At 43.5% G+C, this 136,033-nt stretch overlaps 8 protein-coding genes across 11 annotated transcripts; 5 read left to right on the top strand and 3 right to left on the bottom strand.

The window, feature by feature from the left end:
* Positions 1–20,228: 20,228 nt before the first annotated feature.
* Positions 20,229–27,342, bottom strand: LOC143487530 (RNA-binding protein Musashi homolog 2-like). Its single transcript, XM_076986498.1, has 5 exons — positions 27,131–27,342; positions 26,767–26,807; positions 26,390–26,471; positions 25,953–26,037; positions 20,229–20,549 (listed from the first exon to the last, which is right to left on the bottom strand). Exons 1-5 carry the CDS (start codon positions 27,190–27,192, stop codon positions 20,244–20,246), a joined length of 576 nt encoding a protein of 191 aa, XP_076842613.1. The 5' UTR covers positions 27,193–27,342; the 3' UTR covers positions 20,229–20,243.
* Positions 27,343–33,977: 6,635 nt separating this feature from the next.
* LOC143487536 (FMR1-interacting protein NUFIP2-like) lies at positions 33,978–43,570 on the bottom strand. Its single transcript, XM_076986513.1, has 4 exons — positions 43,152–43,570; positions 40,040–41,698; positions 39,819–39,851; positions 33,978–39,574 (listed from the first exon to the last, which is right to left on the bottom strand). The coding sequence occupies exons 1-4, from the start codon at positions 43,420–43,422 to the stop codon at positions 39,522–39,524; spliced, it is 2,016 nt and encodes a 671-aa protein (XP_076842628.1). The 5' UTR covers positions 43,423–43,570; the 3' UTR covers positions 33,978–39,521.
* A 5,792-nt stretch (positions 43,571–49,362) lies between these two features.
* bhlha9 (basic helix-loop-helix family, member a9) lies at positions 49,363–50,895 on the top strand. Its single transcript, XM_076986642.1, has one exon. The coding sequence runs from the start codon at positions 49,699–49,701 to the stop codon at positions 50,506–50,508; it is 810 nt and encodes a 269-aa protein (XP_076842757.1). The 5' UTR covers positions 49,363–49,698; the 3' UTR covers positions 50,509–50,895.
* A 9,217-nt stretch (positions 50,896–60,112) lies between these two features.
* On the top strand, positions 60,113–70,009 carry stc1l (stanniocalcin 1, like). 2 transcript variants are annotated; one of them, XM_076986673.1, is made up of 5 exons: positions 60,113–60,230; positions 62,579–62,675; positions 67,897–68,039; positions 68,191–68,402; positions 69,365–70,009. In XM_076986673.1, the coding sequence occupies exons 3-5, from the start codon at positions 67,914–67,916 to the stop codon at positions 69,648–69,650; spliced, it is 624 nt and encodes a 207-aa protein (XP_076842788.1). In that variant the 5' UTR covers positions 60,113–60,230; positions 62,579–62,675; positions 67,897–67,913; the 3' UTR covers positions 69,651–70,009. The 2 variants fall into 2 exon arrangements, with proteins under 2 accessions (XP_076842788.1, XP_076842787.1); XM_076986672.1 differs by lacking the exons at positions 60,113–60,230; positions 62,579–62,675 and adding an exon at positions 66,594–67,793.
* A 20,985-nt stretch (positions 70,010–90,994) lies between these two features.
* lage3 (L antigen family member 3) lies at positions 90,995–94,714 on the top strand. Its single transcript, XM_076986496.1, has 3 exons — positions 90,995–91,053; positions 92,705–92,833; positions 94,268–94,714. The coding sequence occupies exons 1-3, from the start codon at positions 91,013–91,015 to the stop codon at positions 94,374–94,376; spliced, it is 279 nt and encodes a 92-aa protein (XP_076842611.1). The 5' UTR covers positions 90,995–91,012; the 3' UTR covers positions 94,377–94,714.
* A 1,873-nt stretch (positions 94,715–96,587) lies between these two features.
* Positions 96,588–102,767, bottom strand: wdr45 (WD repeat domain 45). Of its 3 annotated transcripts, none has more exons than XM_076986492.1 (11): positions 102,593–102,767; positions 102,166–102,270; positions 100,012–100,087; positions 99,800–99,904; positions 99,018–99,123; positions 98,816–98,910; positions 98,656–98,735; positions 98,200–98,408; positions 97,256–97,357; positions 96,993–97,138; positions 96,588–96,922 (listed from the first exon to the last, which is right to left on the bottom strand). In XM_076986492.1, the coding sequence occupies exons 3-11, from the start codon at positions 100,067–100,069 to the stop codon at positions 96,813–96,815; spliced, it is 1,011 nt and encodes a 336-aa protein (XP_076842607.1). In that variant the 5' UTR covers positions 100,070–100,087; positions 102,166–102,270; positions 102,593–102,767; the 3' UTR covers positions 96,588–96,812. The 3 variants fall into 3 exon arrangements, with proteins under 3 accessions (XP_076842607.1, XP_076842606.1, XP_076842608.1); XM_076986491.1 differs by having other exon boundaries at positions 100,012–100,086; positions 102,203–102,270; XM_076986493.1 differs by lacking the exons at positions 100,012–100,087; positions 102,166–102,270; positions 102,593–102,767 and having other exon boundaries at positions 99,018–99,154; positions 99,800–99,899.
* A 28-nt stretch (positions 102,768–102,795) lies between these two features.
* Positions 102,796–108,777, top strand: zcchc9 (zinc finger, CCHC domain containing 9). Its single transcript, XM_076986494.1, has 6 exons — positions 102,796–103,099; positions 104,373–104,787; positions 104,894–105,023; positions 105,878–105,970; positions 106,148–106,216; positions 107,862–108,777. The coding sequence occupies exons 2-6, from the start codon at positions 104,389–104,391 to the stop codon at positions 107,972–107,974; spliced, it is 804 nt and encodes a 267-aa protein (XP_076842609.1). The 5' UTR covers positions 102,796–103,099; positions 104,373–104,388; the 3' UTR covers positions 107,975–108,777.
* Positions 108,778–108,911: 134 nt separating this feature from the next.
* Positions 108,912–126,385, top strand: atg10 (ATG10 autophagy related 10 homolog (S. cerevisiae)). Its single transcript, XM_076986495.1, has 7 exons — positions 108,912–109,050; positions 110,098–110,226; positions 110,359–110,481; positions 120,706–120,832; positions 121,252–121,349; positions 125,007–125,104; positions 125,801–126,385. The coding sequence occupies exons 1-7, from the start codon at positions 109,048–109,050 to the stop codon at positions 125,898–125,900; spliced, it is 678 nt and encodes a 225-aa protein (XP_076842610.1). The 5' UTR covers positions 108,912–109,047; the 3' UTR covers positions 125,901–126,385.
* Positions 126,386–136,033: the final 9,648 nt, after the last annotated feature.

The raw sequence follows: 136,033 nt of genomic DNA, 5'->3' as shown, positions 1-136,033 counted from the left end.
CTCCTACCAACACACAATTCATCTACGTGAGCAGCCAGCTCTGAAATAGAACAGCCCCACCCCACCCACCCCACCCCACCCCCCCCCCCACGCCTCCACCCGCACACCTGCCCTACCGCAGCTGTTACACATCAAAGAAAGAAGAAAATAAGGAAATGGTGACACAAAACACAACATACGCAGCCAGCAACACACAGCTCCAGGGTTTCTAGCTGCCACGCCCACACGAACCGGGTGTGATGACCCAGGTAGCTGAAGAGACTTCTACACCTGGAGAAGGTGGAGCTCCACTTTCCACCACCTCCACATCTTCTCTTCGCTCACTCTGCCCCTCCATTTTATAACTCAACCTCTCATTCTCTAAAAATAGCCTGCTGTCAAGTCTTTCCAGCCAAACTGCTGCTATTCTGAGCAGACTGCCAGGGACGGCCCATTGTCCATAGTTGGAAAAGGACAAAGAGGTTTAACTGCCAGCGGTCGGGGTGCGGGAATCGTCACGCGGCCCGCAGGGGTTTCTGGGGGAGCAGTGCCCCTGTGCAGGGGCCACGCAGGAGCGATGGGCCACTGGGGAGAACTGCTGAGGCTTATGGGTGACACCGGGCCCACACACACACACACACACACACACACACACACACACACACACACCACACACACACACACACACACACACACACACACACACACACACACACACGCACACACACACACACAACACACAGCAGGCTGGGTAAGTGAGCCACAGGGGTAGGTGGGACGGGGGGATTTCGAGCGGATGAGGACGAGGCAGCTGCGTCACCGCGGCATCAGTGTGGCTAAATTTAGAGGTTTTTCCATGTACATCCGGACCTGGGCACGGTCAGAACTGAAGGGCAGAGGAACTTTCCGCACTGGATCAGTACACGCACACACACACACACATACACACACACACACACCAATACATTCATACACGTGCACACACAGCCACATTTATAACACCAGCAACAAATTCACACATGCGTAAACACACACACACACACACGTATGCAAAAACCACTGAACACCTATGACAAATCTCTATCTCTCACATCAAGGCACTTGGTGTGTGGTTACAGATAAGAATACAAAAGCAATCTGATAGCGCCATGTTTGGCACAGAGTGGCGCTAGACCCACTCCACGAGCATGTCTCTCCAAGGCCAGCATCCACCACGCCACCTAGGGGCATTTCACACGCACACACATGTTCTGAGAGACTCCACCACGCACGCACAGCGCGCACGCATGCACGCGCCAGGAACTACAACACAGAAAAGGCAGAGGAAGGAGAGGGAGAAAGAAATGATGCACAACAGAGAGAGAGAAGCGGAGAAAGACAAGAAATCTGAGGCCCTGGAGATTTGTGCAATAAAGGCGAGACAAAAACCACAGAGAGATGAGAGAAGACGGGGAAGACACAGTGAGACGCAGGTACAGACAGGGAAGAGTCCCTTAACACAAGCTGCTCCTACAGATGATGCAGCTGCCTGGTAATGACACTTGTCCTTAACCATCACACACACACACACACACACACACACACACACACACACACACACACACACACACACACACACACACACACACACACACACACAGACGGAGAGAGCAGCACGGCCAAGTGGCTGAGAGCTTGCCGCATGGCACTGCGGACCCTCTTTAAATAATAACTTGCAGGGCCATTTAAAAAGCATTAGCCTGCCCACACGCTCAATTAGCACAACCCACTCTCGCCCTCTGGTCCCACCGCGTCCGAGAATAGCGAAGGCCTCTGATTGGCCGGCCGGCCCAGCGGTGGTGGGGAGGGAGGGAGGAGCGTCACGGCTCTCGCTGCTCTCGGGGAGCAGGACTCGCCGTCTCCGCGAGGGCTCACGGCAAAATGTCTCCGGCACACCCAACGACCGAGCTCCACAAAGCACTCGGCAATGGGGGTCGGGGGTCAGATGGATGGGGGAGAGGGGGGGGGGGGGGGGGGGACACTGGCCAATATAAAGAGAGACTTCAAAACCTCCCTCACTCACTCAGGCGCGTGGGCCTTCAAAGAGCCATCAGCATGCAGGCTCTCAAATACGATGGAGAGTACAGACTTCCAGAGGAGAAACAGAGACCACGTCACTCTCTGACCAGTCAGAACGAAGCCAGCACCCAGAACCAAGTCGGTCCAAGCTGGCCAAGCGTCAGACAGGCCAAATACAATGTGCTAAATATAGCAGTCACCTTCCTACAGTACTGGGAAAAGTTCAGAAAATATCCCTACTGTGCACATGCACACGCACACACACACACACACACACACACACACACACACACACTCACTCACAGTCAGTACGGCCATGCTGGATGGTTTGTATCATTGTGGTGGTAAATGGAGCCTGTGTTTGGCCACCTTTCACTTTCTATCGGGTCACAGGAGTCGTTTCGTCTGACCCGACGACCCCGTGGCCACTGCCCTCTGACCTGCCACTGGGAAATGAGCCCGATCAGCCCGTCTCCACCCACCACGTCACAGGATCTCCAACCTGAACCAGGTCAAAGCAAACCAGTGTGTCTCCCCCGCCACACCGTCACCACAGAAGAACACGGGTGCCGTAGCGCCGAGCTCACGCCGGGACCACAGGTGGAGGGATATGCCAGTGGAAAGAGAGAAAGGCTCGGGCCCAGTCAGCAGAGAGAGGTCCAGTCGGACTGCCTCGGCCCCTGGACCAGTGCAGGGTGTCTGGGCGAGCTCACCTGGCGCCGGTGTGCTGGGGGGCACCCGGTGCGTGCGGGCTGGCTTTAATCTCAGCGCAGCGGCCCGGCCCGGACACGGGGCTCTGCCAGTGGAGGCTTTGAAGTGAAGGCTTCCATTAGCTCTGAGCGCTCTGATCCAGGAAGCATGCTCATGCTCACACACACACACACAGAGACAAAGACGCACGCAGACACAGACACTTCTCATCCACCGCTCCCTCCACCCTCTACTGTAGCTGTACCATTTCAACCCCCCCAAAAAAGGGACAACCTTAAAAAAGAGAGCAGGATCAAATACGAAACTGCATGTACCAGCATCTTTCCTCTCCACTCTTCCTCGTTCTCCGTTACCGTGGCATCCTGCCTGACATCAAGGGCTCCCTTTCCCTTTGATCCAGTCAAATATGACAACCGGGTGCTTAGGGGCGGGGCTGTGCAGGGGAGGCGGGGCCAGCCATGGCGAGAGGAAAGTCGGGCTGCTAAGAGGGCCACGGCCGCAACTACCGGACCTACACCGGAGACCCTCTAAGGAGGGAGAAAAAGCCGCCCCCCAAACACACGGCGCACACACCCACGCCCCCCCGTCTGTGCCCCTGACAGGGGGCTGGACATTAACGTGAGGAGGTGTAAACTGCAAGGGCAGCAAAGCCGGCGGGTCACCCCCTCCGCCCACCTCCGCCCGCCTGTCGACCGAGGCCCGCTGGGAGGCGTTTATGCTTCCCCAACATGATTTTAATTTGAATATTATAGAGGCACGAAGCATGCAGGAGCGGATTACAGCCTGCGCTGGCCTCCTGATAGCTACAGATAGCTGACGGGAGAGGACGGATAACCTGGGGAGAAGCGGTTGCTGCTTGTAAGGGTGGAGGGGGGGGGGGGTTTACTCCTCCTCCCGACTGGGCGGGGGCTGGGGGGGGGGGGGGGGGGGGGGGGGGGGGGGGGGGGTTCCGTATGGCACGAGGTTGCCCGTGAGGCCTGTTCTGGGAGATAAGGGGTCTGGTAAAGAGCGCTACATCAGCAGACCGGAGAGTTTTACTGCATGACTTAGTGTCAGACACACGGGCTGTGTTTATGTGTGTTTTACATGTTCCTGTAGACTAATGTGCCTGTCTGTTTTCAAGGCAGCTCACAGCAGCTGCGTGTCCCCCACCCCCCCCCCCCCCCCGCTGTGGCCTGGTTCCAGTTAGCGTGATGCTAAATTTCCAGCTGGGCCTCTTCGCAGTACGCCGGCGGACTCTTGGCATCCCAGACCCAGACGTCCGCCTCCCCCTCCGTCTCCTTCAAAGCCTCCACCCCCGACCCCCATCACCCCCCAACCCATAGCGCTCTTCGGGTCCGACCTTCCCACCCCCACAGTCACCTGTTCCTCGCCAGCAAGCTGCAGCCACGTTTGTGGTGGTCTCGGGTCGACGCGGCGCCAGACGGACGCATTTACCAAACCCAAACACGTGACTAACAAAATCAATTAGGGCGCCGCCGTGAAATTAAACGCTGACCTTCAAAAACACACCTGATCAAACACACGGCACTAAACCGTCCACGACTTCCCTGGCTGATTATCTGTGTTTCGTACGATTCATTTACTCACCGTGACCATATCGAAATCTGGCGATTAATTTTACAGGTCCGAGCAAACGGCCCGAAACATTCGCACAGCATCGGACCATTTCATTGGCTGGAACGACTGAAGCGAAGTGAGACAGGTAAGTGTTTTAAAGATGCACTCCCATACCCCCCCCCCCCCCCCCCGGGTCCGACCTTTAATAATGTTGCCTTTTCACATTATATTTTTCCTTCTGTTTTTCTTTTGTAACTATGGAGATGGTGTGCGACTCCTTCTGCTGTCCTCAGAACCAGAGCATCAGAACCAGAACCCCCCCCCACATCGTGGTTAAGCGCTTCCCCCTTCCGGGCCGGACTTCAGACAGGATCCCAGACCTCACCAGCCTGGACTTCAAACAGCTGTCCCCCTCCCTCACCCGGGCTTGGGCTTTTTTGTTTGTTTTAAACCGCAAGGCCCCTGATCGCTCCTGGTCTCCTTGGATAAGGACACAAGGCTAATAAAAAGGAGGTAAAATGACAGGGCTAAAGGTTCCGCCGTGGGGAGAGAGAGACGGATGATTGTGTTTTTAATAAAGGCGGGGTTGGGCGGGTGGAGGTCCGGGGCGGAGGGAGGTGTAGGGTCAGAGAACAGGAACAGGGCGTTGAGATGAAACAGCTTCGGGCACACGGACACACACACACGGACACACACGCACGGACACACACGCACGGACACACACACGCACGGACGCGCACAGACACACGCACACAGACACACGCACACAGACACACGCACACAGACACACGCACACAGACACACGCACACAGACACGCACACACAGACACGCACACACAGACACGCACACACACACACACGCACACACACACACACACACACACACACACACACACACGCACACACGCACACACGCACACACGCACACACGCACACACGCACACACGCACACACACGACCCATCAGAGCAGGCACCAAGAACTCAGTCCGTCCTTGTAGTGGGCAGTGGCACGCAAGGTTTGCCATCCCACAAACCTGCAAAAGGCCGCTCTGTGCTCATGTAGCTGTTAGCACAGCGCTATCTCCCTGCTAGTGGGCTGAGCCAAGCTCACATGCTCCCAACAACCAGGGCCCTTACAGGTCTTTAAAGGATCCGAAAGATTCTTTAAAGTGGTTAGAGAGCGCAAAACACTGCCAGAATCAGGCCCCAAGTCGGACAGGTTGAGTTTAGCATTCATTCATCCCATGTCACTCTGGACGAATCATTCAACAGGAAACAAATTAATTAAATATGGAAAGCTGGTGGGTGTGGGGGGGGCGGGTCTGTGGGGGGGCGGGTCCGTGGGGCGGAGAACAGAGCATCCGTCACCACTGACGGGCAGATACTCTCACTGGGACAGGGAGACCTGCCGAGCTCACTCAGTACAGGGGGTGTAATCAAGGACCAACATAAGAGCAGCTGCCTCTGCTGAGAGAGAGAGAGAGAGAGAGAGAGAGAGAGAGAGAGAGAGAGAGAGAGAGAGAGAGAGAGAGGCAAAGAGGACAACAAAAAGAGTGAGAGATGGGGGGGGGGGGGGGGGGGGCTGTATGGAATGACAGTTGCGCAGACAGCCAGAGAGACAGTGCGTATGACAGCATCTTTCTCCCTCTCACGCACACACACACACACACACACACACACACACACACACACACACACACACACACACACACACACACACACACACACACACACACACACACACACACACACACACACACACAGTGCGTGCAGAGTGCCAAGCAGCAAAATGTGGAAAAAACAAAGTGAGAGAGAAAAACAAAAAGAAAAGAGAAGTGGAAAGATTGAAAGCTCCATCACACAGCAGGAGGTAAAAGACAACAGTTGATTTCCACTTCCATCTGGGAGTCAAGACATAATGTGAATAATCAAAAATAAACTGTATAAAAATGAACAAAGAGGACTACAATGATGCGAGAAATGACTCACTCAGAAAGATTCACTCAGGGCTTCTGTTTGAAAGTGAATCACCCCCCATCCTTTTATTGCAAGAGAATGTTTGTTTTAGAAGCTCTTGCATCATAGGTGTTTGTTTAAGTGGGGGATGAGGAGAGAGAAATACTGCTACTGTTGGAGACGACTTACTGTAGCCTAGCCTTCAATTATATACCCGCTCAGCACACACACACACACACACACATATGCACACACACAGACACACGCAGACACACACACACGCAGACACACACACACGCAGACACTCTGTTTGCACCTCTCCACCACAGATGACATGCAGGCTGAGAGCAAGTGATTTAAGAGCCATCTATTAAACATCATAAGGGTAAAGTCTGAAGAGAGAGAGGATCTCTTCTGTACACTCGTTTCAGTCCAAAGATTCTGTCCCTCTGGCACCTCCCTACCCTCCCAGGGGAGTCTGCGCTCCTGTTTGTTCAAGACCGAGTCTCAGTGAGCACTCAGACTCCCTCCATCCACATGGGGGTCAGTATTGGCTTTCCTCTCTTTAAAGCACTGTGAATACTGCCATAACAACATGTGCAGCAACACACACACACCTGATGAGCAAACATCCTTCTCAAACCACCGAAACACAGCAGACCCTGCCTTCCTTTCCCAGCAAAGCTGCACTTCCCCACACCTTAAACAGGCTTAGAGCGCGCGCGCGCGCGCACACAAACACACACACACACACACACACACACACACACACACACACACACTTCTGCTAGCCCTTCATCAACAGCATGTCGTAGCGCAGGGCTCAGCAGACTGGAGATTTGTGGGTGCCAGACCCCTGCCAGTTCCACAGTGACACTGATGTGTGTTTATAACAACAACAACAACAAAAACAACAACAAACAGCTTCACTGCTGAGGCAGAGAAGCATGGCCCACCTGAACACCCACTACCACGCCACTGCTGATGTGTTAATCATGGGGTTCTGATCAAGGAACACTGCTCAGCAGAGATGTTTTAGTATGGACCAGACACACACAAGCCAGACAGTGTCTGACAAACTGGGCTGGTCAACTATAAATGGCAGGATTACCTAAATGAGTGGCTCAGAGTGCATGCATATGTGTGCGCACGTGTAATCTTGTGAGAGATGTACCGGTAAGCTAAAACGTTACTGCTGTAACATTTCACACTTACAGTTAGTAATGTAGGCGTGTGTGTACATGGAAGGGTCCGGTCCAGTGAATGGAGAGTGCGCCTCAGAACCTCTCCATCCGGGCCACAGACAGCCACGATAGCTCTTTGGGTTCGGTTCTGATTCTGGAGTATGAGGAGACGGAATAGAACCAAAAATGGGACTGGCTGAGTCTCCAAGGAACAGACTGAAACGCTGGAGCGTTTTTAAGGGATTGACGGCATGAATGGAGACGCAAAATGGACAACAGGACCAAGGGACCACGTAATTCACACAGACACGTATCAAAAAGGGCCAATTACCCCCCACACACACACACGCAAACGCAAACGCAAACGCACACGCACACACACACACGCGCGCGCACGCGCACGCGCACACACACGCACACACACACACACACACACACACACACACGCATAGATGCACGCATACCAGACTTAAAAAGCGGCAGAAAGGTCAATGACTGTGTGGACCAGATGAATAACGAGCTGGTCTGCAGAGGCACAATCTGGCCGTCAGACTGTACAGTCACGGTCTGGCAGTCCGAGCGTCCGCCAAAGACACCAGACACAGAGCAGAGCTACGGCCGGGCCTGGAGATAACGGGCCGAGAGCAGTCGCACGCACGTAGCGCTGCCACAGGTACACAAGTCCGAACGCCGGCGCCAGCCGACTGTCGGCGGGCAGCAAAACCTCCTCAGTGGCAATTGATTTCTTTTGTTTGTTCTTCGCTTTCAGAACGAGCCATTTTAGCGTGGGTTACATCACCTGATTAATGAGCGGCACCCCGAGGAAGAGGAGGGAAAATAAGGAGCAGGACAAGAAAGGGGGCGAAAAAAATGGAGGATCGATTCGTAAGCAAGCGTTTAATAGTGTAGTACATAAATAACAACCAGGCCCAAGCACACTGGCTCACAGAGGGAAAAAACACTGGGAAACCTCAAGACGGCCAATTCCTTTAGTGAGCGAGTGTGTGTGTGTGTGTGTGTGTTTGTTCACCTTGCTGGCATGTAACAACATCTCCCGTTTGTATGCTGGCAAAACAGGGAAGAGAGTGCTGGATCCGGGATGGCTCCACCCCCAGGCCTGCATTAGCATGTTCGCCCGCCACACCGAGAAAGGCCTAGCGTCTCAATCCAGGAAAGGCCACTGCTCCCACGTTCAGTTGTCCACGCCCACTCTCCAGCCACTGGGCCTCCTCTGAAGTCACATGACTGACGTCATCCAATTACATCACAGAGCATTTTGGGTCATGGACGACACTTTATAGACATGGAGAGGGAGGAGGTCTGCTTTGTGTTGCCATTTAAAATAAGAAAAGGTTAAGAAAAAGAAAAAAAAAAACCCCAAAAAACACTCATGTCTGTTTTTTTGTGACAATGATAGGTTATTTGTTACAGAATAAGGTCACCTTCCAGCAAAGAGCCTGCTTTAATGACTACATTTGTCATATTTACTGATGTGAAACCACAATGGTCACTGTTGCTCACGCGTATGCAGCAGCTGGGACTACGTCACAAGTAGAGTGCGTTTGTTTTCGCAGCTAACGACGACAGAACTGAGCCACCTCGGTACCCAGCTGGGACGGGACGGGCCGTCAGTGGGGTTCACAGCACCTGGAAAACGGCACACGCAGGCAGTTCCCACAGTAGTGCAGCAAGCACAAGTCCAACATGGCCGCCCATGTGTGGGGGAGGGGCAAAAATGAAGTGTTCTCGATTATACTCCCCTTAGCCTCAAAAATAGAATATTTCCTAGTGCAGGGGAGGAATCTAAATGTGTGTGTAACTGTGTGTGTGTGTGTGTGGTGGGTGGGTGCATGTTTGTGAGTTAGCAACCCAGCGACCCTGGAAGGCCAGTCTAATTAGAACGCCCCCTAGCTGTGCTCAGCGTTTCACCTCCATTAGATCAGTAATGGCCTTTTAATAGCCAGTGTGACCAAGCTTCGAAAATGGCGGAGCATATGAAGATCTCTGATCTCTGCTGCCGACGTGGATCCCACAGAGGCCCAGGCAGGTCCCATCTGAGACAGCTAACTCCTTCCATACAGCTCATGCCTGCTGGCCTGGGGGTCAATGCACACAAGCTTGCGTGTGTGTGTGTGTGTGTGTGTGTGTGGCCTGTTAATGATCTTGCTCACCCTCCATTTAGCCCTCTGGTTCACCATGATATGGGTCTATGGTGCACATGCACAAACACCCATGACAGCACAGCGACTTCCCAAACAAAAAGAGACAAAAAAACAAAACAAAAAAAAAAACAAAGAGGAAGGGAAAAAAAGAAAAGAAAAATCGGAATTAAACCGACTAAATAAAGCCTTCCAAATTACAGTTTTCCACCCCATGAGCTGAAACACCACACCCAATTTAGCTTTCTTTCCTGTCTTATTGTCTTATTCAACACAACTGCTCATCGTTTCACAGCAGAGGGGGAGTTTGTTTGAAAATGCATCCTGGAGCCCAGAATGTCCTGCGTGTCCTCGAGTCGGCAGGACAGGTCTGACGGCTCCACAAAGGAGCTTTGGAGCACACAGGAAAAGACAAAAGCGCAAACAGGTCAGTTCAAGGCCTTTTTATGCAGACTATCCTCCCCTCCCCCCTCTCTCTCTCTCTCCCCCCCCCTCCTCAGGCTCTCGGTCTGGTCACCTTCTCCATCTCCCATTTTCTCTGTCCAATGGGGGGACGAGGATGAGGATGAAGATGCAGTAATCGATCAGTGGTAAAGGATTCCTCTTCACCCTTTTGCATCCTCCTTCAGCTATTAGAGAGTCACTCACGCCTGTGGGGTGGTGGTAGAGAAGGAGAGACAGGGGGCGCTATTCTGTTGCCAGTTGCCGGTTTGGGATGGAGGCGGAGCTATGTGACGTCTCCCCTCTCCCTTGGCACCGCCTACTCTGAGGTACAACAGAGCTCTAACTCACCTGACATTTCAGCTCTGGTTGGACTCATTTGATCTGTTCAATCGCTGCAGGGCCGCGTGGGAAAAAAAAAACGGTAAAAGGGAGGGTGAGAAAAACACGTGCAAGTTTTCCGTATTGGTGTTTCGCTTCTCCAGCTGCTTCCAGGTTCTCATTCCATCATGCTCTGGCCGTCAGGGGCCATAGTGACATTCATTTCGTCCCTGTCCGTTTGTCCTCACTCTCTCTCTCTCTCTCTCTGTGTCCAGTCCATTCTGGATTCGACCCGGCATAGCCTGTACCATCCCCCGAGACCCAGGCACACACCTGTCCATGGCCGAGCTCCTCAGCAGATGGGGTTTCACATGTTCTGGCAAGTTCTCCTTGTTCCTGCTGGCCATTGCGCTGGGTTTAGCTGCACGATGTTCATGTTCCCAGGAGAACGGTGACGCCACAGATCGGGCCTCATCTCCATGACCACAGCGATGACCACAGCGACCAATCACCAAAGACTGCTCAGCTTGCTAAAATGCTGGAAACATTCAAAAGCCACTGCTAGTTAATGCCAGTCACGGACACCGCGTCACACAGTACGAGGGTTAGCCGAGTGAAGAAAGTCTGCCTCTCCAAATGTACTATGTACAAACTTGTTTTCACACCGGGGGGGGGTACCGAGGTTATTCGCTGCACAACACGACGGTTTCCCATTCTCAGTACATGGGATGAGCTGACAACCAGCAACTATAATTAATCAGCCGGTTTAATTGATTTAATTAAGCTTGCAATTAAGTCTAAGCACCAAACCTCACGCTTAGGAGCTCAACCAGGAGGAAAAAAAAAAAAAGAAAGAAAGGCACACCAATTTGTGGGAGGAAGTTAAAGTTTCAGGCACCACCTACAGCCTAGTGGGGGACAAAATAAACTGGGTTCCTGTGTCGAAGACAGACAGCAATCGAAGGATTAGCACACAAGAGCTTCCTTCCTGAGGGCCCCAGCCTGCTTCCTTACTGCCGCGCTAAGATTGACCGCAGCTAGCAGCTAATTGTGCTATTAATCTTAATGGCTGACTAATTACCCTCTCGAACAATGCCTCGTCCTGAAGAGAGCAGACGCGTGAGCGTGGCAAGCGCGTGCGCCCGTTTCCTGCCGGGGGGGGTCGACAAGACGAGTACACCGCCGCGCAGGACACATTCGGGCCTCAGGGCCGAGGGCTGGCGCTGCTTTGGCTGTTCGGGCTGTTCCCTTACACGCAGGGAAAAGGCTCCACGTGAGGAAGATGTCGGCTCCAGACTCCAGGAAAAAGGCTGCGGTTTCCAGGCAGGATCTGACAATTTACCAGAATTTAATGGAAGTTGTTAAACCCTCCTGCTGTTTTGCCCCTCTCCCCCCACAAAGCACCCTCCAGGGACACGTCCATAGTTCTCCCAGTGTGTCAAAAGTTTTTTGGACTACCAAGGCATGTGACCAAGAAAAAAAAAAAAAGAAAGTAGGGAAAACAGTATTTAATAAGTCATGAATTCTGCACAAAAAAGAAAAACAAGAGAAGTGGAGAATGAAGAGGAAAGTGAGAGCTTAAGGGGACTCTGGGAGCAAGAGAGCAAAATCGAGATTGTGCTAAGAGCTGGGAGAAGAGAGGAGGAGCTGGACGAGGAGGAGGAGGAGGAGCTGGACGAGGAGGAGGAGGAGCTTGGCTGCCTGAGACCCTGCAGGAGGCTTCCCCGCTGCTTCAACCTTGATCTTCTCTGAGCAGCAGGTCACCAGAGGCGGTCTTTGCATAGAGGCGTTGCTAGGCAATTGCCTTGGGCCCCTCCCACTGTAGGGCCCCCTTGTCTAGCTAAAGCCAGGTTCACACTACACGACTTTTCAGTCATCAGGTTTTTGTGCCGTTCGCACTACACGACTGGTTGTGCTGTAATCGCGAGTCTTTCAGTTGTTGTGGATTTCACACTACATGACTGATCGGCGACGCGGGCTCACGAATTACACGACTGTGGAATCGCCGACTCATCTGGCTGCCGTCCAAAAACACGAGAACACGAAAACGAAACACTCGCGAGAACCAGCAACACCACGTAGAAGATAAAAACAACGTACATGTACTCCACATTTTCGTTATTATTATTTTTACCGTTTAACCACTCCATAGTCCCAAATTGCCAGAATTATTTCATCTCTCCGTTGCAGTGAACATAGATATAATCAATCGCACTATTTCTCCAGTGCTGTCACAATAACTTAAACACAGTGTTGTAGTAAAGTTGTATGAAGCTAGACGCTGCTGTTGACTCACAGTCGCCGACTGGGCTAGATATGAAACATGCTAGATATTAAACATGCTAGATATCTGCCGGTCGTCTGCGATGAGTTGGCGACCACTCGGCGACGGCTCGGCGAGCGTCTTTCAGCAGTTCACGCTACACGACTGAGCGAGCGCCAAATGATCCCCGATTTGCCTCCGACCACAGTTTCTGTCGGCGATCTACAAAAACAGTCGGCGACTGAAAAACCAGCTTAAAATCGTGTAGTGTGAACATGAACATATTTCTCGCATAGTAATGTTGATGGGCCCCCTAGCTAAATTCGCCTTGAGCCCCCAAATTTCCAAGTCCGCCACTGCAGGTCACTAGCCCCGCCCCCAGTCCCACCTCCACAGGTGTCAGCCACACCTCACTGTCTAAACGGTGCGAAACAAACTCCCAAACACCAAAACAAACTCCCAAACACCAAAACAAACTCCCAAACACCAAAATTCCAGCAGAGGTGCCGTTTGTAGTCCTGGATGTTTTTCTGCCTCTCTCTCCTCTCCATTTATTTATTTCCTGCCTTCGGTATTGATCGTGATGTAATTGCTTCGAAAACGCTGGTGTTCCGTGGTGCTTCCGCTGTGGACGGCGTGAAGGCGTACTGGGCTGCACCCACAGCGTGCAGTCAGGGCACCAGCACCCAGGCCTGGCCGCTAGTCAAAGCCTTTGCCGACTAAAACCACAGGCAGCGCCATTCTACAGTGATTCCACTTGCACAGGCATTTCATCAGAAATTGGGCCAGACTGAAGCCTAGTTCTCACACACACACACACACACACACACACGCACACACTTTTACTGAGACTAAGTAGGACGGGCACAGCAGTCACGAGAGACACTCTTCATAAAAAATATGTAAAATATGTTTAAAACACACACACACACACAAACATTTTGTATATGTATATATATATATATATATATTATATATATATATATAATCAGCTCTGAAATGAGCAATAGCACGGTTAGCTGCCAGTAGAGAGTGATTTAGAGGGGAATTAGAGCCCCGTCCCCTTTTTTTCTCTCTTTTCTTTTTTACAGTGTCGCTTCTTCAAAGGACTTGCGGTGTTCGAGTGCAGACACCAGCCTCGGGCGACCTTCAAAAGCTTGAGGGGCACGCTTCGGCAAAGCTAATACACTCACAGAGACTCTTAGCGCCTGAAAACGACACCTACTGACCTAGAGACCATCCAATCCTCTCCCGACACTTTCCTGAAGAGGGCCAGGGCAGAGAGAAGCTTTTGAAAGGACACCTTTGAAAGACTTTGTGCAAGCTAAAGTCCATTCACAGACGGTTTTGGCATTTAGACGACGGAGAGCATATTTTTCGCACCTGGTCCAACTTGTATGAACTCAGCAATGCCATTTTATCTTGTCTGTATGCACTTCTAGCACAGCGTAGAGGCCCTCTAGCATAGCACTTTCAAAACGTTAACATAGCACATGGTCATGAAATTAGCATAGCACAGTCAAAAGGTTAGCACACACAATATAAATGTTAGCATAGAACAGTCAAAAGGAAAAGCTGGATGGCTTTTCGATGAAATGCTGAGAGAAACCTGTGCATTGTGTTTAGTCATAGTAAAGTTCTTTAAAAATCATCTTTAAAAGCCATCTTTTTATCAAGTATTTTCAACTGAGTGCATTTTACGGCTCATCATCTGAGGTAAGTGTCCATATGCCCCCCACACCCCCTCCCCCCATGAGGGGGCTGCTCAACGCACTTCTCCTGTCAGGTGAGAAGCTTTTCCTCAAGAGCACGCTCACTGTCCACCATTAGCTACATCATGCTAAGCTAAGCACTTCTGACAATGCTGTCAATTTGCCAACAGACAGAACACATGCTTGATAAAATGCACATGGATCCTAATAAGTTGGAGAAAATGTTTAATTATCCTTTTCAGGTCTGTTTGACGACAGAGGGGGAACTAATAATCTCTCTCCAAATTTAGCATCAGATTTACCAGGCTTTGCCAAAGGTGTAAGCGTGTTTGTGTGTGTGTGTGTGTGAGTGAGTGTGAGAGAGAGAGAGAAGAGAGAGAGAGAGAGAGAGAGAGAGAGAGAGAGAGAGAGAATGAGAAAGAGAGAGAAAATGAGAGGGAGAGAGAGAGAGAAAGAGAGAGAGAGAATGAGAGTGAGTGAGTGAGACAAATATGGCAGACATCTGAGGATTGGGTGTCGACAGAGGGGAACCGTTCGTCATGAGTCACGTTCAGACAGAACCAAAATACATCTCCGCCAGGCTTGAAAATAGCACGGTGTGCTGACGTTGGCCTGCTGTAACACACACACACACACACACACACACACACACACACACACACACACACACACACACACACACACACACACACACACTCACACTCACACTCACACACACACTCACACACACACTCACACACACACTCACACACACACTCACACACACACTCACACACACACACACACACACACACACACACTCACGCACATAAGACGAAAGGCCTGCCCCCTAGCAAGATCACAGCGGACAAGCAGGAGGAGACAGGAATTTTTAAAAAGCTCAAGAAAACAAGCCCAATGCAGAGAGTTTGGGGAGGGGAAAGCAAGTGACAGAGACACACATAGGAAGAGAGAGAACGTGACAGAGAGAGAGAGAGAGAGAGAGAGAGAGTGTGTGTCTGTGTAGCAGATGAGCAGGAATCCTGCAGCCACACAAGTACTATGGAAGTGCTCTATGAGCAGCACCAACGACGTGGACACAGTTACAGCATAGCCAACTGAACACACACACACACACACACACACACACACACACACACACACACACACACACACACACACACACACACCACTTTTAAGAAACATTTCCATCTTGCTGGCTATTCTGAGCCCATCACTTTACTTCTTTTGTCTCTCGTCTTGTCTGACAATCCATCTCCCTCTCTCTCTCGGCCACGCACACACACACACACGCACACACGCACACACGCACGCACTCCCTTGCACAAACACGGCTTTGCTTGGTTTGATGCCTTTCTGTGCCATGCAAATGCTGATGTGTTCAGAACTCTTGGTCTCTTGGTCCTCAGAGGCTGGGGAGCTGCTCACAGTAAGAGTTCATTTGAGTTCAGGCACCAACTGTACAAACCCCCCACCCACACCACCACCTTCTCCCTCTTTTACACCCTCCCTCTCTCCTTCTGTCTTTCCCTACCTCCCTTTTTTCTACCTGGTAGGTTGCTTCAGCATAAAGCCCTGCTAAATTTGAGCTCAACATGAAGGTATAATGCAGTTACAAAAAACAGAAGAAGAAACAAAGAAAGAACCCCCTACACCCCCAGATGGCAATATGCTTTGTGATACTTAAGGCCATATAGCTCAAAATACCACAAAACAACAACAACAAAACACCACCACATAGCTACTTCTTCTGGAACGAAACCATCCTGCTGGGGCCACTGGTCAATTACTTTGAGCTCCACGTTCAAGTGTCATAACCAGGTGGAGCTAAACCCCACCCCACACACCACACCACCCCACCACACCACCCAGGCAGCCATGCAGGCGGAAGTTCCTGGCCGCTACTATGAAGGTTGAGGGAGCGGATCACAAGGTTGCGCCGAGTTCACTGGTTCAAACCTCATGAGCTCCCCGAACAGCAGCGTTCCACGTGTCACTTCCTCCTCTACCTTTAAAGTCAACGTGCAGACAGCGAGGGGGTTGAGAGAGAAAGAGAAAGTGTGTGTGTGTTTGTATTGCAGGACCAGGATTAAGGCATCCCAAGTGAAGTGTGTGAGGACGTCTCCAAGACAAGCGTAGCAGAAAATTGATAATTACTCTCTGGGCGCAGATGTGTCTACTCGTCAGGTATGTGGAGAAGAGGTGGTTGGGGCGTGCACAGGGAGTCCAGACGGGAGAACGTGCGGTTGAGTCATCCCACAAACCCATCTGCTCCGTCAGCCAGCCCTTCTCTGACCCTAGCAGTGACCAGCCCTATCCATGTCACCATGTCACGCTGCGCTAGCTCACCGCCACACACAGGGCCCCGTCACCCAGTGGATCCAGGCATCCTGCCCGTCTCCGCTCCACAGAGCACCCCAATAGCCACCAGGAGGCGCTGGTCCGTACCCCTCTGAAGAAGGGCTGATGGTATGTCCTCACCTGGCTCTCTGTATTACTGTTACTGGACAAGGGGAGGTGAGAGGGAGGGGACAGAGTGGCCCTGTGTGACCTCCCTTGGCTCACACACACACACACACACAGCTGACTGCCAGTGATACAAAAGGGCCCGGAACCCCCACCCACTATAATCTAATTAGCCAAAAAACTGAAAGACAGGGGGTGTGCACTGTAGTCCACACACACACACACACACACACACACACACACACTCACACACACACACACACACACACACACACACACACACACACAATAAATAAACATGTGCAGTAAACATGTAGGAACACACCCAAACAGCCTTCGGAAGCCCTTCTCAGAGCAGACCCAGCCCGGCTAACAGGAACACACACCAGCCTGACGCTCGCACACTAAACGCTCATGCAAAAGTCCCCCACAATGCACTTGGGATCACAGGGTCTCTGGGAAGGCTTCATGGAGGTGTCCCCTTCATCGACAAACACACACACACACACAGTTTCTCCAACGGGCTGCTTTTTACACACTTACACAAAATTTCAGAAACAAAAGGGTAAGGAGTTACTCTGTTTCTGGACACATTGATCTAGAGAATAACAGCGTCTCACCCTCCAAGTCTGCCTGTGTGTGTGTGTGTGTCATCAGTGATTGAGGTTTGCCTTGCTAGATATCAGATTGTTTCTTCTTTTGGGGGGAAACGTCAATGGGCTTCCTGTTTGTTGTGGGGGAGGGATGAGGATGCGAATGGAACAGCAGACAGGAGATGCAGCCAGGCTGAGATGTGCTTCCAAAATAAAAGTCCCATACAGGGATGTTTGTAACTCTTGTGAGCAGTGAGCACAGGTGCACAGTGCCATTTTCAACTCACCCTGGTTGGTGAGGATGACCAGAAATACGAGACAGAGAGAGACTGAAGAGGAGACGTGGGGAAAAGCGAAGCCATTTCTGTGTCTTAATTGGCAGAGAGCAAAGCTGCAAAGCTCACGGGTCTCTCTTCAGGCGCACTCGTGCTCCATGCAAGAAAATGTGTGCATGCACGAGAGAGAGAGAGAGAGAGAGAGAGAGAGAGAGAGAGAGAGAGAGAAAGAGAGAGAGAGAGAGAGAGGGAGAAAGAAAAAGAGACAGGCATTACCTTTGGACTTCATAAAAAATAACTGGGCCTAGCGCTCTCATGCTAAGCAATGCTCTTGTCCCTGAGCCGCGGCGTGCGGAGGGACTTCCAGAAGTCTCAGGATAAGAGCCTGGCCCACACAGTCCTGCTCCCCGAAGGCAGATCACCCCCGAGGCCAGAGAGTCCTGGCCAAAACACACCACAGTCACGTCTGCTCCTCAATACACACACCCGTGTCCGAGGTCTGGGAACACGTCTGGCCCACCTCAGACAGGCCCGGGTGGGCCGAAAGGGGCGGAGCCTCTTCCGGAGGGCCTCGCCCCTAGCCGAGGTTTCCACAGGCGCCCGACGCGTGAGCCCAAGTCTCCTACGGTAATTAAAATCATGTCAGGACACGTCAGTACTTGCTGCAGCGTTGTCGCCCAGAACAACAACAACGAGGGAGGCTCAGGCAGAAAGGTTTCTGCAGCCATCACCCCCGCAAACACAAACTAAAACTAAACCTAAACCTAAACCTAAACCCTGGCAGGACACGCGCCTGTAGCTGGCCCCATGTCTCCATCCCAATGGCTGTGATAGCATATGATAGCATAAGCTTCAAAACACGCACAAATACAAAAAAAAACAGTACAAACACATCCTAAATGCAAAGCCATCCTAAACGCTGGATTCAAGTAAAGCTCCTCATTAAATGAATAAATGGTGTAGTTATGGAATACAGTTTAAGCTACCTGTCAGATGACCTTGGACCTTGACCTGATGTGTCTTGAGAGCCCAGAACCACCTCCTGGTCCATGAAGACAATGTTTACAGATGATGATGTGAAGAAGCCGACTGCAGCCTTGTTTACTTTAACGTTAGTGAAAGCTGCTTCTACAGTTGTGCCAGTCTGTCAGTGACGGGGTTACTGTGTCATTGCAAGAATCGCAGTGTTTCTCAGACATCTCCATATGTCTAAAGTGCATCTGTGATCAGAGTGAAATGACTGTAGAAAAACCCTCATGAGTTCCTTCAGTGACTACCAGCACAGCGAAGAGCTCTCCAGTCATGAGTTGAACCGAGTCCCGGTGTTGTCAGCAAAGGTCTGAGAGTAGGTCAAGGTGCACCATCACACAGCAGCACCCCCCCCCCCCCCCAATACCCCCTCCCTCCCCGGAGACGGGCCGTCGAAAAACACCTGCCTGCTCAGGGGAACAGCTGAAACCGATACCGCCATGCAACCACTCGCCGGAAAGAGGGAGGGAGGGAGGGAAAATGAAAACGATGACAAATGCAAAACGGAGCACGGCTCTAAATGGCAGTCTCTGAGCCAGCCTGCTTATGGGGGCCTTAAATCAATTTTACACGGGGGTGGGGGGTGTGTGTGTGTGTGTGTGGGGGGGGGGGGGGGGGTGAACAAAAGCTAAACAGCAGAAACACGGTGCTAATCTATCTGTCTTAATCCTATTGCGCAGAGATCCTTTGAAACCCACATTCTCTTGCCTAATAGAGAAACAAATAAGAGCTTGGTTATCCACTAATGAGCCCGTCCTGCTGCTCGCCTGGTCCACAGCAGCCAGGACGACCTCCCGCTAGCGGGCCGCATTATTTTAATCCGCCATTGTCCTTTTTAACGCGCGGCGGCCAACTCCAAGCGAGGCGGAGAGCGCCGGTCCCGCGCTTATATCTCGGCCCCTGCTACAGAGATCATATTGTTCTGGAAGGACCAAAAAAAAAAAAAAAAAAAAAAAAGATAACAGCCGTGCCTCCAAGCACAAAATGTATTTTCTCCCCATTCGACAGGAATCCATGGACTCACCGGTGAAATGCCTCTACTATTTTTTGATGCTCTGGGGGAAATTTTTGTTGCTGTTTCTCTCCAGGAAGAGAAAAGGTTAAGGAAATGCACAGGCAAATGAGGTGGGGGGGGGGGCACACACACACCACAATAACACTCTAGTAGTTTCTTAAGCATATGCTAATACCCTTAAGACACCATGTGCTCAGACTTTGAAAGCTTTGAAATTTGACTCGCTCAATAGGCTCTCTGAACACCGCCAGGAGAGATGGGTGAAGAACGAAACAAAGGCCATCAGTGATCCGAGCTCGTTTTGTGACAAAGAAGGAAAATAAAAGGCCAGACCTATAAAGACTGGACAGTGTTCAAGTTCCGGAGGCAACAACAACAACAACAACAACATCATAATCATCTCCACAAGACCATTAGAATGACGCACACCAACAGCCACACTATCAGAAGCTGGAGTCAGATGCCGAAGACACCCAGCAGAGGAAGCCAACTCTGCACCAGCCGCTGTTCCCATCACGCGTCAGGTCGGACGGCCACGAGCACCAGGACGACGTTGTGGCCTCTGAGAACAGACGGGCTCAACCGGCAAGATCGACGAGACTGACTTCACATCGCAGAGGAAGACGCAAACAAAAAAGAAATACGGCCTGAAAAGCAGAGCAGCTTCCCATGACGAAGCAGGAGCCAAGACGACATCCTGCTTCAGCACGTAGCCACGCCCACACGGCGCTCCTGCCACAAGTACGCGGAGGAGGTGCACCGAGGGAATGAAAAGACCTCTTACCTTAGGCTGAGCGCGACGAGGAAAGGCCACTTTGGGGTCAATCTGTGCACAAAGGGGGAGAAAACAGGGAGGACGTGTTAAAACGACGTCAAAAGCATAAACAGCACACAACAGCAGCAGAGTTGATGCCTTATCCATTTTTACAGTCCTATCAAAGCATCATAAACATTACAGCTAAAAAAATACAGAAAATGAGCATGTTCTGGGGCAGACTGTCTACAAGAGGCACTAACAGAGATGGTTGGTGGCATCACAGTGTGGCTCAGCAAAACCTACAAGCAGGAGGCAACGCACAGAGACCCAGAGTGGCCACTGGATCCACGAGAACACCAGAAACTGAAAACTAAAAAGGAGGCTTGAGATTAACGTTCATCCAGCAGATCACTGCTGGTCGTCTCGTTAATCCCCCGCACCACCCCCCCCCCCCCCCCCAAAAAAAAACCCTGTGAATTCTTGCAGTTAGGAGCCTTATAAATCTTACATTTGGATTGAAGGAAAAACTATTTCATGCACCAATGTCATGCTGTCTCCACTCAGCTCTAATATACGGCTCTTTAAAAGCAAACTTTCAAACAATCACAGCCAAGCAGACGTAGCAGAATGGGGAGGGGGGGGGGGTGAACGTAAACAGATCGAAATTGTTCTCTTGCAGAAAATTACTTGTCCGTGTTCGGCAAGGCAAAGATCTCAACGTCGGGGCACATCTCCCCGATCTACACCTGAGAGTTCACAGGGTGTGGGAGATCGGGGGGGGGGGGGGGGGGGCTGTGATGTCATGACGCCAACACCTGGAATGCACTTTCCTGCACGCTATAGGCCCGCAGGCTTCCATTCCGCTGGTGACATCACTGCGCTCCATGCTGGAATGGCCCGTGAGCCACGCCCCCTCTTCCTTCCTCTAAAACGGTGCCGACACTGTTCCTATCCAGAGCATGACAGGGAAAAACTCATCTGGAGAAACTGCTATATGTATTTTTCCCCCTCTCACCATAATTCCATTTGACAGAGTTATGATTGTTATCTTTGCAAATCAGGTCAATTTAGGAGATGAATTCCATAACACCTGGGTATGGTAACTGTCCTCATAATGAATTCCATGTAATGATTCGTTTTAGCAATTAGCCCCAGGCACAACCAATTCAACCTCAATTACTCCACGGAAACGGCCGTATCGGAACAAAGACAACACCACGCTTTGAATTGCAAAGCAGGTTAACTTTCCGATGAGGCTTTTCTTTAAAGGCCCCAACACACATAAAAACGCCACCCAATTCCAAACATTCTCCTTGCAAATGGAGAAGAGCAACACTGACCTTGAACCCTTGACCTTGAACACTGACCTTGAACCATGGTGAAGCAGACCTACACACACTGATGTGTAACTGAGGTCACCATAGGTAAAAACAGCAAACCCTGATGAAGTGTGTCTTGTCTAATTAACACAAGGTTAAGTACACTTAAAAACCTACATGTGGCACAGAGTTAAAATAAAAAAGGTTAAAAAAAAAACATCATCTGTCCAAATTCTCCTTTCATCCATCGAATGTGAGATGTCATAAAAAGGTAAGCCATGTGGGCCAATCAGAACGCACTTTCCCATTTTGGGCCACAGCCTTTGGGATGAATGGCTTCTCTGTGGACCCAAGCGAGTAGGAAAATGCCAACAATTTGTGTCCTTTCAGTTCAGGTATTTATGCAAATGTGGCACTGATGAGAGAATTAAGCCCACATTCAGAAGCAGTGGTGTGGCCAGATATCCTCTCTCACATCGTACCACCGCAGATGAGAACAGAGGGAGAAAGACAGAAGAAAGAAACGGACAAAAAACTTGATGAATCAAAACAACAACAAACTGGGGCTGATGGATGGATCTCTGATTGGACGAGGAGCAGATGATGTAAAGCCTGCCTTGCTGAGACACTCCCTCAACGTAAGGAACGCCTCTAGCGGGATAATCACCCGACTCCTCCACACGTCAATAATCAATAATACGTTACGTTGTTATTAATAAGACAGTAGCTCTTTTGACCACAAATCTTCATCCTAGATTGGAGGTCACTATTTCAGAGCCATGGCAGCAGGGGTGACGCTCAGGATGAAGGGGTGACACTCTCCGGGATTCTTGTTCTCCTCGCCTTCAAACACAAAACCCCCAGCCATTAGGAGGAGTATAACTAAACTAATGCATGAAAATCACTCATGGGCCCTTTCTATCAACCTCTCGGGGCCTGTGCAGAGAGACATGGGGAGAAAGATCAGGGCAGAAAGAATCCATCTGGCTCAGACCATCCTATGGATTCCATTCATTATTAGAGCTCTCGTGCACTGCTCTCGTGCACTGCTCTCGTGCACTGCTCTCGTGCACTGCTCACGCTCCACCTCCTTCCCACTACCCTTACATCATCCTTAACGTTTAGCGGTAATCTTAAGGCATGACGTTAACACTAAGGGAGGAGGGGTTTTGTTGCAAACTGGTGCAAACTCAGCAACAATCGCACAAACACGTCACCTGCTCAGACACAAGCTGCCGGGCCGTGGGAGCGGGCTTGCTCAGAGACAGCGCTACACTGAGCGTCGCCCCGCACAGCCAGCCCGGACGTGGCCTGCTGAGGCCGTTCGCTCCCCGCGGCGTCCGACAGGCAACGGCTCCTCGCTTACCCATGGAGACGACCTCGCTGACCGCAATGACGTGTCCAGCTCACTGGAGACGAGGTCAGAGTTCGCTGGCCAGCTGAGCACGCAGGTGCACCGCAGACATGCAGACAGCAGCATCACTCACAGGGTTCACAGGTCCACATTCGTCACTACTACAGTCTAACACACACACACACACACACACACACACACACACAATTGTATGTGTGGACACGTACGCTCTCATCTCAGGCCAGACCAGCAATACCAAACTGCCAGAACCTCTCTGCACATAAGTAGCTCAGGCCACCTGTTCTCATTAGGTCAGTAAAGTGTATTCCCATTCAAACAAGCAAATGATGGAACGCAGGAGACATGTACACCAAGCACAGGGACTCAAAGCCAAAGCCCCAACCAGCCCATGAGCTGGAGACTCTGTTGGCCCGGCCCGCGGCTTCTGATTCCATTGTTCAAGTCCACGACTGAGACAAAGAGCCAATCACAGGTTCTGACCAAGAATTCAGAAAAGGATCGTATCGTAAGTCCCATATCCCCAGCCAGATTAATGCTTATTAAATTCTAACTGGGTAATTCATAAATAATCTAGGGTTCTTTTGGATGGAATGCACCCATCATAATGCAATGCCTTTTGTCCCAGAGCCAGAGGCCCTCTGTCTGGCTTGGCCTGAACGTACAGCACATCCTTTTCTGCTACGGGTGATCCAGCTCTCCTAGTAATAAACCTGTCACGACCTGAATCAGGTGTCCAAGATCAAAGAGAAAACAAAGCTTTTAAAGGTCTGTGGATTCCCACGACAGGAAGCAGGAAGACAGTGAATAAACAGACAGTAAATAAAATGTATGCGAAACGTACAACTCCTTACAGTCCACCTCTGCTGGTATATTTAAAGGTTAGTGTGGGCCTTTTTAAAGAGCACACACCTGCATATTATTGGAAATCATTACACACTCCACAGACAAAATGGGAGGCAAACAGTGTGTCTTTAATCATAACCTGCTTTAACTGCAATTTCCCCTTCATTTTCTTTTGCTGCAAAACAGAAACATACTTCCCAAAGAAATTGCTTCTATTTTTAAGAACAATTCAAAGCACATAGATGAGCACTAGCCACGCTAAAAGGATGGACACCATTTCTTAATGCGGGAAAATTCGAATAGACGGCAGGGGCACAACATGATTTAACACCGAAGTGATATTTACATCGAATTAAGCCTGCGTCGCATATACATTTAAAACGCAGCACTCATGTAATGTTGGCCAACAAGCAGATTTTAAAGGCTGTCCAATCTCTTCCTGTACATCATCTACGCCCCCCACACACCCCTGGATTGGAAAAAGTATATCCATCCTCACGCCAGAAGCCGCTAAAAACGCACCGCTACCTGGCGACTAATAACCTACATTTCCCTTTCCTGATGAATCTAAAAGCCATCTCAGACATCCCAAGCTGCCCTTCAGCGGACTCCGGCAATCAAGGCGTTTATTTTTTCCGCCGCGCGCCGCTCGGTTGGCGGGGCTGATTGAGGCGCGTGTGCCTGACGCCCCCCACTGAGGAACAACTTCAGACCAAACTGATTTCACACGGGCGTCGTCTGCTCCTTCAGCCCTTCAGAAATCAGCGCCGTGCTTCATTTTACACCTACCGTTACGTGCAGAGATGCGAGCGCTGTACTACATGTGACATTTCAAGGCTTTTTAAAAATGACAAAGTGGAAGTGGGGTGTAGCGGGCGGGTAGTGTAGGACACGAATACCTGGAGTACTTAAACATGATTTGAGTTCTGATTTAAGCAGAAGTTTAAAAACAACAACCTCGAGCTGCATGACGAGATGGTTATAAAGGACACTGGTACGGCAAATAAATCACTACAATGTTATTACCTTAATGTTAGTCGGCGAAAGAAAAGCTAAAATAGGCTGTGAAGTTTGCTCATCAAAGAACAGTAAGCAATATGATGAGACAAATAAACAGAATAAACAACCTTTTAAATATCCATGTTAACTATATTGCAAAACTTGGTTATTTTCTCAAAGAAACATTCTAAAAGCTGTGAACGTAAGGCTTAAACCCAAGTCCCCGGGATTAAATTTAGCCGGATTCAATTCATATAATTAGTTACACTATCTTAAGGGATATTTAAAAATGCACTGACTGTATTGTAGACAACGATCCTTAGAAATGAAATAAACACATAGTTTTTTAAGTGAAAAAGTGACAGGGTGGGCACACATACGAGACGCTGTCCAAGGCATCGATTGCAACTGATATAAGAAGAACAGATTATGAAAAAGCCGCGGGGAATGAATCATGATATGCAATTGCACTCTATTCTAAAGCTACTCCAGGGGAGGATACATTTCAATCAAGGACACAGCTCATCCCCAAGCCCTTGAATAAATGCCTGCATCATTGTAGACGCCACGAGCTCAGAGGCCAGATGCTCACGCGCTGCCGTTTGAAACACACAGTTCCGACTTCCAAGGTTATTCCGTATATCGAAGTGCGACAGAACACAACACAAAATCTAGAACCAGCTAGTTTGTCTAGGGAACTTTTTTGGGGGGGGGGGGGGGGGGGTGTTTTAGCTATTCATTAAACAACAAACATAAAACCAAGCACTAATATATATATATATATGTATATATATGTATATATATATATATATATATATATATATATATATAAACATGTTTAGCATAATTTATGACAGGCAGAAATAGAGGCAAACGAGACGAGCAGTGTCGGCAGGGAAACATCACAGTGTATAAATGCAATAAAGAGCAACGTACCGTCTTTGAGTCTAATTCATGATGTGGTTGAGCTAAGACTTTATCTACACTGGCCGCATCGGCAAACGTAACGAACCCAAACCCTCTGCAGAACAAAAACAATGAGACAGAAGATCAGAAAACACGTTTTAAAAACATGACATCACATAATTTACTAAACCTACCAATCCTACAGTAAAGTATCGATTGCTTACTCTAAGCATTCCGGTTTGTGTGTATTTTTAGGCTCAGAAAGGAGGACAGAACACTATATTAATGTTGCAGTACAGTCCCAAGTCAATGTCAAATGACATTAGCCAGCAGCTTTGTACGGATAGCCCTGGCGCTAATCTACCTGACAGTGAAACAGAAAGCAGGACACTTTAAATATAGAACATTTTGAACTGAATGGGACGCACAGCGGTGGAGCGAAAGGAAACAGAAGTATGCGCTTTTACCTGGAGCGTTTTGTCGTGGGGTCCCTCATCACCATACATTCTCTTATTTCCCCGAATTTACTAAAATAGTCTCTAAGGCTGTCTGTGGATAAACAGAAAGCAAACGTCGAGTTATTGCTCGGGCGAGATCAGTCGCAACACGAATATCGAAATCAATCGCAATACGAATTTGCTTAAAAACGCCCCGCGATGCAATACAGGGGTCGAATAGAGGACTTCAAATGACTGCAAATCACAATAACCTTGCGCGAGCGCGACACAGAACGTTCCCCACGCCGCGCGCGCAGGGACCGTGCCGAGATCCGCTCGCGCGTGTTCCATCGGCACAGCAAGAACAACTAACAAAGAAGCACATTTAGACATTCGAGCCGTCTTACCTGGTGATGTTTGCCAGCTGAGGCCACCAATAAACATTTTACTGTAAGAACAAAACAGAGTAGAAGTGAGTCCAGGTGCAAGATCGGCCATTTTGACGTGTAACTACTTATAAAAAGCGACCTGCGAACAAACCGAGATGTAAAAACAAGCAGATGTTTAGAAGAAGAAAAATCGACTCTCGCTACATTGTGAATGAACGAGGGTACGCTTGCTCTAGACTGTAAGCAAACAATGCTAGCGCTCCAGCGAACTGTATCCGGAAGGACGAATGGTTGCGCTAAACCCATCAAGCAGTTCAGTCTAAACAATTTAGAGCATGAAAAATACATGCCAAAAAAGAAAAGTCAAAACATATTCTCTTACCCCGGGTCATGTTGCGTATCATTTGGGCTTCCAGATGTGGCTTGGCTCCCGTCTCCATCCATAGCTAATCAACCTACAGGCAGTAACTAAACAGACACACACAGACAAGGCAAAAGCAAAGCGAACCCCGCAAGGAGAATATTACTGAACCGGGAATGCAATCGTCACACGTGGGATCAGCTCAGCCTGCTCCCTCCCCTCTCATGGCCAGTGTGGGGCGGGGCGACGGCTCGTCATCTAACCAATCCGATTGACGTCATTCAAAGTGCCCGCCTTAAAAAAAAAAGATGAAAACCACGCCCTCTGTTGGATAAAATGGGCTTAGCCCTTCGACGTTTTGATAAACACTTGTCCGAAAGTGCATTGTTAGACATAAACTTTATGTCTAAATATAAATTTGTCCCTACCTAGAAATGTTATGAATTAGAAAATACAAATTAGGAATCGAGGAAAGTAGATAAGGCAGGTGTTGGTCAACTGAGCAATAGTAAAAATTAAACATACTTTATACACTGCATATTAAATTGAAATCCATTCTCTTCATTCTTTTAGATTTAGTTGAAGTACCTTTCATTTATAAAAGTATTAGCAAGCAACCGCAAACCATAACGTTCAGACGAAACGTGTTCCTGCAGGGGGCTTTCTTGGTTTGTTTGTTTGTAGACATAGGCCATTGACTAGGCCAGCTGCCTTCATGGGATACAGTGCGAGAGGAAGCAAAATATCTCAGTCACCTCTGAATAAGTCTGCTTGGTAGCCAGGGGGTTGTCGGCCTAGTTTTCCCTCACATCTGAACGCAAGTGAGAGCTCAATTAAAGTGGCATGCTCGGTGGGTTTTAAGTCATGCTACAGTGACTATCTGTTTATGTTCTCGCTGCAGTCGAGGAGACAAGTGCGAAGAGGATGGGACTCACGAGAGAGAGAGAAGCGTGCAGGTTCACACTATGCCTTCTAGGCCAATGTTTCCATGCACTGCTTTGCGTTCCCTGTTCCCAACACACCTGATTCAGCTTCACTAATTAACAAGTCCTTCATGAGTCGTCAGCGTGCGCGAGAACGCTGCAGTACGTAGGAACTGTGTGAACGTGCACGCGCCGCACGTGCTTAGCGACACCAGCAGGGAGATGTATTCTATGATTATTAGACTCCGAGTGTCTTAAACCGCAATTCATGCTTTAGCCTTTCTGAGTCATGCTCACGGGTAGTGTGTTTAATGTGTATTTTGTATATTTATTTTATTGTTTTGGTTCGTTTTAGGCTTATTTGCCTTATTTTGTGCTGAATCTTCTATTAGATTTAGTTTTAATATTTTAATTAAAGTAGGCTACTATTGTTATTTTGTTTTACAAAAATGGCTATAATGTATTTACTCACTGGGTTATGTCCTTGACTAATAGGATCATTTCACCCAAATGAGAAAAATAAAACCATCAACGGAGAGAACGTATAAACTGAAAACTTTAAAAAAGAGACATCCTCAGAATAATTAACAGTTATCTTGCTTTCTGGTAGTGGCTAACTACAATTGCGCCTGTTCATTTAACTCTGTTAAACCTTGTCTACTCCCGACCGTGATGAAATCCCTCTCTACTAAGATTACATCTTAAAAAGTTACAAATTATTCATAGGGAACCGTTTGGTCTTAATGACACTCACTGAGTTCATTCACGATGCCACTTTATTTTATTGTAATCCTATTTGTTCATATACAACTGACAACCGTTTCTAGTGTTTCTTTCAGCTGTGCCAGTGTGTAAGGATTAGTAACAAAGTAGACTTTAATACATTGTACCTGTAGTATTCCCCTGAAACACACACATTCTCAAAGACCGGTTACTGCTTTGAGCCCGCCAACCTCCACCTCACAAAGTGAAGAAGGTTTGCAATGGATGGATGATTGTGCTTGTGACATCTGCTGCGCGCATGGGGTCGGGGGGGTTAAAAAGGGAAACTTGAATGAGATGTTTATGGAGTATCCATGGCGCCGAGTCAAAGTCACTACGTTTGCGGCTGCTTGAAATGCAACGCAGCCTTCACACAACACGAGCCGTGTGCTGCTCGCAGTCACCAGCTGAGATCTCTTTCACGGGCGAAATAATAGTATATCAGCTCCCTCTTCACTGCATATTAATGCAATCAACTCATGCATGGTAATTAGATGCGCAAAATGAGCCAATCAGGCTTCAGCTACTGGGCTCCTGTTTATAAATTGCCTTCGGGTGGGAGTGGTGATCTAACATCAGGAGGAGTAGCTCAGTTCATGAGTCATGACCGCTATGGCACAGAAAATAGGTCTACGTCAAAGATTCATAGTAAATATCATAGCCGATGAGTAAACAATGGTGTGGCAGGACGCTTTGTCATGGTGTTGCTGTAAGACAGAATCCGTCTTGTTAAAAACAAAGAGGAAATGGCGCTCTATTGCCGTGTGGCATGAGAAACATGCCCTGGAGTCAGAGTGGCATCTGTGTTTGATTAATGAACGAATAAAGTATTTAAAGGAAGGCTAAATTTTTAATGCCCTACATCTGTTCGACGCCTACAACCGATCAATACGCTGTCTTTACGCTTACATAAATCTGCCAGCAGATTCTGTAGCAAACGTGTGGTTTTCAGATGTCCTGCCCATTTTTGCTAAACACCGAAAAGGAAAGAATCGGACGGAGGAGAGTGTGGCCACGGGAAGGAAAATGTCTGCATGAAGCTTTAATGTGTTTTCTATTACAGCTCTCAGGCTGAGACTCGCGTGTCGCCTCCATTAGAAGGTCAAGCTGATATGGTAATGCGTCTGCACGCCCGGCACCGGACGCGCTTCGGTGAGACTCACGCTCGGCTCTCGTGGTCTCACTCACATGTCACACAGGCTCGAGAAAGAGACGCTAATATGAGTATATCGAACGCAGAGGGGAAACGTCCAGTCCGACGCTGGAGGACAATATGTGTGCGCCGAGACCGTGAGGGCCGGAACAGATCGATGGCGTGCGGTTGAAGAACAGAGGCCAGGATGCTTGCGTGTGGCTGCCTCTTGACCTCCAACGACGGCGATATTCCTCATCCGTTTCCCGCTGACTTCAACACACTGACATATTCATCCATTTAACCATCGAATATCACACTCGGGGCCACCAGTATGTGCAGTGTTTTGACAAAGAGGCATGGACGCACCTGGTGCTGGGGTCCTAATACAACACCACTGGGATTATGTCCAACAGCCAAACTTGTTCAGAAAATACCTTGAAGCTGTACACCCATCTCACCAGCTGTCTGCATGAGCAGACTGGTGTCATCAGACTCGCTTTTGGTCTAGTAAGAGGAAAATCTGGGAGTTTTGGCACAAATGTAAATGATGACTTGTGCTCCGGGTTTGGCTGCCATGAAGCACAGACCTCCGATGAGCAAATCTGATTAATCAACGGACCGAACCACAAAACCCAAGCAGACAGGCTTAAAGCCCAACGGAGTACTTTCACACCGAAAGGCACCAGGACCAGACACTTCCTCTCACAGAAACGTATGTAGCCATTGCAAGACTTACAAAAAAAAATATGAAACGGTTATATAATGATTTGCGCATGCCGCAAGTTGCCTAACCCAGAGGGTCCTCGGTGTGCAGTCAGTCCGGGCAGCACAGTGCCTTTATCAGAGCCTGAGATAATGGGGATGACTAAGTATGTCTTCATTAATCAATGAGGGCCTTGATGAGCCCGTTTCCAGAGCTGCCCTCTGAATCCGGTGACCTCCCCCCATCCTTTCCTAAATTCACGCCATTAATTAAAGTCATCAAAGCCACAAGCATTTGCTCACGGCTGGTTTATCAGAAGGGTTTGTGCATGTGTGTTAAGGAGCTCCTCGGGTGATTCCTGGAAAAAATAATTATAAATAAATAAAGAAATAATATAAAAAAGAAACATTTTGAGCACTGACAGGACTTTCCCCCCCCCTTCTAATTACATTAATCAGGCAAAGTTTTGCAGGCAGAAGCTGATGTACTGTGTATGGAACAGACCATAGATTTTGATTAAAGGAGGAAAAAGACATGCTAAGAGGCTTCCCCAACGTTTCTAGTTGCGCTGAAAGTAGTAAACAATCTCATATCCACAATACTCACACTACTGCATAACAGTATAATCAGTACTAACCAGGAATATTACACACTGTATATCAGATGTTTACGTTTGCGCTAATATATATATATATATATATATATATATATATATATATATATATATATATATATATATATATATACAATGACTCAATCATGTAAAACATAAATTTACTGATAAATTTAATGTCAATTTAATTTAATGCAGATCACATTTCAAAGGTATTCCGAAGGCGACCACATTAGCGTGAGCAAAAGCTTTACGTTGAGTGGCACCCAGTGGTCAAAAGTGGCTAGTGCATTATATTTCATGAAAGGAAATATAAAGCGTGCCAGCATCAAAAACGATCAATAGTGCCACGAGGTATGGCGCCTGCGACTGTGTTTGAGCATAAAGGCGATTAAATTAGTGAAACTGTATCTCAAGCGGCCGATCGATATAGATGTCTAAGCACCAAATAAACGCCATTTAAGGCATGGTTACAGTAGGCTATAGAAAATATGATGCTATGGTAATGATGTAGGAATGGTGTGGGGATATCATATTTTAGAATGTATTTGGCTGCTGAAGTTACATATTTCTGCAAATAATAATTCTGAAACAGATTGATTAGCTGAATTAAAGCTTTTCATATGACAATGAAAAAATGTACTTAACTAATGAAACCTATGCAGAGCTACAATGTAATATGGGCTCAAGGAAAACAAACATCAAACCAGGTCTGTCTAAACATTAGCATAAACCAACTGCTGCCATCCATTTAAAGAAAGTAAATAAACCTTGGGTGCAAAAATCATTCTTTACACATATGAACACAGACCAGATGTTTCCACTAGTACTGACGAGGCAAAATGTATAAATATGTAAATAACACACCCAAAGCTCTTTAGACAGTGGATCTACCATCTTAGCACACATACTGTGTGTAGAATAGTTCAGGTCTCAAAACCCTTCACAAAGACTCTTCAGTGCAAAGACAGACGGTGTGGTCAGCAGTTACAAGGCTTAGTGCCTGTGGAGTAAACCAGCAGACATTTTATGCAATGAATCTTAACCCAAGCATAAACCTGAACCAAGTCAGCGTGGTTGCACTGGCAAAAAGCAAGCCATACGTACGTACGTACGTATGTTCGTGTGTGTATATATATTATACATTTTTAATATATATATATGAATCCTACCATCTCAAAACGTGCTTTAAATTTTAGTTTTGACTTGTGAGATGAACTCTAAAAGGATTTATGCACAGTCCAAAGCCACAGTAGTCCTTCGTCTGAAATTCAAAAACTTGTTGTGGTTCAAGACTAATGCAACCCGGATTAATCTGTTTGGTGCGATGTGGATGCAGAACCGTGTAATTAGAAAGGCCCTATGTATCGGGTACAAAGATCAGAACCGTGTAATTAGAAAGGCCCTATGTATCGGGTACAAAGATCAGAACCGTGTAATTAGAAAGGCCCTATGTATCGGGTACAAAGATCAGAACCGTGTAATTAGAAAGGCCCTATGTATCGGGTACAAAGATCAGAACCGTGTAATTAGAAAGGCCCTATGTATCGGGTACAAAGATCAGAACCGTGTAATTTGAAAGGCCCTATGTATCGGGTACAAAGATCCATGCAGGATTAAAGAGACAAAACAGAGCTAACTACAGACAGACACTGCAGGAAACAGCAGACTACCATCAAACACGGACGTCTGCTAAAAAATAAGGGGGGGGGGGGTGGTGTTAGCAATTCTAACACAGAATATAGGCCTTCTAGAGAAGGCATTGAACATTGTCAGAATATTTTAATGATACCATCTGACTGATGAGTGCAAATGTCACAGTGATGTTAGCAGGAAAGTCACAAGAACAGACAAACACAACCAAAATTTAAAAATAAAGTGGAACCAGAGAGGGGATGACCTTAAGACTTCTGGAGGGGAGAGAGATGCTCAGTCTTTCATTATGGGAAGGATCAAGCAGGAATTACTCCTGCCAAAGAGCATTACGAAGCAGCTCAGGAATAATGGAATAAAACACTGACCAATCTCAACCTTTCAGAGCGGTGGGGGAAGACGGGTATTTCTTTATTATTTTAATCTGAGTACATTGAAAGCTAGCAACAAAAGCAGTTGATAGGGTTTGAAAACAGTCAATAAAAGACTATGATTAAGACATGAATAGCACACTTTCAGCCATCAATCAGAAGTACAAGTGTATTTCATAGTAGTCTAAAAATAGAGCGAGTGGAGCCCATCTGTTGGCCTGCTATTTCAGACCATCACATATGATCTGGGGAAGGATGTTCTACTGAGCCAGCTCAAACAGGATTCTCAAAACGACAGGGACCGATTGTGGGGGAAAATACACTCTTCAACAGTAGAGAAGGCTCAAACAAGGCTTCTGTGATTAGTAATCCGATTACGGCACATTGGAAGTAGTTAAGGTCTGAAGATAGTTCAATTGTTTAAAGAATTCATGTTAAGAGTTAATGGTACAGATGGTGTTACACACCGAGGCTACAGAGATCCGATGTCCTTTTTTCATGGGGGTGAGGTACAAAGTTCCCTGTTTCAGACCAGCAATAAAGAAACAGCACCTGCGTGTGCTTCAGGAACGCTGAGGCAGACTAATGTCACCGTTTTCTTGAACACCCCATCTTAAAAGCCTGAAGTGGGAAAAACCACAATAGAGGAGCAAGCAGGGAAGTTTGGTTGGCCACTGTAATCATACTCAACACACACGACACCCAACATTCAAATAAATTCAACAGTTTAATGGGGACAGAAAATTGTGAAAACACTGAATCTTGTTTGAATTTATTACATTGTTATGGAAGCTGGAAAGGACATTTTCATGCTTGTCTGAAATAAAAGAACATTTATTCATAACGTGATGCATTTGAGACATCCAGAAAGGTCCACAATTTCAATTACAATAATTTTTTCTTTTCAACTTGGAAAACAACAGAAAAGGTGAATTGTTGTTATAGCCTTAAACTGTTAAACTGTGCAATCTGATTGAAAAACAATGGGGAAAAACATGGAACAAATGACATTATGAAGTGATGTGATGAGACGGACACGGTGACATGGCACGGTGTTATTAGACAATACGCTACACCGCCACCTGATCTCCAGAAAACACTGGCACAGTACGAGTGTTCTTGGGGCTTCAGTCATACGCATGCGCTCACACACACAGGCTCGCTCACACACACACGCGCGCGCTCACACACCTTTTCTCAATCCCACCAGGTGGCCTGAGGATACAGAACACAGTGAATTTTGCAGGTGTAAAACCCTTTCTGAACCAGTGGCCAAGCCAGCTGAAAGAGAACCAGTAGTTGGAGCCACACACACACACACACACACACACACACACACACACACTTTCCCTCATTTCATATAACCATTGGCTTCCCATAGAAGCAGCACTTCAGAGAGCTATTAAATGTTCAGTGTATTTCTTCCACACTCCACTGGCTGGACTCTCCAGTATGCACCATTTCACTACCATCATCTCCTTTGTACATGTTGCCAAACTTCTCAAATAAATAAACAGTACTCGAACTGGGATGATGCTGAGAAAATTGAGCGTACCTTCAGCAACCCCATGAGATACACCCAGCACTGTGAGCACACCCCCCCCCCCCCCCCCCCCATCTGTCCGCTATCTCCCATGAAGGCATATTACCAGATATCAGCTTGTGTTGCACCTCCACTGAGCAGGGCAGAAGCCGTGCAGGCATCACTGTGAGCGCGCGGTACATGAGCCAACAGCACCCATCACGGCCAGGCTGGGGATCCCTGGTTCTGCGCCTTAAGGCTGCAACCAGGGTGCCAAACATCACCATGACCCTTCAACCACGCCGGCCAAACAAAGCCCGATTCCTTTAGAACCAAACCAAGAAGTGGCATCTCATCTCATCTCTCCCAGTTATTATGTTAAGAGTAGTAATCATTACTTTAAAAAGGTAGAAATTCTACCTTTGTGCATTGAACATAAATAAAGCACAATTCAAATCATGAGAAAGCAAATCAGCTTATGTAACATACAATCTGAAGGTAATTATCTGACATGGATAAAGGAAATAAACACAGAGCTAAAAAGGCCCAAAACAAGCCAGGCCAAAACTAGACGATGGAGTTAGTGTTTAGCCCAAAAGGCCCCCAGCACTAAGTGCCTGCCAGTCACCATGAGCCTACACTCCTAAATGACATCTACCCTACAAGTACCCCACTGGGAGGGCAGTGTCCGCTCAAACGCATGTCACCATGTTTTCAAAGTATAGGTAGGAAAGAAAAATAAAATCAACAATCATCAAAATTATTATTATTTTTTTTACAGAATAGTAATAATAATAAAAAGAATGAACAGACTCTCCTAAGATCAATCATGGCACTGATTATTTCTGAAGGATTAAAAAAATCATACAAAAGAAAAAGATTAAAATCAGCTAAATAATAAAACTGTGTGTTGAGGCACCTGCATATCAGTTCAACAGGAGTCTTGCCCACCTAGAGGACTTTGCATATCTTAAGAACGAACACACACACACACACACACACACACACACACACACACACACACACACACACACACACACACACACACACACACAGAGACAGACACACACACAGAGACAGACACACACACAGAGACAGACACACACACAGACAGACACACACACAGACAGACACACACACAGACAGACACACGAACGAACACACACACAAGGTTTGGGGAGGGGCCCTGTACAAAGCCTCCATATTCCATTGCACATCTTCGGGGGACATGTCCACAGTAGAGACCTGGAGTCTGCATGCCAGCAACACACGGCACATCTCAACATCAACCACAGCCTTGCTGATTTCTATACCCCTGGATTCAACAGCTACAATGCAGCCACTAAAATAACAAATAACAAAGCTAACTATATCTGCCATAGCTCCTGCAAGTTTGTAAAAATATAGCCAAGAATGAAATAAGTGCTTTGAAAATATATTTAGGGAAATTTTTTGATAAGTAGTACTTCCCTGTAATCTAAGCCCAGTTTTCTGGTTTTTGTTTGTTGTTTTAAGTAAAAAATGTTTATTAGTCACTGAAAAATCAAAGACAAACAGCAAAAGAAAACAAAAGAAAAGAAAATCAGTTTTGAAAAACTGAGTTAAATGTTTGTTTTGTCAGAACATTACTCTAGGAGTACAGATTAAGAGAGTACTCAGATAAGTTAAGACCATACACTTGGAAACTTATTTGGTAAAAGTTTCTGACACACATATCATAAGAAAGTTATCACCTCTCTGTTTTTTCTCAGACTTCCAAAGTATTCCATAGGCAAGACACGTCAACCTACAAACGTGTTGCATCCGCATAGGAGCAACACGTGGCACACGTGACTACTACTTTTGACCAGAAAGGCCACTGCAATGATTAGGACACTAACCTAAAGACTGCCAAAAATTATATCCGACATACACCAACCTGCCTCTCTAGAGAAAAAACCATTAAGAACCATTAAGAATAAGTAATGAAGGCAAAACAAGTAATCCAATTAAAACACATCTACGTTCTGAAATAATATGTAAGTAGAATACATACATTGCTTTTGTGTTGAAGCAGATGTGTAGCAATCTTACGAACAGCCCCGCACCCCACCGGAGAGGAGGTGCACACCGTCCCGCTCACAGACTGCTGTATTTGGGAGGTGCACACCGTCCCGCTCGCAGACTGCTGTATCTGGGAGGTGCACACCGTCCCGCGCGCAGACTGCTGTATCTGGGAGGTGCACACCGTCCCGCTCGCAGACTGCTGTATCTGGGAGGTGCACACCGTCCCGCGCGCAGACTGCTGTATCTGGGAGGTGCACACCGTCCCGCTCGCAGACTGCTGTATCTGGGAGGTCCACACCGTCCCGCTCGCAGACTGCTGTATCTGGGAGGTGCACACCGTCCCGCTCGCAGACTGCTGTATCTGGGAGGTGCACACCGTCCCGCGCGCAGACTGCTGTGTCTGTGTCTGTTCTGCTGTGGCCCTTGCCACATCTCTGTGTGTCAGTGGAAAAAAAAAGACAACAAAATAAAACAAAACAAGACCTGCTTTGTGACACACAGCGTATAAAGTAATAATACTAAAAAAAATAATAAAAATAAAGGCCGCTTGTCTGCAGAAGCTCCTCAGTATTGCATATGATCGTGTGCACACAAAACAAAAGCAAAACCAAGAGGCCTCCTCCTTCTAGAGGGGCCACCTCCTTAATGACTGGGAGCCAACACCGCGCCCTGCATCCACACTACACCTGCAGGGGAAGGCAGGCATTCTGGACATCTGACTTTCTGCACAGCAAATGAGAGGACTAGTAACGCCAGACAGTCTATGCAGAATTACTCTGCATCTTGTGAAGGAAAGAAGAAAATAGATATTTATATATTATTCTGCTTTGTAATGGCTTTCCCAACTCTACCTGAGTAAAGAGTTATTTATTCTAGTTATTTTTCATAAAAGCACAACAGCCTATAGCTATTCTAAGCATGAGTTAGTAAGTCATGTTAAGTGTTACAGACAAATGAAGTCATTTTTGAAACATGTGTTTACATAAAGTGCTATTACTCAACATGATGAACCAAACAGCCCTGCTTGGTAATAAAAGTTAAATACTCCTGGGCTACTCCTGGGTTCCTTATTCCAACCAAGCCTAAGGACATGGTTAAAATGACTATACCAGCATCTATACCGAGGCCTGATCTTTGGTCTGTCTGGCCAAGATGACTAAGAAAAACTGTTAATTTAATAGCACACTATGATAACTCTAGACACAGTGAACCATAGTTCTACAGAAAGGCCTTGCTCATGAAATGTCACAGTAGAAGGCTTTAATAAACCCAGCTCGTGTACTCACACTGACTGCTTGCTATTGCCTTTCTCTAACTGACAACGGTTTCAGTCTGCGCTGAGCTACAATAACATTAGCTCTGGCGACAATAAAATGTGCAAAGAAATATTATGGTTAAAATTACAGTCGAGTGACCTAACAAAATCCATGCCGAGAGCGAGAGAGTTCAGTACGGATTTCTCTGCAGCCTATTTTTGAAAACTGTAACGGAGTATTTGCTTGCTGTGAACGTCGGGGACACTCTACTCGGCATGGTCCGTCGCTCAGATGATTCGGAGAACTTTGCATGCTCTTTTGTTAGAGGCTCTCTCCAGTAGGTCAATCTATTTTCCATGCACTACAACAACCTGCTGCGTACTTCAAGTAATATTTTTAAAGACTAAAAATATGAGACACCTAACTGGAACGTCCATAACCTCCATTCTGTGAAGCTATTTGACCGATTGGTAGTTAATACTGAGATCTAATTTACTTCTGCATAACGGGCTACTGCAGAAATACAAACGCATCAAAAAGCAAAGAATAAAAAAAAAAAAAAACCAAACAAAACTAACACTGGCTTTGAGAGACCAGGTTAAGATGTGTGCCAAGCCTGCAGGGCAAAAGCTTGCTTCAAAATGGTGCGACAGTCCACCATCACACAAGGCTTTTGTTCTTGGGCTGGAAGATGCATTTAAATGGGAAAAAAATATCAGGCAATGCCAATTTAGGGTAATTTCCCAGAACACACAACATTACGACTACTCCATTTCTCTCCTGCCACAGGGCCCAAGGACGTGTGGGCCAACCCTTCATCCTGGGTGCTATGATTACATTTACCTCAGTTTTTCTTTTTTTTTAGGATGAATCTCTTTCATGATGCATTTAAACTTGAATTTACTCTTGCTGACTTGTGTATATATGCACCGATTAAAAACGAAAAACAATTCAAATGATCAGATACGCTGGAACCGATTTGAATGCAGGGAGAAACCGAATGACCAAGGCTCTTCCACTGCTGATCTCATCGTTCCTCTGAGGGCTGCGTGGGGCGGAGAGGCTCTGGAGGTGGCCACCACACCCCCATTCCTCTCGCGCCCACAGACGACCCAAGCGCGCACCCGAAATCTCAGTGTCTGTTGCAGGAGCGCCGCTCCGAGGTCCCCTCAGTACCCTTTTCGCCTCAGCGTACGAGTTCGCTCGCAGTCTCGAGGTCTCTGTATAGCTCGTCGCAGAAATCAGAGTCTCAGTGAGTAGATCCAAACCTTCTCACCGGTCTGACATTCTCACTTTATTCCTTATTCAATTTCTTCTGGTAAAGAGAGAGGAAATAGGTTTCAGAGTTGATTCCAAGAACAGTACATCTGGGTCAGATGTGTCTACAGCGCCCGCGGTAGAGCAAACCCAGTCCTAACACTCAGTAGGTCAATGATCTGGTCTGTCCATGATCTCCCCATAACATACCACCTTTTTTGGATCTACAAGAGAATGAAGAAAGGAAAAAAATATATATATATATTAACGATATAGCCTGAGAGGCTGAAGTCATGAGATGTGTCATAAAATTAATAGTTTCACCTCATGTCGTTGAAATGTAACCTTACGTAGTCAAACATTATGGAAGCACAAACACAAAACTACTAGCATTACAGTGTTTTTTTTATATCAGTGAACCACTTAAAAACCCATTGCACTGCTGTCCTGATGAGGGAATCTCCCCACCTTGCTTTTGGAGATTGATGAGATATTCAAATTCTGCAAGACAAAACATATATATTTAGTCAAAACAGTAAAAACAGGTAAAACGTGAAAATGCTTCATTTTAAGAAAGCATAATTAATTCACACACACACACACACACACACACACACATATATACACAGAATATATTATTATAGCCAATTATCAAAACACATCTCATAAAGTTGCCCAGAAGCCAGCACCTTTAGTGTGGTAAAACACAGCAGCTTGCTGATCAAACAGCCCACAGCTGTTTGCCCTGGCCTGGCCTTTCAAGCAGGTGTGCTCCTTGGAAGGCCCCCCAGGGCTGTGAACAAGAGGGGTTTCTGCATGCTCTGTATCCAGATCCATACGAGAAACCTCTGAAACTCCACTCTCCACCTTCTGTTCCTCTGGTGGAGCTCGTGGCCATTCCTCGACGGTGGTACGAGAGAGGCAGTGGCCCATCGGAGCAGAGTCCGTTCCACTAGTCCATCCCTCGGCCTCCCGAGGCTCCGGGAGAGAGACCACGGAGGTGGGGCTCCACCCCGGCTGCCCCAAGAATGGAAGGCTCCCGCCCTGGAACGTGATGTCGGCAGCCTGGAGGCCCGCAGCTGGCCGTGAAGGGGCTGCTCCCTCTGGGCCCACGTTTGGCTCGTTGATGAAGGACAGGCCCCACTGATTATGCAAGATTTCCCCAAGGGCTTTCTGATTTGTCTGAGCAGCAGGGGAGTCCGTGTGTCGGGCACTGGAGAGCATATTTAAAGGTTTAAGGGGGTAAACAAGACTAGGTTTTCTTGGCTCTGAAGCTGGTGGACAAGCAGAGGACCTAGGGTCTAGGGTAGACTCTACATTCTCTTCTCCTGGGTCAGAAGATGCCAGAAGTACACTGCTAACAGCAGAGTTGAACAGTGTTCCCTCTGAGGGGCAACCATTAGCCTCCCCCAAAACAGGGCCATTGGAAAAGGGGGCGGAGCTGACCATTTTTACAGCAGACATGGGGACCTGGGAGATCTTTACAGATGCCTGAGCAGGAACTGCCTCAGAACTGGCCTGTGTCGCTTTGTTGAGGTTCTCCTTAACTTTGCTTGCATAACTGATCTTGGGCACTATTTTAGCAGTGCTGTTGTCCACCGGAAACACTGGCGGCGGCTTGAACAAAGTCCACGAGTCCTCTTTTGAGGTCACTGAGGTGGTGAGCTTGGCTTTACTGGTCTTATCATCAGTCTTTTTGCTAATGGGGCCCGAAGCCTTAGTGTCAGAGTTTTTGCACTGCGCCTCGCCCACAAGGGTTATGTCTAGGGCGCCTGTGCGACGAACACCTGTGTGCACCTCTGGTTTAAGGCAAATCCTGGTGCAATTAGGTCTAGAGTTCACAACTTTCCCAGCAACCTCTTGGCCTGAGGGCTCTGGGTCCTGCTTGGAATAAGCTAGAATCCCCCGTTGTCCAGCCTCCTCCCGAACGACACTATCTGAGCCCTTTACACTGAAACGTCTCGCTCTCCGCTTTTTAGGGGTGGTGTAGCCACTCTCCGATCCACTGCCATCGTTGTCCACTTTGCTAGAGTAGCCATTTGCAATGTAACCAGAGCTATGGGCAGAATCTCCATTCAGAGAGAACACGGGTTCTTTCACACCCAAGGGCTTGACATCACAAAGCTGTAAACCAGAAGTCTTATTATTCCCATCCATAATGTCTGTGTGATGAAGATAGTTTTTGCTGCTCACTGTTACTCTAATGTCTCCAGGTAATCCCTGCTTCAGACAAAGGTTCAATAAATTCCTGTCTTCGCTTTCTTCAAGAGGACTTGGAATAATTGTTGAGTCATCCTCTGGCAAAATCTTCCCGTCATCCAGGTCGAAGCTATTCAGTTTACCATTGCCTGGGACACAGAAGCACAAATAAACAGTTAGCAAAAATGAAGGAAAAAATAAGGCACCATGTCTTTCTTTCTCCTTTCTTTCAGGCATGGGGAGGGGGTTGGCCAGCTTAAACAGGAAAATTTAATAAACCTTGTTCCAAGGCCACAATGACAGCGCAAAAGCGTAATGCCACACACCAACACTGAATGAGTCAGGTGGAATAGAGCCAGGGCCAAAGGAGGTCTATATATAAGCTTCCTGGAAAATCTTTACTGCTCCTGTATATACTTTGCTAGCAAAAGCACTCAAAAATGTAGAGCTGTTAGAATGTATTTAAGGAATATTGCTATAGAACCCACTGCTCAAAAAGTCCAGCTTACAAAGGCTGTCAATAAGACAGCTGTCAATTTATAGCTGAAGTGGAAATAAGCAATTGTGTACAACAGCTAATAACACGCATTTGCTTCTGACTTTCTTTTTTTATTAGGCCTGAACTCTGCATAGAAGTTAGAGAACTGCCAATGGGCCAGGTATCTAGATTAGAAAACTCCAAAGTTACTTAAATAAAGTGCACCATTTTTTATGCAACGTTGGCACTAATTAGGTCATCAGACGTGCTGATACCGTCGTTCAGGAAGGTGGAGCAGGCCCAACGTGAAGGCTATCCATTTATTCGAGGAAACAGGACAGCCAGCCGATGGGTTCCGAGAGTAGACGAATGAACGTGCATTATACAATTTAACCATCTGGATTATTTCAGAGCATCTATTTAGTCCAACGACTGATATCTGTAGATTTGCGATAGTTAAAGTGACAGTTCCTCAGGCCAACCGTCCTACTGCTTGCGCTAGCTTAGATCCTCTCAGAACCGAAAACTTCTCGTTTCAGGGTGCAAACCCGTCAGGACCGAGACCGAGCGGGCTCGTCGAACTAAAGTAGTGTAGTTTAATAAATAAGAGGTCAAACTACGACGGTGAACGAACTTGTTGGCCCTAACCAGGGACTTTTGGCTTTAACATGGCGGACAGGAAACGGCAAACTGATCACACCAGAAAATTCCAGTGAAGCCGGTGTGAACCAGCCGAGCTACTGGAAACGGACCCGAACCAGCAGCCAGCCGAGGTCTTTAGATATATAACCGGCGACGTGTCTGCGATAAGAAACGTGTGCCGAGGTCTGACATGTACATTTGTTTGCTGTCTGGTCCAACTGTGTGGCTCCGGCTCGCTCGGTGGCTACAAGAGTTGAATCACGCACACGGAACCCCTCGGGCCGCTCCGGCTGCAGGGACAACCGGGCCACGGTGCCGTGTTGAGTCCAAACCCGCGATAAGGCGTCTAGTTGGCCCACACTCCGCCGGTGTGTGTGAACTCTTCCACTCGTCCCCACCACGGTGCGCGGCTAGCGCGGCCAGCTAACCGGCTAGGTGAATGTCACGCCATGACGGCGAGGGTCCCCGCCGCTACACTCTACCTGTTTTCTCCTTCTGCGTTTCCTGGAGCTGGAGCTCACAGCCGCGACGGACATCGTTCAGGTGTTTTGTGGACCGGCTCCTGGCGTCCTTCTGTCCATGGCGTTTATGCTGGTGTTCGTGTGCCCGGTCTCTGGGCTGCTCCTCCATTGAATTGGGCTGCGAGTCCTTGACTTCCAGTAGTGTGCCCCGCCTGGCCGTGCGAGCAGACGACACGCCACGGCCACTGTAGCTCACAAACCCCAAAAAACTATCACGGTTTATTAAGAACATGTTTCGGCTGAGTGAATTATAAAGTCAGGATAATCTATAATGTTATTATTTTTTAAGTAGTTGGATTTATGTTTATAACAAATCACACTTCCAGTAACCGAGCTCTGAGACTTAACATCCGAGTCTAACATCTAGTCCACTGAAGATGGCATTACTATCTTCCAGAACTTTCCATCTTCATCCAACCTGTACGTTTTCATTCATTAATAGGGTGTTGCTAATATTTCCTTACCTTATGCACACTCTGTCATATTTAACACGAGCTACACCTTTACCACTAGGTCGCTGTCGTTAAATCCACTATCCAACTATGGGTACCACACGTAATTTAAGTGGTACCCTGAATGCCTCTGACAGGCATGTTTGCCACTCTAGCGTTATGTACACCCATTGATCTATATTAATATAGATATAGATATTAATATAGATCAATGTGTACACCTAACCAACGCGCTCCAGTCCACTCCAAACTGTTATACCGATGCTTTGCCACTAGATGGCATGCTATTCACACAAATCTCCATTTTCTACTGTAGACACTTTGGTATTGTAGTCTAGATTTAACATTATTAACGCAGGGTTATTTTAATTGGAAATTCAGAAAAGAGACCTCCTTAAAAATTATCACCATTGTTTCAAATAATGCCTTTTTAAGTTTCAGCGGACCTCAACAAAACCGCACACTGCTCAAACTTGCCAAGACGCGAACATAGAATATATAGTGTGCTGGTAAGCATAGAGATAAAAACGAACAAACTTTGAATATGATGTCCGGCCGGTTTCAAGGCTTTTTATGGCAAGATGAAAATGAACATCTTAGTTGTTAGCTCGCTAACAATGACGACAATTTAAATTAATTAATTCTAGCTTTATGGTTTGTTGGTTGAATAATCCCATTTACAAGTTATTTACGTGCTACTTAATATGCAAAGCAATGGTAATTTTACGCTATTATTAAAATTAATTAGCTACAAAGCTAGCATAACATAGCTAACTACTTTTTTCAGATTGATACAATGTGAACATTTTAATACATAATAAATATTACAGATCACACACTTTAGGATAAATCTGTTCTGAATCTTCTGAATCAACAAAGACCAAACTTTGACCAGTATTTTTTCATACTAATAAAATTAATAATTTTATATGTGAACTGCAGAATTTCTCACACTGCAATGTTTACACATATTGCACAAATACTAGAATATTTTACATTTACGGCTTTTAGCAGACGGTCTTATCCAGAGCGACTTACAAAGTGCTTTGCATCTGATCACAGAATTGATTTTACTGAAATACACAGTCTGTTACTCCCCTACATATTGATTTTCAGTTTTAAATGTACAACTCCAGTAATTTATTTGTATAATATAGTGATTGAACAATGAAAAACAATCCCAGAAGATTTGAGAGATTACAGAATGGTAAAGGACTACACAGACTGTAATACAGTCATGCATAACCATACGTTTCATAAGTCATAAATTTCAGATGCAGACCTTAGAAAAGCTTTTTTCATTTTTCTAGAATTTAATTTCTTAGAAGTTCTAATCAATAGGCACATTGGATGACGGACTAAAACTAAAATTCCTACATGACAAATTCCAGTCAAGCCAGTACTGTCTGTGATAGACATGGAGCATACTTTCAAACTAATAGGAGCTTGAGGAACATAGAAGGGTTACCAGCCTACATAGCAGCATGGAGCAATGCTCTCCTGTCTTTACATTCCTCATCGAACCAAAAGCAAGCGTCGGACAAGTTGTGACACTTTTTCACCAGCCACTTCAAGCATGCAAGCTGCTCACTAGAGCATAAATCAGTGAGGTGATGAATAATGTTACATGTCCGTACTGTACTGGCCAGGCTTTAATTGTATACTTTTCCACAATGTTAAATCAGGGGCTGTGGTTTTAAGTTGGTATGTGCCAGCGAAAAGGAGTCTTCCTCTTTAGCATGTGATACACACTTTGTTTTCCCCGCCCATATGACGACCGAACGACTGGTATTTCATTCACATACAACTTGAATTCACAACATGGCTTCTACAAGACTCCCTACACTCTTTAAATGATCAACATGAAAGTCTAATTTGTTCTTTTTTAAACAGAAATGAACAATAAATCAAGCAATTGGTTAGTCATTAAGAGAATGCCACTGAGTAAATGTAATTCTGAAATTAAGAAGGAGTGACAGTGCCCAGTGAGTTGAGGAATATCTTCTCTAGTTTTAGCGAGAGAGATCCAAGTCCCTGTTATTATGGTGACAAATGTCTATAAACAACAGCAGTGCTGGCATTCACTCTGCCCTTCACTGCAGTGATTAACAGTCAATATCTTAACAACTATTCATAATAGCACACTGTCAACATGGAAGCAAAGCCCTGGAGACACGCAGCTTGTAAATTTCACATTTTATGAGCCATTTTAGTTGGCTGTTTGAGAGGTTCAAGTAGGCAAAGGTTCAAGCCAACACTGAATTTCTAAAGATTCATTTTTGGGGGCAAAATACGATACTGTTCTCACGGAATCTATGTGATTGTAATCAGTAAGGGTTCAACAAACTTGTAACGTATTGTTGCCATTGTGAGAAAACCTAATATCTAAGAAAACCTGCAAATGGATGTACGAGATTTAATTTAATTTAATGAAATTCTGTGCTCTTTGTGTTGATTCAATGATTGAATGGATCTACAAAGTAAAGGGCACCATTAAAAAAAACAGATTTATCAGATTTTGTTTGCATGTGATAGCAATAATATATAATAAATATTGGATTTTCCTAAAACATTAACGTAAAGTTAATTGTTTTCATTGTTTGAGAAAGATTGTTTGTAAAGATATTGAACTACAACTCCATACTATTATCACCTTGTTTAAAGTGCTGGTAAAACTAAGATAGCTTATGTGTTTGCACATTTGAGGGATGACTCAAGCTGTGGTGTACATCACTCTCTCTTTACCTGCTGACTGGAGAGAGTGAGAGAAGTGTTGTGTCTACTGAGTCAGACTGGGTGGTGCTCCTAAACCAGTATGGGAAGTGACAGGTGTGTGTGTGTCTTGTGGGATTGACACCATTACAATGCCCCATGTTAGACAACAAAGAATAGATCCTTAGCTACTGAAACCACACAGTTTTTCAGAGAGGATTTTTCTTATTAAGTTGGGATCCTATTTCCTGTATTCCATGCTTTACCACAGTTGTCATATTATTGAATAAGTTGTAGGTTACTTTGAAATTGTGCTAAAATATTGGTCTAATAACGTGTAAAGACAAATCAGTTACAAATATAAACTAAAATTTCCTTAATGCATTTTTCAGAAAAGAGAAAAATGCAAGAGTGATTCCTTCTTTGACAGCACAAATATTTTATTGAGGTGTGAAAATTACACTTGAGGAGTTGAAAATATACATTAACATACCTCTGTGAAACCAAGGTCTGCAGTCGGACTCCACTTACTCATTACTCTAACTACCCCTTAGGAAGCGTATATCTATAACGCTGGCCTCTAATAACATGCAGGTAACAACCACTCATTATTTGTGCTCGAGTTGGAGATTTACAAATCTCAGGAAAGTGTTGTTGCACAGTTTCCCTTGTCCTGAAAATGGTTAGCCCTTCAAGAGTGTCAGAGAACTCAGAGGGAAGGGCCTGATTTATTCTTGGCGGCTGATAATTACTAGTGTCTTGTCGTTCGTCAAAAGGACTGGACTTGGATGGTCCGAGGCACAGACTACATGTTCTCTATGGGAGGCAGTAAAATCTGACAAGGGCCACTTATAAATCTTTGGCTGGGGGATGTGTGGGTGGGGCTTTGGGAGGAGGGGTAGCTGTGGACCCTCCCTTGCTTACATTACTCAACCCCGTAGCAAATGCTGGTTCCTTATACTCAGTCAGTTTCCACCACTGAAATAACTATCTAAAGAGAGCTTATTGAAAAACCAGGAGAAGCGAAATGGTGAGGGACGCAATCGTGCATTTGCAAATCCACAGACTTGTAGAAATGTTGATTTCTCATGCTGTTTCACATTCATTTGCATACCTCAGAATTTTCTCACTATAAATAAATCTGTCAAGTCAAGTGTCCCTTATGGTGAGACCTTTTAAACAAAATTATACAATATGCAAAACTACAATCAGGTGTATGAAAGTACATTAGGTTCAGTACTAGAGGTGGTGAATTAGCACGGTGAAGTGTCATTACATGCAGAGTCATTTGTGCTAAGGTGATGTTTGCTTATTCCATCAAACAAAGTTTAAAGAGCAAACAGGATATGGTGACTTCTGGATTTAATGAATCTGTACTGCGCCTTTGGTTAACACAAGCAGTTCTTATGTAGCTTGTGTTTTTTTGTCAAAACTGGCTGAATGAGCTTGCTTTCCTGAGAAGTTATGCTTTAGTTTACCAAAGATAAATAAAAAGGAAAAGTAAAATGTAAGGAGAGAAAGTGCAGTGTCTAACAAAATTCATGAAAATGTATAATCAGTACTTTAATCAGTACTTTATCAGTATAATAATCAGTTTATCATTTTACTATTGATGCTGGAGTGCACAGTGAAAAGTTAGTTAACTTTAACTTTAACCCGTTACCCATAATGGGATACAATGAAAAGTAAGACTGTCTGGAGTGGAAAGGGCTTAAGCGTTAGCATCATTAAGCGCTTTTAACGGCTGGTGTCACTTAGCCGCCGTGGCTAAGATGTGAGCTTGAAGGCAGCCATGTTGAGGAGTAACCTCTCGTTTTCAGTGTCAGGGCAATGGCAGTGGCCTGCCCTCAAGCATCCAACTGGCCTGAACAGCATCCGCTGTACGGGACAGAGCAAGCTGTTACTTCTGGTTAAAAAGGCTAACGGGACTCTCCATCCAAATTTCTGATGACGAGCTTTGAACTCTGGAATCATGTCTGACATACCAGCTCACAGACCAGGATTAAAAAACATGAAGAGACACGACATCAGGTGTATGCTGGGTGTCCGCTGAGCAGGACTGATGGCTCGTGAGTGGAAACAGCCCTGATGACGCTTGACAAATGTCTACACACTACGACCTAGAATAAAATCTTGCAGTCGTGCTTGTTTTGACAAGTATCTTTATTTAAGTGTCCTCCAACATACGCAAGCCATGGTGTAAAATGTTAGGTAGCTCAGGCAACCATTACATGTTATAATTGTAAAACGTTTGCACCCTTTTCCCTGACTTTGAAGTCCAGTGCCTTATCTATGCCTGTCCTCAGGTGCTGTTGAGACTTGATTTATGGTCGCCTCACGAAGACACACAAATTATATGGTCCTTAGGGTCCTGCACCAGAAAAGCAGAGATCGCCACTCTGGAGACTCCTAATTGCATCTGTGGGCAAATCTAAATAATGGGTCCTGAGGAAGTGTTGTCTTCCCCCTCTCACATGGCCTCGGTGTGAAAGGAAATACACAAAACACTGGTTATCTGATAAATGTACAATTTGTCCCGATGGTGTGTAGACAAATTTAGATGGACTTTTGTGATGATTAATCACCATGCTCCCAAGAAAATGGAGTATGTTGTGCATCCTTTTGAGCTTCTCAAGGTAAGTTTAGGGTTTAGGATTAGAGTTAGGGCTTGGTGTTAGGGTTTAGGGTTAGGGGTTAGGGTTTAGTGTTTAGGGGTTAGGGCTTGGGGTTAGGGTTTAGGGTTAGGATTAGGGTTTAGGGTTCAGGGCCTTGTGGGAAACTCCTTACTGGCGTTCGGTAGATGCTTCTTTTGTAAGATGGGCAGACGCGTGGCAGGTGGCTGATGGTGAATGGTTGTGACGGACCTCATGAGGCAGGGATGGTGATGAAAACTGAAATAGTTTATGCAGAGGAGCAAAGACAGTAGCATAGTTGTTTAAATCTCAAAAACATAAATATGTCAAACTTGATGAGGAAACGTAATACTTTGGTTGTAGTCTGAGTGTCTCTATGTTCTACATAGATGTTGGAAAAAACAATGTAAAGATCTTGAGTGACGAGCAGGAGAGGGCGTGTCTGCAGCATAGAACTGATCCATTTGCCCAGAGGGGTCTCGTAAATGCACCATTCCTCAAGGGTGACTGTACCATGTGACTGTGGTGAAAGGTACTTTAAAAAGCAGCCAGACCTGTCGGGAGGAAGCAGAGGTAATCACAAGTGTGTCGGGAGACGCCAGCAACAGGAGGTCTGGGCTGTTGGTGCTGACGAATCTCCAGCACCAGATCTTTGGTACGGCAAAGCGCCAGATCCCCTCACCCGCCGCCACCGGCCCTGCCGCACTCCCCATGGCAAGCCGTGGCAGCTTCACGGGCTCCGAGTTCTCCGAGGACGAGCTGGAGGTGAATGTGCGGGCTGGAGCTGAGCACGGGGCCGACGGCAGCCACAGCGAGGGTGAGGAGGGCCCGGGGCGGAAGCGCTGCCGGCCCGCTCGCTCCAAGGCGCGCAGGATGGCGGCCAACGTGCGAGAGAGGAAGCGCATTCTGGATTACAACCAGGCCTTTAACGCCCTGCGCGTGGCCCTGCACCATGACCTGAGCGGGAAGCGTTTGTCCAAGATCGCCACGCTCCAGCGAGCCATCAGCCGCATCTCCGCGCTCTCCGTCTTTCTCCGCAACAACCCGCCGGCCACGTCCAGCAATGCCTGCGGACACCGCGAGTGCCACGGCCAGGCGGGCGGCTCGCGGTCGGAGGCGGCCCAAGCGGCCCCCGTGCACCAGGAACACCAGGGCTACGCTGCCTGGAGGCAGCCACTGGGGAGGCAGACGCAGAGGCCCCTGGCCGAGCAGCAGGTGTACGCGGACAGTCTAAGACACGCGGGCCCCGTCTGCCCTCCATCTCCACACTACTCGTGCTACTCTCCTGAAGACCAGCTCTACCCTGCCGGAGGAACCTGCGGTAGCCCGACCAGCGACACCGCCAGCCCCCCCAGGTATGGGAGACTGATGGAAGGGTTGGGGTATCAGCCCGGATTCTGGGGCTCCTGCTCCCAGGGCCACATGGATGGCTACTGGGAGTCACCGCAGACTCTACCGTTCTCATGGCACATGAGCTACCTCCAAGACCCGGGCCCACAGCACTGCTATCCAATGTTATGACAGAAAGAAAAGAACTCAGAAAGAACTGTGTGCAAGTTCTGAGGCAAATGGACACAGTGGAAGAGCCACTTTCATAGCCCAGTCGGATCTGAGCAGGAACAGGACAGTCTTCTGCAGGGTGTGTAATGCACAGGCTGCTGCTACATGCTACTGTATGGAAGGCATGATGAACTACAAATATTAATAGTCTGATTATAACTAAAAGTTCAAATAATTCCACGTTGAATGGGCAGATGAACAGAAATGTTAATTATGCTTTGTTATGCCACATTTCTGACCTCAAAACCTAAAATCTCAAAAAGCTTAAACTTTGAATACTGGTTACAAAGGCTAATATGGTTGTCATGGAAAACTTGTCACACAAGGAGCCACTTTTACAGCATTGCTGTAAACTCAAATATATTTGTCCGTTGTCTTATAAAATCATGCAAAGATATTAAATGTTATATTAAAATAATTAAAGTGTAAGTCATTCGTCTTATTGTACCATGATGGCTTCTTGCTATGATATATAGCTGTCAGCACTATGCGTGTCTGCGTGAACGTGAGTAAGTGCGTGCACACCTAGACAGAGGGTCTGCTTCCTTCTTCTCATTTCTAGAGGGACGTCACTTTGATGTCTGTTCTGCTCACTCATTTGCTCATTCTTGTCATAACAGCGTGGTGTGAAGTGTCCTGTGCTTTCTAGTCTACAGGCAGAACTCTAGGCTATATATGTCGCCATTCCTGCATGTCAGATGCATGTATGCACAGACTACAGTGCATTTGCCCTAAATATCTGCTTGCATGGTAAATATATCAGTTTCATATAACTCTTTTGCACTTTTGCTAGCTTACATTCACAAAGCAATCTTGTCCACTGGGGAACCTGACTGGGTTGTAAATATTAATCCCAGTGGACTAGTACGTAGCTACACTGGCCTTCTGTGTCCACTGGGGAACCTGACTGGGTTCTAAATATTAATCCCAGTGGACTAGTACGTAGCTACACTGGCCTTCTGTGTCCACTGGGGAACCTGACTGGGTTCTAAATATTAATCCCAGTGGACTAGTACGTAGCTACACTGGCCTTCTGTATCCACTGGGGAACCTGACTGGGTTGTAAATATTAATCCCAGTGGACTAATACGTAGCTACACTGGCCTTCTGTGTCCACTGGGGAACATCTTCTCTCTCTGTCTTAATTAAAGCCGACAGCATTAATATCAGATTATTAGTCAGGATCCAAGGACACAGGTTTATGTTCAGGAAGGAAGCAAGAGCCCAGCCCTGGCCTCAGTCTCCCCACGTCCTGCAGACCAGTAACCCCGCCCCCACTACCCTGCACCTCGGCCCCCCAGACACCCTGCGTCCTGCAGACCAGCAACCTCGCCCCCACTGCCCTGCACCTCGGCCCCCCAGACACCCTGCGTCCTGCAGACCAGCAACCTCGCCCCCGCTGCCCTGCACCTCGGCCCCCCAGACACCCTGCGTCCTGCAGACCAGCAACCTCGCCCCCGCTGCCCTGCACCTCGGCCCCCCAGACACCCTGCGTCCTGCAGACCAGCAACCCCGCCCCCACTGCCCTGCACCTCGGCCCCCCAGACACCCTGCGTCCTGCAGACCAGCAACCCCGCCCCCACTACCCTGCACCTCGGCCCCTCAGACACCCTGCGTCCTGCAGACCAGCAACCCCGCCCCCACTGCCCTGCACCTCGGCCCCCCAGACACCCTGTGTCCTGCAGACCAGCAACCCCGCCCCCACTGCCCTGCACCTCGGCCCCCCAGACACCCTGCGTCCTGCAGACCAGCAACCCCGCCCCCACTGCCCTGCACCTCGGCCCCCCAGACACCCTGCGTCCTGCAGACCAGCAACCCCGCCCCCACTGCCCTGCACCTCGGCCCCCCAGACACCCTGTGTCCTGCAGACCAGTAACCCCGCCCCCACTACCCTGCACCTCGGCCCCCCAGACACCCTGCGTCCTGCAGACCAGCAACCCCGCCCCCACTGCCCTGCACCTCGGCCCCCCAGACACCCTGCGTCCTGCAGACCAGCAACCCCGCCCCCACTGCCCTGCACCTCGGCCCCCCAGACACCCTGCGTCCTGCAGACCAGCCCTTCAACTGTGGCTGCGCTGTGTGCAGGTGCCCTGGCGAGTGCACTGGAGTAACATCAGCTGAGCTGTGTGCCAGGCCTGTAAGTGAGAGCGGGTGAGAACTGGAGGGGTGTGGGGGGGATGAGGTGGGGGGAGGAGCATGGAGGGGATGGAGGTGAGGAGTGTGGTGGAGATGGAGGTGAGGAGTGTGGTGGAGATGGAGGTGAGGAGTGTGGTGGAGATGGAGGTGAGGAGTGTGGTGGAGATGGAGGTGAGGAGTGTGGTGAAGATGGAGGTGAGGAGTGTGGTGAAGATGGAGGTGAGGAGTGTGGTGGAGATGGAGGTGAGGAGTGTGGAGGGGATGGAGGTGAGGAGTGTGGTGGAGATGGAGGTGAGGAGTGTGGTGGAGATGGAGGTGAGGAGTGTGGTGAAGATGGAGGTGAGGAGTGTGGTGAAGATGGAGGTGAGGAGTGTGGTGGAGATGGAGGTGAGGAGTGTGGAGGGGATGGAGGTGAGGAGTGTGGTGGAGATGGAGGTGAGGAGTGTGGTGAAGATGGAGGTGAGGAGTGTGGAGGGGATGGAGGTGAGGAGTGTGGTGGAGATGGAGGTGAGGAGTGTGGTGGAGATGGAGGTGAGGAGTGTGGTGGAGATGGAGGTGAGGAGTGTGGTGGAGATGGAGGTGAGGAGTGTGGTGGAGATGGAGGTGAGGAGTGTGGTGGAGATGGAGGTGAGGAGTGTGGTGGAGATGGAGGTGAGGAGTGTGGTGGAGATGGAGGTGAGGAGTGTGGTGAAGATGGAGGTGAGGAGTGTGGTGGAGATGGAGGTGAGGAGTGTGGAGGGGATGGAGGTGAGGAGTGTGGTGAAGATGGAGGTGAGGAGTGTGGTGGAGATGGAGGTGAGGAGTGTGGTGAAGATGGAGGTGAGGAGTGTGGTGAAGATGGAGGTGAGGAGTGTGGTGGAGATGGAGGTGAGGAGTGTGGTGGAGATGGAGGTGAGGAGTGTGGAGGGGATGGAGGTGAGGAGTGTGGTGGAGATGGAGGTGAGGAGTGTGGTGGAGATGGAGGTGAGGAGTGTGGTGGAGATGGAGGTGAGGAGTGTGGTGGAGATGGAGGTGAGGAGTGTGGTGGAGATGGAGGTGAGGAGTGTGGAGGGGATGGAGGTGAGGAGTGTGGTGGAGATGGAGGTCCGGGGAGGGAGGTGATGGAGGTGGGGGGAGGAGTGTGGTGGAGATGGAGGTGAGGAGTGTGGTGGAGATGGAGGTGGGGGGAGGGAGGTGATGGAGGTGAGGAGTGTGGTGGAGATGGAGGTCCGGGGAGGGAGGGGATGGAGGTGAGGAGTGTGGTGGAGATGGAGGTGTGTGGAGGGAGGGTGCTGCTGGCCTCTTTCTCATAGCGTGCTTGTTTTCCCGGAGAATTGCATGAATCATGGAACTCCCTGAGTCAGCTGGAGCGTGATGATTGACAAACCTGGGTGACGACATGTCTCCCTGCGCTCTATGGCTAAGAGCCACAGCAGACACGACGTGGCCGACCGCCCGTACCATGTGCCGCTCTCTTCCAGTCTCAGAACTTCATTACACAGTCTTCTGATCTTAGCAAACATGTAGACATTTATAGGGCATATGCGTCCAGTACAGCCGCCATGGTGACCCTCCGGGTGATGCCTCACCAAATGACCACTAGAGGACAGCAATGTGCCATTGAGAAATGTACAAAAAAATGTAATAACATTTCAAAGATTCTTTGCATGCTCACAGCTAACATGTGTACAAACGACCTGTGGATGGATATAGATCATCTGTCTGTGCATCTCTATGACATCAGAGTTATTGTGACTTAGACTTTCAAATGTGAGTCAGCGACAATACTGACACATCAGCCCGGCGGCCCAACAGCTCCGTCGGCCCAACAGCTCCGTCGGCCCCGTCCGTCCGCATTACATCTCCTGTTTCTGGAGCTGGTGGGGAACGCAGAGTTGAAGGGGAGCAGGCAAAGATATTGGCAGCTTGGGACTCCGAGCGGTAAGCGATGACTCACATGCCCCGCCCACAACCCCCTCCCGCACCCCCATCTCAATGAACCTTGAACCACGTGCCCCAACACATACTGTGAACACACATTTAACTAAACAAACACACACACACACACACACACACACACACACACACACACACACACACACACACACACACACACACACACACACACACACACACACACACACAATAGCATCCTCCTGACATCAGGTACAGCTTGTGCCAAAGACATGTGCAAACACCCAGCTTAGTTCTGGAGGCCTCAGACTCACATAAATTAACATTTGCAAGGGTAACACCTCCAACACCAGGAGCAGCAGCCATCAGAGGGGACCGTAACTCTGCATCACAGACATGGCGTGAGTCAAGAAACATTAAAGACAGACGGGTGTCTGTCTATGGGTACCGGTGCAAACATTACAAATTTGTTGCGTAAGACAAACATTCAAATGCTTCACATGTTGCTAGGCAACATGTTATGATAAACCATTTAGGATCATTTAGTACAGTGTGAAAAGTTACATTTGTATAATGTATACATTCTCTATGAATGCTGTATCATGAATGAACTTTTTTTAAAGCGTAAATGCTAATTTTAGGTCCACATCAGGGAGATGTCTTTTTATTCTTTTATCATGGGCTTCTTTAATTTGACATGATTTTAAAAACTATTTTAATGCTTCTTTAATGAAATGACAGGTAGTCCCACAGTCTTCACACTCAATTAAACTTTGACCCTTGCCTGGCTTTGTTATCCACCCTGTTTTCATCATAGACCACTAGACGGTGGCAGCAGCACACGGCACAGCAGTCCACTTCTGCAGGGCCTTGGCTGTCTGGCTGGCTGTCAAAGCCCAAACATGCAGTGTGAATTCAAACGGGCAGAAGAAGAATCTCAGGGGGCAAAAACCAATATTCCCTCTTAGGTTTCAGGAATCGCCTTGTGCAAATGCATCTGAACATAAGGGCATTAAAGGGCATTTGCCTCCACACAGTGAATCCTGGGGTGTGAGGGCTTGGTTCAGGTGCATGGGGATGCAGAGGGGGATACAAATAATAATAATAATAATAATTATTATTATTATTATTATTTCGACTTATATAGCACCTTTCAGAATACCCAAGGACACTTTAAAAACAAATAGTAGAAACAAAAAACAAGAACAAAACAAGTTAAAACAAGAAGAAGACACCTCATAGGACGGACCTAGAAGTTGGGTGGAAATGTTGAGGGTATAAGTGATTTTTTAATTGAACCTTGAATGTATTGAGAGATGATGAGAGACGGAAAGAGAGTGGAAGAGTTCCAGAGCGCTTTTTTACACATGTTGTCACAAAGCAGCTTTACAATTGTATGGGTCCAGATCCCTAATGAGCAAGCCAAAGGCGACAGTGGCGAGGAAAAAACTCCCTATGATGGTGGGGATTAGGAAGAAACCTCGGGAGAACCAAGACTAAAAAGGGAACCCATCTTCCATTGGGAGGCCTGATAGCAGAAGACTGGTAAGACTGATAAATTCTTATCTGAATTTAGTTGAGGAAAATTAGATGCCATCCAATTTTTTATGTCCTGAATGCAGTTCTCAATTTTGGGAGTAGTATTGATATCATCTGGATTAGAAGATATATATATATATATATATATACAACTGAGTATCATCTGCATAGCAATGAAAGCTAATACCATGCCTACGAATGATAGTGCCCAGTGGTAGCATATACAATGAGAATAATATGGGGCCCAGTATAGATCCTTGTGGCACACCATATTTTAGCTTTGTACGCTCTGAACATTCATGGGGCAGTCATGGCCTGGTGGTAGGGAACTGGTCTGTTAATAAATATTTTTAAATGATGTGTGCGCATTAACAATAGGCATCTTCCTTAATAAACATTAATAAATCACACCCTGCAGTTGCATAATCCAAATGAACGGAGCTGAACACGCTACAGGATCGTCAGCATCTGCCGAGATTATAATGGCTACTAAAAAAACTTCAAAAGTGTGGGAGTATTTTGAAAAAGATAAAGAGGAATCAAACAAAGTAAAGTGCAAGTTATGTCATCAACGTCTTTCATTTCACATGACAACAACCAACATGGCATACCATTTAAAACGCGTAGGGCGAAAAAAAAAAACAGTTCAATCGTTTGTCATTCGTCTCATCGCGCTGCGTCTCAGCAAGTAAGCCTATAAACATTTTTTGTTGTTGGTTGCTTTTAAACTCTGTTACTTGAACCTTTACTTTTTTTTGCTGTTTTGTGGCAATATTTTATTTAAAATATTTTTGACATTTTGCACAGTGCCTGTCTTGACAGTTCGATATGTGCACTGATGGTGACTTTTTTTGTTAATGTTCTCTAATGTTTCATAAAAAAATAAATAAGTAAATAAATAAAAGCTGAATAAAGCCAACCTACCATGTTTATTCATTTATCTGAGTGTTTTCAGTTTTTACTTTGAAATGGAAAAAAGTCCTGAATGAGAACGGGATCCCATTTAAGGTGCTCTAGATTAAAAAAAAAACCCAATTCGACTATTAGTTGACTAAAAGGAAAGTCTGACGAATCAGATTCCACTATGAAAATATTTGGTTGAATACACCTCTATAAGATACTCTGTCTTTTGTGCATTTAATAGAAGAAAATTAGCACGCAGCCACAGGTTGAGTTCACAGATGCACTTGGTGATGGATGGGGGTGAGAAATATGGTGTGATTTTTGTTTCAATAGTTCCACAAAAGCAAAAGTAAATCCAAGAGCAGAAAGTATATGTTATGAATGCAAAACAGAAAAAAATATATCAAAAGTATATATTTTTTATATAATTGGTTATTTGAAACTTATTTTCGTTTGCATTTTGATAAGTTTTTGGTTCCATTGTTTTTGTTTTTTTGGATTTTCCCAGTAAGGTCTTTTGCTTCTGGAATCTCTCTTTGCTTCTGCTTCGTTTTTTGCTTCTGACTTTTGGAACACATTTCACGTGTGGGAGGGTTAGATGAAGGCGTTCCTCTGCAATCTCCATTGGTCACTGATTCCGGACTGACACAGAGCTCTGAGACCGCCTCTGGGACCAAGCCACGCCCACCCCACCAGCTTCCTAGCGTTTTCAAACATGGCGGAACGCGGGGGTTCTGTTTCACAGCAGCATGTAAACTGAGTTTTACCATTAAAGTTTATACAAAGGTTATAATTAATTGGTAAATGGTCTGTAGATATTGCAAATGTACACTGTATAAGCATGGCAGTTAATATTTAGCACACTTCACCAGCGCGAGCTTTTTAAAATTTTAGTGAACTGGATGCAGGCATGAAAATCTGTCACCTTGCGGCGAAATTCGCCGTTTTGAAGTTTTCATATTTTGCGGTAAAACAAACTCTTATGAAAAATAGGTAGATAGTTAACGGTAAAATAAGAAACAAGATTTTTTTGTAGTTCTAAATGAATACCCTGGTATTTTTTACACTCATTTTTGCCGCTGATGTTATTTATTGGTTCATTAAGATGTAATGGTTTTGACTGAGCCATCTGGAATGGCGAAAGCGGCTCGCGTTTACGGATCTGGCTCCATACATTAACAAGACAGGTCAATATTTTTCAGCGTGACATTACCGTGAGAGAAGTCAACAGGGAAGAGCGTGTTTAAAGCTAGCCTTTAAATTATTTTTAATTTAATCGCTGCTGTAGCTTCTGTCACCGTTTTGCTACATTCACAATAGTAGCGACTAGTTACTCGCTCCTCCTGGATCATTCGCTAGCGTCCCCGCGGGTCTAAAGTGAGAAGGAAACTAATCCACACTCTGCTTTTCAATGGACTACTCTTCTTACTCCCACCCCTCCAAGTTAAAATCTTTTTGTTTTTATCTCTGAGTCGGACAGTGTCTGAATGTCATGTCTGACATGTATTATGTTTAGTATCTCTATGTTCAATGGTTCAATGAATATTGTTCACTTCTTAATAAAATATGGACAGCACAAGATGCATGTGATGTGTGGTACCTGCAGAACACTGAAAAACTGTGAGTGAACAAAGCTGGTTGTATATAGGGTGGCCACTTTTCAGTATTGCTTTAATTTTGGTATTTGGCTTTAATTTTGGTATTTTTTACTATTATGGATTTTACTATATTTGGCATCACCTCTCGTACACCAGCTGCCCCTCACCCCCCGTCCGTCGCCATACCAGATATTGCAAATACTCATATTTCTTCCACACATCAATGTTCTCTCCATCCAGTTCACTAAAATTTTAAAAAGCTTGTGCTGGTGAGCATGCTTAATGTAGTTATTATACAGTGTACATTTGCAATATCTACAGACAATTTAGCAATTAATTATAAACTTCGTATAAACTTTAATGGTAAAACTCAGTTTACATGCTGCTGTGAAACAAGAACCACCGCGTTCCGCCATGTTTGAAAACGCTGGGAAGCTGGTGGGGTGGGCGTGGCTTGGTCCCAGAGGCGGTCTCAGAGCTCTGTGTCAGTCCGGAATCAGTGACCAATGGAGATTGCAGAGGAACGCCTTCATCTAAGACCCTCCCACACGTGAAATGTGTTCCAAAAGTCAGAAGCAAAAAACGAAGCAGAAGCAAAGAGAGATTCCAGAAGCAAAAGACCTTACTGGGAAAATCCAAAAAAACAAAAACAATGGAACCAAAAACTTGTCAAAATGCAAACGAAAATAAGTTTCAAATAACCAATTATATAAAAAATATATACTTTTGATATATTTTTTCTGTTTTGCATTCATAACATATACTTTCTGCTCTTGGATTTACTTTTGCTTTTGTGGAACTATTGAAACAAAAATCACACCATAGAGAAAGGGCCATGTGGTTTAAAGCTAAGATAAATCTGCTGTAAAATCAGCGCGATGAATGTTTGCAGGGTTTATACACCTTTAAAAGGTGGAATTCAAGCACTTGTACGTCACTTTCAAGGTCCATTTCAATATTTCCCAGCATGTTAAACTTAATTAAGTTAAATATTTATACATATACTCGAAATTTTTCGAAATAATTCGCTTTTAATCACATTATTTAATGGTGGTTTATTTTCAAAACGTCCAATCTTAACGTCTTCACGTTCTCTCATGTTTCGTCTTGGAATTACAAGAGGCTCGTATTTGTTGTCTTGTGGTTGTTGCGTTGTGTTCGTCCCTCAGATGGGCGGGACCTACGATCTGCCTCACCTGATGGTCGTTTGTTTGTCTATATATGTCTTGTCTTTGTACCAGTTGACTGATGGTCATTGTATCCTTCATTTGGATCATGTCACGGGTTTTTGGTTTGCACACATTATACATTAAAACCTCCTTTTTCCCTGAGACTTGGCGTGATCGGTTCCATTTTATTTCGCACTCCCTGCTCGTCACACAATTATGACATCTGTGCCCTGCTACCCAAAGTCCCATGCAACTTAAAGAAGCAGATAAACCAAGAGATTTTTCAAGAGATTGGAAAGAGACGATAGGTTTTTCTTGAGCTTACAAGGTCAATGAGCTGGGAGACATGGATGATGTTTAATCATAGTTTGTCAAAGATAGGAACTATGATTTGACTTTGATAGAAAGATCAAGATTACATTGCTATTTGATACTCTCTGAGAAGGTAAGAGGTTATTTACTATGGAAGTTATTCTGTCTCAATATTCAAATGAAAATGTAATACGCATTTACATTTACATGTTCCACTCTTACAAGCAACTTTGAGCTCAAAATTCAAATTCAAATGCAATAATTCCATTTACATTTGTAATGCGATAGACGTCTATTCATATTTCATTTACACATACATTTTGATGCTTTATATGTGTCTTTATTGAAATGAAAATGTATTTCCCGATTTGAATTAACAAGTTCATGTGATCATGCAAAGGTTGTATCAAAATTATAGTTAAAATGCTGTTCGCTTAATATGCTTTGCATTTCGTGATAACACGTTTGAAATGTAATTTTCAACCTCACCACCAGGCTAAAAAGATGTCAATATTCAAACGTTAATGGAGAAATAGCGCCACCCCTGTTTGCAATAACATTACGATACCAACAGCGCTCAAACTGTGTCAAAATGCATCTTGAAAATGCAATCCGAGCAGATTGCATTTTCATTTCGATGGTCTTCCACTATAGTCAAATTATAGTCAAATTAGATCCCATCAGCCTTCCAATCAGATTCCACCTCCCTCCACTTTATTCAGCCAATCGGGTTCCCCTTTCCACACTGCACGACTTTTCAGTCGTCAGGTTTTTGTGCCGTTTGCACTACAGGACTGGTTGTGCTGTAATCGCGAGTCTTTCAGTTGTGGCTTTCACACTACATGACTGATCGGCGACGCGGGCTCACGAATTAAACGACTGGGGAATCGCCGACTCATTTGCCTGCCGTCCAAAAACACAAGAACACGAAAACGAAACTCTCGCGAGAACCAGCAACACCACATAAAGAAAAAAACAATGTACATGTACTCCACATTTTCGTTATTATTATTATTATTTTTACCGTTTAAACACTCCATAGTCCCAAGTTGCCAGAATTATTTCATCTCTCCATTGCAGTCAACATAGATATAATCAATCGCACTATTTCTCCAGTGCTGTCACAATAACTTAAACACAGTCTTGTAGTAAAGTTGTAAGAAAGGTGAGAAAACATAAGGACCACTCGACTCAAACAAGGACAATCTATGAACCCACAAGGTGTAGTATGGGGTGAGATTACGGTGTGAGAGCGCAAAGATAAGATTCAATCAAGCAAGTCAGACACACTGAGCACGCAAAATCAAGAAAACCGAGCGCTGTTAAGTGCACTCACTTCCCTGTTTTCAGCGCGTTTCAGTTTTTTGCTCGCTTCTAAAATTTCTGCTCGCGTCATGATTACAAGTACGTTACAGATCAAGGCTTGGTAGAGGATTACATGCGGGTTCAGGTAATCATGCCGCGTCTGTGGCATTAACCACACTAAACAGGGACGCTGGGGGATTCTGGATAACATCACTCATCGAGGCATTACCGCTTTATAACTTTATAAAGTTATAAAGTTGTGCTGTCGTTTAAAATAAAACGAGAAATGGTTTTCTGTTTCTGATCACACGAGACGCTTCACGGAGGTTGGCCGTTCTACCGCCGTAGTTTGAGGCACACACTTGCTCTGCCACAGCGCTCAATTTGGCAATGACAGTCACATCAGCGTCAGATAAGGCAGAGATGTCCGCCACTTGATCAATTAACATTTCACACTAATGTAGTGTAAATTCACCATAAGGACTCGTCTGCTACCCTTTGAATTAATCTAATGAGCGCTTCTGCGACCATGTCTAAAAAAAACTCACCTGTACTGCTGCGCGTGCTGTAGTCCAGTCCTGATTGGCTGCCAGATGTGGAAAGCTGTGGAACCTGATTGGCTGAATAAAGTGAAGCCATGGAATCTAATTTGACTATAATTTGACTATAGTGGAAGACCACGGAAATGAAAATGCAACCTGCTCGGATTGCACTTTCAAAATGCATTTTGACACAGTTTGAGCGCTGTTGGTATCGTAATGTTAGTGCAAACAGGAGAGGCGCTATTTCTCCATTAACGTTTGAATATTGACATATTTTTAGCGTGGTGGTGAGGTTGAAAATTACGTTTCAAACGTGTTATCACGAAATGCAAAGCATATTAAGCGAATAGCATTTTAATGATAATTTTGATACAACCTTTGCATGATCACATGAACTTGATAATTCAAATGGGAAAAAAATTTTCATTTCAGTAATGACACAAGTAAAGCATCAAAATGTATGTGTAAATGAAATATGAATAGACGTCTATCACATTGCAAATGTAAATGGAGTTATTGCATTTGAATTTGAATTTTGAGCTCAAAGTTGCTTGTATGAGTGGAACATGTAAATGCAAATACGTATTACATTTTCATTTGAATATTGATACAGAAAAACTTCCATAATTTACAGGGCACTCTTTGTAGAAATCTGCAGGACTGTCCCCAAGGATAACAGGAAGCCCTCTGAGCACCTGTGTTCGACTGTCAGTTGGCTCTTTGGTCTATTGGTGAGTAAAATGACAAAACAATTAGACAGATAGAATGAATTTTTTTTTTTGGTAAATAAGAAAGATGAACCAACCAAGCAATAATTCAAAATATTATGACTGTAACGAATTGACCAAGTGGAGAAGAATCCAAATGCGGAAGTAGGTCGCTTTTATTTACATAATTCACATACACGGAGAATGCCCAATAAATCGCTAGCATAACACTTAGCAATGGTAACGTTCTCTTGGGGTGGTGAGTACGGTCCAGGGTCGTAACGGGAGAGCAGAATCCAGGAGGTACAGAAGGGCTAGGCAGGAGACGAGGTCTGGAGAGCGAACAAGGGTCAGAACACGGGAGACCAAACAGGAGAGAGAAACGCTTGGTATGTGGCATGAGTCAACAATACTTCGCGACTGAGACGTGCTGGTGAAGTGCTTAAGTAAGACTGAAGGGGGCGTGGTGATGAGGGGCAGGTGAGGCTGATTAGGGAAGATCAGGTGGTATTCCTTACAATGACTGATACATACATACATACATACTGTGTGTGTCACTCAAGGTTTCATCAGGTGTTGAGACAGGCACTAGCTCAAGTAAAGGGATAACTTTTACTGTTGGTTTATCTGGATCTTCAATATTCGTGAGGTTGCACAACTCGTAATTGAATTCAGGATCTTTGTATTTGAGGCTGAAGTTGAAATCAAGAGTCCCAGTTAGTATTTAATCTTGCATAGCAAATCCTGCACTGTTGCAGGCCTTGTGTTCAGGGTGACTTTTTGTATATCTGATCACATGCAACTTGTTAAGTTAACTGAAACCCAAAAAAGTGAACATGATACTATTCTTAAATAAAAGCCTCTAATCCTTTGTTCTCAACAGTGTAGCTGTGGGCCCTTAACATATTATTTTTTAATTTATACTCTCTTTATTTAATTTTCACTTATTGTTTTTATTTTGTTTAAAACCAGAAGTGAACTGAAGAGAGGAAATGTCTTATTCTTTGTATTATTTTCTTGTATTGTTCGACTTGAAAAAAAGAAAACATTTGAAACAGTTTACAGTATTTGTCGTGGTGTGTTAACAAATGTACTATTGTTATCTGGAGATTCAGTGGTGTCATATATTCTGATGGCGGCTGTCAGAATTGGTGACTCCTGTTAAAAGGCTCACCTGTACATTCCATTCTTCAGTTTTATTTTATCATTTTGCAAAAGTGAAGCCTGACTTTACTCAAATGTCAGCACGTGTAAAATGCTGTAACGAAACATTCTTCTTTAATTAAGTACATTTATGTAATTAAGAGTCGATAAAATGTAAAAACAACTGCCAAAAAAAAAACTGAGAAATAGCTCCCTCTGTGGTCAAAAAATTTGGTCACAGAATTTGGTGTAACAAGTATTAACTATATAAGTTGTATAAGTTACATGCACTGAAAGCTGACAACGTTGCAAGAATTTTGAAGAATCACTGATTTCAAATCCCATTTGGGGTCCACCGGGGTGATAACGAAAGGTTCTTCAAACAATATGCACAATCAGATCAGGCCCGTAGCCAGGGGGGATCGAAGGGTTCGTTCGATCCCCCCCGCCCCCGCACCCGCACCCTCCCTCCGTACACACATGCCCCTCAAGATAGGTAGGCTATTCAATGAATGAATTGTTAATCTCCGGTGAATATATAGACGAACAAATAAGGACAGCAACAACAGACTCACAACAAACTTATAACCGTGTTGCCAACTCTCACGCAATGAGCGTAAGACACACGCATTTGACCGTTTTCACGTGCTCACACGCCATACATCCGATTTCTCACGCTGAAAAAAAAATCTAGTTTATTTATCTCCGATCTACATCTATGATTCAATGAGTTACTATTTCGCTCTGGCGCCAACCACCGGCGATCGATCGCTTTAAGCCAGGTTCACACTACACGACTTTTCAGTCGTCAGGTTCAGTCGCCGACTGCTAGATATTAAACATGCTAGATATCTGCCGGTCGTCCGCGATGAGTCGGCGACCAGTCGGCGACGGCTCGGCGAGCGTTTTTCAGCAGTTCACACTACACGAAATGAGCGAGCGACGAGTGATCGCCGATTTGCCTCCGACCACAGTTTCTGTGGTCTACAAAAAACACAAAAAACAGTCGGCGACTGAAAAACCAGCCTAAAATCGTGTAGTGTGAACCGGGCATTAGGCGCAGCATAGACGAAACATATAAGACATAACACCCCCGCCAACGTTTGACACACACACACCACACCACCCACCCCCGCCCCCAAATCAAATCTCAGTCCTAGTGATTTTGAAAAGTTGGCAACCTTGCTTATAATGAATAAAATATGTGTAAATTAAAAGGTTTGAAGTGTGCTCGTGTATTTAAGGGGCATTGGAGTAGAGAGCATTAAGTCCACGTTTGGGGGGAAAAAGATCCCCCCCATCAGAATGCTGGCTACGGGCCTGCAGATGAACAACTCTTCACGCAGCACTGTGCAGTGGTCAGATTCAAACAGGCCCCACCCCAACCAATCATAAACTTAACGTATTCAGTTGTCTTAGCTTAACATGATCATTGCAATGCATATTTCAGCTCAATAATGATAACAACTACCGGTAGTTTGATTTAGTAATGGCAATATTTTTTTACAAATTGTGAAATAATAGTTAATGATTACTAAAACAATTTATTAAAACCAAATCCGGGTTTACAGTTTACAGCTATAGCAGCATAACTAAAGGGAGAGGTCTGGAGGTGACCACAGTCATGAGGACTCAATGAGATGTTGCATTCCACCCAAATCATTATCAGAAATGTCAGTCAAAGTGAAATGTATTTGTAAAGCCCTTTTTACAACACATGACAGTGGCAAGGAAAAACTCCTTATAATGGCAGGGATTAGGAAGAAACCTTGGGAGGACCAAGACTCAAAAGGGAACCCATCCTACATTGGGCGGCCCGCTAGCAGAAGAATAAGTATCCTTAGCAGAACTAGTGACTTTATTTACACTCCATATCAGTAATACACCTGCCCCAAACAGAACAATTTAAGATACATTACTTTTAAATGTGCAATATTTGAGTACATACTCAAAATAGATGCCATGACAAGCGACTAGCATTGCACTACATTATTCCAGCACCATGAGAAATCGTGTGAACAAAGGAAGTTCAACACTAATAGCTGTCTCATTTCCACAAAACTAGTGAACTCTTTGATCACTATCAGAGTAATTTAACCTTCAGTGGAAAACATGTGGAAAGGTCTATGAGGTAACGTTATTCATCATGGAACACTTCCTCTTTACACTAATGAGGGTAACGCGTCATTAACAGAGACAACGGGAAGGAATAGTCAATGAGGGCATGTTCATTTGCAGAATAGGAAGGCTTAAGAATTAACGTTATTACAAACTTTAAATTATACATTTGCTTACAAAAAAACAACAAAACACTACAAATTACCTCACTTTGCAGGATACTTATTCTAATGAAACTTACTGTTTGATATTAAAAGGGATTTTATCTATATTCTAGCAATACAGGCTACTTCTTTCTTAAAATTAATTTCTAAAAAACATTTTTAGAGTAATCCAAAAGAGTAAAGAGAAAGCTCTTGTGTCAATCTGATAATGTAGGGATAATACCAAATAAGTGAAGAAGATTCCAGGAAAGTGACTGCAGTATACATTAGTTAAAGGTAAGATACGCAGAGATACTAAAATATTATTTATGTATTGTACACAAATATGTATTGTACACAAAAGTACACAAAGTTTCCAACTGTGCAAGCAAACTACTTCTGTATGAAGTGTTACTTTGTTAAGCACTTTGCCTGCACAGCTGATGAACAACCTCTGTCCAAAATAATCCTGTTTATTTTTTATATTTAAAATTTTTTTATTCTCTCTCTCTCTCTCTCTCTCTCTCTCTCTCTCTCTCTCACACACACACACACTGTGTGTGTCTGTGTGCGTGGGTAAAATTTTTTTTTATTTATTATTCCTGAATCATCTCACACACTTTTCTCATTCAGATTATTCTGCAACTACAAATTCACCAATTTCTTGAATATCTTGTGTTTTCTATTATTCACTTCACACTAATGTTGAATGTAAAATGCACATCATGGGCATGGCTTGTAATTCACCTTTATAAAAATTATTATTTTTTAAATTATCCACAAAGCTTTGGTGCTTCCAATGAATAATATTGTGTCCTTGTTTGTAATAAGATGTTGGGTTTACATTCAAAGAAATGCATGTGGTGTGTTGTAAAATAGACACATGGCTTGTGAAAAAGCATCAATTATTGATGTACAAATACAGCTTACTGAACCGCCCTCTTATGACACTACTCACATCTAACACAGTCTCATGGTCATTATCTTAAAATCTCTTAAAATACAGAATAAAAAATCAACAGCCTTCCTCTGCAGTTAATTTCAGAATGTGGTGTAAAATGTTACTTTTACTGAATTATCATGGGTTTGCTGTATTCTGCGTCCATTTTCATATTTTGTTAGATTGCAGGTTGTAAGGTGAGTGCAAGTTCATGGAAAAATACTCCACAAGATTCTACTGTTTAATTTCAATAACTTACTTAGAATAACAAGATGTTAAAGCCACATGAAAGGGTTACTGGGAAATGCAATTTTTGCTTGCTATTTTAAATTTTGATTAATTTTGATGTACTTTTCAGCATATGCAACTTGTCCTGACAAACGTGTGCTGACATGCAATTATTGGGAATCAGTAGTACTAAAATAGGTTTTATTTGAGGGAGTGGGTTGAAGACCATGAATATTTATAAGAGTATGGAAAGGTTTGACCTTTGTGAAAACTACTGCCTTCTTTCTGATTGGACAAGTGTTCAAACAGCAGGATTTATTACCTGTTATTCTAAAACCAAACTGTTTATAAAGGAGCTTTCTATCCACAAAATACCACAAGCTCAGTTAAAGGTGAGACAAGATTGAAAGGGTTACCCTTAAACCAAGGACTGAAACATTTCGGCTACAGCTGCAGAAATGCTGCCCCAAATCGGATTTGTCATGTTCCTTGTCCTGGCTGTATCTGCCTTTGAATCAGATCAGTACGCCCCCATGCAGAGAAGGGTTCGTTTCTCATCCAACAGCCCATGTAAGTACACTGTAGTTTCCCGGGAACGTGTTACGTGTTTTCAGGTTACGTGTTTTAGTTACTTGTGATTTTCCAAACTGACGTTGTGTTGTGTCTGCCACAGCGGATGTAGCTCGCTGTATGAGTGGAGCGCCGCTGGTGGGCTGCAGTGCGTTTGCCTGTCTGGAGAACTCCACCTGCGACACCGACGGCATGCATGACATCTGCAGCGTCTTCTTCCACACAGCAGCTGTGTTCAACACAGAGGTCCAAATGCACTTAGAAAATGTTTTAAAATAATACACAAACATTTTATAGGTTGCGATGGGTTGCAATTAAAATAATATAATGAAATCATGAATTATATTTAAGTGCATGATAAATCATGTTCAAAAATGTTTTTTTGTACCTCTTCCAGGGTAAGACCTTTGTCAAGGAAAGTATCAAGTGCATTGCCAACAGCATCAACTCCAAGATTTTTCAGACCATCCGGCGTTGTGCCACTTTCCAGAAAATGATTGCTGAGGTGCAAGAGGAATGTTATAGCAAGCTGGACATCTGTGCGGTGGCTCGCTCCAACCCTGATGCAATTGGGGAAGTGGTTCAGGTGCCCAGGCATTTTCCAAACAGGTAAACCCAGCAGTAACTCTGACAGTAACCTGACAGTCTTTCAGGATATTTTATGCTTCACTTATATAGTTAAACATCCATCTAAGCAAGAAAACCCACAACAGCACAAACAGATATTTTTAGTAGTTGAATTACATATTTTCATTCATGGCATCAAAGCCAAAATCTGATGGCTCTGTATTGCACTACAGAATATGTTGAATTCTAAAAAACAAATACTAAATTACATGAAGTAGAATATTAAATCTATGTTAATCAAAGCAACAAAAATAAAATAACTGAATGAGCAAATTAACTGTTAACACTAGGAACCATTGTAACTTTGTCAGATCAGTAGGAGGTTTGTAGGAGTAACAGGTCAGTTGGTGATCAGGAAGTTTTTGTTGTTCAAATAAAATGTTTGGCAACCTTGGATATGGAGATGCTTTAGTGGAGATGGAGATGATTTAATGGAGATGGAGATACTTTAGTGGAAATGGAGAGTAGGGAGTTTTTCCTTGCCACTGTCGCCCTTGACTTGCTCACTGGGGGCTAGGACTCGGCACTTGTAAAGCTGCTTTGTGACAACAACTGTTGTAAAAAGTGCTATATAAATATAATTTGATTTGATTTAATTTGATGGAGATACTTTAGTGGAAACGGAGATGCTTTTGCTGGTGTCTTTGTTGACCCAGAAGGAGATATTTGGTACTCACCAAAAGAGGATGGCAAGTGACTGGGATATAGTCATAGATGTAGTAATAATGAAATGAAAGGCATTTTTTTTTAATTTGGTTGGTTTTGCTACACTTCAGTAGAAATGCAAATGCTTTTCAGAATGCTTTACAGAATCTGATGGTGGCTTCAGCAATCAAAGTACTGGACTAGAAAGTATAATTCCTAATAGACTGGCATCAGGCATCCAGATGAGCCCATGTGTGTTGTGGTTATAAGTGTGTACATTCATCTTTTCTGTGTGGTAGGTACTACAGCACTCTCCTACAGAGCCTAATGGAATGTGATGAGGAAACTGTCGAGGTTGTCCGGGCTGGGCTTGTGGCTCGACTAAGTCCCAACATGGCAACCCTGTTCAAACTACTGCAGAAGAAGCCATGCCCCCAGGACCTGACCTCTGGACAGGCAGGCATGGATAGCCATGAAGGTTTTCGCTGGCCAATATTCAAGATCCAATCCAACCTCCATAACAGTGATCCAAATCATCTCTTTGCCAAGAAACGTTCAGTTGAAGAAAATGCACCAAACCAATAATGATGCAGATCACACAAACAACCACAAAATACATTTTACTGTTTATGGTGTTTAATGGTATATTTGTCATTTATTCAGTTTGTAAACATAAAACACTGATGATAATGTGGTAATATATAGTTTATAGAAAAAGCTCAAATATGTTTTAATCCACATAGGACCAAATAATTTATTTAGTTTTGCTTCTTTATTTTGTTGTCACAGTCAGATTCAGAGCTGAATAAATTGTGCAGACTGTGTCATCTTATAGGCATCATATTTCATATGCTGGTCATAGGAAATATAATGTACTAAAAGGTCTGGTAACACAGGTATGATCTAATACTGATTTATGGACATGAATAAATATTTGGAATGAAGCTGGGATGTATTTTATATTCTTGGAATGGAGGGTTCTGGAGTGGGGAGGGTTCTGGAGTGGGAAGGGTTCTGGAGTGGGGAGGGTTCTGGAGTGGGAAGGGTTCTGGAGTGGGGAGGGTTCTGGAGTGGGGAGGGTTCTGGAGTGGGGAGGGGGCTGGAGAAATATTAAATGAACACATGTTAAACATGTAGTACACACAGGAACACTATGAACCTTTGTGGCTTTGTCAGATCAGTAGGAAATTTGTAGGAGTAAGGTTTAAGTTTGTTTTTGTTGTTCAAATAAAATGTTTGGCAAGCTTGGAGATGGAGATGCTTTAGTTGGAGATGGAGATGATTAATGGATATTTAGATGATTTAGTGGAGATGGAGATGCTTTAGTTGGAGATGGAGATGATTAATGGATATTTAGATGATTTAGTGGAGATGGAGATGCTTTAGTGGAGATGGAAATGCTTTAGTCAAGATGTAGATGATTTAGTGGAGATGGAGATGCTTTAGAGGAGATGTAGATGATTCAGTGGAGATGGAGATGATTAATGGATATTTAGATGATTTAGTGGAGATGGAAATACTTTAAAAGACATGGAGATACTTAGGTGGAGTCAATGTAGACACAGCAGCAGATATTAAGTATCAGTACTTTTAGGTGACCAAAAGACGCTGAATAGCATAGTCCTCCTCACAGTCTATGGCCAAAAAACCAGCTAGTTCAGTAAAAGACAAATGACTGACACACATTACAGGGCGACACAGTCATAGATTACAAGATACAAAAAGAGCGGATTTGTAATTTACAGAGAGGGTGACCAGAGAATTTCCAACACAAGCGCCCACAAACATCCACTGAGTAGGTTACCTTAGGTAATGGTACTGCTCAATTGAAAAAAATGCCAAAACAGTATGTCTTCGCTGTCTTCGTTTTGTTTTGTTTTTAAACAAGCCTGTTTAGCTAAATCTCCATTGCTTCCACATTGTTATCTGTCAAAATGAGTAATTTTGCATGATATATGCTTAGGTAACGGTTTACAATCAGCCATTCCCTCTCTACCTGTACCTGCCCCTCGCCCTCAGATAATCCCTCTCTACCTGCCCCACGCCCTCAGATAGTCCCTCTCTACCTGCCCCACACCCTCAGATAATCCCTCTCTACCTGCCCCACACCCTCAGACAGGCCCTCTCTACCTGCCCCACACCCTCAGACAGGCCCTCTCTACCTGCCCCACACCCTCAGACAGGCCCTCTCTACCTGCCCCACACCCTCAGATAGTCCCTCTCTACCTGCCCCACGCCCTCAGATAGTCCCTCTATACCTGCCCACACCCTCAGATAGTCCCTCTCTACCTGCCCCACACCCTCAGATAATCCCTCTCTACCTGCCCCTCGCCCTCAGATAGTCCCTCTCTACCTGCCCCACACCCTCAGACAGTCCCTCTCTACCTGCCCCTCGCCCTCAGATAGTCCCTCTCTACCTGCCCCACGCCCTCAGATAATCCCTCTCTACCTGCCCCACGCCCTCAGATAGTCCCTCTCTACCTGCCCCTCGCCCTCAGATAGTCCCTCTCTACCTGCCCCACGCCCTCAGATAATCCCTCTCTACCTGCCCCACACCCTCAGATAGTCCCTCTCTACCTGCCCCACGCCCAACGCTCTGCCTCATTAATCTGTGCATCGGCTGTTTTCTATTCTCCGAGTGCTCTCGCTCCACTACCGTATCAGTACTTAATCTGGTTCATTACCGTCAGGTTCCGTGTTTAAAGTCAAATCTGTAATCAGATATATAACGGTTTTGAAATCTCTACCCCAGGTTTGGCTCTTGGGAATGTATGGTCTGAATTAACAGCAAAATGTACATATGCACTTTCTCGGGAACGTGGAAATTAAGTACACGAGTGCAAAAGTGCAAAGAAGTACAGTGATTTAAAACTGGGCGTTAGTTATATTTGCATACCTTCTCGCTTTGCAGGAAAACAATTGAGAAATATAGCCGCAAGCGGCGATTGGCGGGTTCACACACCAATAGGCATTTTGGCCTCAATAGGCAAAAGGAAGCCCAAAAGGTCCTTTAGACCTAAAAGTGAAAAAAAAAGCTGTTTGGGTTTGGCCAGTGTGTGCTCTACAGATGTAGAGTGTGATGACATCTGTGTGTGTCAGAAAGGGAGACACAAAAATAGCACATCTGGCTATGGCTGCATCTATGTGAACAGTATAGGAAGGCCTGCACTTGTCTATACATGATTGGGCCTGTATATTACTGACAGAGAGAGATTGAGGGAGCCAGAGACTATGCTTAGTTAATTCACTCCTTGTACACGTAGCACGCCTAACATGACTGCCTGTGTATTCAAAGTATGAATGTAGTCTGCAAAGCCTGGCATGACTGACATGACTGGCATTACTGACATAACTGATATGACTGGCATGACTGGAATGACATCACTGGCATGACGAACAAAATTAACATGACTGATATGACTGACATAACTGGCATGACTGTAATGATTTGAAGATTTGACTGACATGACTGGACTGACATGACTGATATGACTGACATGACTTACATGACTGGCAGAACATGACTGGCATCACTGACATGACTGATATAACTGACATGACTGGACTGGCATGTCTGATATGACTGACATCACTGGTATGACTGACATATACTATACATATACTATAGATATGCATACAAACTATACATACATTTAGGTAGAAGTGTGTGTGTGTGTGTGTGTGTGTGTGTGTGTGTGTGTGTGTGTGTGTGTGTGTGTGTGTGGTAGTATATGTATTCAAACTATGACAACATATACTAATACATACATACATAAGTATACATAGAAACTATACATACATATAGGTATAAAGGTGTGTGTGTCTGTGTTTGTGTGAGAGAGAGACAAAAAAGAAGCCAAATATCAGTTTGTATAAGCATGTGTTAGTCACTGAGATATGGGTGGGTATGGCTAGGGAAGTGTCAATTGTGAATGCTATAGGAAGGCCTGCTTGTGCCTGTATGTGTGTGTGCCTGGTTAATAGACACAGAGAGATCTAGGTAGCCAGAGCAATGTTTACTTAGGGCACAGAGATGGGAGGGGGAATGTGGGTGAGAGTGTGAGAGAGACTGAGAGTGTGAGTTTCAGCTTGCGTGCGTGTGAGAAGGAGAAGGTGACAGAGGGACTTTACATGCATTCTTATGCATTGTATATAATACTGCACTGTAGAGCCATACGATAACCGATTTAGATGAAACTTGACAAATTTGTTCAGGATGGGATTCTGAATGGGCTTGTGCATTTTGGTCAGAATTGGGTAAAATATGAAAGAGCTTTAAGAATATGAATATTATATGTATCGATGCTGTCCATTAAAAAAATATTTAGCAGGTATAAGTGTCCTCAAATCCAAAATCTTTGGATTGTTTTTTGATTTCACACTCTGTAGAGTATTATAAGACTTTGCTTGACATGATAGTATGAAAATCCTAGGAGGAGTATGAAAAGTGATGATTTCAAACTATTATTAACTGTAAATAAACTGTGCATTTTTTAATAGGACATGTAATGGGAAAGTTGTTCGCACTACTGCAAGGAATCAAAAGAGTCCAATTGCATGTTCCCAAGTGGAATTATGTAGGGGATACACTTGCTTTTTTTGCAATAGCGCCCCCCAGTGGCCAATCGACACCCGGCTGGATTATGTCATAGGGGGCGTGCACTTGTCCACACCCAAGAGGTTTCGTGCAGATCGACCAATGGTAAGCCTGTCAAACGCGTGCCGATCACTGATTGGCCGATTACGTCAGCCATTTTGGAAGTATGGCATGTCTGCTTTAGGACCTGGTTTCCAGAGGCCCATAGATGATGTCTGTCAAGTTTCATGTGGATCGGCCAATCTGAGTGCATGGGGCAAATTTTTGCATGTTATAGCGCCCCCTAGCAGGTGAGGTATGGCAACCACTGCGAGCTGCCCCAGACCCTCACACGGAAGCTGTCTGTGAAGTGCCATCTCATTACATGCAAGTTTTCTTAAGTTAGAGTTCCATTTGTGCAAAATTTACTATTGAATTTACGCCCCCTGATTTGATTGGCTTATACTGACTAGGTAGTGAAGAAATTAGCATTTTTGTTGGATACATTTTAAAGTTCAGACTCTTCTGAACGTTTTGATACCACATATGTGCACGTATGTGAAAAATCCAGGGACTAGTTCGCGCTCAAAGATGTGTGTGATTTTGCACATTATGCAAATTAACTCGAAATCTAAGTGGGCGGAGCTTAATGGTTGTATATTAATTGTCCTATTGAATTTAGTCAAGGAATGCATAGGAACTGGAATTTTGGTTCTAGGACCTACGGTGTAGGAGATATGGACAAAAAGTCAATATGGTCTGCTATAGCGCCACCATCAGGCCAATTTGGGGTCCCTGTATGGGAATCTGGTCCTTGGAGGTAACTGAACCTTTTTGCCAAGATTGGGTTTTCTAGGCATTACGGTCTAGGCTGCACGATGCATTTTATGTCAAAAAATGGGCAAAAGAATAAGAAAAATAAGAAATATAGCCGCAAGCGGCGATTGGCGGGTTCACACACAAAAAGGCAAAAAAGCCCAAAGGGTCTTTTAGACCAACAAATTGGCCTCTTGGCCTCAATAGGCAAAAAGAAGCCCAATAGGTCCTTTAGACCCAAAAGTGAATAGAAGCTGTTTGAGTGGAAAAAATGCATAAGTAAATCAATGTGACAAAACATTCAATTCAACTGAGGCACTAAAGGCCCAAAAGGATCAAAATAATGTGTATTGGCAAAATTATTCAGATCACAGAACTAAATCACATGCTGAGATCAGCTTTGTGTGCGTTTTTGTGGTGTTTCATGTGAGCAATTGTTTTCAGTCAGTTTCGGTGTTTGGCCACTAGATGGAGCCCAAGTACTATCATACTGATATCTCATTAATCTCAGTAATGCAATGACATTTTGGTGAATTAAAAGGTTAATTTCTGGTCAGGCAGTGCACTTTTTGTTATGAGATGTAATTGCAATGTTATAGACCTCATTGATCTGAATCATAAAAGCCCCATTACTTGTCTGTATTCTGCATAACAAGATTGCTGCGTGAGTTTTTATGATTTCTCAGGTTTTTGGGTACTGTAGCGCCTCCGACAGGCCAATTTGAACCAAACTTGGCCTACCTCACAAGGACCTCAGTCTATAAAAGCCTTTCAAATTGGGAGTTGATCACTTACATGGTTTATGAGTGATAGCAATAAAGGTCATTTATGGCATGGCCAGAAGGATATAATGGAAAAATTGACCAATCAGACAAATAAAAATGCAACATTTTTTCCTTATTTAGTTAACTACAGTGTCTACAGATTATGCCTATGCCATTTTTGCCATCATTGGATCAAATTCCTAGGACTAGTTCTTAAAGAGCTATTTTCAAACAATTGATGAATGTGACAAAAGTATGCATTTTTTAATAGGACTTGTAATTGCAAAGTTGTCAGGTCTACTGCAAGGTATAAAATGAAACAAGTTGCATGTTCCTAAGTGAAAATTTGGAGGAGTTATGTATGATTTTCACAAATAGCGCCACCTAGTGGCCAAATGTTTCAACACTGCACAGTATGACACATAGTCCTGGGATATGTACAGTGATGAGGTTTCATGTTGATTGGCCAATGGTAAGTCTGTCAAATGGCCAATTAATTCAAATAAAAATTAATTGGCTCATGGCGGCCATGTTTTTTGAGTGATGAGGTCATCATTGTGTGCCTTGATACCACTTGGGCCCCTGATGATGCCTGTAAAGTTTGGGCTTGATGTGACTAATGGTTTCTGAGAAACAAATTTCCCCATGTTATAGCGCCCCCTATTGGACAATCGTGGCCAGCTTTGACCTGTGACCTCTGAGTCATGTGCCCTAACAACTGATAAATTTTCATAAAGATAGGTCAAAGCATTGTTGAGATATAGCTGCTGAAGTAAATTTGGCCACGCCTCAGAGCTATTGATTGACATGTCACAACGACAATGTATGCAAATGTAACAATTTTGTTCAAATTTATTGATAATGAGATTCTTCTGAATATTTTGACACCAAGATTGAAGAAATCCGATGAAAAACCAGGGACTAGTATAAAAAAGTAGGTTTTGCATATTATGCAAATTAGCAAAAAATCTAAGTAGGCGGAGCTTAATGGTTCTTGAGGCTTTTTTGTTTGTCTAGAGCCAAGGAATGCACCTGAAGTGGAATTTTGTTTCTAGGACCTACGGGGTGGGAGATATGGACCAAAACGCAAAATGCTGCGCTATAGCGCCACCATCAGGCCAATGTGGGTCTCTGTACTTTAGCACGGTCCCGCAAACAGACTACACCAGTCTGCCAAGTTTGGTCTCCCTGGGCCTTACGGTTTAGGCTGCAGTATGCGTTTTATGCGGAGAAAAATAATAATAATAATAATAATAAATATAGCCGCAAGCGGCGATTGGCGGGTTCACACAAAAAAAGGCAAAAAAGCCCAAAGGGTCTTTTAGACCAACAAGTGATATGAAGCTACTTCAGTCCAAAAAATGGACAGATAATGTAATTTGCAAAAAATTATTCAACTGGGGCAATAAAGGCCCAAAAGATCAAAACAAAATGTATTGGCAAAATGATTCAGATCATAGAAGTTAATCAAATGCTGTGATTAGCTTTGTATGTGTGTGTTTGTGTGTTTTTTCATGTATGCATTAAGGGCTTTGTTGGTTGGCTTGAGCCAATGAATACAGCTGAAGTAGAATTTTGTTTCTAGGCCATACAGTGTGGAAGATATATGCAAAATAATTCAGACCATACAACTAAATCAAATGCTGAGATTAGGTTAAAAGCACTGACCCAGGGGCCTAGTCAAATAAATATACCTTTGGCTGAATTTGACTGAAGTTGTGATCATAGCAGCAGGGGAGCTCTTGTTAATGCCCCACATGTAAACCCCACTCTTTAACCCTTTTCATTTAGCTGACAAAATCTGTCACATGTGAATCTCAAACAAACCAAAGAGTGATGGCTTAGTATACAATAAAATAACACAAATATTCTTATCTCTGCCTGTTCATGATGTTCTCATCCCTACTCTGACATGTTCTCACTGTTGTGCCCTTAGTAGGGAGGCCACTAGGAATGTGTATCTAACAAGACTTTGATGATAAGTAAAGCATGCAGTTATTTAGAGGTTGTGTGTGAAATGTGAATTACATGTCTCTGTCCTCTCTTATGTCATTTCAGGATGTATAGAGGGCATGTGTTGAGAGTGTGGATGGAAAAATGAAGCTAAATATCAGATAGTGTGTTGGAAATGGCTAGAGAAATGTATATATGTAGCATATAGGAAGTCCTGTGTGAGGGTGTGTGGAAAAAAGAAGTTAAATATCTGTATATTAGTCACTGGGTAATTGGTAGTAATGGCTAGAATTAGTGTGTATGTGAAACCTATAGGCCAGAGAGGCCTTTGTTTTTGTGAGTGCATGTGAAAGAGAGAGAGGGAGGAGGGAGAGCCCAAGGGTTGTAAAGTGTTAGAAGCATGGGGGAGTGGAGGAGGGGGGCAGCGTGTGTGAGAATGGCAAACGTGCGTGTCTTATTCAACTGAGGCAATAAAGGCCCAAAAGATCAAAATAAAATGTATTGGCAAAATGATTCAGATCATAGAAGTTAATCAAATGCTGTGATTAGCTTTGTATGTGTGTGTTTGTGTGTTTTTTCATGTATGCAGTAAGGGCTTCTTGAGGCTTTTTTGGTTAGCTTGAGCAAAGGAATACAGCTGAAGTAGAATTTTGTTTCTAGGCCATACAGTGTGGAAGATATTAGCAAAATGATTCAGACCATACAACTAAATCAAATGCTGAGATTAGGTTAAAAGCACTGACACACTGACCCAGGGGCCTAGTCAAATAAATATACCTTTGGCTGAATTTGTCAGAAGTTGTGAACATAGCAGCAGGAGAGCTCTTGTTAATGCCCCACATGTAAACCCCACTCTTTAACCCTTTTCATTTAGCTGACAAAATCTGTCACATGTGAATCTCAAACAAACCAAAGAGTGATGGCTTACTATACAATAAAATAACACAAATATTCTTATCTTTGCCTGTTCATGATGTTCTCATCCCTACTCTGACATGTTCTCACTGTTGTGCCCATAGTAGGGAGGCCACTAGGAATGTGTATCTAACAAGACTTTGATGATAAGTAAAGCATGCAGTTATATAGAGGTTGTGTGTGAAATGTGAATTACATATCTCTGTCCTCTCTTATGTCATTTCAGGATGTATAGAGGGCATGAGTTGAGAGTGTGGATGGAAAAGTGAAGCTAAATATCAGTTAGTGTGTTGGAAATGGCTAGAGAAATGTATATATGAAGCATATAGGAAGTCCTGTGTGAGGGTGTGTGGAAAAAAAGAAGCTAAATATCTGTATATTAGTCACTGGGTAATTGGTAGTAATGGCTAGAATTAGTGTGTATGTAAAACCTATAGGTCAGAGAGGCCTTTGTTTTTGTGAGTGCATGTGAAAGAGAGAGAGGGAGGAGGGAGAGCCCAAGGGTTGTAAAATGTTAGAAGGGTGGGGGAGTGGAGGAGGGGGGCAGCGTGTGCGAGAATGGCACGTGCGTGTGGGCTGAGCAGCTCTCGTCTTCTCCCTGCACAGCTCAGTATGGAAAATGAAAATATTTACTGTAGAGCTGTTTGTGGACGGATTTGGCTCAAAATTGGCACATCACACCACAATGGTCATGTGAATGTGGATGTCAATTTTCATAACAATCAGAAATACTATGGCGTAGTTATTGAACTGTGAATTTGATGTGTTACGATGGTAGCATTATGATGCATATGAAAAATATTAATTTGTGAAAACCTTAGGATTTTCTCCCTAATCTTAGCATTTCAGAGTCTGCTGAGTATTACAAGGTGTGATTTAAAGGTGATGGAGTTAAAATGCTAGGACTAGTATGAAAATGACAAGTTATATATATTTGATAATAGTGAAAAAGTGGTACATTTTTGCAAAGCACATGTAATTAGAAAGTTGCTAGGAATTCTGCATACAATCATATGAGTGCAAGCATTTCTTGATAAGTGAAAATATGTAGGAGAAATTCTGGATTTTCTAGTATAGCGCCACCTAGTGGTGCAATTCCCTTCTAACATGAGTATGTCTTAGAGGGTGTGTACATGAACATACCATGTCAGTTTCATGTGTATGTACCTATGGTAAGTCTGTCAAATGGCCAATTAATTCAAATAAAAATTAATTGGCTCATGGCGGCCATGTTTTTTGAGTGATGATGTCATCATTGTGTGTCTTGATATCACTTGGGCCCCTGATGGTGCCTGTAAAGTTTTGGCTTGATGTGACTAATGGTTTCTGAGAAACAGTTTTTCCCATGTTATAGCGCCCCCTATTGGACAATCGTGGCCAGCTTTGACCTATGACCTCGGAGTCATGTGCCCTAACCACTGTAAAAATTTTATGAAGATCGGTCAAGGCGTTGCTGAGATATGGCTGTTTAAGTAAATTTGGCCACGCCTCGGAGCTATTGATTGACATGTGACAACCAGACTGTATGCAAATCTCAAAATGTTTTTAAGCAACTTTGATAATGAGATTCTCCTGAATATTTTGACACCAAGGTTGTGGTGATCCGATAAAAAACCAGGGACTAGTATAAAAAAGTAGGTTTTGCATATTATGCAAATTAGCAAAAAATCTAAGTAGGCGGAGCTTAATGGTTCTTGAGGCTTTTTTGTTTGGATTGAGCCAAGGAATCCACCAGAAGTGGAATTTTGTTTCTAGGCCCTACGGTTTGGGAGATATGGACCAAAACGCAAAATGGTGCGCTATAGCGCCACCATCAGGCCAATGTGGGTCTCTGTGCTTTAGCACGGTCTCGCAAAGAGACTACACCATCCTGCAAAGTTTGGTCTCCCTGGGCCTTACGGTCTAGGCTGCAGTATGCGTTTTATCAGTAGAAAAATAATAATAAGAAAGAAAGAAAAAACCCGACAATAACAATAGGTTTCCCACACTGTGTGTGTGAACCCTAATAATAATAATAAGAAAAATCTCAGCAATTACAATAGGTTTCCCACACTACGTGTGTGAACCCTAATAAGAAAGAAAGAAAGAAAAAACCCGACAATAACAATAGGTTTCCCACACTGTGTGTGTGAACCCTAAATATAGCCGCAAGCGGCAATTGGCGGGTTCACACACAAATAGGCTTCTTGGCCTCAATAGGCAGAGGCCCAAAAGGTCCTTTAGACCCTAAATGTGAAAAAGAAGCTGTTTGAGTGGAAAAAATGCACAAATAAATCAATGTGCAAAAAGAGGTTCAATTGGGGCACTAAAGGGCTAAAAGGATCAAAATAATGTGCATTGGCAAAATAATTCAGATCACAGAACTAAATCACATGCTGAGATCAGCTTTGTGTGTGTTTGTGTGGTATTTCATGTGAGCAATAGTTTTCAGTCAGAATATGGCCACTAGATGGAGGCCAAGTACTACCATACTGATATCTCATTAATGTCAGTAATGAAATAGGATATTTTGGTGAATTAAAAGGTTCGTTTCTGGTCAGGCTGTGTACTTTATGTAAAAAAAAAGATTCAGTTGAGGCACTAAAGGCCGAAAAGGATCAAAATAATGTGTATTGGCAAAATGATTCAGATCACAGAACTAAATCACATGCTGAGATCAGCTTTGTGTGTGTTTGTGTGGTGTTTCATGTGAGAAATAGTTTTCAGTTCGTTCCGATGTTTGGCCACTAGATGGAGCCCAAGTACTACCATACTGATATCTCATTAATCTCAGTAATGCAATATGACATTTTGGTGAATTAAAAGGTTCATTTCTGGTCAGGCAGTGCACTTTTTGTTATAAGATGCAATTGCAATGTTATAGAACTTATTGATCTGGATCATACAAGACCAATTACTTGTCTGTATTCTGCATAACAAGATTGCAGCATGAGTTTTTATGTTTTCTTAGGTTTTTGGGTACTGTAGCGCCCTCGACCGGCCTATTTGAACCAAACTTGGCATACCTCACAAGGACTTCAGGATATAAAAGCCTTTCAAATTGGGAGTTGATTGCATACATGGTTTATGAGTTATAGCAATATAGGTCATATATGGCATGGCCACAATGATATAATGGGAAAATGGACCAATCAGAAAAATAAAAATCCAACATTTTTTTACTCAGTTTTTACCTACAGAGTCTACTGATTATGCTCATAGCAATTTTTCCATAATTGGATCAAATTCCTATGACTAGTTTGTAAATAGCTATTTTCAAACAATTGATGAATGTGACAAAAGTATGCATTTTTTAATAGGACTTGTAATTGCAAAGTTGTCAGGTCTACTGCAAGGAATAAAAAGAAACAAGTTGCATGTTCCTAAGTGAAAATTTGGAGGAGTTATGCATGATTTTCACAAATAGCGCCACCTAGTGGCCAAATGTTTTAAAACTGCACAGCATGACACATAGTCCTGAGATATGCACAGTGGTGAGGTTTCATGTTGTTTGGCCAATGGTAAGTCTGTCAAATGGCCAATTAATTCAAATAAAAATTTATTGGCTCATGGCGGCCATGTTTTTTTAGTGATGATGTCATCATTGTGTGTCTTGATATCACTTGGGCCCCTGATGATGCCTGTAAAGTTTTGGCTTGATGTGACTAATGGTTTCTGAGATACAGTTTTTCCCATGTTATAGCGCCCCCTATTGGACAATCGTGGCCAGCTTTGACCTATGACCTCGGAGTCATGTGCCCTAACAACTGTTAAAGTTTTATGAAGATCCGTCAAAGCGTTGCTGAGATATGGCTGTTTAAGTAAATTTGGCCACGCCTTGGAGCTATTGATTGACATGTGACAACCAGACTGTATGCAAATCTCAAAATGTTTTTAAGCGTCGTTGATAATGAGATTCTCCTGAATATTTTGACACCAAGGTTGTGGTGATCCGATGAAAAACCAGGGACTAGTGCAAAAAAGTAGGTTTTGCATATTATGCAAATTAGCAAAAAATCTAAGTAGGCGGAGCTTAATGGTTCTTGAGGCTTTTTTGTTTGTCTGAAGCCAAGGAATGCACCTGAAGTGGAATTTTGTTTCTAGGCCATACGGTTTGGAAGATATGGACCAAAACGCAAAATGGTGCGCTATAGCGCCACCATCAGGCCAATGTGGGTCTCTGTGCTTTGGCACGGTCTCGCAAAGAGACTACACCATTCTGCCAAGTTTGGTGTCTCTGGGCCTTACGGTCTAGGCTGCAGTATGCGTTTTATGCGGAGAAAAATAATAATAATAATAAATATAGCCGCAAGCGGCGATTGGCGGGTTCACACAAAAAAAGGCAAAAAAGCCCAAAGGGTCTTTTAGACCAACAAATTGGCCTCTTGGCCTCAATAGGCAAAAAGAAGCCCAATAGGTCCTTTAGACCCAAAAGTGAATAGAAGCTGTTTGAGTGGAAAAAATGCATAAGTAAATCAATGTGACAAAACATTCAATTCAACTGAGGCACTAAAGGCCCAAAAGGATCAAAATAATGTGTATTGGCAAAATGATTCAGATCACAGAACTAAATCACATGCTGAGATCAGCTTTGTGTGCGTTTGTGTGGTGTTTCATGTGAGCAATTGTTTTCAGTCAGTTTCGGTGTTTGGCCACTAGATGGAGCCCAAGTACTATCATACTGATATCTCATTAATCTCAGTAATGCAATGACATTTTGGTGAACTAAAAGGTTCATTTCTGGTCAGGCAGTGCACTTTTTGTTATGAGATGTAATTGCAATCTTATAGATCTCATTGATCTGAATCATACAAGACCAATTACTTGTCTGTATTCTTTATAACAAGATTGCAGCCTGAGTTTTTATGCTTTTCTAGGTTTTTGGGTACTGTAGCGCCTCCGACAGGCCAATTTGAAACAAACGTGGCCTACCTCACAAGGACCTCAGTGTATAAAAGCCTTTCAAATTGGGAGTTGATCACTTACATGGTTTATGAGTTATAGCAATAAAGGTCAATTATGGCATGACCAGAAGGATATAATGGGAAAATGGACCAATCAGACAAATAAAAATGCAACATTTTTTCCATATTTAGTTAACTACAGTGTCTACAGATTATGCCTATGCCATTTTTGCCATCATTGGATCAAATTCCTAGGACTAGTTCTTAAAGAGCTATTTTCAAACAATTGATGAATGTGACAAAAGTATGCATTTTTTAATAGGACTTGTAATTGCAAAGTTGTCAGGTCTACTGCAAGGTATAAAAAGAAACAAGTTGCATGTTCCTAAGTGAAAATTTGGAGGAGTTATTCATGATTTTCACAAACAGCGCCACCTAGTGGCCAAATGTTTCAACACTGCACAGTATGACACATAGTCCTGGGATATGCACAGTGATGAGGTTTCATGTTGATTGGCCAATGGTAAGTCTGTCAAATGGCCAATTAATTCAAATAAAAATTAATTGGCTCATGGCGGCCATGTTTTTTGAGTGATGAGGTCATCATTGTGTGCCTTGATACCACTTGGGCCCCTGATGATGCCTGTAAAGTTTGGGCTTGATGTGACTAATGGTTTCTGAGAAACAAATTTCCCCATGTTATAGCGCCCCCTATTGGACAATCGTGGCCAGCTTTGACCTGTGACCTCTGAGTCATGTGCCCTAACAACTGATAAATTTTCATAAAGATAGGTCAAAGCATTGCTGAGATATAGCTGCTGAAGTCAATTTGGCCACGCCTCAGAGCTATTGATTGACATGTGACAACCAGACTGTATACCAATGTCACAGTTTTGTTGATGTTCCTTGATAATGAGATTCTTGTGAATATTTTGACACCAAGATTGTGGTGATCAGATGAAAAACCAGGGACTAGTATGAAAAAGTAGGTTTTGCATATTATGCAAATTAGCAAAAATCTAAGCAGGCGGAGCTTAATGGTTCTTGAGGCTTTTTTGTTTGTCTGGAGCCAAGGAATGCACCTGAAGTGGAATTTTGTTTCTAGGACCTACGGGGTAGGAGATATGGACCAAAACGCAAAATGCTGCGCTATAGCGCCACCATCAGGCCAATGTGGGTGTCTGTACTTTACCACGGTCCCGCAAACAGACTACACCAGTCTGCCAAGTTTGGTGTCCCTGGGCCTTACGGTTTAGGCTGCAGTATGCGTTTTATGCGGAGAAAAATAATAATAATAATAAGAAAGAAGAAAAAACCTAACAATAACAATAGGTTTCCCACACTATGTGTGTGAACCCTAATAAGAAAGAAAAATCCGAGCAATAACAATAGGTTTCCCACACTATGTGTGTGAACCCTAATAAGGAGAAAAATCCTAACAATTACAATAGGCCTCCAGCACCTTTGGTGCTCGGAGCCCTAATAAATATAGCCGCAAGCGGCGATTGGCGGGTTCACACAAAAAAAGGCAAAAAAGCCCAAAGGGTCTTTTAGACCAACAAGTGATATGAAGCTACTTCAGTCCAAAAAATGGACAGATAATGTAATTTGCAAAAAATTATTCAACTGGGGCAATAAAGGCCCAAAAGATCAAAACAAAATGTATTGGCAAAATGATTCAGATCATAGAAGTTAATCGAATGCTGTGATTAGCTTTGTATGTGTGTGTTTGTGTTTTTTCATGTATGCATTAAGGGCTTTGTTGGTTGGCTTGAGCCAATGAATACAGCTGAAGTAGAATTTTGTTTCTAGGCCATACAGTGTGGAAGATATATGCAAAATAATCCAGACCATACAACTAAATCAAATGCTGAGATTAGGTTAAAAGCACTGACCCAGGGGCCTAGTCAAATAAATATACCTTTGGCTGAATTTTACTGAAGTTGTGATCATAGCAGCAGGAGAGCTCTTCTTAATGCCCCACATGTAAACACCACTCTTTAACCCTTTTCATTTAGCTGACAAAATCTGTCACATGTGAATCTCAAACAAACCAAAGAGTGATGGCTTACTATACAATAAAATAACACAAATATTCTTATCTTTGCCTGTTCATGATGTTCTCATCCCTACTCTGACATGTTCTCACTGTTGTGCCCATAGTAGGGAGGCCACTAGGAATGTGTATCTAACAAGACTTTGATGATAAGTAAAGCATGCAGTTATATAGAGGTTGTGTGTGAAATGTGAATTACATATCTCTGTCCTCTCATGTCATTTCAGGATGTATAGAGGGCACGAGTTGAGAGTGTGGATGGAAAAATGAAGCTAAATATCAGTTAGTGTGTTGGAAATGGCTAGAAAAATGTATATATGTAGCATATAGGAAGTCCTGTGTGAGGGTGTGTGGAAAAAAGAAGCTAAATATCTGTATATTAGTCACTGGGTAATTGACAGTAATGGCTAGAATTAGAGTGTATGTGAAACCTATAGGCCAGAGAGGCCTTTGTTTTTGTGAGTGCATGTGAAAGAGAGAGAGGGGGAGGGAGAGCCCAAGGGTTGTAAAGTGTTAGAAGCATGGGGGAGTGGAGGAGGGGGGCAGCGTGTGTGAGAATGGCAAACGTGCGTGTCTTATTCAACTGAGGCAATAAAGGCCCAAAAGATCAAAACAAAATGTCATGGCAAAATGATTCAGATCATAGAAGTTAATCAAATGCTGTGATTAGCTTTGTATGTGTGTGTTTGTGTGTTTTTTCATGTATGCAGTAAGGGCTTCTTGAGGCTTTTTTTGGTTGGCTTGAGCAAAGGAATACAGCTGAAGTAGAATTTTGTTTCTAGGCCATACAGTGTGGAAGATATTAAACAAAATGATTCAGACCATACAACTAAATCAAATGCTGAGATTAGGTTAAAAGCACTGACACACTGACCCAGGGGCCTAGTCAAATAAATATACCTTTGGCTGAATTTGTCAGAAGTTGTGAACATAGCAGCAGGAGAGCTCTTGTTAATGCCCCACATGTAAACCCCACTCTTTAAGCCTTTTCATTTAGCTGACAAAATCTGTCACATGTGAATCTCAAACAAACCAAAGAGTAATGGCTTACTATACAATAAAATAACACAAATATTCTTATCTTTGCCTGTTCATGATGTTCTCATCCCTACTCTGACATGTTCTCACTGTTGTGCCCATAGTAGGGAGGCCACTAGGAATGTGTATCTAACAAGACTTTGATGATAAGTAAAGCATGCAGTTATTTAGAGGTTGTGTGTGAAATGTGAATTACATGTGTCTGTCCTCTCTTATGTCATTTCAGGATGTATAGAGGGCATGTGTTGAGTGTGGATGGAAAAATGAAGCTAAATATCAGTTAGTGTGTTGGAAATGGCTAGAGAAATGTATATATGAAGCATATAGGAAGTCCTATGTGAGGGTGTGTGGAAAAAAGAGGCTAAATATCTGTATATTAGTCACTGGGTAATTGGTAGTAATGGCTAGAATTAGTGTGTATGTGAAACCTATAGGCCAGAGAGGCCTTTGTTTTTGTGAGTGCATGTGAAGGAGAGAGAGGGGGAGGGAGAGCCCAAGGGTTGTAAAGTGTTAGAAGCATGGGGGAGTGGAGGAGGGGGGCAGCGTGTGTGAGAACGTGCGTGTCTTAGCAGCTGTCTATGCCTCCCTGCACTGGTCAGTATGGAAAATGAAAATATTCACTGTAGAGCTGTTTGTGGACGGATTTAGCTCAAACTTGGCACACAGCACCACAATGGCCTTGTGAATGTGGATGTCAATTTTCATAACAATCAGACATACTATGGCATAGTTATTGAACTGTGAATTTGATGTGTTACGATGGTAGCATTGTGATGCATATGAAAAATATTAATTTGTGAAAACCTTAGGATTTTCTTGCTAATCTTAGCATTTCAGAGTCTGCTGAGTATTACAAGGTGTGATTTAAAGGTAATGGAGTTAAAATGCTAGGACTAGTATGAAAATGACAAGTTATATATATTTGATAATAGTGAAAAAGTGGTACATTTTTGCAAAACACATGTAATTAGAAAGTTGCTAGGAATTCTGCATACAATCATATGAGTGCAAGCATTTCTTGATAAGTGAAAATATGTAGGAGAAATTCTGGATTTTCTAGTATAGCGCCACCTAGTGGTGCAATTCCCTTCTAACATGAGTATGTCTTAGAGGGTGTGTACATGAACATACCATGTCAGTTTCATGTGTATGAACCTATGGTAAGTCTGTCAAATGGCCAATTAATTCAAATAAAAATTAATTAGCTCATGGCGGCCATGTTTTTTGAGTGATGATGTCATCCATGTGTGCCTTGATACCACTTGGGCCCCTGATGATGCGAGTAAAGTTTTGGCTTGATGTGACTAATGGTTTCTGAGATACAGTTTTTCCCATGTTATAGCGCCCCCTATTGGACAATCATGGCCAGCTTTGACCTGTGACCATTGAATCATGTGCTCTAACAACTGATAAATTTCCATGAAGACTGGTCAAAGCATTGCTGAGATATAGCTGCTGAAGTCAATTTGGCCACGCCTCAGAGCTATTGATTGACATGTGACAACCAGACTGTATACCCATGTCACAGTTTTGTTGATATTCCTTGATAATGAGATTCTTGTGAATATTTTGACACCAAGATTTTGGTGATCAGATGAAAAACCAGGGACTAGTATAAAAAAGTAGGTTTTGCATATTATGCAAATTAGCAAAAAATCTAAGTAGGCGGAGCTTAATGGTTCTTGAGGCTTTTTTGTTTGTCTGGAGCCAAGGAATGCACCTGAAGTGGAATTTTGTTTCTAGGACCTTCGGGGTGGGAGATATGAACCCAAACGCAAAATGCTGCGCTATAGCGCCACCATCAGGCCAATTTGGGTGTCTGTACTTTAGCACGGTCCCGCAAACAGACTACACCAGTCTGCCAAGTTTGGTCTTCCTGGGCCTTACGGTCTAGGCTGCAGTATGCGTTTTATGCGGAGAAAAATAATAATAATAAGAAAGAAGAAAAATCCGAGCAATTACAATAGGTTTCCCACACTACGTGTGTGAACCCTAATAAATATAGCCGCAAGCGGCGATTGGCGGGTTCACACAAAAAAAGGCACAAAAGCCCAAAGGGTCTTTTAGACCAACAAGTGATATGAAGCTACTTCAGTCCAAAAAATGGACAGATAAAGTAATTTGCAAAAAATTATTCAACTGGGGCAATAAAGGCCCAAAAGATCAAAACAAAATGTCATGGCAAAATGATTCAGATCATAGAAGTTAATCAAATGCTGTGATTAGCTTTGTATGTGTGTGTTTGTGTGTTATTTCATGTATGCAGTAAGGGCTTCTTGAGGCTTTTTTGATTGGCTTGAGCAAAGGAATACAGCTGAAGTAGAATTTTGTTTCTAGGCCATACAGTGTGGAAGATATTAAACAAAATGATTCAGACCATACAACTAAATCAAATGCTGAGATTAGGTTAAAAGCACTGACACACTGACCCAGGGGCCTAGTCAAATAAATATACCTTTGGCTGAATTTGTCAGAAGTTGTGAACATAGCAGCAGGAGAGCTCTTGTTAATGCCCCACATGTAAACCCCACTCTTTAACCCTTTTCATTTAGCTGACAAAATCTGTCACATGTGAATCTCAAACAAACCAAAGAGTAATGGGTTACTATACAATAAAATAACACAAATATTCTTATCTTTGCCTGTTCATGATGTTCTCATCCCTACTCTGACATGTTCTCACTGTTGTGCCCATAGTAGGGAGGCCACTAGGAATGTGTATCTAACAAGACTTTGATGATAAGTAAAGCATGCAGTTATTTAGAGGTTGTGTGTCAAATGTGAATTACATGTCTCTGTCCTCTCTTATGTCATTTCAGGATGTATAGAGGGCATGTGTTGAGAGTGTGGATGGAAAAATGAAGCTAAATATCAGTTAGTGTGTTGGAAATGGCTAGAGAAATGTATATATGAAGCATATAGGAAGTCCTATGTGAGGGTGTGTGGAAAAAAGAGGCTAAATATCTGTATATTAGTCACTGGGTAATTGGTAGTAATGGCTAGAATTAGTGTGTATGTGAAACCTATAGGCCAGAGAGGCCTTTGTTTTTGTGAGTGCATGTGAAGGAGAGAGAGGGGGAGGGAGAGCCCAAGGGTTGTAAAGTGTTAGAAGCATGGGGGAGTGGAGGAGGGGGGCAGCGTGTGTGAGAACGTGCGTGTCTTAGCAGCTGTCTATGCCTCCCTGCACTGGTCAGTATGGAAAATGAAAATATTCACTGTAGAGCTGTTTGTGGACGGATTTGGCTCAAACTTGGCACACAGCACCACAATGGTCATGTGAATGTGGATGTCAATTTTCATAACAATCAGACATACTATGGCGTAGTTATTGAACTGTGAATTTGATGTGTTACGATGGTAGCATTGTGATGCATATGAAAAATATTAATTTGTCAAAACCTTAGGATTTTTTTGCTAATCTTAGCATTTTAGAGTCTGCTGAGTATTACAAGGTGTGATTTAAAGGTAATGGAGTTAAAATGCTAGGACTAGTATGAAAATGACAAGTTATATATATTTGATAATAGTGAAAAAGTGGTACATTTTTGCAAAACACATGTAATTAGAAAGTTGCTAGGAATTCTGCATACAATCATATGAGTGCAAGCATTTCTTGATAAGTGAAAATATGTAGGAGAAATTCTGGATTTTCTAGTATAGCGCCACCTAGTGGTGCAATTCCCTTCTAACATGAGTATGTCTTAGAGGGTGTGTACATGAACATACCATGTCAGTTTCATGTGTATGAACCTATGGTAAGTCTGTCAAATGGCCAATTAATTCAAATAAAAATTTATTAGCTCCTGGCGGCCATGTTTTTTGAGTGATGATGTCATCCATGTGTGCCTTGATACCACTTGGGCCCCTGATGATGCGAGTAAAGTTTTGGCTTGATGTGACTAATGGTTTCTGAGAAACAGTTTTTCCCATGTTATAGCGCCCCCTATTGGACAATCGTGGCCAGCTTTGACCTCTGACCTTTCAGTCATGTGCTCTAACAACTGATAAATTTTCATGAAGAAAGGTCAAAGCATTGCTGAGATATAGCTACTGAAGTAAATTTGGCCACGCCTCAGAGCTATTGATTGACATGTGACAACCAGACTGTATACCCATGTCACAGTTTTGTTGATATTCCTTAATAATGAGATTCTTGTGAATGTTTTGACACCAAGATTGTGGTGATCAGATGAAAAACCAGGGACTAGTATAAAAAAGTAGGTTTTGCATATTATGCAAATTAGCAAAAAATCTAAGTAGGCGGAGCTTAATGGTTCTTGAGGCTTTTTTGTTTGTCTGGAGCCAAGGAATGCACCTGAAGTGGAATTTTGTTTCTAGGACCTACGGGGTGGGAGATATGAACCCAAACGCAAAATGCTGCGCTATAGCGCCACCATCAGGCCAATTTGGGTGTCTGTACTTTAGCACGGTCCCGCAAACAGACTACACCAGTCTGCCAAGTTTGGTCTCCCTGGCCCTTACGGTCTAGGCTGCAGTATGCGTTTTATGCGGAGAAAAATAATAATAATAAGAAGAAAAAGAAAAATCCGAGCAATTACAATAGGTTTCCCACACTACGTGTGTGAACCCTAATAAGAAAGAAGAAAAAACCTAACAATAACAATAGGTTTCCCACACTACGTGTGTGAACCCTAAAAATACCAGCAATTACAATAGGGTTCCCACACTATGTGTGTGTGAACCCTAATAAAATCTGACATTTATTTCATATTTTTTATTTCGTCAGGTTTATTGTCTATGAATGTAAAGTTTGCAGGTTTATTATCTAGTCATTTTATTGAAATAATGTAATTCGAAACGAAGTTCTTATATTTATCCCTATGTACACTCAGCTGCATATTTTTTTGTTGAAAACATTCTATTTAATTGAAACTTAATCTACAGTTGACGAAAATGCAGATCTCAATTTCAATAGACATTTCAAGATGGCGTCCCGCAGTAGCATTTCTGATGGACAGCTTGAATTGTATCCTTGATAAATTGTTTGCAGACTTAATATATAACTAGCTGATGTGGTATGCGCTTAACCGGTTCTCTGACAGTTATTATCTTGGACAACGCTTTTCTGCGATTAGCGCAGGTCCAAAGCTTCGTGCTGAATACGCTTTAATGTCCCATACCAGTTACACCTGGTTAAATGTGTCTTTGACTAACGGTGCTCCGAGCGCCACGGACGCGTCGTTGTGTTTGGTGATACACAACGTTGTGATACTTGAGCTTTGCTTGTAGGTACGACGTTAATGTATCTGTAGGTAAGCGAAACGTAAACTACTACCAATTAGCGTCGCGCAAACTGCATGCCACATTACCGTATACATCAAAACCTTTTGAGTTATAGATAGCTAGATTAGCTGTATATATCAAATAGATACATGAAGGCTCTCTGAAAACCATATGCACTTCTTAAACTTGTGCTTAATGAGTATTTTTATACTGGATACTTTGATAGGCTACATATTCAAGGAAATGACCAAGGACCATCCTAAACCCAGGGTACCCGCGGGTCCTTAAAAAGTCTTAAAATGTCTTAAATTTAGTTTTACATATTCAAGGTCTAAAAATGTCTTAAAATGTCTGGAATTTTAGGAGGGGAGGCATTAAAAAGTGTGTTGCTCTGTTTTTCTGTTTTATTTTACCAATGTATATCCCACAATAATGATCATTTCCGCAACGGCCGTATACTCCGCCTAATGGCAGTAGTACGTTACCTAACAGGTGGAAACAGCAGACGATGCTTTAGCTGCCAGCACGCTGCTTTTCTTATTTGAGGGCTGCGGCGGGAACAACAATATAAGGCTCCGATACAGACATGGGTAAATGTCCATTCAGTGAAGTGGCTGGAGGATGAAAACATACTGTGGCTAGCTGAAACCTTCCAGTGATTCGTATGAGGCGCGATGTGAACTTGCCGAAAAACATTTAAACTTGGTACAATGGGCTGTAAAGCGCTGGATTCTCATATGAAATCTGAAAAACACAAGCGATATGATAGCACTCGTAATAGTAATATGCATATCGAGTCATTCGCTGCTAACTGCAGTTTAACTGTAAGTGCCAAAAATGATTTGTCTACTGTGTAGTGCGACCAAACGTCTGTATTTCCCGGGACGTATTTCACGTCCTGTGAGGAAATGTCCTGATTTTTAAATTACCTTCATTGGACCATTCAATGTAAATGTACAGGCACTAGGGCACTGCGCACGGCGCTGCATGTGCCGTAACCCCTCAAGCTTTGTTTATACATGACGCGTCGCGACCGTCGCGAGGTTTCGCGTGCCGACAATGACGTAATCACGGTGGCTCCGCCCCTGCGCGAGGTCCCCACGTGCTGTTGCTTCGCTAGGTTGTGCACACCCCCCCCCCCCCCCCCCCGTCAACAATTTACACTCGCCACCTTCTCCAGGTTGAAATCTCACTCCAAGAGATCTTGAAAAGTTGGCAACCCTGGTATTATTTTTTCTTGTGAGAGGTATTAAAAAGGTCTTAAAAGTCATTCAATTTGAGATTTAATAATGTGCAGATACCCTGTAAACCTTTCTACATCTTCGGTTTACCGGTTTACCTTTGATAAATGGCCTGTACAGTTATTGAACAGTTTTTTCTTTACATTATGTCAGTGCATTAGAAGTTCCTTTTCCTTCCCAGAGAGAAGCATCCATTGCACTAAAGGCTTTGTCTCCTGATCCAGAGCCCAGGAAAGGGGGCATCACAAAAACTCTCAGTGCCTCAGCATGCACGCTGTCTGTGTGAGTCGGCTTTGTCTTCCTTCCTCTTGGCTGTGTCTTGCTAAGAGCAACAAAATTAATATTCTTTTGAGCATTATGATAAATAAATATTTATAGAAATTTGTAATTTTTGCTGCTTGGTCTGTTAGTATTCTACAGCGTTGAACACTGTTCTGAGGCCCATACATTCTATGTATGTGAAACAAAACTGACCTTTTATAAATGTATAATTTTATAAACATTTTTGTCGCGAATTGGGAGAATTATAAAAGTGGTGTGTTTGGTGGTGTTGCAAACTCTGCTAAGTGCAGTTTAGGTACTTTAAATGCTTATTTTATCATTAAATGCAAAGACATTGACTCATTGATTTGTTGAAAAAAAGACGTGTATTTTTGAGGGTGCTACTACTTATGATGTGTAAAAGCAAATACATTTTTAAACACCGTTGAATCCAGGTATCTCCAGGTGATGGGAAAGTATAGTTGCTGCATGGTAGCAACCATGGTCTTGTTGCTGAGTGGTTATTAGGCCTACATGTTATGATATTTATGAAGTAATTTTGTAACTCCATGTCTTTTGAGTGCCTTTTTTTTGCGATGCTCTGAAACCAACTTTGATAAACATCATTGGTAGATAAACGGATGTTTTAGCAACCACTGACCCTTGTGAATTGCAAATGCCACACCCCCTTCACCCTTCTGTGCTAGTACACATATTAATACTGCTCATTTCTGGCCACCATAAAATGGCAACAAAATGAAAAAAAGAAGAGGGTTAGGTGGGGCAGCTTACATTAACTCATATCAGCAAATTGGCTGCATTACACTGCTGAATCTCAAGTCATCTGCATTATACCACTAACGGTACTTGCTGATGACTGAAGATAACTTACACCTTAGAAACATGGAGAAATACAGATGGTTCAAGAAGGTGCAAACCTTTCTCTCATACCTGTAGATTATTAGTATAGTATTATTAACATCAATTAGTATTGCTGATTAGATCATTTATTAAAATACACTATATTGCCACTTTATTAAAATACACTATAGTGAACTGTAATATCCTATTACAGTTCCACACTGGAATTCACTGAGCTCCTGAGATCGACCCATTCTTTTACCAATGTTTGTAAAAAGAGCCTGCATGCCTAGGTGCTTAATTTTATACATCTGTGGCTATGGAAGTCAGTGGAACACCTGATTCTGATAATTTGGATGGGTGAGCGAATACTTTTGGCAATATAGTGTATGTTTCTCTTAAGATTTGAAATGATGCTTATAGATACTTATTTTAGGTTTTTTTATACACATTATTTGTCGTAGTTAAAAAGTAATTTTAGTCAGTTGGTCTAGTCCAGTAAGTGTAGACTAATACTGACTTATATACTGGGTTATCCCTTATGTGCGTTGTTATAATATAACACATTTTACATCACTTTCTCATACTTTTCAGAAAATGGACTGCTGATGAGGCCCGTATTCTTCGTGTATCGGTAGGATCATTTTTAGATCACCTGGCACTGGTGATTGAAACTATGGATGCATTTGGACAGCCTGACTGACGTGCAGTGAGACAAGCAAATGTTGCAACGTTCATTCAAACTAAAGAGAATCACACAAAGTCTCTTCAGGACTGCAGAACGTTTTCAGAATGTCTAAATATTTTGGATCTTATGGATCTTCTGACTCTATGTACTAAAAAATATCCTCTCTGAAATTATGGACTTGTGTTGGACACATAGTGGGAAAAACGTGCTATTGTATTATAAACTCAGCTGACAGACGTCTTTGATCTTATGTGTAATTTTTCCTAGTAGTGTTCACAACCACCATAGTCCAATGTTCTTGTACTTATACAAGTTTGGCTGATTGATCATAAAACACACTTCAGTATGCAGCATCTGCTGAACCTTGTTCGTAACTCATTCCTGCACAGGAGGCTCAGGTATAATAATAATAATAATTTTATTTATAAGCGCCTTTCAGGATACTCAAGGACACTTTACATGGTGTACGTAACTTAAGACATGGCACATGTTAAATAAATCAATAAAATACATTACAATTAAAAGAAATTAAGAATTCATATAAGCAATCTCAAAAAGATAAGTAGGTATGACCCTTCAGGGCCTCCTTAATCCACTGTAGGGATGGTCCTAAGTTTCCAGCACTTACACATTGTGCCCAGCACAGATAGGTACATGTACATAACTCATCTTCCTATGGAACAGGTGACCACGGACAAGTACCCTTGACAAACGAGCATGGGATCATTTATAAATGTGTTCTTAAGATAAGGTCTCAATATTTCCATGATAAAATAGTGATTAGAGATTAGCTATTTACAGGATTTTTCGATGTCCATTTTCCTGTGTGCGCGCGCAGCTAAAATCTGTAGGCTTATCATGCCTGTGGAATGAAAGATCAAGAATTAGAATGAGATTGAAGAGCATGATTACATTTCTAAGCACAGTCAAGGCCAGTGAAGACCCTTGATTGATATCAGAGACAGGAAAGTAAAGTTTCAAATGAACACGGGCACAGATGAGAGTGTCATCTGATACTACATATCCCATACCATGTTCAAAGACTGCAAAAAAACTGTACAGATCCTTTACTGGCATTGGGTTACAGCCCATGAGGTGTGTTTGAGGTCACAAATATCCTCATCTGCTCCTACACAAAGATGAAAGGTCTGGAGACGTTTGTTCAGAGTCTGTGAGCTCCGACTTTGCAGTGGGCTACAGTGTTAAACTGAGACCAGGCTCAGAGCCATCCTCTCCATGTCGTACCTCCTTACCACTCATCCCTTGAGTCATGAATGAAGTGCAGCAGATGGAGCAGGTCAGGAAGACGGAGGAACCCACAGAATGATACTTGGGAATCGTGGTGGTACCCAAATGGTCAGAGCACAGTCTTTTCATATGCACTGATCTTACAATGATTAATTAGTCTGTACCAAGAGAAAAATACATGCTCCCTTCAGCATTAGACACACAAATGTATAGCAAATGCAAATATGTTTTTTTGTCAAATGCATTTGGCTGAGGATTCAGGTAAGCTCACCACTTCTGATGTAGTGTGAAGTGTAGTGAAACAGCAGCAGAAGCCTGAGGTAGTCAATGTAATGAACATGAGCTGAGGAGCTATTTGGGGACCGTTAACCAGCTGGGTACGTTCACACTGCAGCTGGCTGAGAAGCACAAACCCATCAGAGACCTTTTGTCAAAAAAAAAAAAGTGTAATTTCCTCAGCAAGGGGAGGGGAGAGAAGACATTTGCTCACCGAGGTGTCCCTTTTCCATGAGTGGTTCCACATTGAAAACAAACTGCAGAGGCAGAGACAGCTTGAAGGAGGATTTGATATCTTTCCATATTCACCTGTGAGTTGGCAGAAGACCTGCAGATGTATGTGAAGTTGGGCAGCCTGTGTTGGGAACTCTCACACACTTCAGATATGCACAGGTAGAAAAACAGTCCCACAATCTCACTTGGGCATGTGAGAGATTCTAAGACTAATAGTCCAGTACTGAAATGGTAACATTTCATATTCTTGGTGTGTTTGCTAGAGATGGTACATTTTGAGGCAGATGTTAAAAGCTCATAATTATCAATGTAAACGTTATGATCATGACGAAAGTTAAACATTCGTGATTTTGGACAAACTTCATCATGATCATGTTTTGAGATGCACTATGCAAAGCCCCATCTGACCGGAGAATTCCTTTTTCAGCTAAGCTCATAGCTGAATGTTAATGAAGACACACACACGGAAAACTTACAAAAGTGGTTTACAAAAGAATGACTATGCACCACAAAACTGTTTAGAAACCATTTCATTCACTTTGCAAACACTACACAAGTGAAATTATATACATTTGACTATACAGTGTATTAACATTTAACCCTTAAACACAATTCATGCATATACAGCTTTTCACTCTGCTTAGCTTTATATGTACAAAACTACATCATTAGCAACACTGGTTGACTTCAGCACTAGAAATCATCATCATCACAGATGTCCAGATACACATCAAAAGCCTCCCGATTACAGTTCCCATCAGGAGTGAAGACGTATTTGTGGAATGTCCCATCAACACATATAGCTGAAAAAGATAAGAAACTAAGAAACATCTCTAAACAGTACTATTAGGAAATCTTTCACAACCTACTCACCAATGACAGAGTTGACATTTTTGGACGTGTTTTTCCCAAAGGCACAGATGCAAGCACACTCGGCTGGCACAGTAAAACTGGCCAGAGACCACTGACTGTCCACGTACTGCCCAATGACAGGGCCAACTTTCCCCACACGAGCCAAGCTAAGGAGGAGACGATCGCAATAAACATTAGCTACTAGTGAACAATGTTATGAGATGAAAACTGTGAAATTAACCAAGATGGGTTGGAAATGAACCAAGAGCCATTCTTGGGCTTACGCTGAGCGGCGATTGAGTTTGGTGTCCTTGAGGGCAAAGATGTGAACAGTGCCCTTGTCACTAGAAGCACACAGGAAGGATGAGTCATGGCTGAAGTTGATGCTGTAAAAGAGATTGAGGACTGCATGTTAATCAGGAAATATTCATTCACATGACACACCGATAAACTACGAAACCAGTTTTTTGTCACATACATCACTGTAATTGTTCGTCTTGTGTTCGAATATCAGTACTACTATACTGCTAATTACAATGCAGTCTGCCAAGCTATCTGGCCTACTGTAGCGACAGCCAGATAATATGTATACTAATAGCATACTTTTACTTTATATATTATTCCCCCACTTTTCAATGTACAACAATGTCTTTTCAGACAATCTCTTTTACAGAATCATTCTGCTAAACAAGTATATCAAATGAAAACCACAAGAAATATTAAAACAAATATCAGCCCAAGTAATAGTAGCCCAGTCAATTACATATTTCAGTTAACATGAAGAAGAAAAAACAATTTCATAATGGCTGCTACAGACTCCTGTTAGGACAGATGTCCAAAATCACAGATCAGTGCAGTAATAATTGTATTACAAAATACTATTATTTATGCTTCTTTGAAATGTATACTTAACTAGATATCAACATACACGTGTCACTATTCCAAAAGAGAACACAGATGCCCAGAACATTACCAGAAAAGCTTACATTTCATTGACATATTCATGCTGTTTACTTTGGGATGCAATTAGCTGCAATGTTCCCAGGGATATTTTACGAAGTCTTAAGACTCCATTACTTTTTACTATTAATATTGGTCTTTTAAAACTTTATATGCATATTTAGAGAAATACTAAGAAACATGAGATATAATTACATATTTCTTCCAATAACAACAGTAACCCATATGAGAATCCCATTTTACTCCATACAAGTAAGTATTGAGTCACCAGTATAGAGTGGCAGGGTCTGTTCCTCTGCGCAGCTCCACCAGTTTGTCGCGAGTAGAGGTGTCAAACAGACGGATCAAGGTGCCCTTCCTGGAGGCTGAAGCTACCACCGTGCCGGGCTGGTTCAGAGCCAAGCAGGCGATTTCACTCTGGTGAGCGTTGATGGTGAACGGGGCAGAGGATGTACCGGGTTTTGTGTTAGAAAGGTCCTACCAAAAGACAAACAAGCAACCCTTATATTAGCCCACATAATATTGTTTTATCTGGCATTACTGTGGTCAAAATCAGTGCCTGTAACTTTGACAACTGTTTGAGGCAACCAATTATACTGTATGGTGAAATCACACTCCAATCACATTTATGATCCACGTGCATCATTTACATGTGATAACTCCAGCAAGTGGAGCAGATGCAGAGCAGAGTGTAAATCCTGCATGAAGTGGAGTGACCACTTACCACCAACTGTAAACTACCACACTTATGACCAGGGAAGACCAGCAGTTGTTTCTCTAAACTGGGACTGATGTCACACAGACCTAAGGAAAGTATTTTAGTCATTAAAAATGCCTAATAAATTCAAATTCTTTTGATGCAATCATAAACCAAAAAGAATCACCTTTCGGATTGTCACGAGTGTCGAATTCAAACAGTTTCATGGGGTTGTCTGGGAAACTGTACACGTAAATCCTGTTCTTCAAGATAATAATGATTCTTCACATAACAAAAAAAAAAAGTTAGTCACTAAAATGCTTGTCATTCGACTATGAAATAAAAAGCTTTCCTTTTAGATCCTTATTAGAGCCTTTCCTTATTCTTACTTGTCATGCCTCATGCACACAGACAGAACTGGCTTGGTGAATGTGAACTCCAGGACTAATTTATCTTTGGTGTCTCGCACTTCCCGGGCATCATCCCAGATTAACACTGCAGTGAGACAGATCATCCCAGATTAACACTGCAGTGAGACAAATAATCCCAGATTAACACTGCAGTGAGACAGATCATCCCCTATTAACACTGCAGTGAGACAGATCATCCCAGATTAACACTGCAGTGAGACAGATCATCCCAGATTAATACTGCAGTGAGACAGATCATCCCCTAATAACACTGCAGTGAGATAGATCATCCCAGATTAACACTGCAGTGAGATAGATCATCCCCTAATAACACTGCAGTAAGACCGATCATCCCAGATTAATACTGCAGTGAGATAGATCATCCCCTAATAACACTGCAGTAAGACAGATCATCCCCTAATAACACTGCAGTGAGACAGATCATCCCAGATTAACACTGCAGTGAGACAGATCATCCCATATTAACACTGCAGTAAGACAGATCATCCCAGATTAATACTGCAGTGAGATAGATCATCCCCTAATAACACTGCAGTAAGACAGATAATCCCCTAATAACACTGCAGTAAGACAGATCATCCCAGATTAACACTGCAGTGAGACAGATCATCCCAGATTAACACTGCAGTAAGACAGATCATCCCAGATTAACACTGCAGTGAGACAGTGCAAGCTACATTACGTTCCTACTCAGTAAGTGATATGTCAAAAAAGAAAGGGAAAAAAGCTTTAATATTTACCAGAAATCTCTGAAAACTTTGGGTTGACACCACCACCCACAACAGCCAAGAGGTTTGAGCGATGAAGCATAGAGCAGTGAGCTATACTTCCCACCTGTTCACGGTCTGCCATCAACAACAAAAACACATGCCATACATATAATACACCACAAAGAGAAGAGAGACGTGTAGATTTGCTCAGCAAGGTGAGGAGAGAGAAGACATTTGTTCACCGAGGTGTCCCTTTTCCATGAGGGGTTCCACATTGAAAATGCGAACTCCAGTTTCCATCGCACAGCAGAAACAACCTGCGGAGGCAGAGAATAATGCTTAAAAATATTTCACTTCATTCACATTTTTGGACATATTAAAATACAATTGCAGCAATTTTTCCCATACTGACAAAACTCTTGAATTTTAAACACGTTTTAACAGTATCATTAATATGTAATAATTATATGTAATAATTGGAATATTACATGTATATATGCATTTTAGATGAGTACATAAAAATATACATATATTTTATGAGTGAATGTATTAGTTGCTGTAGCTATAACTAACAACTGTAAAGACTGTACAAATACTAATATTTGGCATGTTTCACAGATCAGTTTTGAAGTCAGAACTGTGGCATTTCCCTCAGCAGTAAGATCCAAAAGACACACAAACTCTGGACTTTCAGAAGCATCCACGTGGTTTAGATTTACAGTTAACACTTGCATGAAAAACACTTTATAGTGGAACTGTAGGCTATGCTGCGTTTCAGACCAGCAAGTGTATTAGAGAACACTAGGGTGTAAGGTTGAAGTGTACTGCAGTGTGAACACATATAGTACAGACATCACATACTGCTGCAGTGTGAACACAGACAGTACAGACATCACATACTGCTGCAGTGTGAACACAGACAGTACAGACATCACATAATGCTGCAGTGTGAACACATACAGTACAGACATCACATACTGCTGCAGTGTGAACACAGACAGTACAGACATTACATACTGCTGCAGTGTGAACACAGACATCAGACACACACTACTTCGAACCTTTTGCTTCACCTAAAGCAATACCAACAAAACACTGTATGTAGAGCACCTTGCAACAAAGTCAGACACTGAATTGTCTGTTCTATTCATGCTGAACACATTTAGTAGCAATTAGTAACACAGTATGAGTATACTTCTAGAAGTCACAAAGAAAACCTGACAGGATTAACATATACAAATAACACAATAATAATTCAAGTAATCCTAATAACACAAGTATAACATATTACAACTATTACCTTATATTTCAACACAATAACCCTAAAGATAGAATAAATAAATCTATATTTTAATTATTTATCTTTTTCCCTTACATCTTCACTTTTGTTTCATTTCAAATGTTACTCAGTAGTTGTATATAAATTACATGCTTTTAGTAGGCAGGCACTTGACTCTGTAGCATAGCCACAAATTATTTGTTGTGGAACTATTTGGTGGAAGATACTGACAATATTAAAAAGCATTTATGTTTTTGGCTTCTTTTCTTTACTTTGTTTAAGCCATAATGTTCATGAGAACATACTGTCTCTCGCACTCTGTAGCTCAAACAGCATGGCTGGATTATACGCATTACGCATCATAGCAGTGGCACACGCATCATACACCCCTCCTGTGGTATAAATGACAACTGTCAGACATCTTTTTTCACTTCATGTCCCATTTGGGGCTCAGTACCTTCCTGCTGAGCTTGAGACTGTATATGGTTGGGTTTGTATACATAGTTAATGAACAATAAGAAAAGGAACTGTGTGGAAAAATTAATTATACAGTGTTTTTCAAGCATTTTAAAGATAATAACAATATGATACCAGAAGATGTACTATGATGAATAACAAAGTACAATGATTTACAACCACTGTAATATTATTTGGTAGTGCTACAAACTGCATACCATTCACAGCTTACTTTGTTAGGCTCGCAATTGTTACTGTTGCATAGCAATACGTTATTCATCGTGGAATTACTTTTTGGAGAATGGAATTGTCAAAATTGAAAACACATTTGTAATTTGGTAAGCACAGGGGGCAGACGAGTGTCATACATCATGCCAGCTGGGAAGTTATCTGCAATAACATTCCCTCTGATTGTCTTTGCTTAGCTATTAAGAAAATATCCTTTTATTAAAAATGACATTACATTCACTATGAATTTGAATAAGTAACTCAACTGATACATGTAATTAACATATTCTAGCTCTTTGGAAAAGCTTGAATTTGTAAATCCTTATATACTCATGGCAGGTTGTATAATTTCCAGTCCAACTGTAAATGATATGATAGATATGAGTGAGGTAGAGAGCTGAGGGTAACACGTCCAGGGCCTGTGTGCCTTAGCCAGTCCAGAGAGTTAACTATCTTGCTGCGTTACTCACTCTGGTCCTGGTTGAACTGTAGGCTGTTCACTCCCCGCTGTTGAGCCATTCTCGAAGAGGTTTCTGAACTACAGAAACAAAGTTTAATATACAGATAGACCATGATACGAAAACACAGACAAATACACTTAGTGTTAAAATGTAGCGTTCGTGTTAGTTGCCGTTCTAATTAGACAAATACCCGTATAGTATGTTGAGCTTCTTAGCTATGTTAGTTAACATGCAGTCTCACTATGTTGTGCTAACCAGCTGATGCGCTAGCGTTAGCTTGCTCGGCTCAACACACAAAAACAACCATGAAAAGCGACTAACTGGTTAGCTATATAGCTCGTTACTTCGTAATAGTTTAATATTTTTGGGTAACGAGAGCTTCGAAGGACTTCCAGTTACCATTTAGTGGTGATGGCGTGTTGTTTATCGGTTTATAAAGGGAGATACGCTGTTAAGACGTGAATGTGGGGATTGTCTGTGAAACGGTAAACGATTGTTGTTGAACGGTCTTCTTCTTCGACGTGTTGTTTAACTGAAGCGCACTTGGATTAGTGCTACTGCCACCTGCTGGAACACAACGAGCAGGTCCGCGGACGCCTCAGTCACCGCAGATGATGGCATTTTCTCGCTTTCCGCTCGAGCCCTCTAAAGAACCTAAGCACCTACAAAAACAAACGAAAAAACAACAAAACAAACAAAAAATATCTGCAGCAACCGAGTGTGGAATTCGTGTTGTAATGTAATGTCTAGAAATTCTTCGAAGCCGAAGAGGCGTTGGGTAGACGGGACTCCTCTCTGCTTTGAGAAAGTGGAACAGAAAAGTGATCAGAGAAACACGCCGGACGCTTAAACACGACGGACACAGCAACACAGTGTACTCGTGACGTACAAACAAGCGCTTATTCGGTAAGGAAACCGTTGCGGTGTCATAAATGTAAAATATTAATTCTTCGAATTGAATGTACAACGACTTAGGGTTTGGATATATATATATAGCTACCACCCAAACGGATTTAGGATTGCTAAACGTTTTATTGTCTACTAACTAGCCACCTAGGTTACGTAGACACGTAAGGGCTAGGGTGATCTAGCTGCTTCGTTATGGCTCATGTACGATGGTCTTTGACAGGACGACCACCTGCATGTGATGTCTTCACATAGGCTTGGATGAGGCATTCAAAGACTTTCGTGAGAGGTTCATATAGTCATTTAAGTCTGAAGTCTTCGTGTTTTGAGGGACTGGTGTGACCGAGCACACATCTGTTAATATTGTTGCCAGTAAATCTTTAGAGTGACTTCAGGGTGGATGGTGAGGCTAAATCAGGTCCTTTCTTACCGTCTGACCTCTGAAGACCCTTTTTGTGAGAAAGTGATTGTATTATAATATTATACCAACACGATTGTAACAGAACTGTGGCATCATTACACTGATGCTCATTAACATAGAAACAGATTCTTCCACCTTTAGTTTTGCCCAGAGGTCCCACATCTCTGGACTGTGGTGGAACCCGTCAGTACAGCGATAGGGAGGTGAATGAGGATGTCTTTGTTGGTCGTGTTATGGATTAATTGTTTTTTTCCATTTTGTTGCATAGCAAATACAAATTGGAGAAGAAGAGAATTAGTAGAGAGGTTATGAAAGAACATTTTACATTAAGTAACTGAGCTAGCTCAGTTAGCTGTTATTACAAAGGCTTACAAACACTGATTAGCACCTATTAATGGTTTAGGTTATTTAAACCATATCTAAGCCTATACATCCTACTATTTGGTGATCACTTATACTAAACTCTGTGATACACCTGCAATTTTAAGGTTCCCTTAAAATACCATTTGAATGATTCCTTTAGCCATTTTGCAAGCAGCCTCCTCATTATGGTTTAATGTGGTGGAAAACCACTTTCGAATGCTGCCGTTTTCAAAATATTAGAAAATATTATGCAGTTACAGGGCCTAATCTATCACACCGTGCTCTAATATCGAGGTGATACTGACAACATTAATTATCTGGATCAAGTGTCACATGTGGGTTGAACCTAAATTCTCCAGGTACAATCAAGCCCAATCTCCAGGTCCTGCCATGTTTTAAGGTGGTTGTGGACTACTGTTGAGTCACTCTGTTAACTCTGTTACACTTTTAGTATACGCAGTCCTCTATTAATCTGTAATGTAATTTCAGTCTTCACAGTGCAAGCATGACCCGCTGGGCAAGAGGCAACAATGTCCATAAACACAAACCAGCAGAGGCTACACCATGGAACAAGTTAAAGGCAGGATTAAGAGGAGGGACGACCGAGGTTCTCCCGGAGTCCAGGAGAGCAGGCTCTTCAGACAGCCATGCCCGCAAGGATGGAGCACACAAGATACGGAACACTCAGACTTTCCCTGGTCGCAAAAGAGCTTACAGAAACCAAGATGGAGATGTGAATGGATTTATCGATTATTTGAAACAGACTGGGCAACCACTCCTGAGGCAATCACCAAAAACCAGGAGAGAAGATAATGGGGGAGAAGAACTCGCCACAATGCTCCAAAAAGAACAAAGAAGAGAACATCGCAGGATTAAGAGACAGAAAATGAAGAACAACAACATGGTGTGTATCTCATGGAGCTGACAGTGGTGAGAATGACATTTTCAGGCTGTATTTTACTGTTTTTATGCAAGACTAATGTGTTTCCTTTTCCACCTCTTGTGCCCAGGTGTGCTTTAACTGTAGGAAGCCGGGCCATGGCCTGGCTGACTGCCCGGAGGGAAGTGAGGTCTGCTATCGCTGTGGCTCAGCAGAACATGACATCCAGAAATGTAGAGCTAAAGTGGACCCAGCGTTGGGTAAGATTTTAGTTCATTTTAAGGAGCGTGATCGAGATGTGTTTTTATTTTCTCTTCAGCTTTTACTATCCAAGGTCTGTTAGTGAGGAACTGTCACATGTATTTCGTGAGTATTGGTCAATAAATTGCAAATTTACATCTTACATATTTAAGATGCACCAGGAAAGGGGAAAACGTTAAGTAGATAGAGAGAATACATTGTGTGATTCTTCTGGTAGTGTTGTGTGTTTCTTGTAGGTTAAGGTAGCAGGAATGTGACTATTTCAACTGAAAAGCTGAATTAACGTTTTGATCCGATCCTTAGGTTCATTTGCATGCGTCATTGCATTCTATTGGCAGGGTCGGGAGGGTGCCTATAAAAATGTGTTCTGTTTAGTGCTGTCAATTCCAGGTGCCGCGATTAAAAGTCCTCACCAGGATTTTGCTCAGGCTTCCTGGGTTGTGTTGATTCCACTAATTTTACCTGGATTGCTAATTAGAAAATCTAGCAAGCTTGAGCAAAATCCTGGCGAGGACTTATAATTGCGGCACCTGGAATTGACAGCACTAGTTCTGTTACAGATTTCTGACTACACAATTCTGATTCTGATCTGCAACATAATTGAAAGGATTACAATTAATATAACAGTAATCTGAAAGGATTAATACAACATAGTACTCTGATCATATTGGTTAACATTTGAACCTTTGTTTTTAGTGCTCATTACCTGCCAAAACATTCGGGAACACTGGTCTCCTATAGTGCTAAACCAGATAACCAAATGGTTAACAAGCACAAATGCACTTTTTCTTAAATTTGGTGCCTTAAATATTTATTTAGACACTTGTAAATGTTAATACCTTCTTTTTTCTAGGAGATTATCCATTTGCCAAATGTTTTATTTGTGGAAAAACCGGTCACATATCCAGATCCTGCCCTGATAACCCAAAAGGACTGTATGCAGCAGGTGTGTTCTTAAACAACTCTGTAAAACTGTGGAATAAACATATTTCCCGACTTTCTAGAGAGCGCTTGTTTTTGACGTATTTGAACACAACGATTGAGAGGACCTTGATGAATAAGGGTTTTTGTATATTATCCTTGGGACGTGAGCATGGATTAACACCTTTCTGTCTTTGTTCAGGGGGTTGTTGTCGTGTGTGTGGTTCAGTGGAGCACTTTCAGAAGGACTGCCCAGAGCACCAGGCTTCAAGTGAGTTCATTACAACTGCTTTGTAACAGCTTTTGTTCCTTGCCTAACGTTTGCTCAATAATGCAGCAAGAATAAATGACACAAAATGAGGACTCTTTTGAATAGATTTTTTCACACGAAATCTAAGATTTCGCTGACTCCCTGAACCTTTCTGTGATTTTCTAAACTGTTGAATATCCGGTGAATTACCTAAATTCTGTAGGTCTTTCTGTAGACCAGGTGAAGTTAGTAGGTTTATTGTAGGTGAAAGTTTACAAAAATCTTTACAGTCTTGCACTGTGAAGCATTGTCCTTGAACTGACTGACAATTTTCTCACAAAGTTTGACTTTTATGCTCAGTCTTGATGACCCCACTTGCAAATTGTGGAACCTTCCAGTACTGTCTTGCTGTGTTAGTGTTACTTGGATAATCTTAATTACCTTAGTTTACAAAATGCAGTTAGGTTTGTCAGCGAAAACCGTAGTAATCCATCTGTATAGGGACACAATGAAAGATATTCCCACAATGTAAGATTGGCAGTTTATGGAACGCCTGTGGGAATGGTAACAAAATATTTTCTGGTAGTTTGTATTTAATACTAACTGTGCGTTCACACCGAAAGCGATAAAATCGCTCTCCGTCGCCGAGTCGCCAGCATCGCGTCGCGTGGGGGCGTGTCCAACATCACGCCGGCATGCAGCACGTGACAGATATGCAAATCGCGTTTTTAAAGCAGGACGCAATATTTATTTTAATCTATTGATTACAGGACACACGATTAAAAAGGAGTGCGTGTATAAAACATAGTGTGTTTATAAAACACATATAGTATATAAACCTAAAATGTTTATGTATTTTTTTTACTTTTTACCCCAGACCCGAAGATCAAACAGGAAAATCATAACCAATAATAGGGTATACACTAATTTATTGCAGATGTTTTTTAACAAATGAACAGTATTCCCTCCAAAAATAAACATCGTAAAGTGCGGGACATCCAGAGACAGCCACTATTAATCTCTCCTCCATTTTGCAATCGGAACAAATAATCAGTAGGAACCAAAGTCAGAGGTGTGGTTTCGGAGGAGGGTGCAAACATACTTTCTGATTGGTAGTCGCCGCCGCGCGTCACTGCTCATTTGCATAAAGTTGAGCCGAGCTCAACTTGTTCGCGTCGCTCGAATCGCTCGCGTCGCGCCGCGCCGCGTCGCGTCACTGGGTGTCGCTCACTCTCATTGAAAATGAATGACTTCCGGTCGCCGTGTCGCTCTCGTCGCTTTCGGTGTGAACGCACAGTAATGCAGTGGTTCTCAAATTTTTTCTGCCGTGCCCCCCTTTAGTAGATGAGAATATTTTTGCGCCCCCCCCTACACACACACCACAATATTGACACATGTGCACATGTTTTACTTCCAAGCTCCGCGCCCCCCCTGCAATAGCTCCACCCCCCACCTAGGGGGCGCGCCCCCCACTTTGGGAACCACTGTACTAATGAATAAAAATATAGCCCAGCCTCGCTGTCTTCTAAATTGCATGATTTCGTGAGTTTTCACAAACTGGAGGTGTAAAAGATTACATCAGAACTACCATAATTTAAGTTCTTTTTCATGTCTGTTTTTTTTGTTGTTTTAGAAAATAAACTTGATGTATTACTTTCCTCTGCAGCAAATTCTATCACCCTGAGTCGCCTATCCAACCGAACAAGTGCTGACCATGAAGACATCAGTGTTCCTGTGAAGGAACTGCCTGCCAAGAAAGTTAAAGTAGTGTTGTTCTGAGCTAAGCCCCGCCCCACGCCACCCTGCCTCGCTCTGCCCCACTCCACCCCGCCCCGCCCCACTATACCCTGCCCCGCCCCACTATTCCTGAGCTACCGATATCCGCCAGGACCATCATGGATGTACCTCTCAGGCGAGGTGAACTACAGAGGAACCTCAGCTGCTAGACAAGGACCTTTCCCTGGAGCATGGCCATTCAACAGAGATGCTGAGAGTTGATTTAAACCAAGAACAAAAAACCATTGAGTATATTACTCTGCAGTTTAATAGAATTATCCCACCTTTCACTGTACCTGAAATGTTGACCACCATTTAATACCATATAATACTGTGTTTTTTTCCATATTGTGTTTATTTTTGTTGCTTTTTGGCAAGACAAGTAGTCCCGTTCCCTCAGTTGAACAGGACTGGCTGAGAGAGAGCAATTCAGTGACTAGCAGGTTATAGATAGAAAGATGACAGAACTGACCGGTTCTGGCACTTTGCATGCAAGGACTTGAGGTTTAGTGAGCTCAGAAGACTTATTAACCTTTATTATTTACTACGGGCCTGCACTAGAACCCTATACTAGGCTCCAAAGTACACTCGAGCCCTGAAAAGCCATGTGGTTATAGAAGGTGTGTGAAAAGTTCACCTTCCTAAATGCATAGGTGTGTTTTGCTGTGTTAGGTTGGATGGTGATGAGCAGTGTCTAACACATGAAACTGAAATACAAAGCAACTGAAATAGCCTCACAGATTTTAATACACAGAAAAAAAAATCTTTTGCAACGCATCATTCATTACAGTCTTAATTCACTGTCATTGACAATGTGAAGGCTTTTGTTTTTTGTCTTTGTTGTATGGTGATTTTTCTTGAATATGTCCTGATCATTTGTATCCACAACCTGGTATGACCCACCAGAATAATAAGTCGTTTTAACGCTGGTTACGCCCCGAAATAACAATACCAAGATGTAACGATGGCACAAGTGGCCACTAGGTGTCACCGTCGAGATGGGTTATAACATTGGCTGTTCCATTTGACCCCCGCCCCCTCCGTTTGAAGGATACCGGAAGAAGTATGGCTTGGCTATGGTAAGGCAGAACTAGTATTCGTACGTTATCGTATGTTTTACAGGTAATACCGTTGCTCATGTAACGTCTAGACGGCTCTCAGTGCATGAAGAGAGCCATACCTCGACATTACTGTGCAATCCATAGCTTTGGTACAGCATTACGAAACTAGTGTTTGGCATCGTCACTGCTTCAGTGATTGAGAACATTTACTGCCTATTCATATAAACAAGCCCACATAGTAACATGTGGGTTTGGTCTGCTTGGGGGCAGGAATCCGAAGTCTTCTACATCTAAGAATAGCGGAGCTTTAGTAAGAACATTCATCTGTCGTATCCAGAAGTGGGACGTTTAATGTAAACTGATGAAGCCTAAAACCGGCCTGCGAAGGAGCTTGTATATTTCAAGAATTCAAGCAGCTCCACGGATTTGTTGCACACAACAGCTATTTAAAAACAAATAAACAACAAAACATTAAAAAACATCCGTTCACTGTAACCGTAAGAAAGTCGTGGCTGATTTATATATCTACCTACCTTTCCACTGAATCATTAAAAGTCACATTTACTGAAATGTGTCTTGTTGTATAGTCAGTTTATACTCTTTTTGCATTATTAATATCCAGTATCCAGTTACGTGGGGGAAAGGGAGGACATGTTTATTTTTAACACATGCAAGGAAACATTACATGTAAGATTTTATGTAAACGCAAATATCACATATAAGCCACATTGTAAGTACAGAGCTTTCTGTTAACGTCTTAATTATGTGATTAGTCGTTCCTCTGCAGCTGCACATTACCCATTTTGTTGGCATTATTAAATCAGTTATAAGTGCATTATTAAATATTGTCATTCATTTATGTAATTGCAAAAGTGGCAGTGATTTAATACTAACGTGAACAAGGATCCGTTTACTTTTCTGTTCTGACTGAACTGGCCCACTGGCTGTATTCTTTTTCATTGTGGCCACAGCATCTGACAAAAAAAAAAAAAATGAGGTTAAGATTTTTGATGAAGTATTCCTGATTTATTGTTTCTAATAATATAACTTTTTTTTTCCTCTCAGATGTCTGATGAAGAAAAGTTGGGCACAGCTAACTGTTGCCTGGATCAGAAGACCTTTAATCTCTGCTGCCAGTGTATCCTTAGACACTCCAGTGTCCTTGGAGATGGGTGGAGCTGGGTGGATGTTAAGGTGTGGTACAAGCCTGTACTTTTAGAATCTTTATACTGGAACATTTATTATAAAATGTGAGAACTAAACTGTAAACAGTACCAGTTTTAAATCACATGAAATTATACAACATTCACTGTTCTTCTGATTCAGGATGTTGAAGAGGGCTACATGAAAAAGACAGTTCTAATACCCAGAAGACCATGTGCTGCTCTTAGCCAGCATGCAAAACACAAGCCTGAAGAAGAGGTGGATATTGTCACAGAGGAAGACCAGGTAAAATAAGAGTATTTATAGATTTGAAACAGCTCACGTACCTTTGTACATGCACTCACTTGTTAGAAATCCTCCACAAGGGGGCACTACTGGCACTCTGGTAACAGTATTTTTGGGAACATCAGGAAGTCATATGTTTGCAGTGACAACTCAAACGTTACTTCATTATATTAAGCAAAAGAACTCTGCTGGTGTTGCAGTATTAAAAGCATCTGTTAACATATTCCTACTGAAAAGGTTATGTGTACTTGGCTTTACTTCCATGGGGTTTGTTGGTCCTACGTTGACAGTTCATGACACAAGTAAGAAGGATTTTGTATACTCATTAACCCTAATTAAGTATGTTTCCTTAGCCTGCTGAACATGAGCTGTGCACTAATCTGTTAGGTTGTGTAGCTTGGCTGAAACATCAGAGTTCTTAGAGAAGGCTCTTGTAAGCACAGGAGAAATATGTGATTTCTAAGACTTTTAGGCTTCTAAAATAACATGTACATTTGAACAGAGTATTAAAGAGTGAGACAGAATGAGAGAAAGGAAAAGGGTTCTAACATTGGCCTTGAAGGCAGAGAGTGAATAATGTGAACTTAGTTGGGTAGTAGGTGGACTCTTACCTGGAGATGTGGGACACATCACCAATGAAACTCACAGACGACTGGGATGAGCTAAGAGTTATTTAAAGAATGATTAAGAATCATAACTGTCCTGTTTAGCATATATTGCAGGACATGTATGGTTTTGTTGTAAATGTAACAGAGTTACAATTGTTGGGACAGAATATAATGGCGTGGACATCTGTGATGTTCGGCATCAGGCAAATACATCTGAGCTGAAGGTCAGTGCCAGATCATGACCACAGTGATGTTATTCACCATCACACAAACGCGAATGTTCTGTTGGTTTCATTCAACAGTTTTGCGAGGTAAAGTAAAAACATGAAGACATCAAGGAAAGCAAGAAAGCAGAGAAGCCCTGAACATAATTAAAAAATATGTTTTTAGTTTTAGCAGCAACTTGCTTATGCTGTGTGCACGCTACATGATTTTAGTCCTGACTTTGCTGTCACAGGGCTCTTGATGACAAATCACCACATGCACCCCCATGACACTTGTGTAATGTGAACTCTTAAGTGACGCACTTTACCCATTCTGAGCTGTCTCCATATGGAAGGCTGTTTTAACATTTAATGGGTTTCGTCTGTCCGTTCATAATACATTTTTGAACATCTACAAGTGGTTTCTGAGTAGTTACAATGTGACTACTCTTAATGACAAGTCAGGATGTCTACATTTACAATTTAGTAGTAGATATCTACAATTACATTTGGGCGAGTCAAGTGATCTTTTAAGACCAGGCCACCAGGGTCGACTTGCATTTGACCCACCATTTACTCAAGTATTGGAGCAACACGTTACCACTTTTAGATGAACAGATTAACAGTTTTTATTTGGAAAAAAAACCTCAGTCTCCCTAAACGCTCGGGGCCCTGACATATATGAACAAATTGACCTGACAAGTAGACAGATTCATTGGCAAAACCAATAAAAATCCACATTTCTGCTGGGGGGCACGAACCTTTGCTAGAGCCCCTGCATTTTGCATATTGGACCAACATGTCAGTGGATGACATAGTGAACATGGGTCTCCACCTTACTATTCAATAACTTGAACAGCCTTTAAGTTAGGTGAGGGAAGGCTGGGGAAGTTCACCTCAAAAACCCAAACCAGCAGTACGGCTGCTCCACAGGGCTGTGACCTCTACCCACTGCTCTTCTCACTGTATCCCACACACTGTACTTCCATGGACCCATCAGTTAAAATCTTTTGTGGATGAAGTTGGCAGACGTCACTTTAGTCATTGGTCTCATTCAGGACAGTGATGGGACTGCCTACACACAGGTGGTTGACCAGGTGGTCCTCTGGAGCAGCCACAACAATCTGGACCATAACGTTGTGAAAACGGTGGAGGTGACGGTGGACTTCAGGAGAAGCTCTCCAAACATGTTGGCTGTGGAGTCATGAAAGTTCCTGTAACCAACAATCACCAGGGACCAGTGGAACATCAAGTCTATCATCAATAAAGCCCAGCAAAGGATAAACTGCACCAGCTGAAGAAGTTCAACCTTAGCCAGGAGCTCTACAAGGCCATCATAGAGTCTGTCATCACCACATTGATCACGGTGTGGGGCATCTCTGCCAATAAATACGACATCTACAGACTGCAGCACATCATCAGCTCTACAGAGAAAACAATCGGCATTAAGCTGCCTGCACTGTTAGAGCTGCATGCAGTGAAAATCTCCAGTGATCCATCACACCCCAGCAGCCACCTGTTCCAGTATCTTCTCACAGGTTGGTGCCAAGTGATGTTCAGAACGTCCAGACTACAGAGATGCTTCAACCCGCATGCAATCACTCTACTGAACAGTCTACCTCCCTCCTCTCAGGTTCAGATCTGTAATTCCACTGTAAATATGTTGTCAAGTCCTGTGTGTACTACTGTAAATATGTTGTCAAGTCCTGTGTGTACTACTGTAAATATGTTGTCAAGTCCTGTGCACATTGAGCCCCTGCAACCTAAACCAAAGTCTTTGTATGTGTGAGCAAATAAAGTTTGATTCTGATTCTAATTACACCAAATTACACACGGCTTATATGGTAAATATTTTTACTTCCTATCACTAATATACACTTGGTCACTGTTTGTATTACATTTTATACTTTATTATGGTACTTTTATTAAACACGCATGTTTAATGCTGCTACCATACTAAGTATGTAAGTAAGTAAGTAAGTAAGGTTTTGAGACAGACCCACTAAGTATGCGCAGAGGCACATGCCTCCTGGCTAAGGTGTGCTGTATCTTTTGAGCAACTTTTCATCACTACTGCTGGCATTTTAGGTCAGGGACGTCAAAGTCAAATACACCGAGGGCCAAAAAACCAAATTTGCTACAAGCCGAGGGCCGGACTGGTTCAATGTTTATTAAAACATATTGAAATGATTGCACATAGCCTATTGAACCAAGACTTAACACAGTGTATATTATTTAATGTTTAAATGAATAAAGCAATATTTTCTTATGGATCTGTCAGTAATTTCAAGTGAAAACATTTTTCAACAAGCAAACAGATAAAAACAAACTTCCTTCAAAGAAAACATGTCCTGTACATTAAATGAATAAAGTAATAAAGGTTTGAAAAGTGCTGGAATTTAGGCTAAAGTACTTGAAAATGCTTGAAATTGTAACTGCTTCATTTCACAACAAATATCTGTCTGAACAGTTCTCTTGTACGTTAACAAATACGAGCCTCTTGTAATTCCAGGACGAAACATGAGAGAACGTTAAGATTGGGCGTTTTGAAAATAAATCACCATTAAATAATGTGATTTAAAAAGCTAATTATTTCGAATTATTTCGAATAGCTGTATAAATATTTAACTTAATTAAGTTTAACTGGTGCGCAGTTACAAAATTCGAGAGGTGCACAACCTCGCGAATCGACAGCGTGCGACGCCCTCGGGCGGAGCCACAGCGATTATGTCATTTTTGCCACGCAGACCCTCGCCGCTTGTGCGCGCTGCAGTGACTTCGCGGGCTACCGTTGCATTGTGGGGAATGTAGTGTTTGTGCGTGCAAAACACCATCGGGCGGCTGTGGCCTGCGGGCCGGTTCTAATAGTAATTAAATATCATCCATGGGGCCATAGATAATCAATTCACGGGCCGGACCTGGCCCGCGGGCCTTGACTTTGACATATGTGGTATAGAGGGACTGGGCACAAGTATGTGTCCATAGCAGTAACATTAAACTGACTTGGCGACAGCAGAGACCTTTGAGTGACCTATAACTGGTTCAATAGCCAGGCAGTAAAATCTGTTCTTCAGAATGCTAGGGCTGGGCAGGATGCTTCAGTACCACTAGGTGGTGCCCTTGTTAACAGACTGTGCGCTGGAAGTCTGCGAGTTGTGATTTTGCCTTTCTCAAACACTGTGAATGGCAAATGTCCTGTAAGTCTGCAGGAAGTTGTTGTAAGTTGTTGCTTATTGGAGCTCAGCTGTTTTAACTGCTCTCTGAAAGGTCTTGCAGTCACAAGCACAGCAGCTGCAGTACCAACTAGTAGCAACTAGTCACGGTGCTCTCCGTGGTAAGAATGATTGGGAAGGCAACTTTATTTGTATTTGCACTTTTTATACACGGGGGAAATTCAAAGTGCTAGGGTTATGGTAGAGAGCTGATTCGTTTGGAGAAAAAAAAATCCCTTAATGTCTCCCTTCCTCTCCATGGGATATATGAATTTTTAATCAAGAGGACAACATTGGTGCCATCCTGTCTACCATTCACACCATTAACAGGATTGACTCTGGTTTTATGACTTGGTCAGAAGCTTGTTGCCCTGTGGCAGTGCTTATGATCTGTTCTTTGACCCCTCAAGTTGTAAACCAGATCGGAATGTCGGGATCTGCCCTGACTATTCCAGGGTCTGTTACCAACAGTGATAGAATGGAATGGAATGAAACTTTATTGTTATACATTGTACAAGTACAAGGCACGAAATTACTTTAGTTACCTTGAAAAAGTAATACGATTACTGATTACTCCTTTAACAAGTAACTTAGTTACGTTACTGATTACTTGATTTTAAAAGTAACTATGTTAGATTACAAGTTACTTTAGTAGTTACATTCAGCAGCAAAATAAATTTTTTCCAATACTCACTTTATTGGAAGTGTATTTTTAACAGTAACAAGGTATCTCCTGACATTTAAATAATTACTAAGTAACGCGTTACTTACATCACTGGTTACCAATACACCCAATTGAACTGAATGTTGCCAAAATTTCATCAGATATAAACTTAGACTGAATGACAAAATTCTTCATATATATTTTAAGGTCGTCAAGGACACATTTGTGGTGATTTCATTTGCAAGAACTAGCAATAAGTAACATGAGTTATTTACCTGTTACAGATCCACCATTCCGACGTAATTGCTGTAACCCTATGCTGCTTCTGCAGGTGCAGGTTTGATAGAACAACGATGCAAAAGCTTTAAGGTGTGGCTCATGGTTGCTTCCTATTATTTAACAAGCAAGTATATCTAGTTATTCTAGTGGAACCTCAATTAGTATTAGTCGGTTTGGTTCATTTTGGGAACTTGTCAGGAATTATTATTATTATTGATAATAGTAATAAAAATTTTCGCTTGTTAATTTCCATGTGCTAACATTTATGCTTACTCCAGAAAAAATGCATTCCATTCCTAATTGTTTTTTCTACATGATTTTAGTAGTTGAGGCTTTTGTGTTCAAGTTGAAAAGGTATTATTTTTAAGTAATTGTTATAGTTGAAGACAATTAACTTCAATTATCTAACTTGTCGAAGGACAAATTTCGATTGGGGTGAAAATCACAATTGACAAATATGGCACGTTTACGAATGATGCCTCTTTTGAATGCTGTTCAGCTCTCAGCACGTGCAACCAACAAATCTAATTAACCATGATCAACTAATCATTAATTTATGAGAGAAGGAACAAGAGAAGTGTTAATGGAAAAGCATGTATTCATAGCAGTAGTGAGCTGATGAAGCCAAAATGACAAACAAAATATCATTTGAAATAAGCAGGGAGCGTTCCTGTCACAAAACAAAAAGGAAATTAAATACAAAAACCCTAAGTTCCTAAACCAGAGATTAAAGAATGATAATCAAAATGATTAGTAATCGCAGGGTTGCCAGCTCTCACGCATTAAGCGTGAGACACGCATTTGACCGTTTTCACACGCTCTCACGCCACACTTTCGATATCTCACGCCGAAAAAAAATATCTAGTTTATTTACCTCTGATCCACATCTATGATTCAATGAGTTACTAGTTCACTCTGGCGCCAACCATCGGCGATCGATAGATTGCGATATAATACTTAATTTGTGTCCATTTTACGTCCAAGGTTCAGACTAAGAAACAATCTTGTGAACTTGGAGATATAGCCTGAGATGGAGCCACTGTGTTTGGTCATATCTGTTTGGTCGATTTTTATAGCGGCCATGAAGTGTCAACAGACTTAATTGATGGACAGATGGAAAATATTTTTCCTGTTTTTTGCTTTTATTCAGGCAGGGAGAGGAATAGTGTTGTGATCAACTTTGCTAAAGTTGAGATGGGCTGGATAGGAAATGTGTTTTTACCTGTACTGTGAGTGAAATTTAGCAGTGAATACACACTGCTCTGCTGGTGAGACAAGGAGTCATGATGTGCAAACCAAGCCTTTGATCTTGGTATCAGTGGTACTGAGCTTTGCTTTGTTTGTGTTTTCTGTCTTTGCTTTCCTTTAGAACCTTTGAACTTGGAGAGTTGTGTTTGTTAAATTAATATATAAATCTGCACTATGTTTGTTTATAAAAAATAAATCTGCACATGAGATTTGAGTTAGCCTTGTAATTGACATTTTGCATAATGTCTTATACACATCTACAAAACAATTTTCCAATAGTGCAGTTGAATATCTTTTTTTGCATGTAGGTAAAAATGTATAAATCAGTTGAATAGTTAATCAAGAGTTGTGGAATCTTCTGTGGTCCACCCGTAAACACCACTATTGTTATTGGTTTTGGTATTTTATGGTAACAAAATCTTTATTCATGATTGTAAGTGGAAGAGATAAATAACAGATGTGTTCTCTTTATAGAGTGTATTTTATGGCATTCCCTTACACTAATGTTTGTAAGTATTAGTAATAGCAGGCACTAATACAGTCCTGTTTATCAAGCTGCTAAACTGTGAAGTGTTGCAGCATGAACCAGGAAAAATATGTGGAGACATGACAATGTAATCTTAATAAAATGGAACCTGCATGTCTGTATAATGCTAGTAACATGAGCAGAGGGCGATAGCTGATTGTCCTGGAGCTCACCCAGGTTTGACTGTGTTTTCCTGTCATCGGTGTAACAGTTGAAGAAGTCATACATGGAAAAGATAAAGGCTTCAAGCTTTGTGCATTGTGTGAAGAGCCTGCTAACAGCAGATGTGGATCCTCTTCATGTAACCTCACGTCATATGAATGTCCTTGTTAAGATACAAATCACTGACAGACAAAATAGCAGAGAATTACATGACTGAATATTATTTAGCTGTTCTGGCAGCATGAAGCTTCCCAGTAACTGCAATGAGAACCATTTCTGTGGCGTCTGCTCAGTTGAAGCTGGACCAGATGGTAGCTGCACATGTCAGAGGGGTCAAGAACTTCTTTTCAGAATAGGTGTAACCCTGCCGTATCTGATGGTGGTTGGTACATTACCCAGAGCTGCTTATAATTTATATAATAATGGTGCTTGTCAGAGATTGTATGGAGCATTGGAAGTTGGGTTTGAGTGGACAGGAGGTGGGATTACTAGTCAGTAGTTGGTATAGATGGAGTACTGCCAAGTTTGGTGGCCATTAATGTGAAGAGATGGGTCTTATGTGGGCAGTCATGGCCTGGCAGTTAGTGAACTGGTCTTGTGACCGGAGGGTCGTGGGTTCGATTCCCAGACCTGAGGCCATGACTGAGGTGCCCCTGAGCAAGGACCTTAACCCTCAATTGCTCACTTGTATAAAAATGAGATAAAATGTAAGTCGCTCTGGATAAGGGCGTCTGCCAAATGCCATAAAATTTTATCTTACGTTTGTTTTTACATAATAATTTCATCAGAGATGAGTGTTTAATGGAGTTTCAATATTTTTGACATACAGAAGGCTCAGTCTCCAGCTGGGTGGAAGGGATGGTGAGAAGATCAGAGTAGGTGGATAGAAGACATCTTGTAGATGGCCACTTGAAAGAGACCTCCTGACTGTCTTGTAGAAAGGGGGTGTAGGACCCTGTAGACCTATATATAGTAATAAGTGTGAAGTAAGTTCCGTTACCAGTAAAATTAGCAATTTTTCAATTTATTTTTAACATTGACTCCAAACGCAGGTACCAAAGACTTGACCATAGGCCAAAACTAAAAATACACATTCGTCATGATCAGTGATACTGAATGCACATCATCATAAGTTCAGACTCACTATCTCAGTATAACTCAGATAAAACAGGTTTGTAAACAGAATCCAAAGTGATAAAATGCTTTTAAAAAGCCGTAAATGTTTACATTCATTTTAGTCCAAGCAGGTTGGACACAGAAAAAGTGCCAGTTCCGTCCACTGCCCTAGAGCTTATGAAGTATTCAAGTATTGAAGCATTTGGCAGATTGACTTGTCCAGAACAACAAACAGAAGTGCTTTGCAGTTTCTATCATATGCAAATTTTGATGTAACAAAAAGCAGGTGAATCGGAAGAATATTATTAGGCTGCAGCCCTGGCTAGAGTGGAAAAGAAAACAGTTAAAATATTTAAAGTCCACATTTAAGTAATGAATGACTCCGTACAGAAGTTAGTTTTCAGTCTTTGTTTTTTAACACAACCAGTGATTTAGCTGTATGAACAGGCAGTAAATGTTCAGTCTACTACTCGGATGTCAGGACAGATAAAGAGTTTTCAACAGTGTACTGCTTCATGAGATGGTGGTTGAAGTCAAGCACTACAAGTGGCTTGATGCCAACATGGTGCAGGGTGGGGTTTCATCCTGTGGGAGCTGATCCAGTTACTGTGCTGTAGGTGAGTGTCCGTGTTCTAAATATGTTGTAAGCTGCTACAGGAGGCACGTGGGCAAGATGCAGCTGGGGTTGACATGGGAGAACCTTGGAAAGTTGAAAACAAGTTGTGCAGTTGTAGGCAGGATGAGTTAACATGAGAAGTTTGAGTATCAGAGGGTAGAGAGGAGAAAATCAGTTGAGTATCATCTGCGTTGAAGTCTGAAGAAATCACGAATGAATATGACCTCATTAAGAGTAGGTAAAGAGAAAGAAGAGAGGAGCCAGCACTGAGCCTTGTGGCACACCTTTAGAGAGTCTGTGTAGAATCTGTACACAACATTGGAGAGTCTGTGTAGAGTCTGTACACACCATTGGAGACTCTGTGTAAAGTCTGTACACATGTAAATGACACCCAATATGACCATCCAGTATGATGGTTTGAAGCAAACCATCAAGCTGTACCAGAATTTACTGTTGCTTACAATTGGCAAAGAACGTGCAGACACTGTTTGTTGGTAGACTATTGATGGACATTGAAGAGGTTATTTTGGCCAGTTATAGGCAAAGCCATACAGTGTACATTTTAGAAGTAAGTTTATACATTTTAAAAATGTAATTAATAAGTAGTATATATGTAACGCGGGGGTGCGGGCGGAATAACGAGGCACGGACTCCAGCTCTCACACTCACGCGTCACTTTAATGAGCGTCTGGGAACAGCGCACACACCGCACATATAACATAAACACGGACGTCTGACACTCCGACAGACGTTGATTCAAACAAAGACGAGCACGGGACACTGCGCGAACGCACACTAAATAGACAGACCACATAATCCCCACGTGATGACGAGACGAGCCACAGGTGAAACTGATTAACCCACGGACACAACCATAACCACAAAGATACACAGACGCAGACGACTAGACACAGACGACATGAACACACGCCCAGAGGGGTGGGGTCGGGAGCTGTACCGTGACGATATACTTAATGTTAAATGTATTTGCCCTGACACCTACAACCATATGTGCTAGATTAATTCTAAAAACAGATTGGATTGATTTAGGCATAAGGATAGTTCATCCATCCATCCATCCATTATCTACCGCTTATCCGGAGCCGGGTCGCGGAGGTAGCAGTCTGAGCAGGGAAACCCAAACCTCCCTCTCCCCAGACACCTCAGCCAGCTCCTCGGGTGGAACACTGAGACGTTCCCAGGCCAGTCGAGAGACATAGTCTCGCCAACGTGTCCTGGGTCTTCCTCGGGGCCTCCTCCCCGGGGGACATGCCTGGAACACCTCCCTAGGAAGGCGTCCAGGGGGCATCCGAAACAGGTGCCCAAGCCACCTCAACTGACTCCTCTCGATGTGGAGGAGCAGCGGTTCTACTCCGAGCTCCTCCCGAGTGACCGCGCTTCTCACCCTATCTCTAAGGGTGCGCCCAGCCACTCTGCGGAGGAAACTCATAAGGATAGTTTTGGGATTAAATAAAACCCAAGTCACTGTTATAAAGTCCACATAGTTTGTGCTTGTGAAGGAAAATGGTTCACATTTTGTTGTCCAGTGTATTCGTTAATATGACATGTTCGATAATAATTTGTCTCCAGGTGGACGATGTGGATGGTGGAGCTTATGCTGTATGTGAGAACCGAGCTGTCATACACTACGAGTACCATGTGTTGTATTCCTGCAGCTATCAGGCCCCTGTGCTGTACTTTAGAGCTTCTTCTCTGGGTATGATATTTATTTTCTATGCAGTCTTTAATGGTTTCTTTATTCATCGGTGTGTAGACTTGACTTACAGGTGGCAATACAGAAAAGCTTGAACCTCAAAGATACTTGGGAACAAAATTGCTCAATGAATGTATGCTCAGTGGTGGTGCACTCGATTCAGTCCAGAGATCCGCCATGGGTCGACTCTTTTACAGTAGCAATTTGAAAAGATGTGATGCTTGGTGTTATTTATTTTGGAGGAAGCACATGCTACCCTCAACATCTACAGTTGCTTGTCGTCATATTACTGGAAGAGGCTAGCTAGTCTGAGAGTGGGAAATGGCATAATAACTAAAGGAGAAAAAGGTTGCTTTTGTCTTTAAAAGCTGTTGTCAAATCATGATTTTGTACTGACTGTATCAGTTCTCTTATCTTTTCAGATGGACGGCCATTGTCCCTCGGAGAGGTCTGGAACAATGTCCACCCAAACTACAGGCAAAGACTACTGCAAGGACCTTGGGATACATTGACCCAACAGGTGATAGTCACTGAATTACAGCCGTACCATTGCACTTTCATCATCATTAACATCTTACTGCAGTCCAAAAACATGGAGGTTGGGTGAATTGGCTGTCCCTACAAAATTCTAAAATTATCTGTGTGTATGTGTAACTCCTTCTCCAATAGTATTGAGGTTTAACATAACATAACATAACATTACCTTTATTGATCCCAGAGGGGAAATTCAGTTTCCCCAGCACCCCGGTGTAAAGCACTGACAACCTAGAGTGGCCACACGTCAAGAGAGCACCGCCATACAGATTAGGGGAGAAACAGAGAGAGATAAACATTAGGAGCAGACAAACAAATATGACCACAGATTATTCTCGCGAACAGGACACCAAATCTCCATCGCACATACAGCATTGATAACACAGACAGTAAGCAGTGAGAGGCGTGATTCATTCAGAGAGGGGGGGGGGCAGAGGCCTGGCACACAGTTTTTGTGTCAAAGTTCGTGGTGGAAGGCGAGAGCCATCTCTGACAGTCTCTGTGTGGGGGTAGGAGCAGGTAACCAAGACGACGACCTTCTGGGAGAAATTTGTTTGGGCGCCAATGCAGATAATCATGAATGAAGAATTTAGCAAGGAGCTCGTCCTTGAGCGTTTGAGCACACGAACTGCCCTTAAGTCAGCGGTCTCCCAACTCATCCAGGTTCACGCGTAGAGCATTGATTCCCTCCATGATCAAATCCAGCTTTTTAACAGTCACAGTCTGTGTTTCAACAGTTCCAACAGCTCTACCCACTGCGTCAATCAAGTTGGGCAATTTTCGTGGGCGTTCGATAACTGACCCCACTCTTTTAATTTCCCGATACACCAGGGCAACGCCTAATCCAATCAGCAGAAACCCAGTGATCAAAGTTCCAAATAAGAACACATCCTCAACATTTACCAGGGAGAGAGGCGAAAGACACAAACTATGCCACGTCCCCCCTGAGCCAAACACATATCCAGATGAGGACGGTCCGTCCAGACGTGGGTTCTCCCACACCATGACTCCACGTGGAAAAAATAATGCCAATTGTGTTGAGAGACCACCTTATCAAATCCATTTTCTTAGCTAAAGTTCGAAGAACAACGTCAGGAAACTAAGACGAGACAAAGAAGCTATGCTAGCTGAAACAGAGGGAGTGCAGGAGCAGAGATAAAGTGCGACCGCCTCTCATGAAAGGCGGAAGTGTTTCCTGTAGAGAATACGCTGTGAGTGTTGAGGTTTCCTGTAGAGAGATATAAAAATAATTCTCAGTTGAGTCAGCAGTTACTCCATGAGCAAAATCCTTCGCTTTATCCACCATGGCTTTCAGAAAAACAAAAATATCACTACAATTTTAGTAGAATAGCTTTCAAGTGCTGTTAATGTCAAGTGGAATGAGAAAGGAGTCCGAATCCAGGCTTGATGGTAGATGTACGCTACGTTATGCATGCTGCTTTTGTAGTAAGGCACTCGTATAAACTGTCCTAAACTTCTTCATTCTGCTTCCCTAATCTGATTCAGGCACGTGCCAAAACATTCTAAATCCTGACTTACAGTGGGGAAAATAAGTATTAGTCAGTCACCAATTGTGCAAGTTCTCCCACTTAAAAAGATGAGAGAGGCCGGTAATTGACATCATAGGTAGACCTCAACTATGAGAGACAAAATGTGAAAAAAAATTGAGAAAATCATTTTGTCTGACTTTTAAAGAATTTATTTGCAAATAATGGTGGAAAATAAGTATTTGGTCACCTACAAACAAGCAAGATTTCTGGCTGTCACAGACCTGTAACTTCTTTTTTAAGAGGCTCCTCTTTCCCCCACTCATTACCTGTATTAATGGCACCTGTTTGAAGTCGTTAACAGTATAAAAGACACCTGCCCACAACCTCAAACAGTCACACTCCAAACTCCACTATGGTGAAGACGAAAGAGCTGTCAGAGGACACCCGAAACCGAATTGTAGACCTGCACCAGGCTGGGAAGACTGAATCTGCAATAGGCAAGCAGCTTGGTGTGAAGAAATCTACTGTGGGAGCAATAATCAGAAAATGGAAGACCTACAAGACCACTACTAATCTCCCTCGATCTGGGGCTCCACGCAAGATCTCAGCCCGTGGGGTCAAAATGATCACAAGAACGGTGAGGAAAAATCCCAGAACCACAAGGGGGGGATCTAGTGAATGACCTGCAGAAAGCTGGGACCAACGTTACAAAGGCTATCATCAGCAACACACTATGACGCCAGGGACTCAGATCTTGCAGTGCCAGACGTGTCCCCCTGCTTAAGCCAGTCCATATCCAGGCACGTCTGAAGTTTGCTTGAGAGTTTGCTACTCCCAAATTGCCTGCCAGGTTCCAAAAACACTGTCTGATCTCCTGCAATACTCTGAAACAGGGCAGTGAAGCTAATTGATGAACAGAATCAAGCACAATTGGGTGCTGTGTTTCTTGACTGAGATGCTCACATCGAGTCCGCGAACGAGTTAGCTCCATGCTGATGGCAGGCCAGGCCTAGTAACTAGTAATTGTGCTCTAAAAGGGTGATGCCATTTTTTTGGTTCTGCTACGAGTCCACACAGCACCATGATTGTAGATGAGCTAACTGCTGAATTTGAGCAGTTCTAGTGCCTGTAGTAAATCTTTTGGGTGAGCCCTAAAGGCCAAGCTTTAGTGTTCAAAGAAGGTGTGCTAATCACCTAAGAGGCATTTGTGTCCAAGGAATTGTCATCGTTCCTCGATGACCCAGATTCTCTTCAAAAGTACCGTGCTACTGCCAGCTGTTCTATAGGGTGTTTTGGCCATAGGGCTGGATGGATTGATCCTCTCATTTTCTGGTTCTTTTTTGCCAAGCTACGCGACAGATTCTGATCTTAGAATCAGTTTTATTGGACACATAAGGAATTTGTACTGAACAAATAAGGAATTTGTCTTCAGGTTCCAGTGGTCCCTCAAGTGCACTATATACAGTTCATTTAACAACAGAGACAGTAATGCTTACATAAAATACTATGACAATAGGCCAAATAGACAATAGACAACTCCACTGACTTGTTGTAAATCTGTGTGAAGATGAGTGATTACTTGTCAGCACTTTTTAAAAATTTAATTCTGGTTTTTAGATTTTTGCGTTGAACAGATGCTTTAGCTTAGTAAAGTAGGGTAGTGTGTGAAAAGACATGTCGCAGTACGGAGGCCCCCTGCTGGCCACCTCCGTCAGCAGTGGCAGAATTCATGTTTGTCTGGTCCTTGTGATGATGTATTCGTCCCTCAGGTGGGCGTGGCCCATTAGGGAACCCGACACCTGACGGTTGTTTGCCTGTCTATATTTTTCATGTCTTTGTACCAGTTGACTGCTGGTTATTTTATCCTTTATTGGATCCAATAAATACTTAATTATAGTTCAGCATAATTACCTGAATTGGTACAAACTTAGGTGTACACAAAAAATGAGGTATTTATACCTACTTTACGAACAATTTATGCTCAATGGTTTACTGTTAAGTTTTGCTCTTAGTCATTTTACAGTGCATTACTAATAATAATGGAGCCTTTGTTTCTCACAAAGACAGGTTGTACATTAACAAACAACTATTGTGTGTGTGTGTGTGTGTGTGTGTGTGTGTGTGTGTGTGCCTGCATGTGTGCTTAAATGTAGGAGCATCCTTTACTAGGCCAGCCGTTTTTCATGCTACATCCATGTCGAACTGAGGAGTTTATAAGACCCATTTTGCAAATGGCACATTCTGAGAAAAGGTACTGTAACACAACTGCAACTGTCAAAGGTCCATAATAATTTAGATATTATTGGCAATCTTAAGGATTTACACATTACATCCAAAATATGGTAAATATAAACCATATAATATAAACCATTTTAATGTATAAATGATTTGCTCTCTATGGAGTTTTAATAAGCAAAATATTATTTTGTACAATAAAAATGTAAAATGTTTTAAATTTTTGTGAGATGATTGCATTTTTAAAGTTAATTCATTATGGAGTGTTGCAGTAAAAAATACTAAATGCAGTACACATATTTCCCATATCTCATGCCTTCAGTGCTTGCAAAACATTTTTAATTGATATTTACTGGAAGTTATGCTCATATAATTGCTTTTTTTCTTAGAGCTAAGCAAAGAAAACACATATAACAAGTTACATTTTAGCTAACATATGAAACATTTTTCATAACATTTGCTATTTGTGGGTACTAGTAGTTCTTGAGGACGTTTTATTGGTTATTTGCTTGTCATATTTTTATCACTGATCAAAACGCTATTTAAATCCAACCCTTGTGCTGCTAGCATAATCCTGCTAACGTTCCCTTGGTTTAGGACTCTAATACCTTTGCAATTAGCAATTAAGTAAGATGGCATACTCTGTGTTTATTATGTTTTTATTATGATTATTACATATTTATTGTTTGCCTTTGTCATGTGTATTTTTCAGGAGAGTGAACTATGTTTTGGCATGGCTGAGTATGGTAGGGCCTGTGGTGGGACTGGATGTGCCTCTTAGCTATAGCACAGAAGTGACTGCTCCAGACTGAAACCACGATATCTATTATATTCCCCCCTGCTAAGCCTTTCTGCTTAGGCACTGGAGAGCACAATAGGATCCAACACACGTATTTATTCAAATGATAAAGTCAAAAGCTTTCTGAATGTTGGTGTATTAAGTAAGATGTAAGCATTTTTAAGCAACAAAGCATGTAAGTGTTGGGTCACTGATTTGCGTCTTTGCTCCTCCTCCTCTGCTACAGGAGAACAGGGTCCATTTGGATTACATTAACTGTTGACCTATATAAATTCTGATTGTAAAGTCTTTGTGCTGCATCTTGAACCACTTTATTGGCCAGAAATAAGTTCATGAAAGGAAGAAAACTTGCCAAAAATTGAGAATGACTCTATAGTGGCAATGGGAACACACTGTAGCTAATACAGTCTTCACTCTCGGACTGAGCTGTGCTTGTCCACCCCTGTGTACATATGTACTTCCCTAAGTACACATTAACATAATAAACAGTTTTGTGTAGCTTTGTGTCTAAATGATTAAACATTTACAACAGGAGAGTATAGTTTACTTTATAGAAACTTGGTGGTATGGATCATATATGGGTCACATACAGGATAATATGAGATTTTATGTCATAATTTACAGCAGCACACTTTGTTTGCTAGGATGACAGGCCTGACTATTAAAAAAAATAATTTCTGTCTGTCTTATAACATTGATGTGCACAAGCATGCACTACACATCTGTCTTTCTCTCTCTCTCTCTCTCTCTCTGTTAGAAATACTAAGATTATAAAATTATAAATAAACATATCTTATTTCAGTGATTTTTTTTTTCATCATTGTTGATGGTTTTGCTGCTAATGAAACGTCCAGTCATGAATCAGATATCATTTGGATATTTTGGGAGTAAATATGTTTTTTTTTTTCTCAACATTTGGCTTTTATATACTGGTTTGTTTAATTTAAAGTTCAAATTCATTTTGGGATTGAATGCAGACTGTCACGGTGCAGCCCCTGACCCCTTCCCTTTGGGCGTGTGTTTATGTCGTCTACGTCTAGTCGTCTGCGTCTGTGTATCTTCATGGGTGTGGTTGTGTCCATGTGTTAATCAGTTTCACCTGTGGCTCGTCACGTCATGACGCGTTCGCGCAGTGTCCCATGCTTGTCTTTGTCTGAGTCTGTCTACGTTACACATGTAAGTGTTAAACGTGCGCTGTCTGCGCTATTTGTGTCATTAATAAAGTGACGTTGAAGTCTGCGCGCCGGATTTCGTGCCTCGTCCTTCCGCCCGCACACCGTGTCACACAGACTAAGGCTGTCCATGCAGGCCAATCTTTTGAGTGAATAGTTGTCAGTACAGAGGTCAGCCTTTTGAGCTTGCTATTTTATTGGACTTGGAGAACAGTGTGATGGCAAAGTCTTTAAAAACTAGTATACACAAGTATAAACAAACACATGTGCTAAAGCTAATAACAAAGTTTTATTTCTTTGTGTTTGTGCACACCAAATAAAAGTTCACATTACAGGTGGGAAATGTAAGTGAATTTAATATGTGGTCAAACCTATTTTGGAAGCAATAACCTCAAGCAAGTGTTTCTGGTACTTGAGTAGACCTGCACACTATTCAAGAGCAATTTTGGATGTTTATTTCTAACAGAAATTGTTCAGCTCGTTTTCTTCATATGTGTGTTGTGAATTACTTCCTTCCTAGATCATTTCACATCATCTACTGGGTTAAGGTCTGAATTCTGACTGGGCCATTGTGTAAAAGAATTGCTATTGTTTTTAAAGTCAAAGTCCTGCTACATCATTCAATATCTATAAAGCTTCAGTTGTTGGATTGTCACCTGAACATGGTCCTCTTGATTTTTATTTGATGAATGGATGAATTTATTTATTTGTCAGTGATTGAAATGGGTCCGAGCCCAGAGGTAGCAAAGTCTTGCTGCCTCCATAATACTTCACCATTTTTATGTTGTTCATGTTCTTCTTGCACTGTATGCATTATATACACAGTGCACAACCTTAGTTCATTCACTGGATTGCAGGTTTCCAAACTGCTGTATCCAGTTATCTTTTACTTAAGCCATTAGCCTAAGGTTTCACATATTTTGGAGATATGGAGAAGAACAATATATTTTGCTATTGGATTAAACAGGCTGTCAGTGTGATAGTTCATTATTGTAATATAGATAAAGACCATATGATATTTTGAGATGCGTTTGTACATAAATGTCCATGTCCAAGCTGCCAGTGAGCAAGCCAGAGGCAACAGTGACAAGAAAAAACTCCCTAAGAGCATAAGAAAGAAACCTTGAGAAGACCTAAAACTCAAAGAGGGGGGCCATTCTCGTCTAGTCAACCCTGGACACCACAACAGCAACAAAATAAACATTAGAGAACAAAATAAAGGCTATTCTGGTTTCCTAGTCTGGGTTTGATGAGCGTAGGTGTATCTGAAACCCGTCTGGCTCAGGAATGACCTGGGAACAGCTGCTCAAGCAGCCACAGAAACTGAGAAAACCAGAACTGAGAAAATCAGCCCCAGAAACTCTGGGAGAATATAACTGAGAAAAAGGGGGTCATGTTCAAGGTGCTGAGTTATTCTTTAGAATATGTTTAATGTCATATTGCTTGTGACAGAGTCATGTTCAGTTAGTGAAAACATGGTTATTGAGGACTTTCGACAAGAGAGTCCACGTTTTACAATATGGTTGAGCGGAGGGGCCTACTTCCAAAGAATAGCTAGAATTACACGCTCCAGTAAGCAGGAAAGCTGAGGTGCTGGCTATATAAGGTAGTCTCCAGCTAACTCGAACACAGAAAAACTCAGTTGGCTCGGCGGCTTAAGGCAATTTATATCAGCCTGGGAGAGAGCCAGCTAGACCAGTTGACTCATTGCGGGTCTTGCATGGCTGCTTGGGTCCTTCGCTGAGTGGGCGGAGAGCAGGGACAGTAATGCACCCTCATCACATCCATGTTAATTTGAGTTTGACTTCTTTAGTTTACTTTCAGAAGAAAGTGGACAGTTCAATCCACTATGAACACTAACCATGATCAGGCCTGTAATGTTTAAAGTTTTACGAACTGTGACTATTACCGTGGCCAGTGTATACTTGGATACTGATAGAGAACTATAAACTATTGGTTTACTGATGTGAAAATTTGATCAAAATGTAATGTCTGATGTTAATATGTGTTTATAAAATAATCTCTAGGCTCATGTAGACCTGGATAGTGAATAAATAGCAGACAAAGTGTCTATAATTGGGAGCAGGGACTAGAGAAGAAAGTACGAACACCTACACCCGCCTTAGGAAATAGACCGTCCTGAATGTCTTTGATTCGTGGCATTTGCTAACTGAAAAACTCTGAGTGCTTTAAAGCAGAATTAGTTATTTAATTCCTGTCTTTCAAATGGGCAGTTGTGGAAAAGGTCCATGTCTATCTTTATGGAGGAAGATTTACAGTTTTTACAGATAACAAGTCACTCGCCTATGTTCTGGGGACTGCTGTTAAATGCTGCAGACCATCAGTGGTTAGCAGCCCTAGCTAGGGTTAGCTGTCACTTCAGTAAAGGCGACAAGGGAATGGTAGAACATTACCTCATGTGGCGTATGGTCCATATGTCAAGTGCATTGGCCCAAGACACCCCTGAGTGTCCTTACAGTATGTGGAACATTTAGGTGCATCTCCTGATTGTATTCCGGATGCATATGCATTCCGTAAACACCTAGAATTGAGCCCTCTAGAACAGCTGACAAAAACTAAGGCATAAAAGGAAGATCTAATCTTAGGAATAGTGTTTCAGGCTGTGCAGGATGGAAGAAGGTTAGATTTTGCTGGAGGGTCAACATTTGAGAGCAAGGGAGATAACCACTTAGAGAAGGGCTTCTTCTGAGTTATTAAGAAACAACCTGGATTCGACATTTACCAGTTGTTTTTACCTGCCAATTATAGAGGTCTGGTGTTGGAGTCCATGCATGATTGCCTAGGGCATTTAGGTGTGGAAAAAACTACTGATCTCCTACGTGCAAGGTTTACTTGGCCAATATTGTCATAGGAGGTAGAGTAATACATCAACAACTGTGGGATGTGCATTAGAGACCAGTTACATCGGCCGCTCCTTTGCATCATACAGCATATATTTCTTGTCTATGGAACCAGATTACAAGGGTATAGTCAATGTGTTGGTTGTCACTAACCACTTTATCCACTATGCCCAAGCCCTTCCAACTAAGAATCAGAAAGCCCTGATGGTAGCCAAAGTGTTAGTTGAAAAGATTTTCATACATTACAGGTTACCAGCTAGAATTCAGTCAGATCAGGGTTGTGATTTTGAATGTAGGTTGATCAGAGAGATGTTGAGCTTGATGGGCAGAAGGAAGTCTAGATCAACCATACCACCCACATTGGTTCCTGAAAAGAGAAGACAGGGGAGCCAACATATTGGATACCTTCTCCATGCCTATTACAGTTCTAAGTGTGATACCACATGATACTATTTCCTGATGCTTGAAAGAGAAGCTTGGCTCCCAGTGGATTTATATTTAGGAACGAGATCAGATGAGAATCAGGAATTGACCAATTCCTAGTATGTGTCTAAGCTAAGCAGACCCTCCAGAATTTCGTGATGTTGTGATTTGCAACTTTTTTTTTTGTTTTCAGTGTTTTATTGTTTCACAACGATGGGTTCATACATGTATTTCCAACAAGTTTAACATTTCTAGTACCAGCCCATCCACTCAGTGATTTTTCATAGTCTTTTAAGAGATGGAAAGTCCATTTCTGCCACAGAGCTGTTGCACTTCGAGGGATCATTTCAAGAAAATGAGAGGGATCATTGTGCATTCTCTGTCCCAAGACCTGTGTTTCAGGGGGCGGGGCATAAAAAAACTTGAGAGGGATAATTCCTGCCCAAACTATTTCATACCACATAGAGTAAGAGAAATAAAATCATTGCTTGAAGTGTTAAAACCAGGGGTAAAACACAGGGTAAGTAGAATAATACCCATAGGGAGATCCAAATAAATAAATAAATAAATGGACAATAAATACATGGGTAAATAAATTGGTAAATAGATAATGAAAATGGACTACTAAATAGAGGAAACTGTGACATGCGGGCAGGGCGAAGGACGAGACACGGGAATCCTTCTGACTGACGTCACGGTTAATTTTATTTACAGATAAGCGCATACAGTGCACGAAGAACATATACGCATTCAGACAACAACGTGTAAACCTTAGACAACGACGAGCACAGGACACTGCGCGAGCGCACATTAAATAGACAAACCACATTAGCCCCACATGATTACGAGACTATTCACAAGTGATACACATTATCACACGACATAGCCTTCACCACGGAATTCCACAGACGCAGACAAAGCACGTGGACAACGTTAACACACGCCCAAAAGGGAGGGGCCGGGGTCCTCAACGTGACAGACGCCCCCTCCAAGGGCACTACCCGTCCCGGGGTGCCAACAGGACCGAGTGCCCCGAACCCACGACGATGGGCGGATCCGACGCGCTCTGTCCTGCGTCTGGGAGGTGACTGCCCTTGGCGAAGCGTCCGTCACGAACCGCCTAGCACACCCTCCCTGGGAAGACCGGGGAAAAAACGTTAGACACATTGAACGGCACGGTCACAAACACACACACAGGCACACTTACACACAGTGGCACGAGAGGGAAAAATGGGTTAGGCACACAAAGGGGAAGACTAACAAACACTGGTACACACACGACATTGGCGCCAGGCTTCGCGCCAGGAGGAGAGCGAGTAAGGGAGAGATCTCAGGAGCTGCTGGCGCTGCGTTGGGCAGTCCCCCTCCTGCCTTCGCTGCGAACCCTCCGCCGGGTGCAGCGTGGCTGGCGGACGTGCCAGGTGCAGCGCGGCGGGCGTGCGTGCCAGATGCAGCGCGGCCGGCGGATGTGCCAGGTGCAGCGCGGCTGTAGGACGTGCCAGGTGCAGCGCGGCTGTAGGACGTGCCAGGTGCAGCGCGGCAGTAGGACGTGCCGGGTGCATCACGGCTGTAGGACGTACTGGGTGCAGCGTGGCTGTAGGACGTACCGGGTGCAGCGCGGCTGTAGGACGTGCCAGGTGCAGCACGGCTGTAGGACGTACCGGGTGCAGCGTGGCTGTAGGACGTACCGGGTGCAGCATGGGGGAGCTCCTCCTCATACTCCATCAGCTCCTCCTCACCCTCCAGGACCCCTTCCATGGACTTAGCCGGGCTCTCACCCTGGGAATAGTCCATGGGGCTGGCCCTGGAAGGTCCGGAGGACGCGGTCTATCCAGGAGTCCTCTTCCCTTTAACGGTTCCCACAGAGGCGGGAAGGCTCTCCTCCTCGTCCTCCGCGTAGGAGCCGCTCTCGGATATGCCCGAGCCCACGGACAGGGAATAGTCCTCTGCGCCGTACTCCACTGTGGACCTGTCGTCCTCAAAAGGAGGGTAATGGTCCTGCTCCTCTTCACCCTCCTGGACCTTGGGAGAGAGACCCACAGGCGGAGGGAGGTAGTCCTCCTCCTCGGACTCCTGCTGCTCCTCCTCTTTGCCGTAGTCTATGGTGGTGTCGGTGTAGACGGAGGGAGGGTACTCCTCTTCCTCCTCCCCCTCCCCAACATAGTCCACGGTGGGAGCGGAGTAGATGGATGGAGGGTAATCCTCCTCTGACTCCTCCTCGGAGTCCCCCTCCCCGAATTCGCTCTCTGGGGTGGACTCCGTAGCACCGAAGATGCAGTAGTCCACCCTCAGAGGCGAGAGGGCGCGTGCTGGAGGGGGGCGTCGCTGGCGCTCACGCCAAATCCGCACCACCCCCTCGCGGAGCTCCTTGGCCAACTTGGGGTCCTGCGTCCTCCATGCCACGGCCAGCTGGAACGTGCAGATGGGATCCTGCTCCAGCTGTTCCTGCATCGGTGGGTCCTCCTCCTCTCCAAGAAGGTGCGGGGTGCCTCTCTCGCCACACTCGGACCGCAGTCCAGTGGTACTCCTTCTTCAGCTCGGGAATAGTGGTTTCCTGAGCCGCGCAGAGCAGGTAGGAGCACTCCGGGTCCTCCATGAGCTGCGTCCGAGTCGGCGGAGCTTCGCGGCGTGGGGGAGAAGATGAAGAGCGGTGATGCCGCTTACTGGGCTTTTTGCCCTTCTTCGGCTTCCCTTTGTAGCCTGGCATTGTTAGGGTGTCTCTGACGGCTCGTCGTTATGTGACGTGCGGGCAAGGCGAAGGACGAGACACGGGAATCCTTCTGACTGACGTCACGGTTAATTTTATTTACAGATAAGCGCATACAGCCCACGAAGAACATAAACGCATTCACACAACAACGTGTAAACCTTAGACAACGACGAGCACAGGACACTGCGCAAGCGCACATTAAATAGACAAACCACATTAGCCCCATGTGATTACGAGACTATTCACAGGTGATACACATTATCACACGACATAGCCTTCACCACGGAATTCCACAGACGCAGACAAAGCACGTGGACCACGTATACACACGCCCAAAGGGGAGGGGCCGGGGTCCTCAACGTGACAGAACGTTGACAACATTTACTCCCTATTGCAACGTAATCACAAAAAAAGCAAAAACACACAGCAACTTGCATCGCAATTTTTTTGAAAAACACCCGCAACATCAAACATTTTAGCCCGCAACCATCACAAAAAAGGGCCGCGAAATCCTGGTGGAACTGGCTAAGTGAGAATGTTGTTAGAAAACCTAGACTTGAAGGGAAAGCATAACCGGAGTGCTGTGCATTATGAAGTTATAGAGAAGTTTCCACGCTTACCTGTATATAAAGAGAGACCAGAAACAAGACAAAAGACTTTGAAAACAGTTCACAGAGACCATCTGCTGCCCATTGGAGATCTAGTAAGGATGCTAATCATGGAGGACCAAGACAAGATTCCAGTTGTGTCCATTCACAAGCAAAAACAGGCAGATGTCATAGATGCCCTGCGTCAGATTGAGGTGATATAGCTGACTTGGCGATTATTTCTTCAGATGAGGGGTATGTGCAAAAGGTCCTCCAGGTCATATTTATAGGAATTCCTGCAGAAGAGACAAGTTAACCATGATGTCAGAGTTCAATCACCTGATGAACCGGCCAGGGGAAATCCCCAAAATTTCAGGATCAGGACCTGTGCGTTTGTAAAGCAGAGGAGCTTCCGGAGACCAGCACTCTGGAAGACGCCTGTGATAGGGTAGATGCTTCTACCTATCACCAGCCTCAGGAAGGCATGCATAAAAAGACATTTTCTTAATAAGATGAACTGGGAACTGGTACTTACCAGTGACAGTGTGTGTGTTCCTCTTGGTTTGATCCAGGTAAGCTGGGAGAATATATAAGTAAGAAAGTGGGTAATAACTGTAGGTGCATACCTGTGTCAATAAATAAACTTCATTTTTCCTTGTCGCTGTGAAGTTTGTTTCTTCAGAAAGTACTGCTGTAGCAACAGGGTACCTCCTGATCACCTGATCCACACTACCACAACACCAGGATGGGGAGACATTTCCCTTCTGAGGAGGAGATGGAAGAAGAGGAGGAGACACCGCCTGACCTGTCCCTTGAGGCCACTCCCTGGGTGCCTTGTCCAGGATCTGAAGCCGATGTGCGGCCCCCTTTAGCACCTAACACTGGCATGCGTCCCATTCTAGCCTGCAACACCGGTGTAGTGGGGAAGTGCAACCCCCTCTTCAGCTCACAATGCTGGTGCGTACCTCTCTGGAGCACCTGCTGCCGGTGTGTGCCCTTCAGCGGTGCCGAGGAGAAAGTGTGTTCCAGTGACCCCACCGGGAGACAAAAAGGGACGCCACCAGCCTGGTGTAGTGCAAGCCCCTCTTCAGCTTGCAACACTGGTGTGCACTCCCCAGTGGCATCAGGGGTAGTGAAACCCCCTCTTCAGCTCACAACACCATCCCCAAGTCCTGATCCTTGGAGGACTCCACCACAGGGGACGGCGACTCTCGGAGGCACTTCCTGTGGGGGTGGTTATGTGTGTGTAGCTTTGGTTCTGTGCTCGTCTTTGTTGAGCGTTTTTCTTTTTTCTTCCTCTGCCTCTGCTTCTTCCTTGCACTGTAAGGCAACCAGCACCGGTCGGTATTTCTGTTTCCATTAGGTATTATGCTTGTTACTTGTTACTAATCTAGAATGGTTATGTGATCATTTTATATTTTGTGTGGCCATGGTCTTTCTTGGTTATAGCTATACTGGGCAAGATGAGCTCATTAATGATATCTGATAAAAAAATGAAATGTGCCATATTTTGTCAAATTGTGATTTTTTTCACCGCAATCGAAATTTGTCCTCCGCTTTTAACCCATCTGTGCATTTCGAACACACACACACATACACTAGTGATTACTAGGGGGCTGTGGATCACACGTGCCCAGAGCGGTGGGCAGCCCTAGCCCGGTGCCCGGGGAGCAGTTGGGGTTAGGTGCCTTGCTCAAGGACACCTCAGTCATGGCCTCAGGTCTGGGAATCGAACCCACGACCCTCTGGTCACAAGACCAGCTCCCTACCACCAGGCCATGACTGCCCCTTTATAAACAGTGATGGCTTAGTTACCTTGAAAAAGTAATATGATTACTGATTACTAGGGGTGTGACGAGATCTTGTGTCACAAGATGTAACTCAGCATTAAAACTCGTCACATTAAAAATCTGCTCAGCTCAGTACTCAAATCAACATATCTCACTTGGAACAGGTAACAGGGACAGAAAGGCGCTTTGGCAAGTTGAGACAGCGAAGGATATCGGGAGCAGTGTGGGGATGCTAATATACTAGTATGTGGACATGCTAATATTCTTAAAAATGAACATGGCAGTGTAGTTGCAGGAAATTCAGTGACATACTTGGTCAGGCTCTATTTGCATTATTTGCACTCTGTAATTACAGAGAATAACTTTTTGTTTTGCACATAATACAGTGAGTCGCCGCTTAACAATGGGTCCAGTTAATGATGGAGTTACGACCGACTTTTTAAATTTCATGCAATGCACGGAAGAGCATTGGCAGCACAGTGGAGTGTTGTGGAGTGTTGTGGGGTGTTGTAGAGTGTAGTGTACGATAAGCTGAGGCAGCACAGCCTCCACCGCAGCCCATCTCGGCAACATGTTCTCTCTTTTTCACGCTGTACGCACGCA

Source organism: Brachyhypopomus gauderio, unplaced genomic scaffold, assembly GCF_052324685.1.
Source record: "Brachyhypopomus gauderio isolate BG-103 unplaced genomic scaffold, BGAUD_0.2 sc47, whole genome shotgun sequence".
NCBI classification, from domain to species: domain Eukaryota; kingdom Metazoa; phylum Chordata; class Actinopteri; order Gymnotiformes; family Hypopomidae; genus Brachyhypopomus; species Brachyhypopomus gauderio.
This window is presented reverse-complemented; position numbering and strand designations above follow the sequence as displayed.

Excerpts from the sequence above, each read along its gene's own strand:
- LOC143487530 (XM_076986498.1), bottom strand. The coding sequence starts at position 27,192 with ATGGATGGAGACGGGAGCCAAGCCACATCTGGAAGCCCAAATGATACG. Across the intron at positions 26,808-27,130 it reads GATACGCAACATGACCCGGG|TAAAATGTTTATTGGTGGCC; the intron begins GTAAGAGAATAT and ends TTGTTCTTACAG. Across the intron at positions 20,550-25,952 it reads ATGAATTAGACTCAAAGACG|ATTGACCCCAAAGTGGCCTT; the intron begins GTACGTTGCTCT and ends CTTTGTGCACAG.
- LOC143487536 (XM_076986513.1), bottom strand. The coding sequence starts at position 43,422 with ATGTTCTTAATAAACCGTGATAGTTTTTTGGGGTTTGTGAGCTACAGT. Across the intron at positions 41,699-43,151 it reads AACGCAGAAGGAGAAAACAG|GCAATGGTAAACTGAATAGC; the intron begins GTAGAGTGTAGC and ends TCTGTGTCCCAG. Across the intron at positions 39,852-40,039 it reads TGTGTTTTACCACACTAAAG|AATTTGAATATCTCATCAAT; the intron begins GTGCTGGCTTCT and ends TTTGTCTTGCAG.
- bhlha9 (XM_076986642.1), top strand. The coding sequence starts at position 49,699 with ATGGCAAGCCGTGGCAGCTTCACGGGCTCCGAGTTCTCCGAGGACGAG.
- stc1l (XM_076986672.1), top strand. The coding sequence starts at position 67,682 with ATGCTGCCCCAAATCGGATTTGTCATGTTCCTTGTCCTGGCTGTATCT. Across the intron at positions 67,794-67,896 it reads TTTCTCATCCAACAGCCCAT|CGGATGTAGCTCGCTGTATG; the intron begins GTAAGTACACTG and ends TGTCTGCCACAG. Across the intron at positions 68,403-69,364 it reads CCCAGGCATTTTCCAAACAG|GTACTACAGCACTCTCCTAC; the intron begins GTAAACCCAGCA and ends TCTGTGTGGTAG.
- lage3 (XM_076986496.1), top strand. The coding sequence starts at position 91,013 with ATGGCGTCCCGCAGTAGCATTTCTGATGGACAGCTTGAATT. Across the intron at positions 91,054-92,704 it reads TCTGATGGACAGCTTGAATT|TGCATTAGAAGTTCCTTTTC; the intron begins GTATCCTTGATA and ends ACATTATGTCAG. Across the intron at positions 92,834-94,267 it reads TCAGCATGCACGCTGTCTGT|AAAATGGACTGCTGATGAGG; the intron begins GTGAGTCGGCTT and ends CATACTTTTCAG.
- wdr45 (XM_076986491.1), bottom strand. The coding sequence starts at position 102,251 with ATGGCTCAACAGCGGGGAGTGAACAGCCTACAGTTCAACCAGGACCAG. Across the intron at positions 97,139-97,255 it reads AAACTCAATCGCCGCTCAGC|CTTGGCTCGTGTGGGGAAAG; the intron begins GTAAGCCCAAGA and ends TCTCCTCCTTAG. Across the intron at positions 96,923-96,992 it reads AAATGTCAACTCTGTCATTG|CTATATGTGTTGATGGGACA; the intron begins GTGAGTAGGTTG and ends TATCTTTTTCAG.
- zcchc9 (XM_076986494.1), top strand. The coding sequence starts at position 104,389 with ATGACCCGCTGGGCAAGAGGCAACAATGTCCATAAACACAAACCAGCA. Across the intron at positions 104,788-104,893 it reads AAATGAAGAACAACAACATG|GTGTGCTTTAACTGTAGGAA; the intron begins GTGTGTATCTCA and ends TCTTGTGCCCAG. Across the intron at positions 105,971-106,147 it reads AAAAGGACTGTATGCAGCAG|GGGGTTGTTGTCGTGTGTGT; the intron begins GTGTGTTCTTAA and ends GTCTTTGTTCAG.
- atg10 (XM_076986495.1), top strand. Across the intron at positions 110,227-110,358 it reads GGAGCTGGGTGGATGTTAAG|GATGTTGAAGAGGGCTACAT; the intron begins GTGTGGTACAAG and ends CTTCTGATTCAG. Across the intron at positions 110,482-120,705 it reads TTGTCACAGAGGAAGACCAG|GTGGACGATGTGGATGGTGG; the intron begins GTAAAATAAGAG and ends ATTTGTCTCCAG.